This window comes from Eublepharis macularius, chromosome 8 (assembly GCF_028583425.1).
Source record: "Eublepharis macularius isolate TG4126 chromosome 8, MPM_Emac_v1.0, whole genome shotgun sequence".
NCBI lineage: Eukaryota > Metazoa > Chordata > Lepidosauria > Squamata > Eublepharidae > Eublepharis > Eublepharis macularius.
In genome coordinates this window covers 121,688,276-121,832,454 of record NC_072797.1, presented here as the reverse complement: position 1 = coordinate 121,832,454, position 144,179 = coordinate 121,688,276, and the positions used below count along the sequence as shown (strand labels likewise).

At 41.8% G+C, this 144,179-nt stretch overlaps 1 protein-coding gene across 3 annotated transcripts; it reads right to left on the bottom strand.

Annotated features, from left to right (window-relative positions):
- Window positions 1-35,848: 35,848 nt before the first annotated feature.
- Window positions 35,849-127,495, bottom strand: LPAR1 (lysophosphatidic acid receptor 1). 3 transcript variants are annotated; one of them, XM_054987516.1, is made up of 4 exons: window positions 127,432-127,495; window positions 89,818-89,981; window positions 81,832-82,564; window positions 35,849-37,862 (listed from the first exon to the last, which is right to left on the bottom strand). In XM_054987516.1, exons 2-4 carry the CDS (start codon window positions 89,875-89,877, stop codon window positions 37,561-37,563), a joined length of 1,095 nt encoding a protein of 364 aa, XP_054843491.1. In that variant the 5' UTR covers window positions 89,878-89,981; window positions 127,432-127,495; the 3' UTR covers window positions 35,849-37,560. The 3 variants fall into 3 exon arrangements, with proteins under 3 accessions (XP_054843491.1, XP_054843490.1, XP_054843492.1); XM_054987515.1 differs by lacking the exon at window positions 127,432-127,495 and adding an exon at window positions 126,879-127,226; XM_054987517.1 differs by lacking the exons at window positions 89,818-89,981; window positions 127,432-127,495 and adding an exon at window positions 84,762-84,821.
- Between the last annotated feature and the right edge of the window lie 16,684 nt (window positions 127,496-144,179).

Here is a 144,179-nt window from a genome sequence, read left to right as displayed (position 1 = left end):
CCATTTGTTTGTGTGTGTGATGGCTGAAAGGTAAGCCCAATGAGTTTCATTCATTCTTGACTTCAGCTTCAGAAATATGAAGCGTTCAAGGATACGATGAGACTTCTGGGGACAGTAAAAAGTAACAGCCATCCTTCTTCCAAAAGGATTGTTAAAAGCTAAACGGTGTAGTAGAACCACAATGGTAAACCTGGTTCTGTTTGTAGTATCACCTGAAAATGAAAAGTGCAAAAACTGATATCCTTTTAAGGATCTCTGTCTCTCTGTCTCTGTCTCTCTTATGCACATGCATGTGCACATGTGTGCGTGCACGCACACATAGCAATCAACAATTGCTAGCAATGTGTAACACTACAGCAGCATCACCAAGAAACAGAACTCAAGCCATGGCTATGTAGATGAAGGGGGAGAGCTATGCAGATATGGGCAGCATTTATTCTGTGTGATTGGCTGGGATCACAGGGGGCTGGCCTCCTCCCCGCAGCCTCTTCTCTGCATGCACCCTGTAGCATTCTCCCAGGTATGCACACCAATCACTCTTACAGGGGAAAAACAAGTGCTTCATGCAACAATGCTATTGCAGAGAGAGCCACCTTCTAACAAGGACTGGCACCAAGAGTGTCTTCTATGCATACGCTATTTGAGGGGGGGGGGATCAAGCACCATACACAAAACCCTCCACAATTCTGCTCATTTAGAAACAGCACTCGTGTAAAAGCAGGTAATTCACATCTGTTTGTCATATCTTATCCTTTGAAGTGGGTTATGTTGCAAGTAACTTGGCCGAGGCTATCCTGTGACATTCCTGGCTAGTAGAGATTTGAAGCAGCAGTTGGTCACATCAAAAGCCAATGGTATACTCTGCAGCCTCAGATCCGAGAGAAGAGGGAACTCCTTCACCTCGTTATTCCTCCTTTTGACATCCCATCTTGCAGCCCATAGGAAGAGGCCAAGTGACTCATCACCGACCCCTCCAGCCCTTCTCAGGCTGGCATGGCAGTCTCCACATGCCCCCTGGCTGCTTTTGATCTCTTGCCTGGGGGAGCCCTCACAAGGGGCTGCAAGATGCTCCTGCTTTTCTTGTGGTTTTGCCCGTCCTCCTAGAACCACATGGGTACACTGCAAATCACGTGTTGGATCTGGAGTTGCCAACAGGTCTGGATGAAAACTCCTTGTCCCTTTAATAACTACTTCAGGTGTAGAAGTGGGCAGCTGGAGTTTTCATAGCATGGCGGAAGCCTCCACTAATGGGACAGAACATTTTTCTATAGGCAGTAAAGGTAAAGGTAGTCCCCTATGCAAGCACTGAGTCATTACTGACCCATGGCGGGATGTTGCATCACAATGTTTTCTTGGCAGACTTTTTACGGGGTGGTTTGCCATTGCCTTCCCCAGTCATCTACACTTTACCCCCAGGAAACTGGGCACTCTAATAATAATGTTCAATTTATATACTGTCCTTTAGGACAACTTAATGCTTCACACCTGAAATTCTGACTACCTGCTCTACTCCACAGATAAAAGGTAAAGGTAGTCCCCTGTGCAAGCACCGAGTCATTACTGACCCATGGGGGGCTGTCGCCTCACGATGTTTTCTTGGCAGACTTTTTACAGGGTGGTTTGCCATTGCCTTCCCCTTTGGTGGTTTGCCATTGTCTTTTCCATTGTCATCTACACTTTACCCCCAGGAAACTGGGTACTCATTTTACCAACCTTGGAAGGATGGAAGGCTGAGTCTACTTGAACCCGGCTTCCACCAGGATTGAACTCAGGTCATGAGCAGAGCTTGGGCTGCAATACTGCAGCTTACCACTCTGTGCCACGGGGCTCTTTTCTATAGGCAGCCCCAATTGGGCCACCAGTGTCTTTTTTAAAAGGTATGGATTTACAGCAGGATCTGTCCTCCTTCCTGCAGCAGCTCCATGGTAAGTCTGGAGAATTTCCCTCCTCCTGGCCAACAGCACTGTAAAAATAACTCTCATCTGACTCTTAGCATGTAATATCAAACACTCTCCCCGTCCAACAGGCTACATCTAGCATTCGGAGTAGGGACTAGCAAGATCTTCTCTTGCAATAGAGTGCTGGAGCCAGCAACAGTCTCCATGGCTGGCTTCCTGGCCTCCCCAAGGAGCAAGGAGTTGCTCCAGAATATCATGATTCATCTACAGATGGCTGCTTGGGTGGGACGGCATTGTGGCTTCCAACCAGAGTATAGCTAATCCTCACACACACTAGGTCTAGAACCCAACCCAACGGTCAGCAACTGCTCTGACAACTGAGTTTTCTTTCCTTTTCATATTTAGGAGTATCCCACCCGTTAAGGTCTCCAGATATTTTAGAATTATACCAAAGTGATATCTAATTATTAAGTATTCTTTCCAGGAAAAAAAAGATACTTGGCTTCTCTTATTGTCTTGAAGTATGGGCCAGATCCACAGCTGTTACAAGTCTTTATTGTGCCATCAAAACTAAGAACTCTGAATGTAGTGCTTCGTTTTTGGACAGCTGGTCACTCTGGGACAGATGGTCAAATCTGTGTGATTCAGACTGCCAGGTTGCAAACTGGAGATTTCTTCCCTGGTACTTTTAACTCTGCAACTGAATTGAATCCATTTTGCCCCTCTACTCCTTTCTTACCCCTTGCCCATCCACCAAATATTCCTGATCTGGAGTCCTGGTTCTTATAATGAATAAGAGGTGTAGGACAAAAGGACAGGAGAGAAACGTAAGTATACACTTGACTTCTTTTCCTGTGACAGACTTAGGGCCAAACGACAAGTGACAAATGACACAGGTTGGACACTTGTCAGCTTCCCTCAAGTTTTGATGGGAAATGTAGGCAGCTTGGTGGAGTGTTGGACAAGTGACAGTTGAAAAGTCCATTGGACAGCAGTCGGAGAGCCAAGCTGCAAGACCAGGATGCCTACATTTCCCATCAAAACTTGAGGGAAACTGACAAGTGTCCAACTGGTGTCATTCGTCACGTGTAGCTTGGCCCTAAAGGTCCCTTGGTCACCACCTAGCAACCCAATGTGTAATTAAAGAATTGCATCTATTGGCTCTGGATGTTAGCAGTGAAGTTAGATGTATGGGGGGATGGGGGGGGGGAGCAGACACATCCAAGGACTTGGTATGTCTGCCTTTTAACAGTTGCAGAGAGGAGGCAATTCCCCCAAGTTCAACATTTTTCATGCCTGAATCACAAGCTGCTGCTGCCAAAAATTCCTCCCCCCAGCACAGTTATTAAAGGTATAAGATCCCTGTTTGATTTTGTATGCTCTGAATCTCTCTAATTATGGTTCAGTTGTCTGCGATCTTGTGAGTAATTTGGAGATCACCAAGGAATCATAGAGAAGGGGAATATACAATTGGGAATCTCTCCCAGCAGCACAAGACTGTTGCACTCTCTAGCTCACCTAGTCTTGCTCACTTAGTCCCGAACCTTAGCAGTCTGGCATTATTGAAATATCACCTATAGCACTGACTTTAGAAGTTCAGGATAAGGAGAGCAGAGAGCTACCATCTTGCCCAGATTGGTATAGCATGGGCAGCTGCTGTATTGCTTGTTGTGTGTGTTCTTTTTTAAATATTTAAGATATTTTATTGGTTTTAAAGAGATTGTATTTTATATTATTGTATTAATTGGAACCCGGGGAGGGTGGAATACAAATTGAATAAAATCAATCAATCAATCAACCAACCAATCAATCAACCAATCAACCAATCAATTAATCAATAATACTTTTTATTTCCCTCTCACTAATCTGTATGGAAGAATGGGACTTGGGGGGGATGCAACCTCAGGTTACTTCCTGGAGGATACAAAAAACTCTTGGGGGCTTGAGTAACAACAACAACAACAACAACAACAACAACAACAACAACAACAACAACAACAACAACAACAACAACAACAACAACAACAACATTGGATTTATATACCACCCTTCAGGACAACTTAATGCCCACTCAGAGCAGTTTACAAAGTATGCCATTATCATCCCCACAACAAAACACCCTGTGAGGTGGGTGGGGCTGAGAGAGCTCCAGAGAATTGTGACTAGCCCAAGGTCACCCAGCTGGCTTCAGGGGAGGAATGGGGACCAATATCCCTCACCTTCTCTGTTTTCCATTTTTTGCCCTTGCCCTCAACATTCCATGGTCAAAGGAAAATAATGAGAATGCTTAGTTCTCATCAGGCCATTCAAGATAAGATGTTTCTTTTTAATTTTTTGCATCCCTCCCAAATATGCATAAACTTCTGCCTTGGCTGTTGTGGGTTTTCCGGGCTGTATTGCCGTGGTCTTGGCATTGTAGTTCCTGACGTTTCGTCAGCAGCTGTGGCTGGCATCTTCAGAGGTGTAGCACCAAAAGACAGAGATCTCGATCTCTGTCTTTTGGTGCTACACCTCTGAAGATGCCAGCCACAGCTGCTGGCGAAACGTCAGGAACTACAATGCCAAGACCACGGCAATACAGCCCGGAAAACCCACAACAGCCATCGTTCTCCGGCCGTGAAAGCCTTCGACAATACAACTTCTGCCTTGTTTGAGGACAGCCCTGTTTCCTGTACCTTCTGACATGCACCTGACTATCACGTTTGCTATTAGGAGGACAGATGAGTTATCCCTATTTCCGAACTAATCAGCTCCTTTCTTGCAGAGTTTTACCCTCAATTTTGAGATTTTGACCTAACATTCTTACTTGTTTCACATCTTTGAATCAAAATGGTTAGATGATGCTCTGTATGTATCCCAAGGATTGAGTTTTCAAAACCTTTAACTTCACACAAATGATTTTCAATAGTGTTAATGACTTCATTTAAAACCAGACAGAGTACAACACGTGATGTTTTTCTTTTAAAATCCTACCTGAGCCTCCAAACTGAGGTTTCTCTAACATCAGCAGTTCTGAAAGATTAAGATTTATGGATCCAAAGGGAAGGGGAAGGGAAAGCTTTCCCCATGTGCTTGCACGCTGCTAATGCAGATTTATGAATTGTTTCGTGCTCCTGCTAAAGTTACATAAATGTGGCCCGCAGCTGACCTTCCTTGGCAGCTTCCTGGATTTGCGACTTGAGAGCTGTTCATTACAACAGTGTTTTGGGATCCAAACCATTTGACTGATTCTAGACATTCATTTCCAGCAAGCTGGATATTCTAACACCCTGAATCTCTTCTCTTTAGAATGTCGTCCCTTGACAGTTGCATGCTTGTACTGGCAGATGCATGGAAGAAATAGGCCTTCAGAAGAAGGAGGAAAAAATACCCTTTTTGCAACTGGGATTCATTTCCAAGTAGTTTACTGGTTTCTAGTAAACCTCTCAAGAAGATAAGAAAGTGAAATGAAATTTCTAGAATTTGCATAGGGATTACTGAACAAGAGACCTGAGTGGCTCATGCTAGCCCAATGTCATCAGGTCTCAACAGCTAAGCAGAAAGAGCCCTGGTTAGTACTTGGATGGGAGACCACCAAGGAAGACCAGGTTGCTACACAGAGACAAGCAATGCCGTACAACACCATAAGTTCCTACAGTTTCAATGTGGGGTGCAGATATACCAATACAGAGTTTTACCATTTGCCATAGCAACTGCCTATGGGTGCTTACAAAACGAATAGCGGTGATGGTTGTTTACCTTAGAACAGTAGCATTGCTCCATCTGTTTGATTGATTGGTCACTGCAGTCTCCAGGGGCCCTATGTGAGAATAAGCATGTCATTATTTCCACATGCCTCAGCCTGGGGCTAATGATAAATGGGACAAAATCGAAACTGACACCCTCCCTGAACTGCATCTCAAATCGGGCTTGTCTGCCATCCATGGGAGCCTACAAGATAAAGGCATTATATGCCCTTTTGTCAGCCAATAGATGTCAGATGGCACTGAAAGTACAGACCTTGCTGGGCCTGATGGCATTAACCACTCTGCTAGCAGGACTGAAAACAATGAAAACAGGATTGTACATACCTTTAACTGTCGTTCATTGAAATCTTCTTTGCAGGCACGCATCCCTCCCTCCTGCCCCACTGTGAGCTCTGTAAAAAAGACAAAAACCCTCATATGCAGTGGGACCCACGGCAGCACAGGAGAACTAAGGCTGAGGTGTGCAACCCCCCCTCCCCCAGAGCAAAGCCTGTTTTGGCAGGAAAACAGCCATAAATGTGTCCCAGGGGCGAGGCGTACCCCACTCAAGAAATTTAAAGCTATACAATCATCCTAATGTCTGGCCTGCATATTTGCAGTCTCATGTTACAGGTAAGTGCAATCCTGTTTTCTGTGTATCTTGCAAGCTGAATGTAAGAATAACAGTCCTGAAAAGCACTGTATGGAAGATGACTCAAATAACAATCACTTCTCTTATTTCACCTTGACTTTTGAACCTAGCATCTCCTGAGCAATAGCTACTGTCTAAAAGCAGTGTGCAAACTGCTAAACTGCAGGACTGCAAAATTACAGGGAAGAGAAAATTCTGCCATAAAATCATACTGCTAAAATGAAAAATGCCGCAGCTTATTCACAGTCCACACATGCATGTGTGAAACAGCCTGTAACTTACATTAGCTGTAATTTACATTACACAGAGAAATCAAGAGATGCACACATATGTGTGAACCAGACTTCAGTTTCACTGTTCTGCAGTATCTCCAGACCTTGTTATGTCATCTTTTAACTTGTGCTTTGCTTAATAATTTCAGGGGGATATTCTTCCCTATCTGATGCTAGATAGTGATCCAAATATAAACTTGTCAGCTGCTAAATTTCTGTCTAGCATATTTTACTTTAGAAATTACTTTATTATTCTGTTAGTCATTGCTCAAGATCATTTGATCATAGGAGCTCTGAAAAAGAAAGGAAGAAAGGAAGGCAATTTCCTGTGTGTTTTTTCTAAAAAATGTAACATAGTAGTGTTGGAAGAGGAGGATTCAGCGCTGTCCCTTTCCTCAGGTTTCAGAAGGGGACAAACCAAAGAGTTAGAAAGATAGAGAGGTCAGGGCACTCTGTTTACTGTTTACTGCTCTGACTGTCCTTTGATATGCAGATTGCTATTCTCAAGATTTCCTCCTCCTGACTTCCTCCCTCTCCCTCCTTCTCTTCCTGGCATTGTTCCAGGCAACACCTTTCTCCTTCTCCTTCCTCCATCTTGGCAGCATGGATGCAGGCCTTGCCCTGCCATCCATGTCCATCTTTAGACTAGATAGGTAGTTAAGATCTGTCTCTCCTCCTTTCCTATCAGAGTTCCTACAATAAAGAACTCCTATTTCTTTTCTAAATATAAAGCAAGTGTATGATTTATTATTTTCTCTCCTGCACACACACCAGCCAGCAGAACCAGCTCACAACCACCTATAATCACGCTTCCCATGCCAAACAATAGACTCTGCTAACAGCCCAAACATGGAATCCTTTAATTAGGTTTCTGGGGCCTACATAACGATTTATTTATCAAGTAGAACACTCCTTTTGCACTGGTGATCAAAATCCTTCCATCATGCTAAACTTCTGTAACTTTTTGAAAGAAGTCAGTTCTCCTTGTGATAAAAAGAAAACAAATTTAAAAGAAAACAAAATTAAGAGCTGATTCCTAGGAGGAGAGTCAAAGCTACACCTCATAGTGTATATTTGAGGTAAAACAATTTCCAAGAAAAAGCAATAACTTGTAGTTTGTTTTCTTGAAGAGAAACATTCCACACAGGTCATCCACTAATTTCATTCTTTCCCTAGTGTAGAAGATTGTAAATGGTGCTCTCCATTTTAAAGAAGCCCAGATCTCCTTCAAAAGTAGTCCATGTCCAACAATCCCTGTGTGGCCTTCCAGACCACACACAAGCTTCTTTAAGAACTGCAATCGGCAGGTTTCCAGAGGCAGTAGAAGGCCAAACAGCAATCACAAAAGTCTCCACAAAATTCTAACTCTCTGTTTTGAATATATTTTTTAAAAGAACTTAATCTCTTCACTGCAGAAATACTCAAGATCTAAAATCTGCAGGGTGTGAAATAGCCTTTTCTGGAAGCCTACCACCTCTTCCACTTCAAGTGAGAAATGACCAGTGATGGCTGACAGTAGAAAATGTTTAGGTGGCAGCTGGAGGATAAGGTTGCTAAATTCACTAAGAGGTTTCATACTCGGTCCTAGACTTGGTTTGCTTATTGCCATTGCCACTACAAACAATCGCTAGTCTCCCATGAAGTGTTGGAAGGACTCAGGGCTTTTTTTCAGCTGGAATGCAGTGGAACGGAGTCCTGGAACCTCTTGGAAATGGTCACATGGCTGGTGGCCCCGCCCCCTGACCGCCAGACAGGGGAGAGTTTAGATTGCTTTCCGCGCCGCTGAACGGTGCGGAGGGCAATCTAAACTCCCCTCTGTCTGGAGATCAGGGGACGGGGCCACCACCCATGTGACCATTTTCTCCAAGGGCAACCCACTGAGTTCCACTATGTCTTTTCCCAGAAAAAAAGCCCTGGAAGGACTGAACATCAACTTGCAAGGGATGGCTTTGCCTGTCTTCTATGTGGCATTATTGATTCTTCATGGCTTAACAGGTCTAGTTCATATCCCTTACTGTACCTTATGCATAGGGTTGCCAGGTCTGGAAGAACAGTTCCCCAAATGCCAGACACCTGACCCAGTCCCGAGCTCTCCCCCTCCCCTATTGGTTGCCCAGCCCAGCCACCCAGCCTCCTGCCGCTGTGCCAGGAGGGAAAGTGGTTTGCTGTGTGATTTTTCTATAATGTGTGTTTTCAATCAGAATTACTTGTACATTTTTGATTGGTCATGCAGGCACACCCGATGATTCTTTGATAGCGTAATATTAGTTTAACAGTAAGTTCCATATCCTGATCTGGATAGCTCTGGCAAGTTTGACCTTGTCACATCTCAGATTCTAAGCAGGGTTGGCCTTGGTTAGTAATTGGATGGGAGACCTCTGAGAAAGACCATGGTCACTATGCAGAGCTAATTTAATTTAATTTATTCAATTTATAGTCTGCCCTCCCCACACCAGTGGGCTCAGGGTAGTTCACAACAAAGCTTAAAAACACATTACACATTTCCTCTTAGGACATTGTCAACTAAGCAATGACAAGCCATCTGTGTTAGTCACTTGCCTTGAAAACCCCAGCAGGGTTCACCATAAGTTAACTATGACTTTACCACATTATCCAAATTGTACTCAGAATTAACCCTTTTGACTAACTATGATTCCCAGAGGCTACAGAACTAAGTAATCCTCATTAATTTTTATTTTATTTATTTATTTTCGATTTTTATTCCACCCTCCCCACATTTCCAGCAGGCTCGGGGCGGATTACAAGATACATAAAGGTTAAAATCTATAAAACAATTATTATAATTAACGATTCTAAAAACATCTCATTTACACAATTAAAATACAATTATAAATTATATATTATAAATTTATTAACCTGAATGTAACATCTCCCAACCCCAACTATGCAGCCTGTTGCATTGTATCTCCTTGTTTAGATTGTATTTTGTGGAACAACTTTATTTCTTAAACCACTTTGAGTCCCCAGAGGGAACAGTAGTGTTAAATATATAAAGAAAGAAAGCAGGTGATAACAGGTTCAACAACGGACATGTTCTCAAGGCAAGGGTCCAAACATCCAAGTAGCAAATAATATTCATGTAATACAAAGAAAAGGGCAAGATCCATGTGATGTGACTGAAGTCAAGGTGTTAAGCAGTTTAAAACTACCCTTGGGGTGAATTAGCTATTCAGTTGTACTTTTTTTGTCATCATGCAGGCAAAGGTGGGTCTAGAACCTTTTCTTCTTAGGACATGGTCAACTCTAAACATATTTCCAAAGTATAGCCAGTTGCCACAAACAATTTGCCATTAGCATTCCTCACCCTGGGAAACTCTTACAGGATGACTCAGCCCAATCCCACCTTCCTGAGTAGATATAAATTACCTGCCAACTTCTTTTCCACATTGTGACACTGAGAGATCTCTGTCTTTTGGTGCTACACCTCTGAAGATGCCAGTCACAGCTGCTGGCGAAACGTCAGGAACTACAATGCCAAGACCGCGGCAATACAGCCCGGAAAATCCACAACAACCATTGTTCTCTGGCCGTGAAGGCCTTCGACAATAATTTGCTCTTTTTAACAAAAAATAACCTGGGGTTAAAAAAAACCCTGCAGAAATCGATGACATTTGCATCAGGGTAGTTTTTCTATTCTGTGAGTTTATTATCCAAGGAAACATTGTTAAGTGCTCTGGAGAGTTACAGCCCTTTGTGACAACCCAAAGACCCTTCCTGACAATTTGGAGAATATTTCTCTCTCCTCAGAGAGAGAGATTTGTGGAACAGAAAAAAATACTCCGAGGTACAAAAATGTTAGAAATTAATTTTAGATGGTTAAAATTAATGAAAGTTTGCATTAGTTGTCTAGAATCTTACATTCAAAACATAGTTTTGTTGTTTCAAATTTTAAAAAAGAGATTGCTTTGTAATCCACCTTGAGTCTCAATGAGAAAGGCAGACTATAAAAAACATAAATAAATATTCTGAATTGTTGCAATTAAGTCTTATTTCTTCATCTCATCTTGTGGAATAGATGCTGTGTGCCACACACTTAGGGTGCTGCTGTCTGTGAGTTTATTAAACACAAGTTTTCTCTTGTGTGTTAAATTTAGCATCTCCATGAATGTACATTAATGCACCAGACGGTTGTGCTCAGCCCTGGCAAAAGATTCGCCTCCCATGATGCACATGTGTGGTTCCTCCCATGAAATGCATGTGTGGTTCCTCTGATAGGTCTGGATGTGGTCCCCTGGGTGTCCCCACTCTCTGATAAGCCAGAGGCCAGCATCCAGATTTCCCTATTCCAGCTTGACCTTTGTTTAGAGTAAGTTCCACTCCTACTTTTCAACAAACCACAATCTTGATTTCAATTGCAGTGGAAACCAGCTGGTCAACCACAGATTTCCTGTATCCTAGTTGAAATAAAAAATAGCTTGTTTACTGGGTGAATTGAATTGAGCCAAGGAGAATAGAGGATCTCTCTCCTTCTCTCTATAAGAACAGTAGATAAGAGCAAGAGTCCAGCAGCACCTATAAGACTAACAAAATTTGTGGTATGGTATGAGCTTTCGTGAGCCGCAGCTCTCTTTTGCAGATACCGTACACTTTCCTACTTAATTTCCATGAGTCTCACAGCTCACTTCTGTGAGCCATTTCTTCAGATATCTGAAGAAGTGAGCTGTGGCTCATGAAAATTCATACCCTAACACAAATTTTGTTAGTCCTATAGGTGCTACTGGACTCTTGCGCTTTTCTACTACTACAGACAGACTAACATAGCTACCCATCTTGATTTATCTCTCTAATAAATAATTGTACTCGCTTTTAAGAGGAAAGTGTTTGGAACTAAGCACAACCATGGATACAGGAACACAGTTGAACCACAGAGCTAAGGAAAACTGATCTGGTAGGTGGGAAATCCACCCAAGAGTTGATGTCCTTAAGAGGTGTCAAGGAGCATAAAGATCATAGAAAAATATCAAAAGTCAGAAGGGGAAGTTACCTAAGTTAGATAGTTTCTGGGAAACTCAGAGTGACCCATGACAGGTTTTGAGAAACTGTGTTGGTAAAAATATCCAAGCATGCTGGGAAAATGCTTCAATGTCAATGTCCAATGAGGAAGGCCCACATAGGCATGGCTGCCTTGGCAACTGCCCCAAATAAGAGGGAATGAGGGTATAAAAGGCAACCCCAACGAGGTTGAGACAGAAATCTCCTTTGCTAGATTTCTCCGGACTGGTTGGTAACCTCTCATCAACTTGGCCAAGCCTTGTTTTAGGTAAATATAATGCAAGCTTGCTGAAATTCTATTTGTTTTATGTATTCAATAAAAGCTATAGTTGCTTTAAGGTATGTTGGTGTCCCATCTCTTTCTTCCCCTCCTGCTGGCACCTTGAGTTCAAAAAAATCCTGCTGTAAGTAAGAGGTTGAGTTCTTGTGGAGTTCTGATCACCTCCACAGTGGACTCCATTTCAGGGCAGAGTTCCTGTCTAACACCTCTATAATGTGAGATCCACCCATACTATACAATCCTGTTACTCAAATATAATCAGAGTTGGTGAAATATAGCCACAGAGAAGAGACTGCTACATTGCCCAGACAAGCATATGACATCAACCTAAGTGAAGTAGAACAGTATGGTTATAAATTAATGTGTAATGATTTGTCATGTAAATATTTTTGTGTGTTTTATTTCAGCTAATTAATGTGAGATTTTGAATGCATATTTACTGCAGTTTAAAAAAAGCAGGCCTCTAAAGCAAGGAGGGGGCCTGGATGGGTGAGTGAAGCAAACTGCAATTGGATGGTAGCTGTGGCAGGCGGAGTGAACTGCAGTTTAGTGAGAGTTATTTTGAAGGAAAGTGTTCAAAGCATTGTTCAAGTGTTGTGGAGAGCTGCTCTGATGAAACAAGGAGAAAAAGTAAAGTGCTACAATCTAAGGGAAATCTGTGTGTTCTTTCCTTTGTGGATATTATTAGCCTAAGTGGCAACTGGGGAAGAATAAGGCTTTGTGACTGAGTCTGTATGGTAAAAGATCTGTACCTATCTTGAACCCATTGCACTTATGAACTACTCTGAAACCAATATGCTTATGAACTACTCTGAAACCAATACGCATATGAACTTATAAACAAACTCTTCTCTGTTTAAGCAAAATATCTGTTTCGTCTTGAATAAAGCATCTCCATTTACCCCTCCATGCACTGACTGTCAATCTACCAAATAGATTGCCAATCTACCAAATATAACAAAGCTTTCTGATACTGCAGGTCATATTGAGAGAGAACTAAGGCAGCAGCCTTTGGTGGCAGTAAATACCTAAGGAAACACTAAGAAAGGCAGGAAGCGAGTATAATATAAGTCTCAGAAAGGGGGCAAAATGTCACATAGTGAAAAACAAGTAAATAGCATCACCTGAGACTTACCCATAGCACTGCAGTGTGCCTGTCCTGCCATACTGGGAGTATATGTATCAGCCTACAGATTCCTTGAACTCCCTATATTTTCCTTGCTTTCTCTTTTATGGTGTTTAGCAGGACAGTAGAATCAAAATTATGATAATAACAGTAAGAATAGTCCTGTTGAATCAAACCAAAAGTCCAGCTAGTCTCACAGAGGCCAACCAGATATCTCCGAGAAGCCTACAAGCAGGGAGAGAAAGTAATAATCTCCCCGTGTTTCTGCCTGTCATCTGTTGGTATCTGGAGAGACATTTTAATTAGTCATCTTGATTAAGATCCATTGAAAGAACCCTCCATGAACCTGTCTAGGATGTTCAATGATTGTATTCCCTCCTACCCTGGTTGTCATTTTATTAGTTTAAATTAAGAATGCCTGGGAACATTAAAATAGAAGATATTCCCAAGATACCAACACTTCATGGTTTAAATTTGAACTTCCAAGGAATTTTCCTGTATCACAACATCTCTGATCCCTATTTATAAACCTTGAGCTTATGTGTAAAATGGATCGTGTAAAATAGCAAAGCAGAGAGACTGAGGAATTCACGCTGGAATGTTCAAATGGGCTTAAGAGATATCTGTTTTAAAACCAGTGGGGGAAAGAGGAACCACATACCACTGCAAAATACTGTAATGCTTGAGTTCAGCTCTAGAGAAGGACAGCCCCTATTTACATTTATTACAGCAATTTTTCTCTCTCTCTCTTTTCAGGTCTGATTTGAATGTGTAAGGTAACTGCTCAAAACACATGTGGGGCAAGTCATAGGTGTGACTTTCCATAGGTGTGATTTTCCATATATGATTTTAATTAGCGTTGAGATCAATTTGTCACATGATTTTAATTTCTGACCTGAGAAAGACCCATTCAAGGGGACGGAATTTTTTGCTGTTTCTCCCATTTTGGCAAAAAACTGTTTGATAATTTGACATACTTCTTCATGTATCTGAAAAGTCCTAGATATGCGGCAGAGGAGGAACTGGCATCACCTAAATAGAAACCGTGTCTATTGCCCCAGGAGTTCCCTCCTACCCCTACTAATATTTCTGCCACTTGCCACTGCTGTCAGTAAAGTTGACCAAGTCATGTGGTACGATGCAACCAATAAAGGGGAGGTAATCACGACAATATGTCAGCTAGCTGAATAAGGTTTGGTCTGAAGTTCCGTTTCCCTCCAGGTGCAGACACTTAAGTGTAAGCAAGGCCAGACATGAGGCCCTTCAGGTATGAGCCAAAGGTGAAGAGTCAAAGGGATCTTCTCCTTTGGCTCTTAGCCCATGGTGCAGGCCAGCCCAGGAATTAGAGTGGGACTGTATATTTGTTGTTCCTGTTTTTGTGTCTAAATTATTTTTCTCCTACTTTTTTGTGTTTCTTTAAAAGCCACTTGGAGTCTCAATAGAGAAAAAAGTTGGATAGAACTACTCAAATAAATAAATGTTAAAAGAATGTAATACTGGTCAAGACATGGGACACACAGGCCTTATGTAGGGTCACCACCAGTTTCAAGATGGGGCCTATAGTTCCCCCCAAATTACAACTGATCTCCAGACTACAGAGACAAGCAGGGGGGAAAGGTGTGGGGAGGTAGGCCAGAGCATGTGGTGAACTAGACCTGTCACTTAAAAATCTGACATACCCACCTCTGCCTTTCTCTCTCTGTCATGAATGCATCCCTCGTCCAGCTAATCATGTGACCTCATTCAGTTGAGAGCTGCTGGCATACATATAACCCAGTCTTTTTGCATGTGGGTGGTCTGGGGTGTCACACCCCCTCTTAAACAAAAAGATTAACTTTGGCTATGATTGTAAAATCACTTTCTGGGGAGTAAGCCCTACTGAATAACGAGAGTTACTTCTGAGTAAATCAGCTGATTGCTGCCTTTATCTGGAAAACAGAGGAAGAAAGAAGCCCCATATAACTGTTTGCATAAGAAGGGGGGGCAGGGAAAGATTTCAGATGCAGAAGAATGCAAAACAGAGATAACAGAGTAAGCGAACATATTTTGACTGAGCGGTAATGGCATACAGTTCTTCACAGCTCCTGAGCCATGTCAGCCTGACATGGGCCTATCTTACAAGGAACTCCTCTTCCCTAGCTTGCTTCAGGGTTTTATCAGTTGTGTTATAATCTCACACCCCTTGCATGGATAGGTGCTCTGTTCCCAGTGCTAAGCTGCTCAGTTGATTCCTATTGGAAGAGAACCCTGTCCTTCTCTCTGTCCTAGTTCTGACTAGAAACACTGCCTGAAGGCATCACCTAATTTTGGAGCTTAATTAGAAACAGAGAAATCATGGGGGCCAGGATGGGGTCCCCATCCTGCTCACCTTATAACCATGCATTGCTATCTCTCCAATTTCACCATAGCCCTGTCTTTAGCTTAGTACTGTAGGTTCTTCAAAGAGAATTCTAAAGACAAGGGGAAGAGCCCAGTGAAATCAACAGGTTTTTTTTTTTCTGGCTGAGGCTCTGTACCTTTAACTGCTGAATGACAGGCAGAAGTCCTAAGGTGCCAGCTTTCCCTTCCTATCTCATTTCCTGTTTGTCAGCCAATTGATTTGTTAGAGGAACAGAGCTATGCCAGAAAACTGGGGTCCAGAAAATTGCTAACATATCCTTTCCCCCAGATGGGGAAGGATTTTAAAAAAATAAGTACAGCTTCTATGAGCCATGTAGAAATGTGCATTCATGAATCATGGTTGACCTGAACAGTTTATCTGCCTTTTCTATAAATGAACATTGGTCATGCAAGCGTGATGAAGTAAGAATACACTGGAAAAACAAACCACACAGTTTTGAAACAGTACTTTCATGAGTCAATCAAGTTCTTCTGTCAAGAATCTAGCCGTCGTCATGGGGAGGGTGGTGCTGGAAAAACTACAATTCCCATGAGGCAGTGTAAAAGAATGTGCATTTACAAATGGATTCAGATCCAGACATTTTACCTTTGTCGTTAACAGTCACTAAGTTGGGCAGCAATAAAGGACAAGGCAATAAATCACTGACGGTGAATTGTTAATGTTTTATTTAATTTACTTCATTTATAACCGGTCTTATTCCCAATGTGATCCCAAAGCAGATTACATCATTCTCCCCTCCTCCATTTTATCTTTAGGTTAGGAAGATTAGGCTGAAAGTGCACGACTAGCCCAGCAAACTTCCACGGCGAGATTCAAACCTTGGTCTCCTAGATCTTAGTCTAACAGTACAACCAATACATATACTGGTTTGCTCAAATAAAAATGTGCCAAACAGCAGATGGGAAAGTAGCAGCAGCAGATGACAAGAGAAGTTGGGGGAAAGCTGGAGCATCCAGACGGTCATTTTCAATGCACTTTCCTCTACAGAAATAGATCGTCATAATGTTCCAACACCGTAGCCATCTAGCGACTGCCAACTTTTAAAGAAGTCCCCCAGATCTCTCTGGTGCCATATGGGTGTGTGTGTGTGTGTTATAGCAGCTAAGAGGGCTGAAGTAAGGAAAATGGTGCCTATGGGGTCAGGACTTTCTCAAAATTAGCATCTTTCCATCCACATAACATGCAAACACATAACATGCAAAAACATGCAAAAACATGCTAAAAAGAAGATATCAAGGCAGGTTTGGGAAAGATAAGAAGAAAACAGGAGGAAACCCACAGGGTAGTCAACTAGGGTGACTACTGCTCTAAAAAAATCCTGCTTCAGTTTGGATGCCAAATTGGAGTAAAACATCATTGTGGAAGCAACTAATTCATTAATGTGGATACATTAAACATGTGGGGCTGCATACAGCATGCGTTTGGTGTGTGTATGTTTGGAATGATGCTCTGTTTGTCATGTATATCCATACGTCTTGTAGAGACAAGGCATGCATGGAAGAAGGACAGGCTGACCGAGAAATTGCTCCATGCATTTTCTGTAACCAAATTTACCAATATGTCCCTCCATTCTGAGTGATGGTCATATTATGGAAAATAAAAGAGGCAAGAGGAGAAGAATTCTTTTGTGTGATGTTTGCAGTCAACTGGTTTTTAATCCTGACATTTGAGAGACCATTTGCTGAAGGTCCTGCTACACTTGACTATTCTATTTTGATCCAGTCTATAAGATTGTTTATTTCTTCAAAGGGCTTGCTGGGTGAAAGATCAAAGAGTAGCTTTGGAATCTGCACTTTTGTTACTGTGTTAGATGGTTCTTCATCAAATGAAGAAGTGGTCCCTTGGCTGGTCCTTCTCCTGTGATGCCCATCCTGGCTCAACAACATGACCTGCTTTCCAAAGCAGGGTCAGCTTCTGGGAAGGGAATTTAGAAAATTCCCAAGTCATTTGTGCTTGCCTAATAAAACATAAGACCAAAACATTCTTCCACACTCACTCATCCTGGTAAACAAGTGATGGGAAGAACATTCTTTATGGTTGCCCAATCTGAGATTTTCATTTCTCTGTGTTCGTAACATGGTAAAGGATGTTTGGCACATGAGTAAGTGAGAAGACGAGCAAATGTGCCTCCTGACAGCTGAGCAAACTCTAGAGAAAATCCAGCAGCTCATAAAATGGCATAAGAAGAAAGCGGCAAGACACAAGTGGAGTGCCTCCCCTCACCCCAGACTAGAACAGTTGTCTTGCTCTAAGGAAAAATTGATCTGAAAGCCTAATCTCAGTGAACAGTAAAGGGCATGTAGGAAAATAAAAGCCAGAGAGAAAGACACTCAAGTATGACATTCCCTTGAGTTTCAAGGATCTTTTGGATTAAATGAGAGCTGATGGGGTATAATAATTAGAGTGCTGGACTGCGATCTGGAAGTCCCAGGTTCAGATGTTGACATTACCATGAATCTTGCTGGGTGACCTGGTGTTACCCTAATGGGGGGGTCTCCTTGTGAGTTGGGGGAATTAGCATTCAAGGAGACACAGCAAGAAGGGGTAATTAGAGATCTTCACCAATGCACACCAGGATTATTCCCTTAGAGAACTCTCAAATGAAAAGGCAGATGTCTACCAGGAAAGGTTTCTTTATTAACAGAGGAATAAGAGGCAAGCATACAGAAAACACACAGTGCTAAGAAAACAGTGAGGAAATGGGAAAACAGTTTCAGGGAGGGCTATAGTTACCAGTCTTGAAGAAAGGAGGCAGCAAAATGACTAGCATTTCACAGAAGCAGAAGAGAGGGCTCAGATGGGTCCCAGAACACACACACTGAGCACATGGCTGGACAGCCCAGTTATAGAGTAACCACCCAAACTAAACAGCCTTGACCTTTCCCCGGCTGTTGGGGAAACTGAAGAGGCTCTGAGTGTGTACAAAGCGCTAGCAATGGCTCAGGCAGACGGTGCATGAGGACACGTTGGCACTGCTAACTTAACCCCATAAAGGTCTTTATTGAATGAGAACAGAATATAAAAATATAGAAAGCATACAGTATATAAGGAGTTGCTTGCAGCCCTGGGGCAAGGTTGATGTCTTGCATCTAAAACAATACCTTGTGCAGAGTTAAGAGAGTTAATGGTTAATAGTTCTACCTGAGGTAGACAAATGGTGTGATATAACTATCTGGGCTGGACTATAGGTAAAAATATTGCTTAATAAGTGGTAAGTATTGGACAGGAAGGCTATCAGGTTCGCTGAATAGCCTGATTAGGTTAACTGGGAAGCACAGAAGGGCGTTGATGGGGTTAAGCTGCGAGTCTCCTCAGGAAGCCTCGTTCTCTCTGTTTGAAAGCTGTTCACCATTAATACAACCTAGAGGCAACTTCTAACTTTTTAAATTCAAATGAAAAGAGTTTATTGTCTATAGCCACAGGCCATCACAATTCACCAAACATTGACTAATAAACAATTAAATCCATTACCACCGTTTGTATAGGTTACTAAAATTAATTAAAACAATACAGTATGCCAAACTATCCCAGGAGTCACAAAACAGCCTCATTCAGTACCACCTTAGATCTTATCTTTTTGGCTGTGAGTGCAAACTGAGAGACTCTATAGGACACATGATTATCAGTGTCAGATAACAAAACATAATCTTCTCGATCTGAGAGTATGTGTTTGTCACTGATAGGATTCTGGCCAAAAATTTAGCTCTGGGTACAGTATATAATGGACAATAAAGTAGATAGTGGGAACGGTTCTCCACTGTAGATAATCCACAAATGCAGGTGCGATGTTCCATAGGGGTGTGAGAATAACGCCCTGCCAACTTCTAACTTGACAGATCTCTGTCATGTGTTCTGTGTATTTTGATGGCCATACTTTTGAGGTAATTTAATTTGAAGTAATTTAAAGATCAGCAATAATTTACAACAGCCTGATCACTGTGCCTTATAAGCAAATCCTGCTATGTTTAATATGATGTACTTTTAGGTAGGAGTGCGAGCTGGGCAGTCCAATCCTATGATCCTATTATGCATGATGTATATCATCATGAGGAGCCCTGTGGTGCAGAGTGGTAAGCTGCAGTACTGCAGCCCAAGCTCTGCTCATGACCTGAGTTCGATCCTGGCGGAAGCTGGGTTCTGAAAACCGACTGAAAGTTGACTCAGCCTTCCATCCTTCCGAGGTCAGTAAAATGAGTACCCAGTTTCCTAGGGGTGAAGTGTAGATGACTGGGGAAGGCAATGACAAACCACCCTGTAACAAAAGTCTGCCAAGAAAACATGATGCGACGTCCCCCCTTGGGTCAGTAATGACTCGGTGCTTGGACAGAGGACTACCTTTACTTTTATATTATTAGTGATATCTCTGTCTCTTCAAGGTGTGGGGGCTCTTCCTGAGGTCAGTCATTCCCCCATTCAGTCAGCCATTCCCCCATGACTCATGTCTTGGTAACTTTTCAGTCTGCAGGCTGGCTGGCATCCACTCTGCCTGGGGCAGACAGTGTCTGGGACTTAAGGCAAGGACTTTGTGATATTTCATATCCATAACCTGTTCTTTTAGTATGTGGAAGGGGTCTGACTGCTAACAATTGGGCCAATCACTCTCTCTGTGTCATGTTTGGAAGGGGCGTTCCCTCCTTTCTCTCAATCACTGGTTCCTTCCGGTAGTGTTCCACCACCCAAACTAAACAGCCTTGACCTTTCCCCGGCTGTTGGGGAAACTGAGGAGCCTCTGAGTGTGTACAAAGCGCTAGCAATGGCTCAGGCAGAAGGTGCATGAGGACACGTTGGCACTGCTAACTTAACCCCATAAAGGTCTTTATTGAATGAGAACAGAATATAAAAATATAGAAAGCATACAGTATATAAGGAGTTGCTTGCAGCTAAGTAAAATAAAAGAAAGAATCAAAAGTTGCTAATGTCTACCTACTGCGGTGCGAGTTGCCAATTGGCATCTGAGACATCCCCTGCTGGGATGGGTGCCCAACGTTTGATAGGTGAAAGCAAGACCCTTCGTTCTCCATCCCCTGAATCACACCAAAGCACTCACACAAAGGGCTGCCGAACCCCTTTATAATCTCCTCTTCCATGGATAACCTTCCCCAGGGGTCCTTTCGTAGAAAAAAAGCTGGAGGAACTCCTTAGCATAACTCATTAGCATAACTCATCAACATATGCCATTCCCTTTGCCATCACGGGAAGTGTGTCATTACCATATCTGATCTGCATATGCCACACCATCTGACATCACCTATCCTGGCTGTTTTGGACCCAAACCTGGCCATTCAGGGCCAAAATTGGGCCCAAAATGGTCAGGATCAGGCCGCTGCTGAGTAGGAGAGTGATCCACCACCTGTCAGGGGCCTGATCCGGGCCATTTCAGCCCAATCCAGGCTGAAATGGGCCCAAAATGGCTGAGAGTTAGGTGGGTGGGGCCACATGACATGTGACCTCTTTGGGGAACTGTCGGAACTGCATTCCTGCGCATTCCCCCTCGAAATGAGCCCTGACCTTCCCTCATGTCATGTAGGCACACATAGGCCACAAAGTCCATTTTATGATGGTACCAAAAGGCTAAACCAACACCCATTAATTTATCCTAAGGATGGTGTTACTCAAATATCTCCAGGAAAGGTGTCAGATAGGGTTGCTAGCTGTTGGTTGGAAAATTCCTGGAAATTTGGGGGGTGGATCCTGGAGAGGGCAGGGTTTGGGGAGGGGAGGGACATGAGTGGTATACTATGCCATAAAATTCACTCTCCAAAGCAGCCATTTTCTCCAGGGAAACTGATCTCTATGGCCTGGAGATCAGTTGCAATTCTAGGAGGTCTCCAGCCACCATCTAGAGATTGGCAACTCTAGTGTCAGGTTGAACAAACAGTGTTCATCCCCCTGCCCTCTTCTTCCTACTTCCTAGGGCTGGGTTTGAAAAGGTGAATCACAGGCCACTTTGTCTTAAAATGGCCTATGCCCTCACCATAACAACTTCAGAGGGTTCTTGTGTGGAAAAAAAAATGATATCATATGCAGCTTTGGGTCCTCATTGGAGAGAAAAATAGTGTTTAAATAAATAAATGGGGGGTGAGGTAGAGACAAGGAAATCAGGGGTGTGCTCCTTTAGAAGCCAAGGGTGCTATAGGACATTCCAGTGGCGTCTACAGCCCACACCCTATTGTTTTTGTTCTGAGAATTTCCTAGCTTTTGACCTTATTGACTTGCACGGTGTAATCCACATTGGGTCCACCTGGAGAAAGGGAGACTATAAATAAAATAAAATAAATTCACAGTGCCTGTGGTTTCTGAAGTCCAAAGGGTTTGCAAATGGAGTTAATTGGAAAAAAATGGCTTATGGATAGCATGGCTCTATCCTACAGCCAGGCCCAGGAGAAGAAGTTGGAGGTTTGGGGTCAACTTTCCAAAAACAGGATGGGGTTGTTCACCTGGCTAACTGAAAACAAGAACTAGCATGGTATGGTGTGAAGAGCTGAAATAAAAGGGAGACCTCAGATTTGGTATGTTCTCTGAAACGTCAAAAAGTGAGTGTGTACACTGCTACTGCTGCCCTGACCCAGCCAGTGGCGCCCTGATAGCAGAGCTGGATTTACACACAAGTAAACTACAGTTCAAGGCCTCAGATTAGGAGGTGCTTGTAAACAGACCCTCCTCCACACACACACTGAACATTGTATTTTAAAGAATTCGTTAAAATATACTTTCTTTTCATTATTTTTTGGTAATGCTTTGGGGGTCGTAGTAGGGCTCCTGTGCTTTCAAAACGTTTACTGTACAACATTCAGAAGGCAAAAGTTTTTCCACTCCTGCATCTGCAGGCTAGGAAATTTGTTGAATTTCTGCCTAAGTCCCAAAAGGGGTGGGGGATGTCAAGCGACCTATTTAGGAAATCCGAGAATTTATAATGTATATATATTTATAATTTATATAATTATATAATTTATATAGGAATTTATAATACAGCATCAGTATAACTTAAATAATTTTTCCTGCCTTGATTAAAATAAAAACTGTCCTTTTAAATACAGAATTTCACTGTAACTAGCCCTTGCAGCATTACTATACTTTTAGCACCCTCTACCAGCCTATTCTAAGGACAGCACCATCACTGCAAATAATACGAGCAACAATAAATAGCAGGACAGCCTTCTTGCTAGCCTTTTAAACAGACTGTGCTCAGCTGGTCTTCTTGGCTGAGCTCTAGCTGAGCTTGGCTGAGCTTGGCTAGCATCACCACCCACCCTGCAAAAGCCTCCGCGGTGTTGCCCCCAAACCTCCAGCTGGGGTTCGCTGACGGAAGAACTGAATCAATTAAACCTTTGCAACATCAGTGCCTTCGCCCATCTTTCACTGGGCACGACGGAGGGAAGTCAGAATGACACCCTTCTCAATCAAAACTATAGTATTCAGTTGAGGCTGCATTACACAAATATTTCTGTAATAACTCCACAGTTTCTTGTACCAAAGCAGTTCAGAACTTTACTGAACATAGGCAAGGTCTGGTTTCGGTACGGTTGCCAGGTCCCCTTATTCTCCTGGATGGGGGTTGGGGGAGGAGACCTGGCTCTTCCCTTCTTCTTCTCCTGCTCATGCTTGACTTGAGCACATGCGGCCCCGCAGCTGCGCAATGATGCCATTTCCGGTGACATCACCACGCAGGTGCAGGGGTGCACACGTGCTTCATTGTGGGCCAATCTGGGCCTCTAAGGGGCCCAATTTGGCTCATCGGGGGCCAAATCAACCTGAGGTGAAGTGCAGGAGTGCTCTCAGGGCTGTACAACAATGTCAGTGACATTGTCGCACTGCCCAGGAGTGCACCTGGGAGGCCCGTTCCCGTGCCTTCTTCTCCCACCGGCCAGGTAAGTGGAAGTGGGGGGCAGAGTGTGAAAGCAGGGGATCCCCCGCCCCCACTGAGGGAATGGGATCCCTTGGTCTGGGTCCTGCTAGGCCAGCCAGCGACCAACTTAACAAGTGAACCGTGAAACTAAAACAAAGGCTTTCCCCTGAATGTTAGCATGTTAAAATAACTATACAATACAATTAGGGCTGTCAGGTCCCTTTATCCTCCTGGTGGGAAGGGCTGGACCCAGCACTCACCTCTCTTCTGCCCTTGCGCATGTGCGAAGTGCACACATGCTTCTGGTGTTGCACGATGACATCACTTCTGGGAGTCATTGTGCCGCACTGAGAGTGCGCCCAGGAGGGCTATTCCCCTACCTCCCCCCAGGCAGGTGAGCGTGGCTGGGGATGGAGGGTGGGAGCGAGGGATCCCTGCTCCTACTAGGGGACCTGGAAGCCCTAAATATAATAAAGGAATATCATCAATTTCATAGCTGCACTCTGGAAATCGAAATCAGCCCCATCAATTGACAACTGGTACACAAAAAGTTGGGACCACTTTACTTTGGAGAATTATATGATAAAGTGTATCAGGTAGAGCACTTCCCAAGAACTACAAACTTTACGGAGAAATGGTTTCCACTTTTTGAGTACCTTAAAAATAATAGTACCCTACCAGGTTTGAAATTCTTTCATATGTACGCAAATCTGTAAGTTATCTCCTCTCTCTAAATCAATATTGTATTACCGTATTAAGGTTATTTATGACAGATACCGTACAGTACATCCTCTGTGTAATCTATAACCAACTAGTTATAACCTCTTGTAATTCAATGTGCTATACACTGTTTCATTGCTGTTTGTATTCATTGTTGTTTCATTGTTTCATTGTTGTTTATATTCAGTATTTTACGACCTCTAGTCTTTATTGTATGTTTGTATTTTGTATAGTTTCAATAATAAAAAATTCAATTAAAAAAAATTCACAGCTCCCCACAATACAACAATGTCCATCAATTAACTTTGCACCTACACTTTTGGAGGGGACAGTCTTTTTTAAAGGGATGTACGGAAGAAGTTGATTATATATATTTATGTCATTCATACCTCACCCTTTCTCCCCAGTGGGGAGGGGACCCAAACTAGCCTACACCGTTCTTCTCCCTTTTATCCTTACAACAAACCTGTGAGGTAGGTTAGGCTGAAAGTGTGAGAATGGCCCAGCAAGCTTCCGTGACAGAGTGGGGATTTGAACCAGGGTCTTCCAGATCCTAGTCTACACTGGCTGCTTGCACTGGTCTCCTTTCCAAATAATTGGGGTGTCAAATAATTTCTGAGATTTTGCCGGTCTGAGTTTGATGTTTTGTGGCTGTTGAACATTTTCAACTTACAGGAAGTTCTGATAGAAAAATTGACAACAATGGTGATGTTCAAGGTGTGTGGACTAAGCAGTTTTTCTTCTAACCTGACCTCACTCAGTTGGCCGATCGTTCTTTTATTATGCTAATAATCCAGAATTATTGTCTGTGTTTACAGAATGGTTGTAAAGTAAGGAGATTAGAGTTCTAGGGTGTAGGTCTCTGGAGCAGGTCCCTGAATCCGTGGCAAACCATTTTCTAAATAAATAAATAAAAACATATTCAACAATTTGGCCACCATTATTGACTTACTGCCTCATGGTGCTATAAGAAATTGTATTGTGAATTTGCATATTTGTGGTGGACCTTGTAACCGCCCCTGAGGAGGTCGTTTGACGAAATATCAGGTTCCTTGCCGGCCCTGTATGTCGGGTGGGCTGGTAATGTCTTCTGGACGTCCTGAGCTTGTTGGCACCACCTAAGAGAGAAAAAGCAAGAAAGAGATAAGATTGTTATATATAAGAATATTTATACACTTACCTTACACTGTGGAGACTTACCTTTTGGATGTCTTCCTGGAACTTGACTCATCTGCACCTGATGGACTATGAAAAACCATATTTATTGAAGAATTGTGATTACTTTATAGCGGCTTGATATAATTTATTGCTGTTATATACTTCTGCTGTATTGTTTATTCATTCCTATATGGATTGTTATATTTTGGTTAAGAGTCACTTAATGTTTATAAAGAGTGTATTATAAAGAAAATTTATACAGATTTCCTGCCTCCACTTGTGGTTTTCCACCTTTTTGTTAGGCTGGATTCAGTTTATACAGCTGGAGACATTACAATCTATTAGAAAATGGTTAAATACTAAAAGGGACTGGTCTAAAACAAACAATTAATTGAAACACTTTTTAAAAGATGGGATGAACACGTCGTTCTTGACTAGAAACCTTAAAAGAACCCAATATTTACAGGTTTATGCATCCTTAACCCATATTGGCTTAGCTTTATAACAGCTGCAGCATCAGGTGCCCCCAGGTCATTCCCCAGACTTGACCTGTAATATTTGATCCCAGATTTGCACAGCTCATGACGATACTGGGGACCTAGTCTCAGCAACAGAGCACTTGCTGTCCTGTTCAGTCTCTGGAACCTCCAGTTAAGCGATTAGGAATTTGAGCTCAAGACCCTGGAGAGCCTCAACTGGTCGGAGTAGGCAATACCGAGACCAGAAGGAACAACGGTCTGATTTGGTGTAAGAAAGTTTTGTAGGTTCATGTGCAATGGGTTACCGATGCTTTAAGGGATTGTGAGTATGTCATTTTGACAATTATAATTTGTCATCCAGGACAGAAGGAAGTTGAACTTCTACACAGAGGGACCCTTTGTTTTTAGTCAGAGAGGCCAAGATCTCTTGTAACGTAGAACACATGTCTTGGATCTTGCAATACAGCTACTGTATGTGTGTGCACTGCCTACCCACTACGGTCCATTTATTTCAATGGGATTTCCAATTTTCATGAACAAAAGGGATTTCTGTTAGGGTTGCCAGGCCGGGAAACCAGCAGGAGACTAAAGGGGTGGGGGGACATGGGAGATTGGCGGTCAGTGATAGCATGACATCACTTCTTGGGAAAACTCAGGAAGTGACATCATGCCCCTATGAATCATCAGAAACTGTACTGTAAAATGCCATTTAAAAGTGTAATCATAGAGTTTTCAGAGATTCCTAAAGAGGTATGATATCACTTCTGAGTTTTCCCTAGCAATGGATCCCCCCACTCACTGATGATTGGCAACCCTAATTTCTGTCCACAGTGCATGACTTACTGGCGTCCTCCCTCCTGCTGCAGTCTAACATGATCCCTTTGGAATGCTCTTCCTGGGGATAAGGGCAGCCCAAGGAAAAACATGAGGGGCAAATTGGAGGGTTTTTTTTTAAATTTGCGGTTGGTGAAAATATGAGAAAATCCTCTCCCTTTCTCTGCTGGATCTAAGTCCTTATCCTTAAGCTTAACCAGGGCTTTCTTTCAGCTGGAACATGATGGAACAGAGTTCTGGAACCTCTTGAAAATGGTCACATGGCTGGTGGCCCCGCCCCCTGATCTCCAGACAGAGGGAAGTTGAGATTGCCCTCTGCAATCTCAACTCCCCTCTGTCTGGAGATCAGGGGGCGGGGCCACCAGCCATGTGACCATTTTCTCCTAGGGCAACCCACTGAGTTCCACCACCTCTTTTCCCAGAAAAAAAGCCCTGAATTTAACCTATCTCTCTGTTGTGAGGATAACAAAGGCTTAGTTCTAGGAATGCTGAAGGATAGCATTCCTGACTGAATTACCTTAAACCCAGTTAACTGCAGTATTAGAAGTGAAATCATATAGAAGAAAGCAAGCTCACAGACTCATCACGGGCAACGTTGCCACCAAGAGCCAGGCTACAGTGGAAGCAGGCATGGTCTGCCGGAGGAGGAGCAGAGGGAGTCCTCTTCTGTGAGGACAACGTGTTGGCGCCATTCTAGTGCAGCACCGGCAGGAGCAGGACGCTTTCCCACCCACCCACCCTGCTCCTGGTACCTAGTGGGCCAGCCACAACTTTAGGGGTTCTGCGGGTGGTTTTGAGGCATTGGGCCAGATCGGGCAGCTCACCCCTGTGGAATTGGGAGGCAAGAGCCGGACAGCATGGCTGCGGCCAAATCACCACTTGCTCCCATGGGGCCAGCATTGGGCTGGGGGGGGGGGTCATGCATCGATCAGCACCACGGCTTCGATGCCAGAGGATCTGCTGCCCAGATGCCTGTCCAATGCTCCAACCAGGCTGTAATCAAAAAAGTTGTGGCCATTCCAACCAAAATGGATGTGTCTGTGTATCATTGCTGGAACCCAGCCAAAACTTAGCACACAGGTGGCAAAAAGAAATGATGAGGTCCTGACTTCTTGTATAATTTCCTCCTTCTCTTAAGAATCTTTGTTAAGAGAGCTTCTTTGGGAGATGCTGCTACACTAGGGTTGCCAGCCTCCAGGTTGCCACTTTCTCCAGGTTTCACCCCCCAGATCTCCAGGAATTTCCCAACTTGGAGCTGGCAACCCTATGCTACACACACATATAAACACCCTGCTGTTCACCTTGATAGCCTTCTTTTTAGTAACTGCTACTTTTTAAGGAGCACATCATTTCTTGACCAGAATAAGTCTTCGTGGGATTATAAACAGCTGATCTCCCCCAACTCCTGTTGAGGACTTCCGGCAGCACCAACACCACCATCTTCAGCACTTCTGGACAGGCTGAACCACAGGCCCATTTTTTGTTTTGAAATTTTAATTCGATTACTGAATGTTTAAGAGAAAAATCTTCAAATGAAACTGGAGAGGAAGAGAAGGAGTGTGGGAGATTTGGAACAAGTTAATGTGAAACCCAGAATTCATATCCGAAGAGGTGAACTAAATTTTTAAAACACAGTTCTAACTTCCATTCATTGTGAATATTTACCTCTCGCGAAAGAGCTGAGGAAAGTTTGGAAGCTGAACTCTGAATAAAATGAAAGGCACCTAAAATAATACAAGACCTTCTAGCAGCCACGGGGTGGGTTAGGTAGGAAGGAAGCTCCATGGAGAAGAGTGTAATTCTGCCTTAAAGAAATAGCGAATATGCCGTGTCTGCTGAAATTAAAAATGAAGAAATAAAAAATGAGGATGCAGGGAAAGAGGAACGGACCACCTCTCGTTTCTGAAACCAGTTTGTGAGCTTGCCTGTTCCCTGTAAGGAGGGCGGCACCCCCTTTCAACAGACAGGCCCCTGTCTCTTTAACAAACTGCACAAGAGGCAAAAACGTGCTGAGGAAATCTTTCCTATTATGGTATCTGTATCAGGTCCAGCGTTTGACAGCAAACTACAGTTTAAGGTTGCCAAGGCCAGGTTGGGAAATACCTGGAGATTTGAGGGGGGAGCCTGCAGAGGATGGGGTTTGAGGAAGGGGAGGGACCTCATCAGGGTATAACGCCATACAGTCCACCCTACAAAGCAGCCATTTCCTCCAGGGGAACTGATATGTGTAGACTGGATATCAGTTGTAATTCTGGGAGGTCTCCAGGCCCCACCTAGAGGTTTAATTACCCTTAGTTACCCTTAAGGACATGAACTGCGGTCAGGGCTTTTTTTCTGGGAAAAGGGGTGGTGGAACTCAGTGGGTTGCCCTCGGAGAAAATGGTCACATGGCTGGTGGCCCTGCCCCCTGCTCTCCAGACAGAGGGGAGTTTAGATTGCCCTTCATGCCGCTCAGCGGCGTGAAGGGCAGTCTAAACTCCCCTCTGTCTGGAGATCAGGGGGCGGGGCCACCAGCCATGTGACCATTTTCAAGAGGTTCTGGAACTCCATTCCCCCGCGTTCCCCCTGAAAAAAAGCCCTGAGTGCAGTGCAGAAAAAAAGGGGCACATAGTTTTATTTTTAAATTTTTATTTATATTCTCTCTAATGGGGACCCAAAGCAGCTTACTCCTTTCCTTCAACTTATCCTCTCAGCTGCAACTCTGTGAGGTGGGTTTAGTGATGAGCCCAAGATGATAACGATAACAACAGCAGCAGCAGCAGCAGCAACAGCATTCAATTTACAGTATATACCACCCTTCAAGACAACTTAACGCCCACTCAGAGCGATTTACAAAGTGTGCTATTATCCCCACAACAACCACCCTGTGAGGTGGGTGGGGCTGAGACAGCCGATGGAGCTCCGAGAGAGCTGTGATTGGCCCAAGGTCACCCAGCTGGCTTCAAGCGGAGGAGTGGAGAAGCAAACCCACTTCTCCAGATTAGAGTCCTGCTGCTCTTAAGAACTACACCAAACTGGCTCACTCAGCAAGCTTCCAAGGCAAATATGGTTGCCAGCTGGCCTGCAGATAAATATCGTGCCCCTTTAATGAAAGCATAATGTGTAAAGCTTTTCATGGCATAGAGGAAAATAACAAAATCAAAAAGAGTCCAGCAGCATCTTTAAGACTAACCGATTTTATTGTAGCATAAGCTTTCGAGAATCACAGTTCTCTTCGTCAGATGCATGGAGGGCAGAAAGAAACTGGTCAAATATAGAGGAGGAGAGGGGAGGAGAGGAGGGATGTAAAGAACTCCTTTGATATGGAGATGCAAACAGCTCCTTTTGATGTGGGGATCAGTTTGCTTGTGTAAAGGTTCAAAGGAGCTTGCCGTGTTAGTCTGTAGTAGCAAAATCAAAAAGAGTCCAGCAGCACCACCTAGACCATACAATTCCACTGCAGCACAAGCCTTCGATAACCACAGCCCTCCCCGCCAGACAAACACGGCTAACTCCTCTGGATCTATGACCAAGGAAAATAACATTACTTCAAAAATGACATCCAATGAAGTATTTCTTAAAGAGACTTCCCCCCACCCTCAGACCAGCTGGAAACTGTCACCTAGCTCCACAGTTTGAGTAACAGGTAATAGACTGAGCAACATACTTGATCTACTGTTTGTACACATGTGGAGTAACCAAACATTAGTGTTCAGTAGCCTGCCACTTTAAATACTGGGATAGGACATTCTTCTTCTGGCCAGTTGGCAACCATAATTATCCATGCTTGGGAAGGTGTCACCTGCTGAATGTTTGCCTGTGAGGTAAATGTAAAAGGTATGGGATGTTACAGAGGGGAACAAAAATCGCACCACTCAATGGAGTCCTGTCTTTTAAATGGCAAGAATGTCTCACTCTGAAATAGACCCCTTTATTTATTTAGTTGGATGGATGTTTAAAGCACTCATCAAACGATCACAGGAGGGGATGGAACTGTCTTATTGGACTGCTGTTGGAGCATTAACACAGGGTCACCTGATGCAAAGAGGGAGGGGGCTTCTGGGAATTTAGCTGTACCAAAAATGGGATTTTTAGCCAATGCAGGTTGTCATGGGGTAGGGAGAAATCTGCACCAGTTGAAAGTATCCTTTACACAACTGCTAAACGACACAGGAACCCTCCTCTGCTGCTAGCCACCATATTTTAATAGCATCCCAACAGCAGATGAACTTCATCCTGGCACAATGTAACAAATGAAGAGCTTTCCCTCTTGAATTTCTGAAGAGCGAGTCGCTTTTAAAGGCCCAGGAGCAGGACCAAGAATTCCAAATTTAAAATAGTATTTGAAAAGTGGCCTCCAGGCTCCAACTTCCCTCCCAAGGTCATGAAATACTTGACCAAGTAAAGGTTCTGTATCTGGAGTTTGTAGGTCTGGCCCCTGGAAGATCCCTGAAGAGTCGTATACAGGGGAAATCTCAGATATCTCAGCTTTTCCTGTAACTGAAGCTCTATCAAGCCAATCCCCCACCCTCCCAATTACATTGTCAATTCATTTCCAAGCTACTCTTACGTTACTGGTGCCTTTTTAGGTCTAGACCTAGGACTACTCATTTTATTTTGATGACCTGGAAGGCTTTTAATGGGTTGTTAAGGAGCCTATAGACAGGATCAGGGCTTTTTTTCTGGGAAAAGAGGTGATAGAACTCAGTGGGTTGCCCTCAGAAAAAATGGTCACATGGCTGGTGGCCCCGCCCCCTGATTTCCAGAGGGGAGTTTAGATTAGCGGCGTGGAGGCCAATCTCAACTCCCCTCTGTCTGGAGATCAGGGGGTGGGGCCACCAGCCATGTGACCATTTTCAAGAGGTTCTGGAACTCCGTTCCCCCATGTTCCCCCTGAAAAAAAGCCCTGGACAGGATGATTCTGCTTATCTCAGCTAGTTCTATGAAAAGAGTACTTTCTTGGAGATATGGGGTAGCCCCCTGGTTTTCAACTGTGTAGCAAATCTGCAAGAAAAGGACTAGGAAATCCTATTCTTTGAAATGTTCTACCGTAGTTCTTTACCAGATGTTGGTATTGATTAGCCTGGCATCTTGTTATGTATTGACTTAGCTTCTGTCTGAGCTAAGGTTCCGGAAGTCTTCATTTCTATTGGTTGTTTCCAGCTGGCAGCTGCCAATCAGTGATGCCTAATAAAGACCAATCACTGTACTGTAAATAAGTTACTTTGTATATAGTTAATGCAAACTAAGGATTCTAGTTGTGTGTGCCTATTGGTTGTTGCTGGAAAAAGGGGCGTGGCTTGTGTGTATATAGTTGGCTCCTGCTGAGCCTGTGTGTGTGTGTCTGCTTCTAGTTTCAATGAGCTGAAATCTCAATACTTAATTCATCTCCTCTATGAATTCTGGGGTTGGTCTACACAAGTAATAGAACGAGTTGGAAAAGATCTGAGGTGGAAGGCTAGGCTGTATTGCTCTGGGATACCGCTTTTGAATGTTCCTCCCACATTATAAAACTATGTGAGCAGAACTCAAGCTCACCTGAGACAGATCCCCCTCCCCTGGCTTTCTGCTTGTTGGGAATTTTAAAACATAAGGGAATATTCAAAAATGTGCAGACCCTATAAAGTGGCACACTTCATTCTGCCGTTTCAGCATTCTTTCAATCTGCTGTTGGTGCAGAACAGGCCAGGTTGTAAATTGGTCAGAGCTCTGCCTCCAGTTTGAGCATTTGCTTTCTCTAAATTCATATTTGTGTTTGCATATTCTCTAGCATGCACTGTGCAAGGCTGCAGGCATTATTTGCTTAGTGTTAACATAGTACAGAAAAAACAATTGAACTTCCACAGCAAAATGGTGGCTCGCTTTAAGGAAACCCCAAAAGTATCAAGATACATTTTTATGAGGTGTGATTTATGTAGGAACTGTGTATTTTGGCTTCTCCATCTTTATGTCAAGGCAGATTAGCTTTATGGTGCCATTTTTTATACCAAATTCAGTATGTTTCAGTCTATGAATAAATCCTTAATGTTGACCTAGAAAACATATGTTCTTGATTCTTTATTTTAAATGAAGTATCTAAAAAGTTGGAAATGATTGTATTCCCTTTTTCTGCTGAGAGAGGTTCTGAAGTTATCAAAATAAGTAATTTCTTAGTTTTTCCAACCTTATACATACTAACAAACTTCAACTCCCCCGCCCCCCAATTTTCAATGTCCTTTCTTTTCTCTGTGTGAAGGGAAGGGACACAATTTCAGCATGCAGTATTGGAGACCTTCATTTCAGAGCTATCTTGCACAGTAAATGACATAAAATGATCGTTTGCCAAAATCTGTTCACGTAACAGTGGGCCACAGACAGTTCCAGCATCCTGGGCCATAGCATGCGTTTTTGTGTTATATGTACTACTAAATATGCAATTATTTGTACACACATCTCTTTTTTATGTGTACATATTTTAAAAGTGTGTTTAATGGCTTTTCACCAAGTTGTCATTGGTTACTTGTTTGTAGTTCTTTCATCCACATATGGTCACAAAATATTTTTCTTTGTTGTCATAGTAGACAATTAAGTTTGTCCAGTATGTACATACTGGATGAGGACAGACTCTGTAAACTTACACAAAAGAATCCCAAACATTTTGCTTTAATTTTTGCAGCATTTGGTGAGGGGGTGGCAACGGGAAGAGTGCGGAAGGGAAATAAAAGCAAAATAGAGTAGCACTGTAGCTGTGACTCATGAAAGTTCACGTTGAAACAAATCTTGTTAGTCTTTAAGGCGCCACTGGAATTTTATTTTGCTATAACAGACTAATAAAAGGTAGTAGAGTGGTAAGCGGCAGTACAGCAGCCCAAGCTCTGCTCACGACCTGAGTTCGATCCCGGCGGAAGCTGGGTTTAGGTAGCCGGCTCAAGGTTGACTCAGCCTTCCACTCTTCTGAGGTCGGTAAAATGAGTACCCAGTTTCTTGGAGGTAAAGTGTAGATGACTGGGGAAGGCAATGGCAAACCACCCCCTAAAAAGTCTGCCAAGAAAACGTCGTGATGCGACGTCCCCCCATAGGTCAGTAATGACTCGGTGCTTGCACAGGGGACTACTTTTACCTTTAACAGACTAATACAGCTAACCATTTGGAATCATGATGAAGAAGGGAAGACAGCAGGAGAATGCTATAGGCAGCTGAGAGCACAGGAAAGCATAGTCTCTCCAAGTTTTTAGTTTTTTTCCTTCTGACAAGAGGAGACAAATATACAGGTGCCGATTTTTTTTTCTATCATAGAGTTGGAAGGGGCCATACAGACCATCTAGTCCAACCCCCTGCCCAGTGCAGGATCAGCCTAAAGCATCTCTGAAACGTATTCATCCAGCCAGTGAGGGGGAGCTCACCACCTCCCTAGGCAGCTGATTCCACTTTTGAACGACTCTGACCGTGAAAAAGTTTTTCCTAATATCCAGCCAGTACCTTTCTGCATGTCATTTAAGCCCATTGCTTCGGGTCCTACCCTCTGCTGCCAACTGGAACAGCTCCTTGCCCTCCTCCAAATGACAGCCTTTCAAATATTTAAAGAGAGCAATCATGTCCCCCCCACAACCTCCTCTTCTCCAAACTAAACATTCCCAAGGCCCTCAGCCTTACCACGTAGGGCTCAGTCTCCAGACCCCTGATCATTCTCGTTGCTCTCCTCTGCACCCTCTCGATTTTGGCCACATCCTTTTTGAAGGGAGGCCTCCAGAACTGCACACAATACTCCAGGTGTGGCCTGACCAAGGCAGTATAGAGAGGGGCTATGACCTCCTGCGATTTTGACGCTATGGCCCCTTTGATACAACCCAAGACTGAATTAGCCTTTTTTGCCTCCGCATCACACTGACTGCTCATATTTAGTTTACAGTCCACTCTTACCCCAAGATCCCTTTCACATATACTACTGCCCAGAAGTGTATCCCTCATCTAGTATTTGTGTTTCCTATTTTTGTGGCCCAGATGTAATACTGTGCACTTGTCTTTGTTGAATTGCATCCTATTCACAGCTGCCCACTTCTCCAGAGTATTCAGGTCTTGTTGAATTTTAATTCTCTCTTCTTGGGTGTTTGCTACTCCTCCCAATTTGGTATCATCAGCAAATTTAATGAGCAGCCCTTCCACTCCTTCATCCAGATCATTGATAAAAATATTGAAAAGTACCGGGCCCAAAACCGAGCCCTGCGGCACCCCACTGGACACCTCCCTCCAATCTGATGAAATGCTGTTGACCACTGCTCTTTGAGTGCGGTCCTCTAACCAGTTCCCTATCCACCGAACTGTCCTATAGTCCACTCCACAGTCTTCCAGTTTGCCCATCAGAATGTCATGGGGGACCTTATCAAAGGCTTTACTGAAATCCAGATAAATCACGTCAACAGAGTTCCCCCGATCCAGTAAGCTGGTCACTCGATCAAAGAAGGAAACCAGGTTGGTCTGGCAAGATCTGTTAGGAACAAAACCATGCTGACTTCCCCGGACCACTGATCAGTCCTTCAGATGCTTACAGATTGATCCCTTTAAAATCTGTTCTAATATCTTCCCAGCAACAGAAGTCAGACTGACTGGCCTGTAGTTTCCCGGGTCATCCTTCTTCCCTTTCTTAAAGATTGGGATAACATTCACTCTTCTCCAATCTTGTGGCACATCCCCAGTCCTCCAGGAGGCCTTGAAGATGATGGACAGGGGTTCTGCAAGTTCTCTGGAAAGTTCTTTCAGCACTCTTGGGTGCACCCCATCCGGCCCAGGGGATTTGTATTCATCCAGTGCAGCCAGATGCCTCTCCACAACCTCTCTGTCAATGTCAATTAGCCACTCAGGTGTCCTGCCACATTTTCTACTATCTCTAGATGTGCCTGAGTTCTTCAGGGAGAAAACAGAGGCAAAAAAGTCATTAAGCCTGTCTGCTTTTTCTCTGTCCTGCATCAGTGTTTCTCCATCTACTCCCAACAGCAGTCCAATTGCCTCTTTTACCTTGTGTTTGCTTCTCACATATCTGTAGAAGTGTTTCTTATTGTAGCGAGCCCTCCTGGCCAGACCCAGCTCGTACTGAGCTTTGGCCTCTCTGATGGCTGATCTGCAGTACCTAGTAACCCTCATATACTCCTCTTTAGAAGTCTGTCCTTCTCTCCATTTCCTGAACATTTCCTTTTTCTCCCTTAGCTTATTCTGGAGCTCTCTGTACATCCACATCAGTTATGTATTATGTATAAATTATGTATTAGCTTATTCTGGATTGGGCAAAACCAAACTTGCCTGGTAAAAAAGATACTTTCATTCACCCAGCAAGTAATAGAAACCATAGAATACATGATGAAGGACATAATGAAACTCAAAATATAGGAACTGTTGCCCTATTCACTGTTGTGATGATGTTTAGAATGGTGCAGATCTGCTGAACGCTGGCAGGCACAGATACACTAAACATTAAATACTCATTGAGAAAACTTTATTAGTGGCTTAGCACATATGGTACTTTAAAAAAAATTCTAACAGCCTGAATTCTTTTTCATTAGGCAAGTTACACAAGTAAAAAACCAAACTGGTTCATTGTTTTCAGTTTCAGTAACGAATTCCTACAATATTTGTCATCCGGAAAAGTGAACAGAAACATCAACTTTTGCTTAACTGGCAGGTTGTCTCTTGGATACCTTCTTCTAGGATCAGCCACACTTCTCTTTACTTTCATTTTTCACTTTGCATATCACTAAGTATCCTATCTTTATACATACCTTTTACCTTCTTGACATTGCTGTACACGGTTCTTAGAAATTTACATATGCTACCCACACAAACATGGTACTATCTCACATCTGCTACTGTTCCAGATCGGTGGGACAACAGGCTGATTTCAAGCAAGTGTCTTTTCACTACAGGCAGGTCCCCAACACAGGATGTTTGCAAATTTGTTATTGATGTGGCACACTACACACTTTCCACAATGGTCCCAAGATATGAAAACAAACAAAAAAAATTATCCTCTGTCTTCAGTACAGAGATCTTTAATAGAGTTAAAAAGAGAAAAGGCTACACTTTAAAGCAGCCACTTTTTCTAAATATGCAGTTTGTAGGAATGACATTTTAATTGCAGTAATTATTCAAGAGATTGCCTGTAAAAAATTGAAATCGGGACAAGGAAATAGCCGAATTCTGTTGAAATGAAGGGAAAGCATTTTTTTTTAACAATCTCTCCCACTCAGTGCAAAATGGTGGATAAGATTCTATTTTTTTAAAAAAAAACCCTTTAAAATGTTTTTTCTTTAAAAAGCACACTTTCCGAAAAAGCAACATCCCTTTGGCATTCCATAATTAAGCATAAGACTCAACAACACCACAAACATATTTCAAAACACACACATTATTGTGCTTCACCATAATGAATTTGAAAGTGGCTCTTTGAGAGCCTTGAAAATATACTTCCCTTGTGAACAACCAGAAGTTAGCACTTTGAAGTCCCACGGAGTCCGAGATAAAAAGTTAAGCACATCTCCATGCATGCAACATGCATGCCCCTAGACACTGGTAAACCAAGGCAAAGACAGTCATTTGACACCTGTACTAGTAAAAAATATTTTTTTCATTGTTACTGGCAGTGTAAATAAAAATGAAGGCTAAACACAGTTTTTCCCCATGCCCAGAAAGTGTCCATCATAAAGCATGCTGATGAGGATAATTAAGTGAAATGCATTTTTTTAAACAACAACAACTGAGGAAGAAGCCTAAATATCTAAATGAAAAGGCAGTGAAGCAGTTATGAAGCTTAATTAGTTGGAGATGATTTCGGTTACAACCATCACAAAAGTGTCGTCTGATGGAGGCTGGTTAGAATAGCTTAATGATGGCTTTCCCAAAAGTATTTCAGTTTCCCAGTGTGAGCAGCTCCTTCTCTAATTTCATAACAAGGGAAAAAATGAGGATTCTAGTCTGGACAGCTGTGGATACAGGGCTCTGGTGCTTAAGTACTATCATCCATTAGTTATTAGGAACAGTTCATCAGTTGGTTATTTTCTGTGTTTCGAAGATGCGCCCTATCAATAGTCATATCTAGCTATAGTTTGCCCAACAATAAATTCTTGTGTGTGTATCTTCTTCTTCTTCTTCTTCTTCTTCTTCTTCTTCTTCTTCTTCTTCTTTTAAAAAAACACCCTTTCAGTTCTTTTTCAAACCACAGAATGATCGTTACTTTGAACTCCAGCCAAGATGGTGTGATTGAGTGAAGAGGCAGACCGGTCGGAGCCTTCCGTTGGACCATTGGCACTCTCGCTGCGCTGACAGCAAAGAATTTGTTTGAAGGTGGCGCTCATCTCCTTATCCCGGTAGGAGTAGATGATGGGGTTCATGGCAGAGTTGAATTCGGCAAGTAACAAGAAGAATTTTTCATATGCCAGGACATCACACTGTGGGCAGCAAACATCCAGGAGAAGCAAGACTAAGCCTGGAGTCCAGCAGATTATAAAAGCACCTAGAAAAAGGAGAGAGCATTTATTTATTGTTAGATCTATCAGCCAGTATTTCCTGACAGCATCCTTTGCCTGGTTAGGGACTTCGTCCTTCCTTTTTAAAATTTATTTAAAATAATTATTAGCTGCCTTTACTCCAAAGGTGCTCCAGGCGGCTTACAGTATAAAATACAAAAAAGCATTTAAAAACAGAGTTAAAACACAGTTTAAAATACATTTAAAAGTAGTCCTAAATAAAACAGCCTTCAGCTGCCTCCTGAAGCTAGAGAGTGAGGGAGAGGAGCACCTCCAGGGGGAGATCATTCCATAGTCATGGGACTGCCACCAAAAAGGCCCTCTCCCATGTACCCATCAACCGAGCTTCTATGGTTGACGGCGGAGTCAGCACAGCTTCTTCCTGTGATCTCAACTCCCAGGCAGGAAGGTATGGGAGAAGACAGTCCTTCAGTACCCTGGTCCCAAGTCATGTAGGGCTTTAAAGGATAGAACCAGCATCTTAAATTGGGCTTGGGAACGGATCAGTAGCCAGTGTAGCTGCTGTAATATCAGGGTTACATGTTCCCAATAGCTGGACCCAACCAGCAGTCTAGCCACAGCATTCTGCACTAGCTATAGCGTCCACACCATCTCCAAAGGTAGCCCCAAGCAGAGCGCAATGCAATAGTTTCTACTCAAAACTTCTTCCCTGTTTACCGCCTCCCATCTTCTGGTCCCTTTGGGGGCAATCACTTCTCTCTGGGTTGGTTTGCTCTGGATAGAGGTGTGGGAGGAACATCATTTGGAATGCCTGGGCATTTGACTAGAAGTAACACAACAATACCCTAGAATGGTGCTAATGTGAATGGTTGTCACTGAATTGTCATATGTAAATTGCCATAGTACTACTGATATTAACACTTGTCTCCCGGTCTTGTACTTTTGTCTCGATGCACCACTTTTTGGCTAGGATTGGGTAATAATTATGTTCTGGTTAAGTAGATGTCTCCCTTCCATCCTTCCCTCATTAAGGATTTGGGCCAAATTGGCACAAACAGACTAAACAAACTAAAAAGATTCCTTTTGCCTCAGGACTTGTGTTCTAGTTCTTCATGAGCAGCAGAGCTCTCTATACATGGCAGGCCTGACACAAGGACTGATTTGGGTCACACTTCTTCCATTTTATCCTCACAAGATTAAGCTGAGAGAGAACCACTGGTCCAAGGTGATCCCACAATTTTCATGGCAAGCAAGGATTTGAATCCAAGCCTCCCTGGTCTTCAGCAGTGTAAGCACTATAACCATATGGCAGGGGTGGCCAAACTGCGGCTCTTCTAGACATATTGTGCAGCTCCCAGAGGTCTCTGAGTATCACCTTGGCCATACATTTTATTCTAGTTTAATTTATTTCCCTCCCTTTCCGTCTGTCTTTCCATGTCTTTCTCTCCCTCCCTTTCCTTCTTTTTTCCCATGTCTTCCCTCCCTTTTCCTTTTTTCCTTCCTTCCTTCTTTTTTTCCATGACTTTCATATTTTCAATAAAAATGTTGGGGTTGCCAGGTCTGACTCAGAAAATACCTGGGGACTTTGGGGGTGAAGCCTATCAAGGATGTGACATCACTTTTGTGATGTCACTTCCAAGTCAAAGCTCAGGTGATAGCTCTTCCCAAACTCCACCCCTTCTGAAGATGCCACTTCCAGCATGCTGCACCCAAACCCCACCCCTTCCTGTGATGTCACTTTCAGCACACTCCCCCTAACCCACCTCCTCATCTGAAGTCACTTCAATGCATCATGTCTTGCGGCTCTCAAACATCTGATGTTTATTCTATGTGGCTCTTACATTAAGCAAGTTTGGCTACCCCTGCCATATTGAGTCTTCTTTAACACATTTTTCATATCTCCATTAAAAATTTCAATCACTTTGTCACCCTACTCAAGGTTACCATGTCCTCCCCCTACCCCATCGCTCAGAGTTATACAATTAACATCAGGACAGACAGTAGCTTGTCCTGGTTTTGCTAACCATTTTAGTTTTCTTGTTTAAGTGAAAAGCAGTGGACACGAATGCACGATTAGTGTATTGTAGTAGCAGTAATGTCGGACACATTAGTATACAGTCCTTTCGGTAATACTTTCATTAAAACGAAATACAGAATTGCATGTTAATGCATTAAAGTGCCGTGTCTGTAGCCATGTTTCTTTCTCCAAAGTTCTGTTGAATAGTAATTGAAAGGCTTTTTGAATTTGCGTAGACAAAAGGGAGCATAGCCCCAATTCAAGCGTATACCATCCGCTTCCTCATTTGAAAAGTGTTGGGTAAAGATTTTTAAAAATGGTGATATGAAACTGTGCTGTTTTAAAGGAGTATTTTGGCACCAATATTCCCCTTACATGAGAAATCTTGCACATAAATGAAAGGAAATTAAAATATTTTCTGTGATTCATAGCATTTTTTCTATGCTCAGATGTTGTTCAACAGTATGCCTTTATATGCTGTATTGACAGATTGCTTACATACTTAAAGATATCCTCCTTCCAAATTGGAGTTATTTGCTGTGGCAGCAGAGAGTAAATTCTATGTGTGAAAGGGAATGAGGGAGATAAGCTGGAGCGGTGAACTTCTCATTGGGGATTAGCACCTTGAGACTTGAGCTGCATAACTCCCTCATTCTCCGTGGTAAAAACAAGGCCCTGAGGGGGTGTTTTATTACAATAGCTACCAAAACTGAAATCACGCAAAGATGTAGCTTTGAAGCCATCCATGCATTTATTGACCACCGTCAGGAACAGAATTCTGAGAGTAATGACTTTCAGAATGGGTTTGCCAGCTTCTTTGTTCCAGCAGGGCTCCTGCACCTTTGAAATCTGCACCAATAAAGATTGCAGGATCACAGGTAGAGCTGCCCTTAACTCTTCATGCCCATGATATGAACAACTGCACTGATCAGGCAACTGTTCAGCACCTTGCGGAGGCACAGAAGTCTGACTAGAGCAAGAGAGTTGGCAACTTCACAGCACATCAAATATATGTGCATGGATTGCTGCAGGTGAGGCTTGTCCTTAAGGTCAATCTACATGTTACATTATTATAGTTTTTGTTCCTCTGGGCAAATGGCTGAGGCCTGATGATGTCCTGTTCTGGTTGCTAGTGCCCCCACTATGTCATCTTGAGACCGACTGTTTCCATTTGTACGATCTGCATTTTATGGTTTTCTGTACAGCCTCTGATATGAGTGGTGGCGGTGAGTACCCTCAAGTCATGGCTGTATCCCACCCTCCCCGCACACAGGCTCAGCACGGCTCACAACAAACATTTAAATACAAAGTTAAAAATACACATTAAAACAGATAAAAACCAATTAATAAATACATAAATAAGGTATCAGTATAGCCCAGGCGAGCCTGATCTCGTCAGATCTCAGAAGCTAAGCAGAGTGGGCCTGGGTTAGTAATTGGATGGGAGACCTCCAACAAAGACCAAGGTTGCAGAAGCAGGCACTGGCAAACCACCTCTGTTAGTCTCTTGCCATGAAAACCCCACCAGGGAAACCATGTGGAACAGTTGGATCCTATATTCATTGTTGGTGGAGCTGCCCCAAAGTGCACAACTTCTAGGAGGAAATTATTACCCAAATTCATAAAATCACTGAAATAATTTTGCTAAATCTTTGGGATGACCCCAACATTCCTCCTATTAGGAAAAACTTGATTTTCTTCTTACTCATAGCTGCTAAAACCCTGCTCACTTCATTGTGGGAAAAGGCTGACAAACCATCAAGTTAGCAACTGGTATAAGAAAGCGTGGGATTTTTTTTTAAATTTTGGAAAAGACAGCAGATCAATTAAAATTCATGGAAAACTGTAACTATCAGTCTTCATTCCTGGAAACGTGGTACCCTTTTCTTGAATTTATTTCCAGCAATGACCAATCTAGCACAATAGAACCAGTTAAATACAGCTTTATTGCTATACTCTGAAGTATAGTGATTCATATCTATAAATTGTTTGGAACCATATTTTAACACACGGTCTAGGATACCTGTTGGTATGGTTTGTTTATGATACAGCAATTTTTCTTGTTTGTAGACTGAATTGGAATATCGAATATCTAAATGCTGACATTGGTTAAATTATCATTGTTCACGTTGTTAAGGATATTATAAATGAAACTAAAGTTTTTTAAAAAACCACCAGGGGTCGCTATGAGTCAGCTATGATTTGAGGGCACTTACCACCACCAAGTCATTCATCGGCTGCCTTAGGATTACTCCCTTAATAGGTAAGTAAACAATGGAATTTAGCAGCCTGAGAAGCTGTATTCTATACATCTCTATAATTATTTTGAAGAGGAAAAAAATTCCAAGGCCAAACAGATCAGCAGGATAATTTTTGCTTATTTATAGTAAGTGAGCCATCTACTCAAAATCTTATATAGTCTGTCCTCAATAGGGTTATTCATTTAAATGGGCCATATCTATACAAGTGTGAGAGAAAAATGGGAATGAGCTTTTTTTTAAATCACACTTCTCAGCAAATAGGATCAAGCAATGCCTTTTTCTTTTCCGTTCTGTGTTATGCTGTTTCATGGATTTTCTTTTTTGTAAATTATGTTTAAACTGCAGATGAAGATTATTTCTATGTTATATTCTTAGGAGTTATAGATTTCTAGGAAAGTACTGGCCAATATTACTGCCTAAGAGACAGACTGCCTACCATTACTAATCTTCCCTTGCAATGCATAACAATACAGATGGAAATGCCAGGTGACAGGTGGGCCTCGTATGTCTGGCCAGAGAACGTTCAAACCGCTCAAAATGAACAGATGATGGCAGAGAAGAGCACCATCATGGTGGCACACTCTGTCCTGGACCTTCAGTGGAATGTAGACATATAACCTATGTGCATACAGCTGTGCACATATACACATGGGCACTCCAGGTGACAGGTGGGGCCAACATATTTGTGACTGGGAATCCATTTTTTTTCAGAATAGGGATGAACTCTCCCACTCAAGTGGATTCATTGTACATGCATTCATTGCAGAAACATAGAGCTGGAAGGGATCCCAAGGGTCATCTAGTCCAGCACCTTGCACAATACTAAAATCCACAGCTCTCTCTCCCCCCACCAATTCCCCCAGTGACCCCTGTTCTATGTCCAGAGGAAGGGGAAAAACCTCAGGATACCCAGCCAATCTGGCCTGGGGCAAAATGCCTTCCTGACCCCAACGTGGTGACTGGCATTACCCTGGGAATGTAAGAAAGGGCCATGAGAACCTAGCACTGGCTCCAGATCTGCATATATTCCAACTGGATCATAGAATCATCATTGCTGTCAGGTAGCCATCTAGCCTCATTTTAAATACCTCCACCTCTCAAAGAAGCCTGTTCCACTGAGGAACTGCTCTGGCAGGAAGTTCTTCCCAATGTTTAGCCAAAAACTCTTTTGCTTTAATTTTAACCCATCATTTCTGCTCTGGCTCTCAAGGGTAACAGAAAAAAAAACTCTGCTCCATCCTCTATGTGACAGCCCTTCAAATACGTGAAGAGGGCTATCATATCACTTCTCAGTCACTTGCTCTCCAAGCGAAACATACCCAGCTCCTTCAACCTGTCCTCATAGGACTTGCCATCTTTGTTGCCCTACTTTGGACACTTTCCATCTTATCGGCATCCTTCTGAACGTAGTACTCCAAGTGAGGTCTAACCATTGCCGAAGGAAGTGATATCATCACTTTGCGTGATCTAGACACTATATTTCTATTGATACAACCTAAAATCACATTTGCCTTTTTAGCTGCCACATCATGCTGCTGACTCAAGCTCAGCGTATGATCTACTAAGATCTTTAGATCCTTTTCACATGGACTACTGCCAAGACAAGTCTCCCCCATCCTATAATTATGCCTTAGATTTTTCTAAATGCAGAACTTCACATTTGTCTCTGTTGAATTTAATTTTGTTAGTTTTAGCCCAGTTTTCCAGCCTGTTGAGATCATCTCAAATCTTGATTCTGTCTTCTACTATATAAGCTACCCCTCTCAATTTAGTATATCTGCAAATTTAATAAGCATTCTCTTTATTCCTTCATCCAAGTCATTTATGAAGATGGTGAACAACACAAGACCCTGGAGGACAGATCCCTGAGGCACTCCACTTGTCCTTCCTCTCTAAGAGGATGAGGAACCATTTACAAGCACTCTTTGGGTGTGATCTGTCAACTAGTTACAAATCCACCTAACAGTAGCAGGATCCAAACCACATTTTACTAAGTTGTCAACAAGAATATCAAGTGGAACTTTATCAAAAACCTTACTGAAATCAAGATAAACTATGTCCACAGCATTCCCCTGGTCCACCAAAGTAGTAACTGACTCAAAAAAGAAGGTAAGTTTAGTCTAACATGACTTGTTCTTGCTGGCTCTTAGTAATCACAGCTGTCTTTCAAGGACTTACTGTTTCATGATTTGTTCCAAAACCTTTCCAGGTAAAGACATCTAACCGAGGGGTCAATAATTACCTGGATTCTCCTCCCCCCCCCTTTGAAGATGGGGACATTTGCCCGCCTCCAATCTTCTGACACCTCACCTATTCGCCAAGAATTCTTAAAAGATTCTAGACAGAGGCTCCACAAGTACATCAGCAAGTTCCTTTAGTACCCTAAGATGCAATTCATCTGGCCCTGAGGACTTGATTTCATTCACAGAAGCCAGGAGTTTATGTACCACCCCTATGCCTATCTTAGGCTGCAATTCCCTTCCTTTTTCATGTGTTCTCTTTTTGCCAGGCTAAGTACAGTTTCTCTTGCAAGAGAGTGTTAGAAAAGCTAAAGCTCAATAGGAACTTAGGCTAGCAAGAGATGCTAAACACAACAGACCTGCTCAATTCCTACTTTGCGGGGAGAGGTAAAGTAGGAGTTGAGCAGGTCTGCACTCTATTGCCTGTTAAAAATCTCACTTTACTCTCCCCACAGTAGGTCTATCACTTCCATATTCTTTTTCTTGCTTTGAACATAATCAAAGGACCCTTTTCTGTTGTGTTTAGCATCTCTCAGTAGCCTAAGCTCATATTGAGTGTTAGCCTTTCTAACTCTCTACAAGCACTGGCAATTTGTTTATATTCATCCTTGGTTATATGGCCCTCCTTCCACTTCTTCAAAATGTCTTTTTAAATTTTCAGGTCTTTAGAAAGCTGCTTATGGATCTATCCTGGCTTCTTTAGGTTCCTCCAATTTTTCCTTCTCATTGGAATAATTTGTCATTGTGCTTTCAATATCTCACTTTTAAGAAATTCCCATTCATCTTGATCTCCCTTCTGACCACAGAAATCTACCCAGTATAACTTTGGGCCAAGCTACAAGTGACGAATGACACTTGAACGGCAAGTAAACAGACTCACGTGTACTCCTCCCTGTTCACTTGCGCTCCACTTGATCACATAGGGAGGAATACATGTGAGTCTGTTCACTTGCCGTTCAAGTGTCATTCATCACTTGCAGCTGGGCCCTTTGAGGTTCTTAAAATTAGCTTTTCTAAAATCCTACCTATACATCTGACTACATTCAGGTTTTCCCTTTTCCAGTATCTTAAACTCCAGAATTACATGGACTCATCAACCAGTTCTTCACAGACCCCGCTTATTTCCTTTTTTATTTATTTTATTTTTAATTTCTAACATAAAAGACTACAAAAAACTACAAAAATATATAGGAAAAAAGGGGACTGGGGAAAAGGGAAGAGCAACATATAAACAGAAAACACACACTACATCTACATGTCTTGTATTCCCTTCATACTGCAATTTTTCTTTAAAGTTAACTTTCTAATATGCTATCAGATTGGTAGATCTTATAAAATACAGACTACATTCAGGACCAGGTCTTCTCCCCCCCCCCCCCGCGTCTCGGTCTCAGTTCTCTCTGCGCAGCTACAATAGCTGCGCTTGCTCCCTCCTCCCCCCCACTCTCCCCTTCAGACTTTGGACTTTCTTCTTGCTGAAACTCCTGATGGTTAAACAAAAAGTCTCTCAGCTGTACTTCCGATGTTATCTTGTAGGTTTGATCCTTGTATCTGAACCAGATGCCTTCCGGAAACAACCATTTGTATTTTACATCACATTTCCTCAGGAAAGCTGCAAGTCTTTTATACTTAAATCTTCTTTTACGAGCCAAAAATGGAACGTCCTTCAATATCTTAACCTTACTGCCCAAATAGTCCAAATCCACATTATACGAATTATATAAGATGGTGTCCCGAGTCTTCTTAGATGAAAAGTCGATAATAATCTCGCGAGGCAGCTGACGCTTCATTGCATATTTTGAAGATGTCCGACGGACTTCCAAAATGTCGCTTTTTAACTCTTCTTTAGTTGCCTTTGCAAATGACGCCAAAAGTTCCGATACCAAATCTTTTAAATTTTCACTTTGCTCCTCTTTTACATTCTGAAGATGCAGTACCGTTTGGGCATGGTCCACTTGTAATCCTATTATTTCGTTCTTCCAGAGCTTCACTTCTTTACTTGTTGCTTTCATGAGTACTACGTTTTTGAGTGCAGACTGCTCTGCTCCAGACGCTATTTCTTTAATGGTTTTCACTTCGCTTTCCACTGAATCAACCTTTTGCCCCATTTCATTTAACTTCGCTACAAAGGGCTGCATAGCTTCAAAGACCGCTCATCTGACCATCTCTTCCAGGGTTTCCCCCTTCCCCTGTAACATCGCCATCACTGATTTACTCATCGCTGGGCTCTGCTTTTTTGTTGCCATCTTGGGGGGGGGGGGGGGCGCCAGCTAAGTTCCAAAACTCCATGAAGGGGAAGAAATCCGCGCCTTCTTAGCTTCAACTCCCACCAATCCTTCGCATACGCTTAGAAATCAGAAGGGATTCGCTTACTTACAGGTTTTCACCTTAAATCTGCTTATTGCCGTTCTCCATGGCCCGGCGGCATGCGATGTGCTGCGCAAGTCTGCTGGCCTCCGTTGGAGCAAACGGGCAATTTACCCCCTGCATTGCTTTCAGGGGGTTCTTCCCGCCATGCTCCGGACCCTGACTCCCTCACTGGGAGTCCTGGGGGTTAACCCTCGCAGGTCAACTGCCCGGTCAGGCTGCTCGGACGTTTCCTCCCGGACCTGCGGAGAGGAGCATCCGACATGGCTGGGAAAACGAAGCCGAATCCCAGACCCCCCCCCCCCTTATTTCCTTCTCCACTTTCTGGAAAATGTTGTCAGCAAGACAACTCGAATTTATTAGACCTCACTTTTTTTTTTTAAGCAAAGTTTGACTTCCAACAGATATCACAGAATTTGACATCTCCCATGACTACTACGTCCTGTCTCTTTGAAAAATTTGTAATCTGGTCTAGAAATGTATCATCTAAGTCCTCTGCCTGACCTGATGGTTTATAGCAGACCCGCTCCCCTCAATATATCTATATCTTAGTGAAATAAAAGAACCCTTGTCAGAGAGCATCGTAACAATCTTATCAGAGACAGGCAGGGGATGTAGAGCAGACAAGATCTTAGCCAGGAATTTATTCCTAGGTTCTGCTTATAGAGGGCAAGCCAGGATATAATGAGGGAGGTCCTCCACTGAATGACCACATACACAGATGCGTTGGTCAACTGGCGTCTTTTTATATCGACCCACTAGCATCTCCGTAGGCATTGTTTGAAAGCGCAATGAAGTAAAGGTCCTCCTAAGATTATACGCAGTTATGTTGGTTAAGTAGGAGGCTTTACAATGATCTTTTTAAATCATATTAAACCAAGGGGCAAACCTTGATTGAGAAATCAGAGAAGCATCAATTAGGGCATCTTCTCTAAAGACCCAATCATGAAGATCAAAGCTATTCCCTGAGGGCTGCATTAGATCATCAGGGATAGTATATCTGGCAATGATGTAGTTAATAAATTGAAGGTGAGCATTATCTTTGAATTAAGAGTAAGATATGTAAGATAAAGTAAATAAAACAAACATAAAAATATTGTTTGGGGAAATAGGAATGTGTCTGCTTCTTCCAAATCACACCTCTCTGGAAGTCTTGTATTTGAAGCCTCACTTCATTCCAGAATATTTCCTCCTGTCCTTCTGAATATGAAAAGAAGATCGGCATTTTTCATGAATAAGGACAGGAAATGTTTGTTTCACTTGGGCAAGGAATCAACGAGGCAAAACTAGAAGGAATGAAGAAAGGGTGCCAAGGTAATAAAAATCTAAAGGTGAGCATGGCAGAAGGAAAAGGAAGTCATTTCAGGGCTTTGATAAGAGATGAAGCCTTCGGAAGGTCCCATTGATTGCTGAAGTATATTTTGTAATTCCTGGTTTCTAAGCCTCCTATATCTTCGAAAGTCTCCTTCATTCTTCCTCTCTATTTCCAAATCTTTAAAAGAGGGAAATAAAGCAAGAGGGAGGGAGGGAATGGGAAAACGAGACTCCTCACACACAATTGTGGGGAGGATAAATTCCAGAGTAGGTGACTCTTTACATATGCCAGATCGTGTGTTAAATTGCTATAGTACTGCTGTGGGCACATGGTGAAGCCCTGTGATGTAGTGGGGTTACACTGAACCAGGATTTTGGATAATCAGGTTCAAATCTCCACTCAGCCATGAAACTAAATGTTTGGTCTTGGTTAAATCACTTTCTCTCAGCCTTGCTGTAAAATCAGAGAAAGCACTGCTGCGTTCCTTAGAGGACGGGTGGGAATCATTAAATGTAATTGATAAAGGTAAAATAAGTCTTCTGATTGCCTGTCAACTGGCTATGCCTCATTGTGAGCTAACTCGTGATTTGAGCATATGGTGAAGTGATCAGAGACATCCTTCTTCCTCCACCAAATGCAACTTATACTGGACCTGAAACAAAGTTCAACCCAAAGGAATGTGAACTGGCCCTCAATACTCAGTCGTGTGGGAGAAAATGTGCCTGAAGTTCTTCCAGGAATCTCATTTGGAGTTTCTGCATGTTGCAAATCATCATTTATTTACTTATTTATTTATTTCACATCCTTTGCTACTGGTGAATGAAGTTTCTTGGTATGCTTAAGAGATAAGGAAACGTCAAGAACCTAGCAAGCAGGGGAGGAAGGTCATTGTGCAAAGTACACATCATGTAGAATGTTCCAAAAATACCTCCTACTATGCCACAATGTTCAACACAGAGCACATCATGTTTTCCCCTAAGGTCCTCGCTGTAGCTAATCTACACTACGCAAGTCTGAGATACTGGAAAAAATACTTGCACATACCTTCAACAATTAACAATTATCAGTGCCTGCCTTTTGTTATTCTGGTGAATGAGACGGCATGCCAAAATACAAAAAAAGTATGCCTCAAGAATGCAGCAGAGAATGGCAACTTCCATTTAATTTTCAGTTGGGGGAGAGAATAAATTGCCTCAGATTCTCTGTGACTCATAAACATTAGATTTTATTGTCTTACGTTAGCAAAATGAATTGCTTAAACACAGAACTTTAACAATAACATGAAAGTCTTTAAATGAGAATGGTCAGGATTTTCAATGGTATCTAAAACTAATGTGAAATTAATGTTATGAATGAATCCCATCTGTTACCAAGGCAATTTGAAATATTTATCCCCTAACAAAAGATATAAAACAGTCCCTATGGAATCTTATCCTTTCCGAAGGGCAGATACAAACAGGAAGTGTTTGTGTCTTTATCATATTGTATCAATTATACAATGTTTTTGTTATTCGGGTTCAGAGAAGAGGCTATTAAAAATACAAGGGATAAGGCACTGAACCATAAGAGTAATTTGGCCAGCGCTGGTGCCTAAAAAAGGAGCTGGAAAATTATACAGAGTACAGTATTATGCAGTAAGTTTTAACTTGATACTTCAGAAGTAGCTTGCCGGTACAGCATGAGAAGACAGTAATTTTCAGTGAACTTGCTGAGGCAATGGCCCAATAAATTCCCTTTTCCGCCGATTCAGTGAGAGGGCAGATGAAACCATTCTGAACGGAGAAGCAGAGGAAGAGGAAATGAGACTGATAGCTGCCGGGACAATACATTCCTTCTTTCTCCTCCATTCAGAGTGCTTCATTTACCCACAGCGACACTGCCATACAGGCAAACTTGATTGGGTATATCATACCATGATGTCACCACATTCATAATATGATCTCTGATGGGTTAGGATCATTTTGTGAAGGAATCATGATACTGGGAGGAGTAGTGGGCGAACACCATGGCTACCGACAGGCATGAGAATGACGGAATTTTGATATTTCTAAAAAGTTGGTCTCATGGTGCTTTCTTCTGAGTAAACATGTTTAAGGCTGGACGATAACTGCAGTATGCAGTGTCTCAGGTCTGGCCTCCTGGATGAGGGAAATTATTTGGTCTGCCCAACTATACTCTATTTCCTGAGATTTTTTTTTTTAAAGAGAGGAAGAAGATGTTGCAGGTCAGGGTAGGTTGGCTAGTCTAGGGTTTTATTTTGCCACAGAAGATAACTTAGATGAGTATGTCCAGGGCTTTTTTTCACCTGGAACACGGGGGAACGGAGTTCCGGAACCTCTTGAAAATGGTCACATGGCTGGTGGCCCCGCCCCCTGATCTCCAGACAGAGGGGAGTTTAGATTGCCCTCCGCGCCGCCAAGCAGTGCAGAGGGCAATCTAAATTCCCCTCTGTCTGGAGATCAGGGGGGCGGGGCCACCAGCCATGTGACCATTTTCTCCGAGGGCAACCCACTGAGTTCCACCACCTCTTTTCCCAGAAAAAAAGCCCTGAGTATGCCTTTTACTAACACTGTTCTGTGACTTTCAAGATGATCTCTTAAGTCTTGGTATTGGCTTTTTTGCATATGTGATAACTTGCCGGAGTTCAAGGAGGTGCTCAGTATGACCTTTAAACTCAACCATTTTTAGATCTCACTATTTGAAAAATGCAGTTGATGAAAAGACCAAGATCAGCAGTTTTGTAAGGTCTTTGTGTTGCTGGCATGAAGCAAACAACATACTGTCACTGAGGCAGGCATCCGACAGAATACAGGCAAGCTAATTAAAGGATTCAGATTAAAGAAGGGCAGGGAACAGGAGAACAAATTTAGGCTCTATTCATTTCCTCCCAGCTTAAGATTTCAAGGATGAATTAAGCCTATTATTTACTAACAGCTGAATGAAGCAGGTTGTTTTTCAATGGCTCCAGCGCTCTGGGCTTTCTTCTAGGAAGCGCCACGTCTGGGCAAAAGCACAATATCTAAAACTTGGCCATCTAAAGCAATTCCTTAACACACTGACAGAACTGAGATTTTCCCACAGCAAACAATGATTTGCTATTTTAGAAAATACTGAGCAATAGTCCTTTGAGAACATGTCCTCTTTAAGAAGAGCACAGATGGGAAAACTCAAATGTAGGCAAATTGCCTAAACTGCTACTCACCTTTTAAAATCATGCCCAAAGATATTCAAACTTAAAAAAACCTTGCCAAATTGGCTTTTAAAACAGAGTTTTGTGGTTGGGGGGTTCTCCCCACCATTGCACTTGGTTAATTTATTTCATTATTGTTTTCTATATTGATTTTAGTATTGTTGTTTTTTGTTTTTATTGATTTTAAACTGTTCACCACCCAGAGCCCCTGAGGGTGGGCGGTATATAAATTGAAATATAAATAAATAAGTTAATTCACTGAATGCTTGTTAATGCCTAAAGGTATTTTGGAAGCAAGGCCAGAGCTGAAGGAATTCATTTGACAATAAAGCTCACACAATTTATCCTTGCAAACTATGAGACATCTACTCAAGGAGGTTTATGTAAACTATTAGATTCACCACTAGAGGTCACCTGAAGTATGAAGTGGACAGCAGGCACACGTCGAAAACGAAACAGTGGCGGCTTCATGACTGATTTCAACCAATGCTAACGTAATACCTTTCTAATGTCTTTATTTTGACCATGATAGCTAAACAATCCTTCAGTACTGAAATAATGCACTCCATTTTATTACTCATTAATTGAATGCAACTAGAAGTGCAGTAATACGGCTTTCTAATTACAAAACCTTTATATGCAACCACACAGATAATCAAGAACACAATCCACCAGGAAATGATCCTGTGGAAATAACGGGGGGTGCAGTGCCGCCTGCATCAAACGATAGACCAATGCTCTAGAACAAATTTAAACCACCTTTATTGCTTTATGCCTTGACAAATATAAGCTTTTTTTTCAATTGTCACATATTGTTAAAATATCACATTTTACTAATTGTTTTTACATTATATTTGCACTGACTCCAAATGCACATCGTGAGGCAACCGCCCAGCCCTAATGGACCTCTAGCATCAGGAGCCAACATTGTATTATTCAAGGCAGAACATTGTTAGTAGACACTGGATGTTACAAGGAGAGAAACAGCTTTGAGCTGCAAAGTTCTTTTCAAGTCTCTTGGGGAGAGAGCAGCACCAACCATATTTTCCTTGGCTCAGGGTTGACGAGCTTAGATAGCTTCTTTCAGTATCTTTAAGCCCCTCCCCGTTCTTCTCTGATACAGACCCCCCATCAGAATCAAAAGTGACAGACACTCCCCTTCCCCATGCCAAACCCATAAAATATCAAATTTCCACAAGAATAAACATAGGCCCACAGGCTCACTTCATTATTTTTGGCCTGCCAAAGACATTCCGCGTGACTAAATGTTAAGTACGGGCCTCTTGAAAGCAATTGTCTAGATGTAATTGACTCCTTTAGTTTGCCATTTGTTGACAGGAAAACTTTTAAAAACTGGTTTGCGCTGCCTATCAAGGTACAGGTGTATTGTCACTATCAGGGAGCGTTTAAAAAAAAAATAAAAATCATAATTGCCTAAAATTCTTCCTTTCCATGAGGGAAGGGGTGGTTTGGGCATAGCAAGAGAGCCAGGCACAAAGGCAAAGAGCAACCAATGCTCCTGTGCCCTGCAAAAGTGCAAGAAAGCAAAGGACCATGTCAGAAATAAATAAATTAATTACTTGAGGGGGGATCAACAGACTCCTGCCTTTTTACAGAGATATATTGCTATCAGATGAGTGTTTTTTAAATTAATACTTGAACATTTGCTCACATCGTGGATAAAAAAATTACCAAGGTTGGGAAAAGAAAGTACAAGGTGGCTTTATCCTAGAGTCATGGTCCTGCGAGGAGAAAGTGGATGTGAAGTGGGAGAACCGAACAAAAGTGTAAAAAACCCTACATATGTGAATAAACATGACTCAGAAGTGGTTCTTAGAAAAAGATCAGGGCAACAGTGACTCCAAAAGAAGCACAAAGGAAACAGGAAAAATGCAAGGTGAAAATTAACGGCTGAAAAAAAATGTATGGAAGCCAGGGGATAAACTGAAACAGTTTGGGGCCACGGCTGACAAAATAATGCTACATGGAAATGCCGTTTCTTCTGGGATGCAAGAATAAGCTTTAAACAGCTGCTGCGGCATCTTGTACAAACCAAGTGGAGCAGAACTGCCCAGATTTGTTCTGCTAGCTTCTAAGGGTATGTTTCAATGGTCCCCTTCTCATTTCATTTCACTTCTCAATTAACTACACTTTCTTGATCACACGTTGTTGTCAAGTAAGCTCTGCACATTTCTCTGTGACTGATTTCCCAAAACTGCATGAGTTTTTAATTTTTAAAAAGTGCTGAATTGCCAGAACTGCACTCATTCACTTAGATAAGGAGTTTTCAAATTGGGTTCCTTAAATAATAATAAATCCCATCCTCATCACAAAACTATCTGCACGCACAGCCACTTAATCAAGTCACAGTAAGGAAATTAATTAATTAATTAAATAAACAAACATGGCTTTCTAAATGAGATGAACAGTACTGGCAGAGAAGCTACCCAACCCCCCCAGACTGTCTGTAACTATTCATTTTCCCTTGCAATGTGTGCAGCCTCCAGGTACTCTTGAATACATCCTAGGGAATACTTTGACCAGGCACCCTGGAACACTTCTGCTTCCTCAAAGCTGACCTTGAGCCTTGATTAGTTGCTGGTTTTGTTCAACACATTCTTAGTGTAATTTTAGTTTTAGCTATAATTGCATTAGTTTAGTTATAATTGTCTTATTTTATTGTCAGCAACTTTGAACAATTTAAGTTTCAGTTACAATTGCATTCGTTTAGTTATAAATTGCCTTATTGTCCGCAACTCTGAACAAATATTTGGAAAGCAGAATAAAAATAATCTTAATAAAATAAGTAAACAAGCTTCAAAATACTCTGCAACGTCTAGAAAACCCAGTTATCTTACTACAGCTTCTTGGCAGAAAAATTCATGTGAAAAGCATACTTTGATAGTTTCCTGTGCTTTAGAAAACCATCAATATCTTTGTGAAAACAGCAGCTATTACACCAGCCCCATCCTCATCACAAAACTATCTGCACGCACAGCCACTAAATCAAGTCACAATAGAGAAGGGGGCAAAGACTGGCCTGGAAATGAAAGATCAAGAATGAATGTGGGTATACACACATGAACAAGAACTATATTCACGTCTTTTCCCAAGATTTGCAGGTCTCTCTCTAGTTTTTTAAAAAAATCCTAATATGCATTAGTCACACACTCTCACCTAACCAGATAAATGTGAAGATAAATGGAAGAGGAGGGAAAGTTGTAAGAGTTTCCACTGGGGAGAAAAGTGTGGTATAAATGAAGCAAGAAATATATAAATCAGCTAAGAGCACATACAAATTACAACCAAACAATTTTTCTCATTTAATAGAGCATGGAGGTTAAGAGGGGCATCTCCACCTTGCCAAAGTCCTCTGACGATGGAAAAGAGTCTATAAAAGGGGTAGAGGAAGAAGATGCGAGGAGGCAAAGTGGAGAAGGACGCACCATGGGACGTTAAAGCCTTATTACAGAATCAATGACAGATGGCCAGTTGTCTAGAGGTGTGAAGAATCCCCACAACCAAATAAGGACATATTCACAAGCATAAAGTGGACGTGAATTATGTCGAAGTATACAAATCGCACTGATTGTATTCATACTAATTGCTCTGAACTGTATTGCCAAAGGAGTGGAGAGTCACCTTCAGGAGGAATCATAAATATTGTACAAAGGAATCATCCTAGAAAGAAAGAAAGAAAGAAAGAAAGAAGAAAGAAAGAAAGAAAGAAAGAAAGAAAGAAAGAAAGAAAGAAAGAAAGAAAGAAAGAAAGAAAGAAAGAAAAAGAAGCAGCGTCTATAATTAATGTTCTTTGATAGCCACTAAAATTGCAGTTAGTATGCCCTGAAATATCTTTTTCTCTGCCTTCCTTTTCAAATCATTATCTAGTGTGATGAGGAACTCTGGGAGAACCAGAAGCTTGCACACTGTTTTGTAACATGTTGGTGGATCCTGATAAAAAAAAAAAGCATTACACAACTTTTATTTTAGACCTTTATCAGTGGACTAGAGGGGCAACTCATGTCCTCAATCTTATGCTTGTGTGTTGTTGTGTGTAATCACCTTACAAAGAATGGAAAGACAGTGAGAGAGAAACAGAGAGGGAGAGAGAAGGGTCTAGGTTTGTCAACCTCTAGGTGAGGCCTGGAGGTCTCCTGGAATTACTACTGATCTCCAGACTACAGAGCTCAGTTCCTCTGGGAGAAAATGGTAGCTTCAGAAGGTGGACTCTGTAGCATCACATCCCTGCTGAATTCTATCTCTTCCTCAAACTCTGCCCTTCCCAGGCTCTGCCCCGCTCCCTACCTCCAGGAATTTCCCAACCCATATTTGGCAACCCTAGTGCACGGGTCTTAATATGCAAGGGCCTAACAACAGACCCTAAAAAAATCAAGAAGCTTCCAGATTGGTTGCAGGAATGGGGTTCCCCTTCTCCCCTTTGAATAAAATAGGAACAGTGGCAAGGTGTTGATTGCGCTAGTTTCTTGCATGACTTCCAGTGACCAATCATGTGAAAATGAACTAGTGCGGACATGCAAAAGATTACTGGATTTCGTCATAGGTCTTTTGGTTTTATTTTATTTCAGGACTTGTCACCACATCCTATTTTCTTCTAAACAAGTTGACCCTGCACAGCCCTTCATCACCACAGCAGGATACTTGCCTTTCTGTCCTGAGATTAGCACTCAGCGTTATCACTGTTTTGAAAGCTGACAAAGCACCGTGCTGTCAGATAGCACATCATGCTTATGACCTAATTCCCAGTTAAACAAGCACTTTGACAATCTTGCTGGGAAGTTAAAAGGGCCAGCCATAAATTGCTGAGGGGAAGAAAAGGCAAGCAAAAAACTAGAGATGTAAAATTTCTGGAAACGCTGAAGATATATGAGGAAAAGTGAGGGGTGTTTTTAAAGAAATTTGGGGGGGGGGAATGAACATATATACAATACTTTCCTATCAAACCTAAACTTATTTTACCAAAATCACATCCTTTATAACTCAGAATATAAAATTGTACTACTTGGCATAGTTATGTAATTTAAAAGTATAAATATCTGGGTTTTCTATAAAAATAATTGTAAATATACTACAAGAACCACCGACCAGTGGATGGTGTTCCTACACATCTGTTTGGGTTAAATTCTATATTGTTTCTAATTTTTGTTCTGTATTATGGGAGAAGTTTACTGTTAGACTGTTATAAGATCCAGATCTTTTTTCCAGCTGGAACGCGGTGGAACGGAGTTCCGGCACCTCTTGAAAATGATCACATGGCCGGTGGCCCCGCCCCCTGATCTCCAGACAGAGGGGAGTCTAGATTGCTCTCCGCACCGCAGCGCAGAGGGCAATCTAAACTCCACTCTGTCTGGAGATCAGGGGGCGGGGCCACCAACCATGTGACCATTTTCACAAAGGGTGATTTAAACTTTAAAAAACTCCCTCCTTGTTCCAGCTGACCCAAAGTGATGTCATTGTGCGGTCCTGAGTTCCACCACTGAGTTCCACCACCTCTTTTCCCAGAAAAAAAGCTCTGATGAGATCTATGATGGAGGCTATGACTTCTTGAAAATCTGAAGTCAATAAAGTGTATCATTTGGACACAAAATAGTAAAGAGTCCAGTAGCACCTTTAAGACTAACCGACTTTATTGTACCATAAGCTTTCGAGAACCACAGCTCTTTGTCAGATTCATTTGGACACGTACGGTGGTTAGTCTTACAGTTGAATTAGTAATTAGTACTAGTAATTAGTCACAGTAGGTAAGACTAGCAGCATATTTGGATATAAAGTTGAACTATATTACATTGAAAACAATGAACTCTTTAACAATGCATTGTTATTAAACATACTGATTGTTGCCAAAATTATTTAAACAAAAATATTACTGAAAATATGATGTACCCCTTCAGAGCTCTTTCATGCAGGTGGCTGCCGCTGAAGGAAAAAATCCATGGAAAATATTGGCTTCTCTTGCATGAGAAGGTGGCTGTCACTTGCACAAATAGGAACACAGATCTAAGCCATGGCTTTTCTTTTTGTTGCAAACACAAGCTGGTTTTCAACAGCAAAAAAGCATCTTCCCCAAGAAGAAAACCAGAACTCTTATGTATTCAATGTAGAACATACCATGTTGAGGATAAATCTGTATTTGGAAGCAGAAATGTTCGGTGCGCTCAGAGGGGATAAATCAAACTTTTACTAAAAAAACCCCTCAAAAGACACTTTCAGGGAAAATTAAATGTGCAGCCTAGATTATTTATTAATTTGGCATCATAATATAGATTAGAGACTGCCAGTTCTGTATTGTACATGAGGGTCACTTGAAATCAATATCACAATTTCAGAACAAGCTGTATTTTTAAAACATTGGCAAACAGATGTAACCATTGCTGTGTTACTAGCTATAAATTAATGAAAAATAAACAAGCCACAAGCCAGTTTTTTAGGCAAAATATTTTAGTTCCGCACTGTTTTAAGGATCAGTAACTACATAATTCCCGTTGATAGAAATGCGACTCTTTGCAAAGGAACTGCCTCATGTCTACTGGTAAATGACAAGACAAATTATTAAAAAGGTTAAAACAATGGTTATTAATTATTAATTCACTACTGTCCCACATGCTGGCAACACTATCATTAAAGGCTCTCAAACCACATTCTGTCCCCCACCATTGGGAATCCCAGGTCCCCCAGTGGGAGTGGGGGATCCCTTGATCTCACCCTTGGCCCTCTGCCACCACTCACCTGGCTGGCAGGGGGAGAGGCAGGGGAATAGGCTTCCCTGGTGCACTCCCAGGGTGGCATGACAACATCACTCCCACATCATCGTGCTGCCCCAGGAGTGTTCCCACTCTGAAGTGCAGGCACGCTCCCAGCCCCTGTGTGATGATGTCACTTCCAGGTTATTTTGACCTATTTGTAAGGATATTCTTGTGGAACTAATTTGTTCTTCAGTTTTTTTGGTGCGTGTGTGTGTGTGGGTGGGTGGGGGTACTCCAAAAGATTCAGAATCATGTCATTTTCCTCCTGTAGGTGACTGGATTTCAGCCATTTGAACAGGAAATGTTTATTAGTGCTCAGTTTGGAACTGAGAATTTTAGCGAAAGGTACAGATTTGTCTATGATGATGCATATATTTCTATTCCCTGAATATATAAAACACTAACCCTATATCTGAAGAAGGGAGCTCTGACTCTCAAAAGCTTATACTCAGAAAATAACCCCAGGTGTGCATGTGTGTGAAGACGTCCAAAAAGGTGAGTGGAGAGTCCTCCCCAATCTCATTATTGTTTATTATTGTGCTTGGAATTTTGGCAGTGAGAATCAGACAAGATAGCAGAATTGCTGAAATAAAGGAGGGGAAAGATATATAAGATGAAAAGTTACGCAGACGATGTGGTTATATCAGTGACAAATCCACATATCTCCTTGATTTATGTAATGGAACAAATATTAAGATTTGCCCAGCATTCTGGATATAAACTGAGTAAGAAGAAAACAAAGATAATGTTACTCTCGACAATGAAAAAGGAATGTGAAAAGATCACAAACATAACGGACTGTGCCATTACTACAAAGCCGATAAAATATTTAGGGATAAACGTATCATCACAAAACAAGAACCTTTATAAAGATAACTATCAAAAAGTTTGGACAGGAATTATTGAAGACTTGCAGAGATGGGAAAAATTGAATATTTCATGGCTAGGAAGAATTTCAGCTGTTAAAATGAATATCTTACCCAAATTGAATTTCTTATTTCAAACAATTCCAATTTATATAGAACAAAAGATTTTCAACAAGCGGCAGAAAGTAATAAATGACTTCACATGGAAAGGAAAGAAACCAAGGATATGATTCAAAGTATTACAAGATGCCAAAAACCGAGGGGGATTGGCTGTACCGAATATCAAACTGTATCATCAAGCAGCGGCATTAGTTTGGATAACAGATTGGATCACATATCCAAGTAGTAGACAAATCAAATTGGAGACAGTGGACGCTAAAGAAGGTATCCATAATTATTTATAGACAAAGAAATCATGGAAATCATATTATAAGGGATGGACTGCTCAAAATATGGTTCTAATGTAGAAACAGATTGAGTCCCCCAATCTCCCCACTGATGTTGCAAATTAACACCTACTATGACGTAGCCGTGAGAAACAGAACTGATCTACTCAGTTATGAATCAGTGATGGATAAAGAAGGAAACAAAAGCCTGGCAAGAAATCCAAGCTCAAGGTAAAAATATTCCATCATTGATGTATTACCAAATAGTATCAAGATTAAAGGAACAAATTCTCAAAGAAAGTGGCAGGCTGTGAGAAAAAATGCAATATGAACTATTAATATCATGCCGGCAGCTCCGGAGTCTGCTCCCCTCATTCACTGTCCCTCAATTCCTCGCACACCACCATGGCGGCGTATATTGCTGATCTGATAAACCCTGTGTTTAGGAGGGCTTTTATGTTAGCGAGGTTCAATCTCTTTCCCTCAGCAGTGGTCACAGGCAGATACGGGGGTATTCCGTATAGGGATAGGCTGTGTGACTGTGCTCTGAGGGAACCCGATTCAATCTCACATATTCTTTTTCGCTGCCCCAAATATTCTGTTATGCGCAGTTTATTGATTCGTCCTCTTTTTCCTGTGCAGAGGGATTTTTTGGATAAGGATCTAAAATTTTTCTTAGCTGACAAGAGTCCAGCAATAACTCTATCCATTGCCGAATTCCTGGCATATGTGTGGAAGTCAAGGGTAACATTTTATAAAGCCCCCTATGACTGTGCTGTATCCTGAGATAATTTTGCTGTCTGGGGACATGATTGTGCTGCCCTATGAATTTATTTCACAACATTCCTCCTGTTTTGTCTGTATTATTTATGCCAATAAAGGTTGCTGTGGCTGTGGCTATTAATATCTGGAGACTTGAGGCATCTCTTGGGGAAGATCTATAAAATATTATTGCAATACCATACAGAAATGGAGCAAGTAAAAACTTGCATGATAAAATGGATGCAAAAGTTTGGAGAAGCTAACTCGATAGACTTATGGGAAAATCTACGGACTAAGGACATAAAATTTACAGACTGACAGTTACTGAGAATTGGTATAAAATGTTCTTTAGATGGTACACTACTCCCAAAGACATTGCGAGAATCAGTAAGAGTTACAGGGGACATTGTTGGAAATGTTAGAGCATGGATGCAACATTTTATCATATGTGGTGGACTTGCAAGGAAACACAAAAATATTGGATAAAGATACATGAAGAGATGCAAAAGATTCTTAAACTCAGATCTGAATTAAATCCGAAAAGTATCCTCTTAAATATCCTATCAATTAGTATTAGCAAAGAACAGGGAGATCTTTTCCGTTACATGGTGAAGGCAGCAAGAGTATTATTTGCAGCAAAATGGAAAGCAGACACCTGTCCAGATGTGCTAGAGTGGAGAGATAAGATTTATGAATATGCATCAATGGCCAAACTGACTACTTATTTACATAACAGACTGACAGCCAAATTTTGCGGAAAATAGAAGGACTTCTTTGATTATTTAGGCAGAAATTAATTGATATAGAAGTTTGCATAACTAAAACTTACCAAGAAGAGGGAAGGAGAGGAGAGGGAAGGAGAATTATGATGTATCTAGGCTTAGGGATGTTGAATTTACAATGTTCTTATTTATTAGGTAAATTTAAGTTTAAACGTACTGCTTGTTTAACTCCCAAAATTATTATATATGTATTGTATAAGTCTCAACTTTCGAATCTAGTACTTGTATAATCTTTTATTACGCACTTTTTAGTTTCTTATATTTTCTTGTCTTTTAAATAATTTTTTTAAATAAAAAGCCTGAAGGTACTTCAGCAACAGCAATCTTTTTGCAAATCAAATGTTTGAGAAGCTGTATTTATATAATTAAGCCAAAGAAGGTACTTTTATGAAAAGCAGGATCTTCCAGCCTTTATATTTTAACGACCTAATTATGGATACATTCTCCACTTCTCTTATTATTTAATCTGATACTAATTACCAAATGTACATTAAACAACTGACCTACTTCAACAATCAGCTATCTGATTGCACAATCAGCTGTCTAAATAACTAAGCAGTCTTCCACACTCATGGGTAGCATGAATGTGCATCTGGAATCAGCATCACAATTCAATTTAAGCTTCTAAGTTAGCCAAATGCATCTTTTGATGTGAATGAGGATGGCAGCAGCTGAGGCTACCAGTTGTTGTGTGTGGCTACGGCTGGATCAGGGCCAAAGTGTTTAAATGCAGCTGACTATGGTAGACTCTTTAAATAAGATGCATAATGCTTGTTGTTTACTTAACAAATTTGACCCAATAAAAATGATATTCAATACCTTCTATATGTCACAAAAAAATTTTTTACCAGCCTGTATCTTAAGCAGTGCTATACGATTTTTCTTACCAATTTAAATAGGCTTACCAGTTACCCGCTGCTGGCGGGCAATCTCCCAGGGGTTTGCCCCATTGCCCACTGATCACTGGCAATTGGTGGGAGGTGGCAAGCCCCCTGGAGATCACCTGCCACTGGCAGGCAATGCAAGAAAGCGCACAGTGGGTAAGCTCCCAGTGGGGCATGATGATGTCACTTTCTGAAGTGACTTTGTAGCGCTGGCCAAAGGCATGCTCCCATGCTTCACTGGGGCCAATTTTGGCCCCAAACAGGCTGAATTTGCCCCGTGCAAAGTGCAGGAGCACACCTGTGGCCGACATGATGACATCATTTCCTGGATACATGTATGAGATAAGTGCTAGGTCCCCCCCCACACACACACCGGGAGGGTATAAAGAACTAGCAACTCTACAATAAAACAACAACTACTGATAAAAATGCAATGGTGTTTGCTAGCGCTGTCTCTGGAGAAGAAAAAGAAGCACACGCCACATTTAAACAATGTTCAATTAATTACCACACCTTTGCAAATTGGCTGAAAATCAAAAAGAGAGTCGTTGCAAGAAAAGACAGGCCCACAGTAGAATCCTAAACACAGTTAGACCCTTCTAAATTCACTGATTTAATTGGGATTATAGAATGGTTTGGGATTGCATCAGAAATTAGTTTGCCAAACTCCAAGTGGAGGCAGGATAATCCCAGAATTACAACTGATCTCCAGAGCACTGAGATCAGTTCCAAAGGAGGAACTGGTTGCTTTGGAGGGTGGACACTATTGAATTATACACTGCTGTGGTCCCTCCCCTTCCTCAATCCCTGCCCTCCCCATGTTCTACCCTGAAAGTAGTAGCCATCAGTTATCACTAGAGGTGGGCACGATCCAAAAAAAAATACCAATCAAGCTGATCGTGGATCGGCGCCAGCGACGATCCCGAATTAACGATCCACACCGATCATCTCCCGTTTCTGATCTGTGGATCGTAGATCGTGGAGGCAAAAGCGGAGGGGCGCCCCGCTGTTCCCAGCGATACAGGAATGGTGGCTGATGCCAGCAGCATCTGTGTTTGTGTTTGGCTGTCTGTGTTTCGCCGTCAGAGCTGCCTATCAGGGTTTGCAGGGATGAGATTGGAGTGCCCATGGCTACAGAACACCCCTTCCCCCTCCCTCCCTTGGGTGTCTTCTCCCAGCTGGTGACTGCTTTGCTGCTCGTGATTGGAAGGAAGCCCTGCTGATCAAGGCAAGCTGGGCTTCCATTCAGGTTTCCAGGGTGACAGAAGGAGGGCAACCACAGCTCAGGCATTCCCCTGGCTCCGTTGCCAGGGCAACAGATTGCTGGCACCTGAGTGTCTGGCTTCCCGATCCGAGCATGATCACCCCGATCCAGCCCCCCTCCTGACCGCTGGATCGTTGGCCGTGCCCGAGCACGATCCGCCGGGTCCCGATTGCGCGATTGCCATTATCGTGGGTTTTTTTCGATCGTAATGCGGATCGTGGCCATCTCTAGTTATCACATTATAGAATGTTATGTTGCTATTCTTTGCAGACGAAATAAGAGTGTGATGTTGTATCACATTTTCTGCTTCTTTTCAATTTTTGCTATCTATACATTATTGTATAGCTTGATTGTCTTGCCAGTTGATCATATTGATTTATAGTATGTAATCCACCCTGAGTCTCAGTGAGAAAGGCAGACTATAAACCACAACAATGCTGTTACCCTTTGCACAGCAAACAGATATTTTTATGAAAAATAGACAGTCCCTCATTATTATGTCTTAAGCTTTCACCGGGCAAGGCAGAAATTTTGAAGATGTAATCCCTCACTTGGGCCCTTTTCACAGACTTTAAAGCATTTCAGTATCTGTTCTGCTTGCCATGTTTGCAGGAGTTTCACACTTGCAAGGTAGTCGTGGGATGCAGTACCGATGTTTGTCTGCGGTATCCCCAATTTTCCCTCCTGTGGACATACCGCAATGTTATTTTGAAGCTGTTGCCAAGTTGCAGCTGGCGCGATTAATACTCCCCTTTCCCTTTTCCCCGGTTGCTTTTTGGTCTGTGCAGAATTAACCATTCCCACCCTCCTCAGCAATATGAGCTTTTCTGTCATTTTTTTTCAGTAAAGCGAGGAAAGGGTCATAAGGCTGCTTCTCCGTTGGCTTCCCTCCTCCTAGGTATGCACACATACTCTTTTTTTTCCCCAAAGCCAGAAACAATTCCTAACTTTGATGCTTATTCTGTGCTGGCTTTAAAAGCCAGGAAAGGGTTAAATGGCTGCTTTTCCCCTTCCTCCCACTAGGGTATGCTCTCTCTCTCTCTCTCTCTTTTAAAGCCAGGAATTATTTGTAACATTGCTGTGTGGAAACATTACGGCAATTCCTTGGTTAAATCACTGCTTTTCCCTTCCTCTCTCAGTGGTATACGCACATTCTTTTATTATATTTTTCAAAGCTAGAAAAGTGTTGTAATGTTACTCCTCATTTCTCCTGGCTTTAAAAGCCTGGTAAGGGTTAAATGGCTGCTTCCCCCTCCCTCCCGGTGTCTTCTGCCAATGTAAAAAAAAAAAAAGCGTTTTGCACAGCCCTTTGCAAATCAAAGCAGCACGGAAGAAAAGAAGCAGCAGCATTTTAACCCTTTCCTGGCTTGGCTTTTTAAAAAAAATAAATGAGAGTGGTACATATTTTCCCCCAGAACTCTGCCACCAATTGCCTCTCCAGTGGGCAGGGGACAGCCCAATCAGCAAAAGCAAGTTCAATACACATGCTCAACGTTAAAAAAAAAAAGTGTGACATGAATTGCAAAGCCCAAAACTGCAGATAATCTGGTTCACTGAAGAGTATCCAAAGTTCTTTGACCATCATGACTTTTGACGACTGAGAATAGCATATTTGAAATATGCCTGGCATTCCCCAAAGCTCGGATAATAAGGGAAATCTTTTTTGAGAGAGTACTCCATTCACTCTCCTCCAACCAAACAGCACTATGCTTTCCACTAATTAAGTGATAATTATTTATGCCTATATGACAACCACAATAGACAACCAAACAAGGTATGATGCCATAGCTGTTGTTGATTTTGGTGACACCTTCAGCCCTCTATGCAGAACACAGGCAACATTTTCTGGTTAGGGCGAGTGAGGTTGCTACTGTCCACCCCAGGTGATGTTACACAGTCACAAACAGGCAGACAAACAGAAGCAGGGAGACAGCTGCTCCCCTTGTCCTTTTCCTCTCTTACCACTCTTCCTGGAACTTTATTATGAATGTTGTTTTTAATTTTCTATTATTTCCAGCCAGTTTGGACTCAGGGGCTTAAAATCAAGTTGGTGCTTCTTAAAGCCACTCATGAAATCTTCTCCTAAACAGAACAGGTTATAAGATAAGATGAAAAAACCCACCTAAACTGAAATTACCCCAGAAATAGTCATTTTGGTGACTAACAGCCAGTATGTTTACTCCTACCAAGTAATGGTTTTTATATACAGTTCCCCCTTCACTACCATTAAGCAGCCATTTCCACTGTCACATGCCTGTAACACAGAAAAAAATCCACTAAAACTATGACAAAATATTTTGTAGACAGACCACTTGAAAAAAACACACAGAGGAATTACTTTCGTTTTAAGTTGGTAGATATCTGGAATGTTAATACCCTTTCATGAAAACCTCCAGACTCTTTCCATTTAACTTTTAACTCACAATGTCAATTTAGTATGGCTTGGAAACAAGTTTACGTGGTCATTTTTGAATACACAAGTCTCTTAAGAGACTGGCTGCACACTTTGAAATAAGTGACTTGTGCACTCTTACTCTTTAAGTAAATCCAGTACCATTCAGCTGAATATACAACCCATAAGGTTCTTGACCAAAGGTAAGAGGCTGTCACTGACTAAAAAGTAATCAATAGTACTGCATCTTGCGCCAGCCATAAAGGTGAATTCCCGGAATGGTTGCCGGGGGTAGAGCCATTGAGCAAGAAGAGGTTTAGTCTTCTAGCCATTTTGGCTAAGCAAGAGCCCGCATAGTTTGCCTTGCAGTCTTTGGAGAGGCGCAGTAGGTGGGTGCAAATTTGGTCTTCCTCACTGTTGGCCCTTGGTACCCCAAACTTGTCAGTCAAGAAGTCATCATTTGGACGCAGTCTGGAATTGAAATCTCTGCCCAGTAAGATCTTATTTATGGGATTTTCGCTTATTAAATCATCAATATAATGATCTAGCTCCTCCCAAATCATGCTCTGGTGACTCTGATGTTCAGTTTATTCATGGTGATGCTCTTTGTGTTGCCTGCTGGCTATTTGCCAGTCGAGATCAGATCTGGGACATCTGGTCTTCCTCACTGTATAGTGGTACCCTTTATTAATTATTATGGTGGGCTCCAGAGGGCAATTGCTTGCTCCCAACGGATCAGTGGCCCGCTCACATGGGGACTTCAACTGGGGTTCAGCTACTGTGGGGTGGGTAATCAGCCCCCTCTCCCTATCCCCATGGGATTGTTTTAGGCCCTTCAAAGTAGTTGTCAAGTGCTCCAGACAATCTATTATAGAGTCTTATTCCTTCAGAGATAATGTTACAAATGGAGATAAGAGGTTAGCTTCAACCTCCTCCTCTGGCTAATTTGGATCAGTTATTTCCATAGCAGACCTACTATCCAGGTTAGACAAAATTGGCTTAATTTGGCCTACAGGTGGAGGCAGGAATCTCTTGCTCAGGAACCTTCAGTGGAGGGGGTAAATTAGAGAGAATAGGCTGATCGAGGATTGTTAGGAGACTTGAACTTACAGCAGCCTCTATAGACAGCAAGGCTTTAGGTGTCTTCTCTCGATTTTTGGAACCCAGATTTTGGGCTACACTCTGAATTTTGATGTTTCTAAAGTGTCTTTGTAATCTGATGCCCACTCCTGCTAACCTGGGTGTATGGGCAAACTGGTAAGATGGAATTCTCTTTGTGCAAAAATAGAGGAAGAAATGTTCAAATCTTATCATGCCGCCCAGTCTTTCCATCCTTACAAGGTCCACGGACTCAGGAAGAATCTTAAAGATAGTAGCCAAGTGGCCTACAGCCCTCCTTTTTGAATTCCAGTCAATGTATCTCCCTCTCAAAGGAAAAATGTTCACAACAGCAGCATCTGGATCATACACAAGTGATAGGGAATCTCTTCCATTAGCCTCCAGTTCTTTTGATAGAACAGCAAGTTTCAACAGAGGATTAGTGAACTTCTCTTGGCTGGCGTGTCTTGTTTCATTCAACCCTGTAGTGGGCCTTAAAATGTTTGGGGGGGGGGCACTGGCTCCTTCTTGGAGCAAGGTAAGCATCCTCTCTTGTAGACTAAAAATGTTCTGGAGTGATTCTACCATCAGGATTGTAAGGTGAGCTAAAATCTCCTCCTCAGAATACCTGTGGTTTGATATGTCACTAGGAGGAGTAGGGGATGAGATGGCATGTGCCTCCGCTGCAGTGACTACGATAGTTTGCTTAATTAAGCAATCTGGCCTCTCAGTATCAGCCTCCAAGCATTCAAATTTATTAGACAATTTTATCGCGGTATAATCATCCTCTAGCTGGATTGTTTGAGTGCTGGGGAGGTATCTTCTCCAGCAAAGGGATAAACTCTTTTTTGTCCCATTGTTAGTAAAGTTGTTGTTGTTGGCCGAAAGGGCAGAGAAGGAAAAATATCAGCAGTGAATTCTCCACTGTACGAGGAAAATTACCCAAAGCCTCTAACATATAACTGGAGCAGAATAATGTAAATCTCAAAGTCTGAAAATCATGAAGTCCAAGTCCAAATTAACAGTCTAAGTTTGCTGCTTTAAGAGGCTCTGGTAGTTCCTTCAGTCACTGGCCAGCCCCCAGCCAGTTAGTTTCAACAAATTAACTATCTAATCTTGGCTTGGAAAACTGCCTAGGTTCACAGCTGTCTGACTGAACAGAGACTGGTTCTCCAGCAAGGTAAAACAAAGATTAAAACTTTTGGTAAAAACCCTATTATCCTTAAAATCCTTGAAAATCTTGGAGCCTGAGCCTCCTCCATCTGTCTGTAATGGGCGCCGCAAGTCATCTTCTTGAAAAGTTTAAGTATTAGTTGGATCAGGAGAATCTTTTAGTAGACGAACAAGCAGGCTTCAGAGAAGCACATTCCACCACAGGGCATAATCTGATTCTGGCTCATCTAATAGAGAAATATGCTGCTAACACTGAAATTTTGTTATATGCATCCTTTATTGATTTAAAAATCGCTTTTGATTCCATACCCCGCAAAAGATTATGGGAAAAATTAGGCACCACATCAATAGATAAGAGACTCTGATCCGGAAGTTGTATACTAACATGTCATTTAGGGTTAGGTGCAATAAAAATGGCCTCTTAACTATTAGTATTACAACTATGAAAGGCGTTAAGCAAGGCTGCGTTTTGGCCCCTTCCCTTTTCACTTTTTATATAAATGATCTGATTGGTAACCTAGGCAGGGCAAATACTCACCCTCTTGCCCTAACAGATCAGAAGATTCCTAACTTCCTCTACCTGGAAGATACAGTTCTGTTATCAAGGTCCCCTGTGGGCCTCAGAAGGGCTTTGAAAGAGTTTGGCTGCTACTGCAATACTAACCAGCTATCAATAAATTACCAGAAGACCAAAGTTATGGCTTTTGGTGGGAGACCCAGAGTTAGATCATGGAGTATTCATGGTCATAGCCTAGAGCAGGTAATGAGTTATAAATACCTGGGGGTGAAGATCCAGTCATCAGGGGTGAAGAAAGCTCATCATGAATATACTGCCTGCACTAGCTGAAAATCTGCCCAGCGTATTTTAATACACACCAGCGGCCCTCAAATTATACCAGTTCAAAACAGTTCCTGTACGGTACCATGGTTGGTTCATCTTCTTCGTGTTTTGCGCCCTTAGAGAAAACACAATCGAAATTTCTGAGTGCTCTAATTCTATTTCCCAGCTCTGTTTCCAACACTCACTTATGTTTGGAATCTGGCCTGATAAGAGCTGAGGCCAAGGTCAATTTGGCCTCCCCAAGTTTATGGCTTAGGCTAAGTCATTTTCCTTCTGATATCACATCATTAATACTTAGGGATGGATTTTGCTCTTCCTGACTCAAGGCTGTCCATTAGAAGCTGAACCTGTTAGGTATTTCCTGAGTTCAAATAATGCCCCTGGAGCAAGTCAGGGCCATTATTAAGCAAATGGTCTATGACACTGAACAGTAGGGAGATATCAACAGAGTTCCATACTTTTTGGTCTCAATGAAATCGCTCTATGTTGTCATTCCAGCAGCCTATCTGTCCTCACTGGATATTCTGTCCTACCATAGGGCCTCCTCTATGGCCAGATGTAATGTTTTCCCCCTCGCGGTTGTCGAGGGACATTACAAAAAGATCACAGGGTCTGTCCCTGTGGAGCAGGCTTTGTTGAGACTATAGAACACACACTGCTTCACTGCAGTTTCTACCAGGAAGCACGTGAGAAAATTTTACATCCCTTGTTTAGGATGTTTCTCACCTTCTCAGATTCGGAAATCCCTAAGAAGCTATTCTCTGATGCATCTCCACAGTTGACATGGGCATGTGCTAGATTCCTTGCTACAGCACTTAGAACATGCAAGGATCAATTACAGAGGGCACTGGACACATGATACTAGAGTCCTCCATGTTTTATTTGTTTATCTGAGCTTGACTTTTAAATTCTTTAATTTTTAACTTTAAATTTTATATTGTTTTTATATTTTTATTTTTACGCCAGTAAATTTACCTGAACGAAACCAAAGATTTTTACAGCTGATGTCTTTTATGTTCATTTCAAGCTCTCTTTGATACTGACACTATTCTTTTATGTGCTTCATAGATTTGTTTAGGTTGTTATTGTGCTGGTTATGTACTGCAATAAACATTTTGGATTTGGCATTGGAACCCATAAGGAAAGGAAAATGGTTAATAATGCAGAAAAAAGAAAGATTCTTGAAACGATCGAGCACTCTGTTGTGTGGAATATGCTTGATGCTCTTCAAAGTTTTTTTTTTTTTTTTTTAAAAAGCACTGGAGATATAACCATACAGCACATAGTCACTAGAGCTGCTTTCACACAGAAATGATTTTCTGTGTAGCCCTCCGTTCCACTGTTTGTGATCATGTATGATATGCATGTTTTGCATGATTTATTGATGCACCAATATGTTCCTGAGCATGGGGGTGGGGTGGGGGGGAATCACACAAAAAAGAATCTCTTGATACAAGTGCATGTGCTATCAAATCAATTACCTTCATCCAGTGTTTGATTGATAGAAACATGCTCATCAGGCAGAAGCAAAGACAGGAAGGAACAGAAAGAAGTGGAAACTCTGCAAGCCATGAATTCTCAGTATAAAATTTGGGAATAAAAAAAAATGAAACTGCATTCCTAATGCATGTGTTTCTGTTAGGAAATAAAGGCAAGGTAATTCAGAACTCCCAGATCTGGAAAGAATTAAACAGGCCAGTGACATTTGCACTGAACACAGGATTTGCAATAGCTAAAAATACACTAACTGGAGAACAACCTTGTTTTTCTGGGTTTAAAATAAAAGATGTTAAGCAAATGCAACAGCCCTACAATTAGGTTTGCCATCCTTCAGGTGGGGGCTGGAGCTCTCCTGGAACTGATCTCTAAAAACTACAGAGATCAGTTTCCCCGCAGATATGGTTGCTAGCTCCAGGGTGGGAAATCCCTGGAGATTTGCGGTGTGGAGCCTGGGAAGGGTGGAGTTTGGGGAGACAAGGGATCTCAGTGGAGTATAATGCCATAGAGTTCACTTTCCAAAACAGCCATTTTCTCCAGGGGAACTGATCTTTGTGGCCTGGAGGTCAGTTGTAATTCTGGGAGATCTCTAGGGCCCATCTGGAGATTGGCAACCTTACTTGTAAAAAAGGGCCCCTTCCAAGGGCAAATGGTAGTGGATAATTAAGTGTCGCGCTGAGGGGCCAGGCAAGCTGGAGGCGCTGGGTGGATACTGCAGCTCTCACCAGGTGTCAGGCAGTCCGGGGTCACGCATAAGGTGGTCAGTCCGATAAGCGATAGGCAGGAGCACGGTCCGGAATCAAGCCAAGGTCAGCAGCCAAGAGTTCCGTTTACCGAGCAGCAGGCAAAGTCTAATAACAGCAGGCAGATCAGGAGAGAGGGTGAGGTACTAGGCAGGGACTAGGGCTTCTAGGCACAAGGCTCAGGCAACAAGGAGTGGTAAACTGAGTTGCTTCTATTTATTGTTGCTCTAGTGTTGCTCTAGTGAGGCACAGATGTTGCTTCTTCCTCTGAAAGCCTTGCCTCCTTCTCAGAAAGCCTTGCTCTGTGCTGTGCCTGCAAATGAGCACTTCTCCATCTCTCCCACACAGCTGCCTTCGCTTTATTTTTCCGTTTCTCAGCTGGCCCAGGAGGCTCAGTTTTTCCCTCACTCTGTGGGAGTCTTTGTTTCCAGCAGCCTTCACAGAGCTTCCTGTCTGCTCCTCCTGGGTTTCTCCTGGGGAGTCCCTATCTACAAGTTTCCCTTGAGGCCCCTGGCTGCTCTCCCTGGGTTTCTTCTGGTGCCACGGCCGGTGCTAGTGTGGACCCTGTAGGCTCTTCCAGCTCCTCATCCTCTGAGGAGGATTCTGAAGCGGGTGGCACAGCAAGGCTGACTCATGACATTTAGATTCTAGGTGAAATCCCAATTGTCCCCTCCATAGGATCTGCCCCCAAATCTCCAGGAACTTCCTGAGCTAGATTTGGCAACCCTACCTATAACAGAAATTAAATTTCAAGAAATGAGCCCTAGTCTGCAGATAACAAAAAAGGCTGTAGCTGTATATTTGTTTTACTCTACAAGTTGTGTGTAATTAAATTTATTGAGGGTCTGGGTTATATGCATGGTGCAGAATCAGCTCTAAACATATACTTGCATAATTTTCATTAACATGTCAAATTACTATGGTATGATATGTTGACCTTTAGCAATAGTCTTCAGGAAAAAAACCCTAATGCTACCTATTTTGGTATTTCTGATTCTTGTTTGCATTATAAGTTCAGATGTAATCAAAAAGACTAGAAGTTTTACATTCTAAAATGACAGCTGGGATTCTACTTATATTGACAACTTCATACACTGCACAAAACTTGTGGGGTGGTTGCATTTAGTTTATATGCTACATGTTCCTCCTCCCAGCCCACTACCTCTCCTTTAGAGGAACTCCAGGCACCAGGTTTTGTTTTTTGCTCACTATTTCTGCCCCTTAAAATGCCTTAATTTCAATTTGCTTAGCATTATTTTCACCCTATTCAATGAAATATCTTGGGCGGGGGATAGCATTTCTTTCTATAAGAAAGCTTGAAGATGCTGCAGCTGGATAAAAGACATTTTGGGGTAGGTGATAGATGAACGACAAGAACAGCCTGCTCAGAACTCTTTTAATTTCCTTTTAGCTGAGTTTTTCATCATCAGGGCTTGTTATTTCAACTCATCCTAGCATTAAGGGCTTCTATTGCTTTTCCGCATGCACTGCTACTTGCACGCTTAAATTCCTTTCTCTTTTGTAGAAAACATTCATGCTTACTCCCTGAATTTGCTCCCTTTGGGAGTAATGGATCCTGAAGTATGTACTTTGCCTACTTTAAGCTTTGAATACAAAAACTAACACCCCCCTCCCCGCTTTTAACCTGAGAGGCATGCTTTCAAGTTTGTTTTCAAAATAAATGCCGAAGAATTTAACACAAGGAAAATTACTCCATTTCAAGGGGAAAATCATCCATTTCATTCATTCTCAATTATTTTGCTTCATTATATTTCTCCTTTTGTGTGTGCATATGTGCCATCAAGTCACAATCAACTTAGGGCAACCCCAACAAGGGGCTTTCCAGCCAAATGTGAAGCAGAGATGGTTTGCCAGGGTCTTTTTCTGCAGAGTTTTCCTTGGTGTTGTTCACCCATCTAAGTACTGACCTTGCTTAGCTTCTGAAGAGAGATGCTATACCATGCAGCCTTCCTTCCATTCCTCCTTACAGAACAGAGTTGGGTGACTTCAGTGCCCCCGCCCCCACTATCAGCTTCAGATAGGCTGTCCATCTTTCCCCTTCCCTAGTGCTTTACAGGCAATCCAATTAGATTTTTGGCACTTAAAAATATCTGGGTTTTTTTTTTCAAAAGATGGAAAAATATTTAGAGAGAGGGGAAAAGGCTTAATCATGGTCACAAGCCAATCAGTGCTGTGCATCATCCTTTTGCCTAAATAGGTTTTTCCTGGTCCATGCATAAAGGGAAGTTTTACACCTTACCAAAAAAAGTGCATATGTACTTTAAGCGTGTATATATAGCCAGAATAAAACGCTTTTCTATGGTTCATGTAGCAGCGTGGCTCTCTTGAACATGAGTGAAAGTACAGCAGTGATTCTCAGAATTATTTATTTGTGTACATCTGCTTTCTACTGAAAAGTGCTGCAGAAACTCAATTATAAAAGGTAACCAAACTCAGTCATAATAGATGACCAGTTTAGCAGGGCTTAGATCAGTAAGCAATCTTAACCAACCCCAGAGTCAATGCATTTTAAAAATACATCTAAAAACACACCAAAGGACTAAAATACTGGCTCTTATTTGAGAACAGAAAGTCACTGATGGACAGACTCGCGGCAGATGCCAATTCCTGAGTTTACAGCCTTGTTTTTTCAATATACAAGTATCATTACTGTTACTCAGGGGTCAGGTAGGGTTGGCAAAATACGAGAAGGCCACGTGCTTAGGGAGGCTGTGGTGCTTTCCAGTCACTGAAGTATCACATCATGAACCTTCTCACTGATTTCCATGGCCTCATGCAGCTACCCGTCCTGTCAAAACATAAAACACGGCCTTCCGCTTTTATTTCCAACCACCACTAACAGTGCAATCCTAAACAGAGTTATTCCAGTCTAAGCCCATTGAAATCAGTGGGCTTAGGCTGGAGTAACTCTGCTTCGGATTGCGGTGTAAAGCGAGGCAAATATAGCACTCCTCCCTGAGCCCAACAGAAAACAGATAGTAAAATCTGTTGTTGGTTTTTATGTCAGCATCCGACTGTAGGGACAGGATGAAAAGCAGAATCCCTGGGGCTCCAAACTGCAGGATATCCCCTTTTTCTCTTCTGAAACATCCTTTAACTGATGTGTCACTGGATCATCAAAAATAAAGCTATTAGCAGAGGAGGTCTGCCAAAGCTTAAGAAACCTGCAAACAGGCTGTGCCCAGACCACACAACAGTCATTTCATCAAAAGTCGCTGAACTGTAGCTGTTGTGAATGAAACTGTCCTTACACTACACTCCTGGCCCACCTGTGATGGTTTGAAAACGTTGAACTGAACCAAAAAATTAAACCAACAATAAAAGCAGAGAATACAGAATGTATTAACTGACTATGGAGACAGGTTAAAATGAGGTTTTTGTGCAAAGAAGAGAGAGAAAGAGAGAGACTGAAGTACTTGGATGTACCAAATCTAAGAGGCCATTTTAGAAGCAGCTGTGCAAACAGACGCCTACTCCACTGGCCATTAAAAAAAAACACCTTAAAATACAGCTATTTTTTTAAAAAAAACCTCTTGAGGCACAATAACTTTGGTGGCCAGAGATTTTCTGAGAGTCCTCAGCACTAGTTTAACAGGTTCTCACCAACTTCCTGCCTTTATCCCTTGACTTGTTTCTGAACATTGTGCAGTTATTGGTCAGAGGGGGGATTTCAGGATGCCATACAGTATTCGGTCTCTGTCATCAGGCAAATATAAAATTAGGGAATAATGCCAAAGGCACTGGTGTTAACACTGATGCTATCCCACTTACTGCCTTCTTTACTATTACTAAATAGAGGGAAAATTAGGACCACTGTTTGTATACAATTTTGTTGTATTTCATTAGGCATCTTTATATTTAATTCTAACGAGGCTCCTGAATGCTGATAGAAAAATCTGCACAGGGACAGACAAGGGAGATGCATTATAAGAAACTGGGGTGGGTGGGTTTAAAACTCCCCATCAGAGAATGCTGACCAAGACCCCAAGAGATCACAGTTTATTGTGCAGTTGCATTGTGGAAAAAAGGCACAGATCAGAGGAAAAAGTGCTAATGGGATATTTGAGGGAGGGAAAGTGGCAATGGAATGAGGCGGAAAAAGGAGAAATGGGGAAAAGATGAGAAGAGGGGAGAAAGCAGCAAGGAAGGGAGCCCTGCTTAGTGTTCTTAAAGATACACAATGGATGCTTACAGTGCAATTCTAAACAGTTACTTATGGGCTTAGACTGGAATATCTCTGCATAGGATTGCATCATTTGACTGCAATTCCATGTCTACTTATAAGAAAGTTAAGTTCTACTGAACAAAGTGGGACTGACTTCGAGGTAAATTTGCATAGGATTAGGCTGCACAGAAGATGCATCAAAATGACATGGTACAATCCATAAGGCAATGAAGCCCGTAGTTCATGACACAGAAAGGCCACCCACATGAAGACACCTTTTTACTGCTGCATGAAACACAAAATTGCTCTTCTCGTTCACATCAGTTTGTGATAGACAACCAGGAAATCAGTACTGTAGTAGGGATGATGCCCAAAACTGGATAGCCTAGACAAACCAGATCTTGAAAGCTAAGCAGGGTCTGCCTTGGTTAGTAATTGGATGGGAGACCTCCAAAGACGACCAGGGTTGCTGAGGAAGTCAATGGCAAACCACCTCTGTTAGTCTCTTGCCTTGAAAAGCCCAGCGGAGGTTGCCACAAATCAGCTATGACTGATGGCACTTTCTGTCACCAGTAGGATGGATCTCAGTAGGATGGATCTCAGCAACCAGTCAAAATTAAGCACTTAATTCTTTTCCAGTAATTGCATTTGGTGTTCACAGAATTGTACAGTACTTGAGTGACTATTTGCTCTAGTATTGCTCACGTAAATCTAGTACTTTAGCCATGCATACTCGATTCAAATCAGCAGATACACCAACGCTTAAATGTCCACTCGTGGGGTAAGTGGGGTTGTCATAGGTGAGGTATGCTCTCCACCATACACAGGGTGGGTGTATGGTGGAGAGTATCCAAGCCAGCCTACTAGTGACCCTTGCCTCTTCCGCAAGCAGTAAATTCAACAAGACAATTTTACCTTGATTGCATGGAAGCTATTTCTGCATGGTGGGCCCCATACCAACCAATATTTGAAAAATCACTTGGGATAGGAATGCTGGCATGGGATGGACTCATTCATAAGTAGGCTCCTCTGCTGCATAGGCCATGTATGAATGTAGCTTAATAAGTCTAGGAAATTCCATAATACATGCTGGCAGAATTTGACATCAAAATCTCAGTCCTAAACAGATTAACTTAGTAAGATTTCAGAGGGATTTAGCTCCATGAAAGTATCGTTAGGACTGCAAGATATCTTCAAAGCTCAAGCCTGTTGCACAAAGTGTGTTCCCATGAAGTCTCTCTTCTACAGCCTACTTCAAATATAAAGTTCTCTTTTTATAATTTGAACTGCTGCCTGACCAAAGTCCATTTTCATGCCTATGTATGCTTTATAAATCAATTCTCTGTAAGCCCCAGAGCAAAATAGCATGCTATGGAGAAAGAGTTTTATGTTCTCTATGACTTTAGTATTTCAAAAGCAGCCTTGTTAAAAAGAGAAAGGGCTCAAACTATGAAATCATTTCCTTCTGTTTAAAATATTTTACTCAGAGGGGGGAAAAAAACAAAAGAGCATGAAAAGAGGGGGAATAGCTTTTCTGTTTTGACTCTGCCCTAGGATTCAACATTTCAGCAATTCTGTGGGATGATGCCGTGTGCCAGCTCCCGACTGCTCCAGCCAGAGGTTCAAGTCATCTTAGTCATGTCAAAACAATGAACCCTCTTGTGAAACTCAATTGGATCCCACATCACTCATGCCATTAGGAGATTTTTTCCCCCTCTCTGGAGAAAGGGTAGCTATCCCATTGGAGCAAATCAAGGCTGTAAGGAGATTGCAGACACAATGTTAGCCATTTACTGGGGCAGGCGAACAAGATTCTCTTGTTTGGCCTTGTACAAGTGCAAAAGGGATGGATGAAAATACTTCTCTGTTAATTGGAAAGATTTTTTTTTCTCTACCTACAACAGGAAGGTTACAACTTCAGAGAGAGAGGAGGAGACAGAAAGAGAGAGAGAGAGATTAAATTATGATGTAGGTTAAAATGGATTTACAGGAATTTTGAAAATGGCGGCTCTGGTTTTAAACACGTTGCTCAGAGGTGTATCTCTGCAAACTGCAAGGAAGTTATTTCTATACTTTTTTGGCTTCTTTTCTGAGAAGACATTTAGAGTCACCATATTTTGCATGAGTATATCTAGCACATATTCTGCACCGTGGATTCCACTGTACCTCTTTCTCTCCCTTGATCTTACAATTATTAAAGTATATGGAAGGGCAAGTCTCAGATATGAGTGGCTGTAGCATTTTTAGTTAATATTCTTGGCTGAGTCTTCTGTCACATGTATGGGGTGGTTTGGTGAAATGCTAGTTAGTTACTATTCTGGGGCAGATTTTGTCACGTAGTCTTGAAACGGAAATGTTTGTAAATTAATAAAAAAAGTCCTTCTTAGACTTTCCAGCACTCAGAATATCTCAGACTATTTGACCCTTCTAATGTAGAAGCCTCTTACACATCAATGCTAACAATGCTTTCCTGAATAAAATGGCAATTACTTATAAGGAGACCCGCTTATGTTTACTTTCTTAATTTTTCTACCTCCCATCAAGCCAATGAGCCAGTGATGTCCTGGCCTCTTAAAGACAGGAGTTCAATGGTCTTCAAATGCATCACATATCACTTTAATGTAGTTTTCTGCAGTGAAAAAAATAAGAGCATCTCAAACTTTGCTATTGACCTCGTTGTAGGAACTTTTAAAAAAGAATGCAAATATTTTCTTTTCTCCTCCGGTCTCTTACATTGAGAGACTTCATTTTGTCTCAAATGTTGATGCAACAAGCTGGTGCTAGGCCACTGGAGAAGCCTCCATACTCCTTTTCCACACAGCATTGTATACAAAGTTTACTGATGCTTAAAGCCAAAAGTTTATTTGGAAAATCCTTGCAACATGCGGATAAACATTCAGTAATCTTTTCCACACACATGTCTGAGAACATATATTAGCTTTTCCAAGATCAGGAAATACAGTCTTGGCAGAGAGAGACTGCTAGCATTGCCATTCACGCTGTACAGAAATAAATGCCTGGGGTAGAATGTTGGATTTTCCATTCATTTTGCTCTTTTAAAACCAGGTTTGATGGCAGCCCTCTAAATCTGAAGGATAATTGGAGGTTAACCTTCTATTTGGGGAACCCTATTAAACAACAAGATTTGAACAAACTGCAAACTGTAGTAGAATTGCAGTTCTGAAGGTCTGAAAGTTCAGGCAGGGCTGTTTTTTTAAGTCTGTGTGTCTGATGATCATACCGTGAAACTCCTGACAGCAAGTAAGTCTCTTATAAGAAATGCAATTCAAATGGAATTAATTTGTCCAAAGAGGAGTCTGGATATTTTAATAAAGGGAATAAGTTGGTAATAAAGTGGAATAGTTCTTTAGGGCACTGTTGTAGGGTTGTGTAAAGGGAATAGGGTTGTAGTCAGGGCTTTTTTTCAGCTGGAACGCTGAGGAATGGAGTTCCGGCACCTCTTGAAAATGGTCACATGGCCGGTGGCCCCGCCCCCTGATCTCCAGACAGAGGGGAGTTTAGATTGCCCTTTGCGCCGTGGCGCAGATTTAAACTTTAAAAAACTCCCCCCTTGTTCCAGCTGACAGAAAGTGACATCATTGTGCGGTCCTAAATTCCACCACCTCTTTTCCCAGAAAAAAAGCCCTGGTTGTAGTCTAAACGTTCTGTGAAAACGTTCAGTAAACAAGCCATACACAGAAAACGTTCTGTGTATGCCTTGTTTACTGGGTATATTACTTGATTTTTATTTCATTTTTCTCTTTTTATTGCTTTGTATATATTGACAGGAGGGTTTTTTGGCATTGTTTTCTAATTATGCAATCTGCCTTGAGTCTCAATAAGATACGTTAATTATAAATGAAGTAAACTGACCAACTGTCAGGTCTTGCCAGGTACTTCCCCAATCACTTCACTGCATCATTCTGGTGTATAGGTTAAAGATGATTTTATTAAGGAAAGATACCAGTTCAAGAAGCTGTAACAATGGAATTGACTAGAATGCCTAAAGGTAGTAAAGCAGGATTAATTATACGGCACTGTCTCCACCCACCCACCCCCAGTGGGAAGAAGAGGCCGTTGGAGGTTTTGGCGTGCATTGCCTGGGAAGAAGGGAAGGGGGGAGAATGGAGCTCTGCTCAGTCTCTGTGTTAAGCCCAAGGTCAGGTTCTCAGGCTTCAGGAGCAACTGGTAACCAAAACACCTTGCCTGAAAGATAAGCAACAGAATGCTTATCTGAAGATTAGCAACAAAGCAACGGAATACTGGTTTTACTCTGCATGTACTCAGAGACACAATACTATCACAATCACATCACCCCTGAGGCATGGCAGATATGCTGAAGGCCTGACACCAACTGACCAACCAACCGACAGAACGCAGCTCTTAGTTAACCATGGCGTTCAGATGTGCTTATCTTCAATAAGAATTAAAGGTAGCTAACAACTCTGAAAGAGAATCTGTTGAGAAGCTAGCTAAACAAAATTTAGCATCCACTAGGTTTTTAAAAATTGTTTTGTCTTAAAATATGCCCTTGTTCACAGGCAAACATAGAATCTTATTTGGCCCTTTTCTCAAAGTTTTAGCTCAGACACTGTTTGTGTAACTTATTGGCATAACTAACCCTTGTCACTCCACCACAGCACTACGGTATTCCTTGCCACCTTCAAATCTAGCCAATATAGCTTTCCAGTTGCTCACACAATATTATTTCATAAATAGAAGAGTATTTCAGGGATAAACTAGATGAGGCCTTGGGAGATCTCTGAATGAATCCACCTAGCATTTTTAATTGGGAAGGAAGATTTGTCAACAGGGGGTGTGGGTGAGGTTCAAATTAAGGCTCCAGTAGATGGGGGGGGGGTTAACCTTCTCCCCAGTGCCACTTTCATGATCAGCCCTTGGTCTGCTATATGCACCACCAGGGAAAACATGGTAACTTCAATCCAAACCACAACCTCCCATGGTTACTCTTTAATAATAAAAGCAGGCTGGGAGGTCCCTTCACAGATTGCTCAACTTTGTCAAGTTTGGTCTCTTAGCTACAGAGAAAATTAATAGTTAAAAACTGCTTATTTAAAGTGGACTTGTTGCCGGGCTGCTGGAAATGGGTGTTGGAGACAGTAGGTTACATTTTGATGAAATCAAGTTTGGAATCACTGGGTTGAACGCAGCCAACTTTTTCACTCAGTCTCATCTCTTTCCTATGTGGCTTTTGTCCGTGCAGGCATACATGGCCAAGCGAGACCCCATCCTCCCTTTTTTGTCAGTGGAAAAGCTGGCTGGATCCAACCTAGAGAATGCAACCTTTCCCCCATTTTATGCTGGCATGCCTGCATAGTAAAAGATTTTGGAAACCCTAAAGCATCTGATATATTCCAAGGTGACATAAAATGCACCGAGTAGAAGCAGATTTAACCCTATAATAGGCTGTGAAGAATTTGTATCCTATACATGTGATGAACACATTCTGGCTAATATGCTTACCCATGTACATATAAAACCTTAATCAATTGACATTTGTGTTCCGCATACTGCAGTGCAAAGATACTTCATTTTATTCTGTAGAGAAGCCTAACAATAATGTTATGGGGGGATCCCTAATGAATAGAAATGAGATAAATTTCTCTGTATATATTTTTCATGTATCAGAGACACAGAGAGAAAGAGGCTGTGTGTGTATATGAGAACTGGCACTGTTGAGAGCTATGAGTATGTTAAAATGTTTAGAAAGCCATAGCACGTGCTAGCGACAGTCCTAACAATCATTATCAAAACAAGTCATGGCTGTTATCTAGTGAGGTTCACAATGACATTAGGTATGACTAACACTAGTCAACATACATGGCTCTTTGTCCTATTTTCGGCAAAGTGCTGGGGAAAGGATTTTCTTCTACTTAATTGTCAGACTATAAATACAAATATTTTTATGGAAACTGTAGAAAAAAAGAGAAGGGTGCTGAATCAAGCAAATATTATGAAGCACTAAGTTGCACACACCACGTATTAAGTCCAGTAGCACCTTTAAGACTAACCAACTTTACTGTAGCATAAGCTTTCGAGAATCACAGTTCTCTTCGTCAGATACGAGACCACGTATTAACTACCAAGCAAAATGTGGTCCTTGTATCTTGCTTTATTACAACAAACACACACTCCCAGTGCATTTCATACAGCTATTTATATGCAAGAAGTATATGTGGAAATACCAGTCCTATATATACTTCAAAGAGCCTCTTCTAACATTATCTCAGGGGCAAGGAAGCCACTGAACAGAGTATCTTTTCTATGCTGATTCCGTAGTGTCAGAAATCTTAAGTCATGTGAAAGGAGTCCTTGATATGTCTCCTCGCAACAGCATCATCCCTTCCACAAACTAGGAAATGCTAGCATGGAAAGGGAAGCATTACAGATCCCTCCCACATGACCGTGGGCAGCTGGCGTTATGTAGTGGGAAGGGAAGGAAATAGATCAGCAGCTGCCACACATCTGGGGCAACGTTGGAAGGGCCAAAGGTGTTTCTAAAATTGCTTCCTCTCAATGGTTAGAAAGGAAAGAGTGCAGTGAATACAAACAGGGGCTGCCCTAGCAATATAGGCAGAATAGCAAAGGGCGGGGGGCGGGATATAGCTGAAGAACTCACATTATTTACAACACAGATCCTGAGTTTTAACTGAGGTAGTATTCTACAAACAGGAAAGCAAATTAGTCCGATGAGAACACATGGGAGAGGTTTCATTCTGTTGCCGAAGAAGGTGCTATTGAAAAGAAAAATATGTATTGATAGATGTTGTCCTCCATATCCCTAGGAGAGTAATTTGCAGTATACAGTATTTTTTAACATGCACTATGTCTATGAGGACATTGCTAGAGGTGGTGTAGGGGGACACTCAAGATTCTGTCTTCCTGGCCAGAACTGAGTGGTGTTCCACTGGGTTAGCTGTGAGAAAAAAATTCGGCTAAAGGGACTTACCAAGCACGATGACCACAGTCTTCAAAAGACTCATCATGGTGTCCCGATTTCTACGTGGTCCAGAACTATGTCTAGACATTCTCATAGTCCTCTGTCGGACGTACCCAAAGATATGAGCATATAAGACCACCATGACTACAAAGGTGACCAGGTTGAAAATAGCCCAGAAGACCAAGTAAGAGTCACTGTAGAGTGGCGCCATGTTGGAACAGTGAGTGAGGTCACAGATACAGTTCCAGCCCACGCTTGGTATAGCTCCCATGATGATGGCCATAGTCCAGATGACAACGATTACTACCACGACTCGTCGGTTACTCATCCGAGTATGCAACTGCATGCGGAACACTGTGATGTGCCTCTCTATGGCAATCGCCAACAAGTTGGCAACAGAGGCTGTCAGACTAGTGTCAATGAGTCCCTGGCGAAGGAGCCAGGTGCTGACAGTCAATCTTCTAGTGTTGGGTCCCGTATTAAACATTAGGTAGAAGTACGCCAGTCCTGCAAAGAAGTCTGCAGCAGCTAAGTTAGCCATTAGGTAATAAATAGGAAAGTGAAAACGCCGGTTGACATAGATGGCCACCATAACTAAGAGGTTGGCTAGCATGATGAAGACACATACTGTAATCCCAAGTCCCATCACAAGCTTGCTCACAGTGTTCCATTCAGTGGCTAGATATTTTCCACTTCGGTTATAAAAGAAGGCAATGGTTTCATTGTAGTAGCACTGTGGTTCCTGGGAAAGAAGAAGATAAAGCAGAACTACAAGTTAGAATTTAAAGTATTGCACGGACTGAAAGAGGCAATTAAGGTAAAATTCTGGAGGCCTCCCATTATGTTGATACACCTTAGGGTTACATGAAAACTATAGCTAATTTGGAAAAAACCTTCTACACGGGTCATCTGCGTGGAAGGTTTCTTTTATTTAATTTACAACGGTCTAATTTAAGGCAATGCAGTCCTTCTATATGGGTCATGTTTAGAGTTGTGAGGACCCCCCCCCCCCAGGGGTCCAAGTGAGGGGGCAGGGGGCAATAGGGTACTTACCTCCCCACAGGAGCCATTTTCTGGTGCGACAGAGGAACCGTGAGTCAGGCTGAAGCCCAGTTCAGTAAAGATTGCCTGTTTGGAGGAGATTTTTACTGAAGTGGGGTTCACTCCTCCACTGCTGGTGTGATGGGGGAGTGCAGGAATGTGTGCACACACTTCTTCCCCCTCCCATGCCTTCCTTCCCCACTGGCTACGTAAGCAGGGCTGGGGAGCAGCAGGTGGGTGAGGGGATGGCAAGCCTAATCAATCCTGCAGGAGGCTTATTCTGTCCAACTTAAGGTTGCCCCATTTCAGACAATGCAGTCCTCCTACATGAGTCATTTTGGTGGAAAGCTTTTTCTGTCCAAGGTAAAAAAAAGTTTGTGTGTCTTCATCACCATCATCCATTTCAGAAATTTGTTCTACACTATATTTTTCAATAACAAGTATGTCATGATTATACTAGAGGGTATATGTAACAAAACAATTAAGATATAAAAACCTAAACAATTTTAAACACTTTTTTTTTTTAAAAAAACAATCTTAGCGATTTTCCATCTTGAAAGTTAAACAGTGGCCGAATAGCTTCTATACACATTGTAAGGCACAGTAAGGGAAAATTTATTTAGTGGGGAATTCACACATACAAGATTTCATGTTTCACTTGCCAAATCACTTCATTCTCTTAGAACATATCTACAGTTCCCATAGTTTTGAAGGGAGGAAATTACTGATAAACTAGTTTATGCCTGTAATTATGCCTTCTTATATTTAAGATTATATGTTGCTATATGCTTTTATATGGAGAAACTGATTTATACATGGTCTCTCCAAACAGACAGGATTACGACACACATGGAATTCAGTTTCTAGTTGAAAGAGGGACTAATAAATCCGAAATCGAGTAAGGGGAAAACTGAAATCTTTGTCAGCGTCTACATTAACGGTAGAAACATCACAAGATTTTAAAAATCCTGTTGTTCATTCATTTAATACAACCCGCTAGAATTTCTCTTTCAGACAATCAATAACTGAAAAGTCAGCAGGTGAATTCCAGAATATGCAGTCCTTCACTGCTCCTCCATAACAGACAAATGAAAGAGTCTGAGGCTTTCAGATAAATTATAGTACATTATACTGCCCACTTTGTAAATAAGTTAATTAAAAGCTGAAGTTTTATCCTAGAACACATGCCAAGCTGCTGAAGTTCTAATCATAGAATGTAATTCACTGAGGTTGCTATCAACCCTATGTGTTATTTATTTGTGGCTAGCATGGGGACGGGGTGGGGGAGAAACCAACTCCTACAGAACATTTTCTATTTAAAAATAAAATTTTATATATACATTTTGCATCCACATCACACTTCTGGTTTGTCAGGGACAGGACAATAGAAGAGGACCATGGATTTGCATCCCTTGTTATACAAGCAAATATTATGTTATTGAGCTTGTTCGTATACTGATGAACCAGATTAGCAGAACAAATATGTGTACAGAAACTAAGAATTTTAAAACCAGCTAGTGATACTGTACTTGTAAGAAAGATACAGCAAGGCACCTGACACAATATTTGGTAGCCTGAAATCCAATGTAAAGATTTTATAAACAGCCTATTGCCCTATGATAGACAAGCTTTTATATTCCAGGAGAATGAAGTGTGATAAGGGTCTTGACTTTCATCCACGAAGTTTATAATTTTTTAAAGCAAACAATGAATATACAGGATGCAAAAAAATGGTTTTGAATAGACAGTAAGTAAGCCAAACCAGCTTCCTTCACTCTTCTGTTGTTATCCTGGCAAGGCTACTGTACTCCATTTGGTTAAGTGGATCTCCAGACAGAAGCCATTTTCAAACACTGTCTTTATATTCACTTGCTTAGAAATAGCAAACAAATCATTACCATTTGACAAACACTCTGTTTTGAGCATCTCAGTGCGTTTGAGTCAGTCTGGTAGTTCCTTGCAAGCATTTTCATTTCAACAAGGAGAAGACAATTGTCCAAACCTTCAAGAGCCAACGGTACAAGAAAATCCTACCATCTATGTCCTCCAATTCGCATTTTAATTGGAAACCTGAAAAAGTAACATGCAACAACTGCTAGAGAAAGCGATCTGAGCTGGACAAAATGTATGGCAAGGGAGATTCTAAAAAAGATCAGCAACTGGGAGGTAGTGCAAACAACTGCCGTTTAGAAAGGTCAGAAACCTTGTTGGAAGCTATGATTACAAACCGTCAGATACCCTGTTGGAAGTTATGATTACAAACCTCCACCAACTGCCAGTAAAAAAAAAAAAAAACCCACACGCACATACCCAAAACTGAAGAGGGTGTTGACCTTCCTTACAATTTATTCATTGTGAAATCACTACAATGATAAAATGCAGAATGGCTTTTGGCGGGGGGTGGGGAGGCAAAATACATGCAAGGAAACCATATGGTCCTCAGCTCTCAAGAGAATTTTCTGAAGAGGGGGCTAATGAATAGTCTAAACTTAAATGTCAAGTTCTCAAAAGACTACTCCCTTTTATCGCTTGAGTTCATATAAATTACATAGCATGCCCTTTCAACACCTGTGTTTTGAAACAGAATCCAGTGGCAACCTCCAAACACAGTTGTGGAGTCCCACATTACATGTGCCCCTCAAAGCATTTTGTGTGGTCCAAGGCTTCAGTGGAGCCACTTACGTTCATCCAGGTTGCTCTCCTCATCCCCATATTACACGATAGCCTTTGTTCTCCGGAGCATTTGACCGAACTCTTTAAAACCATGAACACTGCAATGCAATACTGTGGTGTCTTTGTGTGCTCTGCCTTTTCCCTCCTTCTCCTTATATAATCAATCAGATATTCATTTAGCAGTTGTGGATAAACAGCCTACTAATAAACCACCTCAGCTATTCTACCTATGGTTAATTCTAAACTAAACGGTAAAAACCATGTCCTCTAAGAAAATGTATAATGTTCCAATGCATGCAGTCTCCAGTTTGCTTGTATTTTAGTCTGCAGAATATGCAAAAGCATTTGTTGCTCATGTCAATTAAAGATTTATGTAGATGAGGTCAACTTATGGGTTATTTTGAAAAGTCCTCAGTTGTGCTCTATATTTAATTAAAAGTCACTCTGCTTGACTTGTTTTATGAGTGGTCCTTATTTCAGAGGCATGAAATTTAGTGGTATGTACTTCATGTCTCGTATTCACGTCTTGTTTTATTGGTATGCATGCATTTTTAATGTTGAAATGCACACACCTCATTTTGCTTAGAATGGAAAGGTGTAAGGCTGCCACAAACAATGAAGGGCATTCAACCAAAGAAATTCATGTGGAACTGAAAAACCTTACTAGCAGGGCTTTTTTCCTGGGAAAAGAGGTGGTGGAACTCAGTGGGTTGCCAGCACAGAGGGCAACTCCTGGCGGGAGGTAGTGCCCCTGGTATGACTTGCATGTGCACACACTCCCAGGACCGCACAATGATGTCAATTTGGGTCAGCTGGAACAAGGGGGGAGTTTTTAAAAGTTTGAATCACCCTTGGTGAAAATGGTCACATGGCTGGTGGCCCCGCCTCCTGATCTCCGGACAGAGGGGAGTTTAGATTGTCCTCCATGATGGATGAGTGTAAATAATGCAGCGGAATTACGCTGTGCTGATTAGAGGCAAAAAGTTTTATTTGAGGAAGTTACATACTTGATAGTAAAGAGGAGAGAGAGAGTCCTTGCTATCTGACTACATCTTGCAGAGAGAGAGAAGTGTGGCAGGAGAGAGAAGAAGCAGGATATTGCCCTGTTTAGCCCAATAGGAGACAAGACAAGGAAATGACCCCCAGGAAACAAGAGAGGTGCTGCTCTCACTGTCCTAACTAAGTGATCCTTGCTGCCCCTGCATGGTAGGCTCTTCTTCCTTCTTGCTGCTGTTGTACACCAGACATTGCTATTTCCAACACTCCGCACCGCTCCAGCGGCGCAGAGGGCAATCGAAACTCCCCTCTGTCTGGAGATCAGGAGGCGGAGCCACCAGCCATGTGACCAGTTTCACCAAGGGCAGCGCGGAGAGCAATCTAAACTCCAGCGGTGCGGAGGGCAATCTAAACTCCCCTCTGTCTGGAAATCAGGGGGCGGGGCCACCAGCCATGTGTCCATTTTCAAGAGGTTCCGGAACTCTGTTCCACCACGTTCCAGCTTACTAGTAAAAGCCCTGCTTAAAAGCCCTGCTTACTAGTAAAAGCCCTGCTTACTAGTAAATAATGTTGACCCAGTAGTAGAAGAGATATTGTTTTGAACAAGGGACAAAGATTATATTTTCTCAGCATGAAATTGTGTCCATTTGGAAAATTTTCTTTGAGTATAATTTTTTAAATAATTCTACGAGGACAGCGGTTTTTTTTATGCAGTGTAGCCAATCTCACAAGAAACAGTATGTAGTCAGAGGTAAGAAGGCATGAAAACCAATATTGCTTCCACAGAGAGATCTTGCTCCCCTCCCAAACTGCAGTTGTTTTAAATTGGGCTGTCATACAATGTGATACAGTCATCTACCGGGTTTTCTCTGGCTCCATTCTGCTTAGGTATGAATTTTCCTGAAAGACTGTACTCACAGGAGGTTTAGGGAAATGGTGTGTGGGAAAATGCAGGTTTCTGCCACTCCTCACCCACATCTGGAACCAGTTCCTATTGTCCACCCCATCTTTGGGCTTTCATCAGCTATTCTGTTATTGGTAGTATATCTATTGCTACAGAATTCTACCACCATAGTGATATGCTTCTTACTGGTCTAAAAAAAATGGCAAAACCCCCACTGGAGGTGGGAGCGAGGGATATGAGAGGAATGTATGGAGAAACTGACGTAGAAGCTTAGGGATGTACCCTAAAAAAAAATTGATATTTTTTTTGGATTTCTGTATTGGGAAAGCAATAAATATCAGCGTTCTGGATATTTGGGTCCTCCTATACCACCTTGGTATTTGTATTTCCAGGATTCTGAAATTAACCAGGTCTGTTATTCCCTATGAGCGAATATTTCTGGTGGGCTGGAGCGGCTGTTTTTCAAGCAAAATACACCAAAATTGCAGTGCAGCTGGTGCCGTCTGCCCACTAAAGAGTCTCACAAGTTTCAAGTAATTTGACTCAAAGGGTCCAATTCTACAGACCCCTAAACAAGGTCAACCCAGCTACTTTCCATAGTTTCCTATGGGGGAATAATCCATTTCTTTCTCCAGGGCAAGGAAGCCAATAGTCAAACACACAAGAGGAACCACTGGCCACAGGCCTCCCGATATAAAATGAACTAACAAAGCCCAATGGAATCAATGTCAAACTAGAGAATCCCAACAGAACTAACCTGGCAATTTAAAAAAAAAATAGGAAAAAAACCAAACTCCACTAATCCCCCCAAACACAATACAAACGGTTTAAAAATTAAAGTGCAAAGCTATTAAATTAAAATTCTAAAACAACCCAACAAACCTTTTAAAAACTAAAACAGTACAAAACAAAAGTAAAGGGAAAATGGGTTTAAAAAGAACAAAACTGGAAATAAAAGAGCCCCTAAATGCTCCCCTGCTCCAGATCAAAAAAAAGAAAGAAAAACCAGCAAAAGCCAAGCCACTACAAAAACAGCACAGCACACAAAAAAATTCAAGGCAAATTATTCTGAAAAAGAACCAGAAAGGAAACAAAGGTTCCCTTTCCCTTCTTCCCCCCGCAAACCACCAGGCAGAACAAAGGGGAAATTTGAAAAAGAAACATAGTGCTGGAAGGGATCCCAAGGTTCAGCTAGTCCAACCTCCCACATAATGCAGGAAATTCACTTCTCCAGTGACCCCTACTGTATGGCACGAGGAAGGCAAAAAACCTCCAAAATCCTTGGGCCAATCTAGCTTGGAAGAAAATTCCTTCCTGGCCCAAAGTGACATTACCCTGGGCCTATAAAAAAGGGCCATGAGAGCTGAGTACCAGTTCATCCCTTCTTGCCCTTCCTTCATGATCTACCTAAATTTAGAGTCACAGAATCAGCATTGCTGTCAGATAGTCATCTAGCCTCTGCTAAAAAACTTCCAAAGAAGGAGAGCCCATCACCTCCTGAGGAAGCCTGTTTCACTGAGGAACTGCTCTGTCAGGAAGTTCTTTGTAATGTTTAGCCAAAACCTCATTTGATTTCATTTTAACCCACTAGGTTCTGGTCCACCACCACCCCTCCCTGGGAAACAGAAAACAACTCTGTTTGATCCTCTATGTGACAGCCCTTCAAACACTTGGGCGATCATATCACTTCTCAAGTCGTCTCCTCCCCAAGCTAAACATTCCCAACTCTTTCAACCTTTCTTCACAGGACTTTCTTCACAGGACAGACCCCTTGCCATCTTTGTTGCCCTCTTCTGGATATGTTCCAGGTTGTCAAACGTCCAACTTAACTTGCGGTTCCCGAAACTGAACAAAATACTCCAAGTGAGATCTAATCAAAGCAGAATAAAGTGATACCCTCATTTCACGTGATCTGGACACTCTACTTCTGTTGATGCAGCCCACAGTTGCACTTGCCTTTTTTTAGCTACCGCATCACACTGCTGACTCATGTTCAGCGTACGATTTACAAAGAACTCTAGAACCTTAGGAAAAAAAATAAAAACGTGAGAAAAAAAATCAAAATTGCCTTTTGTCCATGTGACACTCCATTCCAAACATAAGGGCATGTTTACTGGGAGTGCATATAGTAAAAAGAATATACATATCCTACTACTGCCAAACAGTCACAACATTGTTTTTTGTTGCCATGTTATCCATACATATATTAGCAGAAATCAACCTCTGAAGTTCCCTCTGTATATATTAAGGAGCACCTCATGTGCATGGCATTTAGCATGACACATAACAATAAAAATTCAGAAACCCAAGTTAGACATCTGTTTAGACATGCAAAGTTTCATTAATCTCTGCTGTTAAAATTGTGAACTGTTTCAACTTACCTCAATTAATTCTGTTTGAGTCACCACAGAAAAGGGTACCTCTGCTGAAGGATCTGCCATGATTACACAATAGAGTTTGTGGTGTATTCGATCTATCCACACTTCAAATGTTTGGATAAACTTTGGGATTCCGGGTCAGTTACCAGTCATTGTGACATTTAGGCCTAGAAAGAAGAGGAGTGTGTTAGAACCTTAGAGAAAATCAAAAGCATTAGAAAAAAAATCAAAATTGACTAAAAGCCGATTTCTGTGAAAGTCTAAAAAACGGTTGGATACAGCAGTTCGCTTAAGCAAGGATTGCAATTTTTTATGCAAGGATTGTGGATCTTTCCTGTCCTCCCCAATCATTTCCAACCCCAGTAAAGCGGAATAATAGCTGTGAGTTGATAATCTGCAGTGAGAAAGAGGAAAGGCGTGAAATTGCTCTCTCTTCCATCAGAAGAACTCCACTGATGGAAGAGGCTGAAGAGGCAGGAAGTACCATTTCCCCTCCTTACTGCAGTCCACTGATATGTGTGGCTATTACTCCACAATCCCAGGAATCTACTTTCTCGGGGGCAGAATGGCTGTTGGGGGAACACATATGAAACTGTTTCACAATGATAGACCTCTGGTTATGAAGATCAGTAATGTCTACTTTGACTAGCAGGAAGAGGTCTTTCACATCACCTACTACTTTGTTCTTCAAACGGAAGATGACAATGATTGAACCTGCAAAGACTGCAAAGACCTCCTACACGCAAAGCTGATGCTCTATCATTAAACAACAGTCTTGCCCAACCACAGTCCCGCCCAGCCACAATCCTTGCAAAAGAAAAAGCAGAGACCAGGGCTCATTTTGAGGGGGAACGCACAGTTCCCCAAAGAGGTCACATGTCAGGTGGCCCCGCCCACCTGACTCTCGGCCATTTTGGGCCCGTTTCGGCCTGTATTGGGAGCGAAACGGCCTGGATCGGGCCTCTGATGGGAGGTAGATCACTCTTCCGCTCATCAGTGGCCCAATCCTGACCATTTTGGGCCCCTTTTCAGCCATTTTCAGCCTTTTTTGCCATTTTGGGCCCAATTTCAGCCCTGAATGGTCAGGATTGAGTTCAAAACAGCCAGGATAGGTGATATCAGGGGGTGTGGCACATGCAAATCAATTATACTAATGACACACTTTCGGTGATGGCAAGAGGCGTGGCATATGCTAATGAGTTATGCTAATGAGTTCCTCCAGCTCTTTTTCTACGAAATGACCCCTGGAGGAGACGATCTGTGTCTTTCCCTGATGTATCACTGGACTGAACACATCACTTAACTCATCTGTATAGACAGATAATCATTTGATTCTAAATGGAAGAAATAAGCTCAGGTACATTTTTTGAACATCAAAATACATTACCCTTTCCTTTGCTTCACACAAACAAAATACTCAAACTACGCATCAAAAGTGCCAACCAGTGTTTGCTCAATCATAGCTAAAGCAGCCTGTTAGGATCTGCCTGCTCAACTGTTCCACGTTGTTAAAACCGTATCTTTATGTCCCACACCATTTTATATTATATGGAAGATTTACACTCACAAAACAGAGTATTAGAACAGTCAATACTTTTTTTTCAGTTGAGATTATCTTTATGTTACAGAGTTCACCAAATGAATGGCAATAAAGCAATAAAATACAACAGGTTAGGGACTATTTAGCCACAACAGCACTTTAGAAAAGACTGCTGAAGTGCTTCATTTTGTCAACTACAAAATGTTCATAGATACCAATGCATGGAATTTTATGCTGCAACAGCTGGCAGATTGTACAGCACTGAACAGAACAGACCCAGAATCTGAAACCATCTTTGAGTATGTAACAGCAACAGCAACTGTGTGCATCTCGCTCGTCTTTCTATGACTTAAACTCAATTTTAAAACATAAATGTTCTGTAATGATCATATGAGTCTTCTTGCATCTATGACTATCTTCAAGAGATTTATACCGCACAGCACAAGACAACACTTTGCTGCTGAGGCCTACACATTACCTTTCTTTTAGGGATTTAGATATTTGCAGAAAAACACCCTAGTGAAATTTTAGGCTTGCTAAAGCCTGCTGTAATATATCACTGTTCGCTTTGAATGGCAAGACGTCTTGTTATGTTCTAAAAATAGTTCGTATAAAGCTCTTTAACATTTGCGTTTCACTTATACCAGCATTTCTGAAACTGGGGCTCACAGACCCCTGGGTTTCCACAAGGCGGTCCACAGAAGACAACAGCTAAACACATCCATCCAATTGGCTGGGGGACCTCTGCCCTGTTTACTTTCTGCAGCCAGCAGTTTCCATGTCAGAGAAGAGGTTATGCATGGTTGTTCTTAGAGCCAAGCTACAAGTGACGCCTGACACAGGTTGGACAGTTGTCAGCTTCCCTCAAGTTTTGATGGGAAATGTAGGCATCCTGGTCTTGCAGCTGCAATGGAGAGCCAAGCTGTAAAACCAGGACGCCTACATTTTCCATCAAAACTTGAGGGAAGCTGACAAGCGTCCAGCCTGTGTAAGGCGTCACTTGTAGCTTGGCTCTTATTTAACAGCAGTAATCCAGATGAGGAAAGAGCTGGAGACAAAGGCTGCTCTCCTGTCTTGGCTGGGAGCTAGGTGTGAAGCAATTCAGGGCAGCAGTGCCAGAAAGACAAAGCTGCTTCAATCTCATTAGCATGTGCCTGAACCCATTGACATGGTTGACCTCTGAAGCTACAAGTAAAGAACAGAGCAATAGCTCAGATTAAACTTATTCCATAGGATTAAATAGCAGATTCTGGATGCTTCTCATGAAAAGAACTGCAGGAATTGCAATCCTGGAAACCATCTGTCTGGTCATTGTTGGGCAGAGAATGCTGGACGAGATGGACCCTCTCTCTGATCACGCAGAGCTCTTTTCATGAAATGAAATGGCAACTTTGGGCCAAACTACACGTGACGAATGACACTTGAACGGCAAGTGTATTCCTCCCTGGCCCATAGTCTTCGGGGAAATATCAAAAAAAAGTTTTGGGACAGCATTTCTTAGCCGACATCGACAGGCTTGGTAGCCCAAGAAAACAAACAATTAAATCAAAATGGTGGTCCTTGGGTTGCTAAAGTTTGAGAGCTGCAGACTTAAACAATATCAGTCTTTTTAATATAAACAGTGAAACTAGAAAATGAGAATTGTATAGTAATGTAAATTACAATCAGGTGTGAAGATTTGGTTTCTAGCACTTAATAATTAATGCTCAGGCCATGCTTGCCCCTTACCTTGCATGCTTCTTCCAGGAGAACATCCCTTACTGACCAAATGTGGACATTAACCCTTTAAATAAATAACTGGGGTTTGCCATGGCATTGCTGATAATCCAGAATGTCAAGACTTTCCCTTCAGTAATTTTTTTATAACTAACATTACTCATCATGTCAAGAGAAAGCAGCCCTTTTTTGAGTCACTGATGCTGCCTTTAAAAGCAACCTCAAATCTGCACGCCGAGACAGAAATGATTACTCTCACATTTAAACACAGTCATTCCAAAATGTTTGTTTCAATGTCCAAAATACTCTCCAATACACCCTTCTTGTTTATTTCATATTATTATTTCCCAGGTATTGCAGATAGTGGCCGTCGTCACACGGGCATCTCTTCCGTTAAATTTACAGCATATAGCGTCCTACCTGTTATCGGCACAGTAACGTTTGGGTCACCTAACGGCTCTTCGCGCCACCAGCTGTCCACACCGAAGCACTCTGTTCTGTTCTCTCTAACCACGCAGAAGCAGCTCCTCCCCCTTTTTTTATTATTCTGGCGTTTAATTCCGCTATAACGGAATAACAGCATATAAACATTCCGTTAGAGCAAAACATTACGACCCTTTTGTTTTTCCAACTTTGAAATTATATAAATAGCCCTTTGCCCACAGAAAACTCCCTGTCTGGCGTGATCCCCATCGCTGAAGACTCTGCCATGGCGACTGAGTCATTTTTACTTCAGTAGAAAGTTTGCATTGTGTTATGTTGTTATGGCGTTATAAGGACATAATAAAATTAAAAAAGGGGAGTCGCAGAAAGAAATGGATTCTGGGATTGAAGGGAGGGCATAGGACGTTGCGAGGCGAAATACATTGATGTGAGGCATTCACACTGAGGCACAAAATAGCGCGACTATCAAGCACAAAGCAGAAGAGGGAAAATCAGTACAGTGTTGGAATAAGGTGGGTGTTTGCCGGAAAATAGTGCCATTTTAGCGCTAAATAAAAGCCCGTGTGACGACGGCCAGTGTGTGTTCTTTCCCAATTAGGACAGGTGAGGCAAAGATATGTATATTCTATCCACCTCTCCATCTTTTAGGGGGAAGGCAAAAAAGTATCGAAAGGATATGCTTTGAAGGTGGTGACCTTCCATTCCTAACTACTGTTTTTATTTTTCTTGGTTATTTCACACTTGATCTCATCAGAGAAGCTAAGCAGGCTCGGCCTTGGTCAATAATTAGATGGGAGACCTCCAATGAAGAACAGGGTTGCAGAGGCAGGAAATGGCAAACCACCTGTTAGTCTCTTGCCATGAAACCCCCGCTAGGGGGTGCAATAAGTTTACTCTGACTTGAGGGCACTCTCTACCACCACCACATTGCAATCCTAAACAGTTACTCTAGTCTAAGCCCATTGATTTCAATGGGCTTAGGCTGGAGTAACTCTGCTTAGGATTGCACTGTTACTCTCCTCCATACTGCTGCTTCTCTCTTATTGAACAAAGCTGCCCACCCTCATACAATCATTTCATTTTTGTTTTTCTTGGTTAATTCTCACAATGCGTTTCAAAACAGCTCATCTGTACCTAGCACAATGCATTTCAAAACAGCTCATTGGTATCTTGTCTATCTCACAAATATATTGAAAAAGTTCAGGTTTACACAACTTGTGATCCACTAAAACAAGCAAGCAAGCAAGCAAGCAAGCAAACAAACACTGCCCAGAAGCTATTCTGACAGCTTAATAGCTCAATAAACCTCTTTTTGCAACCCGTCTGAACTGCAAAAACACTTGACAAGATACCAGTCGCAACCACATATAACCTGGTCTATGGTTCACAAAAACTCAAAACAAAGTCTTGCCTCTAAGATGTCATAACCTCTTTTATCTTCACGCCTCTACAGAGAAACATGTTTTGAAACTCATCCATGTTTGTTTCTCTTTACCCAGGTATTTTCTTCCAAGCAAATGTCATCTCCTACAACTGTAAACCATCTTTCCTGGAGGTTCAATCTCCTCTGCCACTGTTGATCTGCAGAACAAAAGCAAGATTCGAGTCCAGTAGCACCTGACAGACCAAAATTTTCAGGGTACAAACTTTCAAGCATCAAAGCTATTTGGTTTCTGATAAAGGGAGCTTTGACTCTCAAAAGGTTACACCCTGAAAATCTTGTTGTCAGGCGCTACTGGACTCGAATCTTGCTGTTCTGCCACTGATACACTCTATTCATTTCCCTACACAGAGGCAGGAAACCAGGAACTGACAAGTTTCTAGGACAGTAAAATAAAAATGTAGATTACTTATGGTCTACTGTCCTCTGTTATTCATAGTCAGTAATTCTGTTTAAAAGCTTGAGAGTTTTCGTGAATCCTACTCTCCGGTTAGAGAAACAGGTATCTAAGACAGTAAAATACGCTTTTTTCCCAGCTACACTGAGACAGGAAGTTGGCTCCTTATTTACAGATGTCTGATCCGGCCATACTGATCCATGCTTCAGTAACTTCAAGCCTAGATAATGTATAGTTTTACTTTAAGCATCATTTATTCCAAACTAATCAATAGAACAGACTAGAATACAGCATCTGGCAATGCAACCCTCCTAAACCTTCTCTGTGAAGGGCTTAAGATGGCAACAAAACCCTATGCCAGTGTTTCTCAAAAATCATATACATATCTCATATAATTACATATACTGGAATAATTGTGAGATATGCTAGTATGTCTAGAAACATATGAATGTTAACATGTGCATGCACCATGTATGGGTAAGTCCATTAGTGGCATAGAACTGGTGGTGGTTTCAAGGGCATGCCATGGGTGGACTGGGGCTTAGTTAACTTTCTAAGATTCTCCAGCCCTGGTCATGCCCCCCAATTCTGCTCATGGACATTTCTAGTAAAACTTATGTTTTTACCATGCACATGCCAGTGCTATAGTTTGATGGAAAGGATTTCATGAATTAATTTAAATGCACAATTAATTTAAATCTTGGATCTTCATATTAACTTTTCAACTGGCCCCATAGCTGTGCCTTTAAAAGCAATTTGCTATTCAGGAATTAGCAGATGATTTTATTTCCATTCTGTAAAAAATTCTTCATGTAATTCCTGTTCCACCTAATAATTCCCGCATGTTAAGCCATTGTCAAAGGTTTTAAGTGGATATTTATCAGATAGTAAATTGAACAAGAAAAAATGGGTCCCATGTCTCATTCACTATGTTACTGTTTCCACTAGTATTTCAAAATTATACATTTTTATGAAGTTATGTGTGTTTCTGAGAATTTGAAGAGGCAAGATAAACAAATGCTAATACAGTACTTGAGTTATAGTGGCTGGATGACATCTGATTTAAATCACTAATGATTCTTCTATTTTTTATTTTATTTATTTATTTGCAATATTTATATGCTTTTCTGAGCATCTCAGGACCCAGTGCAGGTTACAACAATATAATTTTTTTTGATAAACAATGATTCGATTGATATAACATTAAGAGCCAGTCTAAGAACATCGAGCAGACTATTTCCCCTTTGCCCAGGCTGCCCCCAAAGCTTTCCAGAATATTTTTGTTTTGCAGCCTTGCTGGAAAGCCAGGAGAGTAGCAGCCTTCCCTCCTTCCCGGAGACTTTTCTGGAAACATCTCAAAAAATTCAAACCCATACTATTGCCAAACATGCCTTCGACTTGGAAGTGGTACTGACAATAGATTTTTCTGGGAAGGTCAAATCTACGTCATAGGGAAAGGTAATTCTGCACATATGTGCACGCCATGAAGGGCTTTAAAGGTAAGCACCAACATCATGAATTGGACTAGGAAACTAATCAGCAGCCAATGAAGAGACTTCAGAAGAGGAATGGCATGGTAATGCCAGCTAGCCCTAGGCCCTTTTTGCATTTACGCTTTAAACTGTCATTTATAAGCATTTGCCGCCATCGCAGTGGCTTCGGCATGGCACCCCCACGTTCTGCACTGTCCAAGGCGGTTTCAATTTGGCGTCTTGCTTTTTATTTTAGACAGGTTTTGAAGCTTTGGTGCAGTTTTGGGCTTTGGGGGCTTTGCAATTCAGGTCACACTTTTTAAAAAACGTTGAGCATGCGTCATAATGTTGCAATGTTGGAACCCATCCCCTCTCGCGTATTTGTACTTTTCGTGCTTGTTCAACTCTCATGTATTAATTTTTTTTAAGCTAAGCCAGGAAAGGGTTAAAATGCTGCTGCTTCATCCCCTCCGGGCAGCTTCCCTGATGCTCTGTTTCCAAAGGGCTGTGCAAAACGCTTGGTTTTTTTTCCTCTTTGTCAAAGCCAGAAACATGCCTGAGAATGAGGGAAAAGCAGCCATTTAATCCTTTCCTGGCTTTTAAAGCCAGGAGGAATATGCAGTAACTTTACAATGTTATAATCATGTTACTAACTTACAACCCATTCTTGACTTTGGAAAAAAAAAGTGTGTGCATACCCCAAGGGAGGAAGGGGGAAAGCAGCCATTTAACCATTTTCTGGCTTTTAAAGCCAGCAGGAATAAGTTGCAATGTTAGGAATCATTCCTAGCTTTGGGGAAAAAAATAAGAGAGTGCTTGCACACCGGGGAGGAAGGAAGCCAACGGAGAAATGGCCTTATGACCCTTACCTTGCTTTACTGATAAAAATGGCGGAAAAGGAGTTCAGAGAGCTGAGAAGGGTTGGAGTGGTTTTCCACACAGACCAATCAGCTCCCAGGGAAAAGGAGAGGAGGGACAAGAGGAGCAGAAGGTGAGTATAGAGTTCACACTGACATTAATCGGGCCAGATGTGACTGGGTAGCGGCCTCAAAATAACATTGCAGTATGTCCGTAGAGGAAAAAATCAGGAATACTGTGGACAAACATCGGTACTGCATCCCATGACTACCCTGCAAGTGTGAAACTCCTGCAAACATGGGAAGCAGAGCAGATACTGAAATGCTTTAAAGTCCTAGTACGAAAAGGACCCTAGATAACTGATGAGGTGAAACATAGAGTATCAGCTATATTTTCCAAATTGTCTTCAAGGGCAGCCTCATGTAGAACATGTTACAGTTCTTCATCTTGATTTAGATGTGGAACAGAATCACTTTAATCTAAAAATCCCCCAAGCCAGGATGAAAATTACGCATATGATTCTTGTCATTGCAAAGGGCAATAAAATTATTTAACACATGAGAATTCTAGCTCTGCAAAAAGATTTTGGTTTATAATACTCTTAGCAAAGTACCAGTTACTTAAGGGTTTTCCTGTGAAGCTCTTGTGTTGTTTCCCTTTTGAACCCAAATACCTACCCTCAGAAATAGAAGAAAAGCTTCTATGTGAAGTGACAAATGAATAATGAGTAATGAGTAATAAGCAGAGATGCTCTTGCTAACTTAAAAGCATCTACACTGATCTTCTGAAAAATAATTAAATGAAGGGCACTTATACTAGAGGGATTGCTGGAAATGCTTTAGCGATCAGTTCTTCTGGCATCATTTTACCTTCTTTCTTCCCTCAATTCTGTGTTAGCCCAAGCAGAGCTTCACCTTCAAAGACCATTGAAGTCAAGTGGTAGACTCTGCTTAGGATTGCACTGTCAAAGTCCTACATGCCAAGTCAATGACACTGCAACAGAAAAAAAACATTTATAGGCAACAAAACCTTTTTGTTCATTGTAAAGTAACATTTGTAAGATATGCGTAGCTAGAAGAATGTAGCTCCTGTGTTTCCAGGAGTCTTGGAAGAGCGAGTCCCTCCCAGCCTAAACATGGGAAAGTTTCAAATAGGAACAGAGCTATGCTTGTAGATGATCATGTCTTCAATTAGTTGTTCCATGCAGGTGACTGGGAGTGGAGGGGACAGAGAGTTAAACATCATTTTGTTATGACAAAACAGATTATTTTGTTGAATTTAGACCTGTGGACTTCTACAGATGTGGCGGTCCAGTTAAAATGGTCTGCCACAATAATGGCAAGTCTCTGATTTACCTTTGGAGGGCAAGGAGTTCAAAAGAGTAGTTTCATATCAGCTCCAACTCTTTTGGGATGATACAGATTACCCACATTCCTTTCATTCTGATTTTTGGCCTAGGTACAGAGCAGAAACCACAACTGATTACTCTGACCTCAGCTGATCAGCTGATGGGGGGGGGAAGCACTCCTACTGGTTCTCCAGAACCTTTCAAAACTGCTTTCAGCAATATCAGTCATGATATCCTTCTGCCATTGGGAAATAGTTTTACAATGGCTAAGGTGAGCAGTTCTCAGAATGTGGTCCTGTGAGAGCCATGTTTTTATCCCTTGGACATTGGTTTACAGGTGCCCCAGGGTTCTGTCTTATCTACATGTAGTCACTGGGAGAGGCCATAGGGAGATCTGGAGTACAGTGCCATCAGTATGCTAATGAGACTCAACTCTGTCTCAGTTTTCCATCTAATTCCAGGTTAGCCAAGAAAATGCTGAACTGGTAACTGGGTGTGTGGCTTCTTTGGGAGTAACCTCAGGCTGATCTTTGAGCTGGCAGGAGAGGTGATGCAGCTTATAGTTGCAGCCCTTGGATGAGTCTTGGTGGCTTGCTGAGCAATTGAGGAAGTCTCCTCTCTGCTGTGCCACATTGACTATGACTCGTCGTCTGCTGAAGAGCTGCCCTGAGACCTTGTGTTCAGATCACTGCTCAACCATTATCTCCACTACAACATTTGTACTCAGAGCAAGAGAAAGGAAGGGAGAGAAAGAAAGAGAGAAGGGATTTTTTAAAAAAATCCAACAGAAAGGAGAGCTAGATGTTTGGATGGTAGCTGAGTAAAAGGAGAAAGAAAAGTCCTATCCTTGGAACTCCAACTAGCAAAATTACAGTAAAAGCATGCTGTTCTCTGCTAGGAAAGAAACTAGAGGAAAAGGATGTCTCTCACCATCACCAATGGAGGAGACATGGCATGGGTCCAACACACTGTTTCCATGGAAGGCTTTATGTCAACCGAGTGTGACTTCTTCACCTCCCCCCTCGTGCTGCAGCCCAAGATGCCCCCCAATGTTGCTCCACAATTTATTTTTTTATAACATGACCCTCATTTGTTTTCACTAAGACACTTGTGCTTGATATATGACCTCAGTCAAATCCTGAATGGCTGCTTTGTTGACAGACCAGGAAAAGGCCATTGTTATGGCCCAAGCCAGTGACACAAAGTACTTAAGGAGAAGACAAAATTGGAAATGTCACAAAACATCACGGAGCAGAAGAATTACAAAACAGGAAAAGATGAAAACCTAAAATCCAGAGGAAACAAATTTACTGATTCAAATACGAAAATCCCAAAGTGTTTCATCACTGGATTATGATAAAGAATATACAAACAATAATTTAAATCACACTTGAAATATAAAAATACAAATCCCACCCCCCACATTAAAACTTCAAGAACAAAAAGTGCCACCATATATATTTTTAGAACACCCTTCTCATATTTCATGGCACTGGAGTGACGGGTTGGATCACATGATCAGTCAGTGGGAAGGGACTGAAATAGCCTTGTCTCTTCTGCCAGCAAGCTCCACTCGGATCCCACCACCCTGGGAATAAACTTTCCCGGGTTAGGTAAGAAGTGCTGGGGAAAGGGGAATGCGGAAAGGATCCACAGATGCCCAAGGATGCTAACCAGTGTGCAACCTGATGCAGCCTTAAATAAGGAATTCTTCACAACTTGCTTTTGGAGGATGGGGGAGGTTCCCCACTCACACCAGTAATTTTGCTAACTATGGTAGGGTGCGTGTGTTATTTTTAAGTATTGAATTACTGCTTACAAATTAATCAGCAATGTAACCCAGTATTCTAAACATTTTGGACTCCAGTTGTCTGTACTATTTAGTTACCCCATCACTCTGTTCAGCTAAGGTTACATTCCTCTGACACACAATGATCTTCTGCTCCTTGCACTGGAGCAATGCACCACCATTAGCTGAGCCGTGTGATAGGATACAGCTCACTGTTACTTAATAAGCCACAGATCAGTATTTGCAAATTTTTTCTTAAAAATGCTCTGCGGCAAACTGGTATCCACCCCACAAAACCTCTAGAAGAAGAAAAATCTGTCAAATGACAATTTGTCTTGTAGTCTTGACAGCACTTTTAAAAACAAACATTCATACAGAATATATTCACAATGCCTACAGTCATTGGCAATGGAAACAGTGTGGAATCACAGCTCTTTTTCAATTTTCTTTCAGTTCTCGTAGTGAGGGTTCCTCTCTCCGCATCCAGCAGTCGTCATGGGGAAGCAGTTTCAACCAAACACGTACCTTTACTGAAGAGTATCTGACATAAGCTGAAAGCTCATTACCCTTTAAACTGTGGCTACTGTCTAGACTTTACAGAAAGCAGCTGGAGGTTTGCTCTCCTTGGCCCCTTCCTCAATTCTATCAAGACCACCACGACCTCTCCATTCTCCTATTACTTTTAGTACCTCGAGAAGCTGACTGAAGAAGTAGTCTGCGGTAGAGATTAAGAACAGAGTGGCCCAAGAGAGGAAGAAGAGATAAAGGAAGGAAGGTGAAAGCAGAAAAGGAAAAAGTAGAAAAGGAAGGGGTATGAAATGGGAAGACAGAGGACCAGGAGAAGAAAGGAACTTGAAAAGGAATAAGAAAGGATATTGAAGGGGTCAGGAAGTGGGACAGCAAATGTGCACCAACTGACAAAAGTGTTGGACTTGTACTGGGTTTGAATACACTGTTCAGGCCATGAGTCTCACTAGGTGATCTTAGGCCAGTCATCTTCAACGAAATTTACTTCATGGAGTAGCTGAGGGGGGGGGGGGACCGGGACTCCAAACTCCTTGGAGGGATATTACATAAATGTGAGGAGAGAATGAGTGAACTGTAATTCTCTGCGAACATCGCTCTATGATTCTAGCCAGATAAACAATCCGATATGATGAAAGACATTCTTTTCATTACTTTTAAAGTGATATGAGCAAGACAATTACTTCCTTTCCCTGAGGGACACTAAAAATGATTGCTATCTCTAAAAAGCCCATATCCTCAATAGTAAGAACTTAAATCTAGAGAATATATTTCCTGAAACTTGATGCAATCATTATGAATAAACAATATTGTCTGTGTATTTTACTGTTGTATGGACAGCTGTCATTCAAAGGCGTTTTCCTCAATTAGGTTACATAACTGAGAAGGTATCTATATTTAAAGTGAAGACAAAGATATCCTGGCTTCAGAACAGATACTGAATAAGCTATAAAAATACAATAGTGACTTCACTGGGACCCTTAGAAAGTTTCATTATGTTCCATTCCAACAGTTCTCCTCCAACTCAATTGCCAACGATAACCACATCCGAAACACATTTGTGCAAAACTCACTGATTTCAACAGAGCTTACTTTTCAGCAAATTTGGTGAGGACTGCAGGTTTGAGTTATTTAATTTTGAATTGCTGGAGAGTGGAAACAGATGAACTTGAATACGAAATCCATTTGTCAATGTTGAGCACTTTCTCATAGCAATTAAGAAAAATATTCAAATATCACTCTGTCTCATTTGATTTGCCAATTAGAAAACCAAAATTAATTTTATGCCTGCTACCAAAACATCTTATGATGAGCCCACTGAAACTGTTAAAGAAATTGCACAAACAGACATGATGGAAACCCTGGATCTTAATCAATTTCAGAAATTCATGAGGGAAACCAAATTTAGTCAATGTAAAGAAAACAAAATTTCCAGTACATTTTGTCAAACGCTTTTTCAGCATCAAGTAAAAGAATAGAAACCTGATCAGATCTATTTCTATTTAATGCAATTAGATCAGCAAAGAATCCAAGATTATCAGATCCTTATATAAATCCTACCTGGTCTACATGTACCAAAGTTCTAATAACTGTGAAGTCTGTTAGCAAGAATGGCAGTTAATATCTTAGCATCCACGTTCATCAAAGGAATAGGTCAAAAAATTGCACATTGAGTTTGGTCTTTGGCCTGGCTTTGGAATGACTAAAATATAAGCATTCTGCAGTGATACTGGAAATATACTAGATTAAAAAGTCTCATACAATTGATATTATTTTGGAATTAAAAAATCTGAAAAAGGTTTTATACCATTCAATAGGAAATCTATCTGGTCCTGGAGATTTACCAGCGCTCATATTCATTATTACAGTCTTAATTACATCCATATGCAACGGTTCAGCAAATAGCTACTGCTGAACCATATCTACATATGGAAGATCAAGGTGAGAGAAAAATGTTTCCAAGTCTTCTCCTGATGGCCTTTTGCCTTTACTGTACAAGCTAGAGTAAAATTTTTGAAACTGTACATTTATTTCAGTAGTAGTATTATGCATTACAATCTCCTCATCTATAATCAAAAGAATATAATTCTCATTATTTTGATGCCTTAAATGATGAGCCAATAATCTGCCTGCTTTCTTTCTCCTTTCCCAGTATGACTGGCGCAAGCACATCAAAGCATGTTCTGCTTTCTTTGACAATATATTATTCAACTCATGTTTTAATCTTTTGCAACTCTTAATAGAGATCTGGACTGGGAGATGTAGCAAACTGAGTTAACAAATATTTCAACTTATTTCTCATGTTCATTCTCATTCCCTTTCTCTAAACTTCTTTTTGTGAGACACATACGCATTAATCCTTCCTCTCATAAAGTCTTTACAAGTTTCCTATTCAATAGCACAAGTATATGCAGTTTCTTGGTTAATATTAAAATACTCTGCAAGTATCATCTATGTTTTAAAAGTTTGGTCGTTGAGCAGAGGGATTTTGACACCCTAAGCTTGGTGGTCTAACCCAATTAGGAAACTATTGGGTTATATCTGTATCACATGCTTTAATCTGAACTATCAACTCAGTTGAAACAAGGAAGCAATCTAATCAAAAAGAGTTAGGATATAAAGAAGAAATAATGGTATAGTCTCTAGTCTTTAAGTGTAGATCTCACCAATGAATGTTCCTTAAGTGGGGGTGTGGTTTGATCTAAAGCTGTATTTAGTATTTCATTAAAATCTCCCCTCACCAACAAATAATCATATCAAAGATCTACCAAGTTACTGAAACATTGATGGAACATATCCGGAGAATCCAGATTTGGACTATGTATATTAATCAGGATGAAGCTTTTCACTACCAAAATAATTAAGTGACCATTTGGGCCTGTTATTACTTCTACCTGAAAAGAGACATGTTTATGTATTAATATAGCCACACCCTTAGACTGAGTAGATGTATTCATGAGAGAGGATATTCTGGAGGGGGAAACCCTCTTCCAAGACTGTTCACTTATGCAGCCTGATCCCATGGATGTTTAGGGTCAAGCTAGACTTACAGGTTTTCAGAGAGCTGGTTCTGGGTTCCCCAGACCCAGCTCAGGTTTCCTGCAGCCACACAGCTGCTTTGGGAAATGGCTGTTAAGAAATAAAGGAGAGCCCAAACGGCCTCAGAACTTCGCAGTGGGGGGTACGGTGGGACGGGACGGAGGAAGGTCTCTTCCCTCCCCCCTCAAGCCATTTCCCCATTTCACAATAGCACAGGGGGAATTTCCCCATCCCTGTTTTTACTGCTCCACATGCACAGAATACTCCACATGAAGGAGAAAAAACGGGGGGAACTCCCTCCTGTGATATTTTGACATGGGAAAATAGCTGGGGGGGAGGAGCCCCTCCACCCCCGGCAGAGGCATTCGGAAGCTGTTTGGGCTCTCTTTTATTTTTAACAGCCATTCCCCAAAGCTGTTGTGTGGCTGCAGGGAATCTGAGCGAGGCCCAACTCTTTTAAAACTTGCACATCCGGCTCGACCCTTACTCAGAGTAGGTGTCATTGTGTTCAATAGAGCTTCTTACTCCCCCCGCCAAATGTACAAGAAATATATTATCGAGGAAATATATTGGTTTCTGGTTTTTTTTTAAAAAAAGATTGATTCTTACAATATTTACACAGAAGTAAACACCACTTGCCCAGACCTGGATAGCCCAGTTGAGCCTGATCTCGTCAGATCTCAGACGCTACCCCGCCAGGGGTCAACTCTGGCTTGAAAGCACTCTCCACCAAACCCCACTTAGTTCAATATAACTATTTATTTCCAATTAAAGTGAGCATCTGATATTCATGCCTAGGGAGAAAATCCAGAATGACTGTTTTAAAATCTAATTCAAGTGATGATACTTCTTGGAATCTGGTTGATTCACAAAAAGTTTTCTTTACTTGAAAAACACTCCAGCAAAGACACTTTGGGCCAACTTCTTTGTGAGTTACTCTTCTTTACAATACAGACATCACCCACTATTGCCTCATATTTTCAAGATTTTTTAATGATTTCTGATAAACTGACAGTGAGATCTACTTCATAATTTCCATTATTTTTAGATTGTTTTTCTGTCATTAAATGCATGCCTTCAGATTCCAGCTCCTGAACAGTTTAAAATATGCACTTACATTGACTTGTTTCTTTCATCAATGAGAAAGGGGCCATTTTAATCTTTATTTCAGAAATTCACTGTATTCAGATGCTGATTCTTGCCTCACGTTGACTTACAGAAATGTCATGAAAAAAACAACAGATGGTTGACTAGAGATTTCAGCACTCTGTCCTTATGCACACCTTATATACTGACCCAGGAAGGAGATGCAACTCTAAAATGCTCCAGTATGTGGACGACACCCAGCTCTATTTCTCCTTAGCAGCTGAGTCAGGTGGGTCTGTGGAAATCCTTGAACAGGTGCCTGGAGCCAGTAACAGGATAGATGAAGGCCAATAAACTGAAGCTAATTCCAGACAAGACTGAGGTGCAGCTGGTCAATGACAAAGCTGACTGAGGAGTCAGTCTGAGCTGAAATAGTTACACTTCCCCTGAAGGAGGAGGTTTCAGGATTGGGGGTACTGCTGGATCCTGGCCTAGAGCTGAAATCAGAACTAGGGTTTTATTTGCCCAGCTGACATTCATTTTTTTGGGTTAACTTGATCAGACAGTTTTGGTGTTGAGTTACTGGAATACACCGAGTTCAAATCCCACACCTGTAGAGGTGTCAAGGATGCAAAAGAGAGTGTAATAAACTACTTGCAGAGAGGTCTTTTAAGCACTGTGTTTAATAACTAATTGGCTGAACAAGGTAGGCATTTGAATTAAGTTTCCAGTTTGGCATTCTTTTAGTTTCTAAATTCATTTCTAATATGTTGAATGTTTTGGTTATCTGAATGAAAATTAGTGAGTTCATTGAGAATACAATCCAACATAACAACTTCAAGCCATAGAGTTCTCAAGGGGGGGGGGGAATCCTATGATTGACAGCTCCAGCATGGAATATCTGGAGATCTGGGGATGGAGCCTGGGAAGTGTGGAGTTTGCAGAAGGAAGGGACTTCAGCAGAGTATAATGACATAAAGGGCAACCATTTTCTCCAGGGGAATTTATCTCTGTTGTCTGGAGATCTGTTGATCTCCAAATTTTAGCTAGAAGCTGGCAACCCTAGGAACACAAGATGTATAATACCCCACTAAACAATATATCTCTTTAAGACTGAGACATCACCATGAAACTTGCATGAATGCTTGAGGCACAATTTTACGTTTGAAGTTCAAACACTAGCTTGCCTTTTGTGCCCACTTTGGGAGGGAGGGAAGAGATGCAAAATATACTGCAATACAATATCAGGCTCCATTGCAAGTAGCTTTTTGGTAGTACTCAGCTGAAGCACCTTAACTTGCTAAATCATTAGGAATCTTATCTGCCAACTCTCAATGGGATTGTGATTTAATGTTTTATTATTGGGCTTCATTCTACAATCACTGTAAATTCTTCTCTACCTGTCATCCAAAATCCTCTATAATCTAGTAATTAGGTGAAATACTACCAAGTAAACTAGGCAATAATCTATGCACAAAGGTTAAGGCAGTAAAACATTGCTTGTGGCTAAAGTGCGAAATTGAAATTTACATCCTGCATTAGTGTTTTTATTACCACATCAAAGCAATTATCTTTCCGTTCAATACAGCTTCCTTCAGTTACCTACATACTTGAAAAGCAACCACACCACCACCTCTGCGATCAATCAATCACTGAAAACAGACTCGCCTTGCAGCATTTAAAGGAAACAGACTAGCATGACAACTGTTCTGGAATTTGGGAGAATCACATAATTTCAACAACAAAGTAACAGTGTGAAGGATTTTGTCTATCATACTGCCAAGTTATTTTTTTGTTTACACCTTCACTTTTTCTTACTACGGTTGAAATAGCCTGATTTCTGCTAATAAAAGGTAATACATTTTATTAAGATGAAATAACACAAGAATGTGCAAGTTTTTTTGTTCCCCAGAACTCTTAACCAGGCTGGATGTTAAAAGAGTGTTTTGGTGTTGTCTGTTAACATGGCTTTATTGAATTATCATATATATATATTATTTTAAACATTTTTAATGTTGAAATGTTTTAATGTTTAATATCCGCCATTTTGGGGACCTTATTTGGATAGAAAGTTGGCAGAGAAATGTCTTAAATAAATAAATAAATGTTCTGGAAAACTTGGAAAGCTCCCACGCACTGTGTTGTTACTTTGGCTAGTCTTAATAAAAAGTATTACTTGGTTTTTTCGGATTTTGTTATGGATCAGCACAGCTGACAGCTGTCTATGTCCCTTTTCGTTGCTATCACAGGTCTCCTTGAGCCCTAATTTCAACACCATCACAACACTGATTCATAATTTCTAACAGAATTTGAACTAATTATAATGATACTAATGATAGATAATTAATTGTATATAGCCATAGGCCTTCACAAACCAAAACCTTTCATTAAAAAGACAAAAAAAACATGAATACAAATATAATTACATGCATATAAATAAAATTACAATAAAATACATTTTACCAAATGGTTTCTAGCAGCTTATAAGACAACAATCTGTATCAGGTGTTTACTCTCCTAGTTGTCACACTTGCCCTTATTTTCCTAGCAGCCAGGCGTAGAGTGCCATCCTATTCAAAATAACAAGGTCTGTGTCTGAGAGTATAAAATTTAGTTTATCAAAGTCAGACAGAAGATGGAGACCAGATAAAATATTCGCCAGAAATTTTCCCCTTGGTTCCTGGTATAAGGGACAGTTTAAAACATAGTGTGGTAAGTCTTCGATTAAGGTTCCACAGATACATATATACTGATTGATGGGGGTTTTTTTTGGAATCTCCTGAGTAGCATCTCAGTTGGCATAGACTGGAAGCATAATGATGTAAATGCTACCCTTAGCTTATAAACTGTGATATCAGTCAGGTAACGTGCTCTAGTATGGTATTTTTTAATGGTTTTATACCATGGAGAAAATTTTGTTTTACTGATTAAAAATGTATCAATTAGGGCATCCTCTTTGTAAACCCATTCCCTTAAGTCAACATTGCTTCCTGAAGGTTGAAGTAATTCATCTGGGATGGTATATCGCAATGCAATGCCATTAATGAAGGCTAACTGGGTTTTATTCTTATTTTGCAGCAGGTGATAGCTCAAATAACTCAAATTACTGAAGGAACTAGGTTCAGTAGCTATTTTTTCTGCAATTTGAAAATCGCTAAATGGGCACGTGCCCTGATCAAAGGGAGACCGAGTTCTGCCTGCAGCAAGGCCACTGGTGTCCCTTTTGGTAGGGCGAGAACACGCCTCATGAAAAAATTTTGAATTATTTTCAAATTGCTAAGTGTTGGTTCCTTCCATCCCCCAGATTTCAAATTGCTAAGTGCTGGTTCCTTCCATCCCCAGATCTCAATTCCATACAGAAAATGAGTAATGACTTCAGAAACAAAAAGCTTTATGGGCAGTGCTATGAAGAAACCACCCTTAGAGTAGTAAAATCTCATTATTGCTCCTATTGTCTTGAGCTCTGTGGCTATAATAAGCTTTACATGGGCATCTCATTTCAGGGTCTCACCAAAAGTTAGACCTAGATACTTATAGGTCCTACACTGTTCAATTGGGGTGTCTTGTATACTCCAACGATACTTTTTTGGACTCTTACTAAATACCATTGTTTTGGTTTATGTGTAATTCATTGTTAATTGTTCCTCTTTGCAGTATTCACCTAGATGGTCTAACAGCCTCTTTAATCCTAGTTAGAGAAATTAGGACCCTATCATCAGCGTACAAAACTGACACTTTTTGGTGGCCTAAGGTTGGCACAACAAATTCTGGTCCACATAGTTTTGTGACCGTATCATTTATAAATAAAGAGTAGAGAGGCTAGGACACACCCTTGCTTTACTCCCTTCTCTGTTGGGATTTCCTGGGTTAGGGAACCCGATATACCGAATGTATCTGAATATAGCTCGCATATAAGAAGCAGCAGTCTCCTATCTATGTTAGTCTGTGCAAGCTTCTCCCAGAGCCATCCCCTATCTATCGAATTGAAAGCTGAGGTCAAATCACCAAATGCCACATATAAGGCTTTGGTTGGGCCATTCATACCTGCATAAGCTAGCTGGAGAAGTGTTTGACAGTGATCTGTCGTGCAATGGCCTCTTCTGAAGCCTGCTTGGTTGGGGTGTAGTATGTTGTTGTCCCTTATCCAATCCTCCATTTTTTGGAGAAGGTATTTACCATATAATTTGGAGACTGTGAGCCTCGCTACAAGTGACATCTTACACACGAACGGCACTTGATCATTTTCACAAGTATTTCTGGGTACTGAAGTTCCTCTCCCACACCCTTTTTCCTTCTGTTCCTTCCCCTCTGTGTTAGAATGGCTGCCTGAAGAGACGGAGAAAGCCTACGGCAGCAGCTTTTGCAAATCGTGTTGCTGGGGGGTGGGGGATGCTCTGGAGAAAGCTGACATGTTGGTGAAGTCCTTCCCTCTCTGTTAGAACTTTAGAATCGCTGCCTTAAACGTCAGAGAAAGCCTGCTTTTGCAAATCGTTTCTCCAGTCACAAGCCTGCTCTCAATGATCTTTGGGGGCGGGCAGCTGCAACTTTCTCAGCTTTCTCTAGAGCATTCCCCCACCCTCCCTGAGCAAGACGATTAGCAAAGTTGCAGCTGCCCGCCCCCAAAGATCATTGAGAGCAGGCTTGTGACTAGAGAAACGATTTGCAAAAGCAGGCTTTTTCTGACGTTTAAGGCAGCGATTCCAACAGAGAAGGAAGGACTTCACCGACATGTCAGCTTTCTCCAGAGCATCCCCCACCCCTCAGCAAGATGATTTGCAAAAGCTGCTGTCGTAGGCTTTCTCCATCTCTTCAGGCAGCCATTCTAACAGAGAGGGGAAGGAACAGAAGGAAAAGGGGTGTGGGAGAGGGACTTCAGTACCCAGAAAGACTTGCCAAAATGATCAAGTGCCGTTCGCGTGTAAGATGTCACTTGTAGCGAGGCTCTGAGTCTAAAAGGCTAATAGGCTGGTAGTTGTTTGGGTCTGACTTACCTCCCTTTTTCTGTATATAGGGACCACTATGCTTGTCTTTCGTCCTCCTGGGAAAACACTTGTGTTGTTCAAGTGGGAAAACAGTTTTGCAAGTATCGGGGACCTCCAGCTGGAAAAAGTTTTTATCAGGTCTGCTGGGATCAGATCTTCCCCTGGAGATTTTCCTGAAGCTAAGGAAGTTATAAGATTTCCAGCTTCAGCTTCTGCTACAGCGGGCCATTTCGGTAGCATCTGCACTTCTATGGCAAAAGACCAGTTCCTTAATTTCTGCTTAGCTGGGAGTAGTGGAGACTGGTATATTTTCATAAAATGTTCATACTAAACATTCCCAGGAATTTGGGCTTCTATTAGATAAAGAGATCTACTCATACCAAATGAGACTAACTCCCCAAACTGGGATTCTTTCTTTTCGGCAACAGCCTGAGCCAGCTCATTCCATGATTGCTTGGCATGAGCAGCCTTCCTGCTTTTAAGCAAGATCTTATACTGAGATCTTAATTTAGCTATATGCTGGACTCTAGAGACTTGCGTACTACCCCGGGTGATCTTCATGAATTTAGATATTTTGGCTTTAAATGTCCTACATTCCTGATCGAACCAGCTGTTGCTTGGGTGCAATTTTTGATTTGGAGGTTTGCTGTTGACAAGTAGCGGTTTAAGAGATTGAATTATCTCTTCATAATGTTGGATCGTATTCAGATCTGAAACAAGCAAGGCTTGTCGTTCTGCTTCTAAATTGGGTCTCTTTAAAGCTATTGCTACATCATTTTGTAGCTGTTCTGACCATCGGTGTCTCCTGGTAGCAGGCAGCATATCTTCATTATTTTCAGATACTGGCCTAAAAACCCCCCAATTTGTAGCTTTGACAGAGCTTACCTTTCTATGACTAGTCAGCACAAATAGTGCTAAAGGCAAGGGAATAGGGTATGGCCACAAACAAATACACACACAAATCCAAAACAAAACAAAAACATCTCTGCAAGGCACTCAATCAGGAAAGAGAGACGGGAACTGTGGTTCCATTCTGAACAAATTAGATGGAAATTCAAGGGCCCATAAGACAAAGTTCTAGTTTATGTCAGGATTTCTGTCATCTAGTTTTATTTACTAATTTTCATTATTTATAGTCTTGTCTTTCTCACTGACACACAGGGCAGATTACACAATGTAAATTAATGCAAGCAACAGGATATGGTATATTGAATAAGCAGTGTAATAGGATTAGATTGCAGAAATCTAAGACAAAGTTGAAACAAAGTGAAAGTATTAACATGACGTGTTAAACAATTCAGTAATTACACAGCAGGACAATATAGCAACAGACCCTACCATAGATCGTACTATACATAGTAGCATAGTCCAGAAAGACAGAGGCAGTGTTGTGTAGTAGTTAGAGTGTTGGATCTGGGAGACCCAGATTTCAATTCCTGCCTTGCCATGGAATCTTGCTGGGTGACCTTGGGCAAGTCGCAATCTCTCAGCCTAACATACTTCACAGGGCTGCTGTGAGAACAAAATGGAGAAAAAGGGACTAGTGTAAACTGCTTTGGGTCCCCATTGAGGAGAAACAGTGGTGAATAAATAAAGAAACAAACAGTCCCTTTCCATTTGCTAAAGCATCTTCCTGAACCATTTTGCCTATAATATTGTCCTACTGGAGCCTTCCTGATTTCATCAGGGTGGTACCTGCAGAAGGCCCTGCTCGAACAAAGCTAACATGGTGGAGCATAGGAAGAGAGGCAATGCCACAAGTATGAAGGACCAAGCCCTTGAAGGGCTTTATAGGTGATAGTCAATACCTTGAATTGAACTTGGTAACTGATGGGTAGCCAAAGAGTCACTGCACGCTTCACCTAGCTCCTGATAATAACCGAGTTGTGGCATGCTGCACCAACTGGACTGTCCGAGTTGACTTCGAGAAGAGACCTACGTAGAGTGAATTACAGTAATCTAGTCTCAGTATTATCATGGTATGGATCCATGCGGCCAGATCAGCTGTATCAAGGTAGAGGGCCATTTTCTGGGTTAGACTGAGTTGGAATAAAGCATTTAGAGGCTTTTTGCTTTGTACTATGCTACAATCAGGAACTGATGTATTTTCACATGGGAAGTTTAAACCAGCTTTTTCTTATCGTGCTATAATGTAAATCAGGGTTCCCAACATGGTGCCCATGGGCACCTCAGAACCATGGACACCTTTCCCAGCGCCCATCAACTGTTCTTAGAAAGTGGGTGGGGCTGCTGGCCAGCAGGGTTTCTGATTGGCCATTAGAGATCTGATTGCTGCACAGATTAAAATAGTTTCAAAAGTAGTAGCCAACACAATGTTGCTTTTATTCTCTGTCACTTCTCTTTCCCAGTGTATTTTTAAAATTACCCCTCTTCTCCCTGACACTTGGACTTCCTCTATGGGGTTGGCAACACCCCCTGCAGTAGCCATTTTGTAGTTGTGCCCACCACCCAGTGTCAGAATTCCAAAGGTGCCCACAGGCTAAAAAAAGGTTACGGATCCCTGACGTAAATGTAAAATGCACACTCGTTACAGCACACGTTTTGACTCTTCCATGTTCTGCGCCGTATTAACATTCTCACTTGGCACAATTAGTGGAGGAGAATCTCGGAGATAACTTTTAAGCTTCAGATGCGCAGAAACCAACATGATGGAGAAACAATGTCGCCTCACACTAGAAGGGAGGATTCTTTGCCTTCTGTGAAAATCGTGCCCCATTCTTAAACTGTACTGCCTTTCTGTCCTCTTTGATAGTTGTAAGATGTTGGGTAAATTCAATAAATTAGTCTTTGCACAACTATTCGTATGTATGTAATGAAGATTCTATAGCACACAGGTACAGTGGCAAAGAGAAGGGGTGCTGATCATTACTTTGCACGAAGAATTTAATTTAATTTAATTTATTGGATTTATACTCCACCCTCTCCACATCAGCGGGCTCAGGGCGGATCACAACACAACACAACTTAACGCAACACAACTTAAAACACAGAAGGTCCCAAGTTCAATCTGTTGCATCTCGAAGGCAATAGATGAATTTGTCTATTATTTATTTATTTTATTTTTATATCACTTCTCTTTGGCTAAGAGCTTGAAGCAGTTCACATCAATAATCAATTACATCTACTAAAATCAACAAAACATAGCAGAAATCCAAACATAACATGCAACATAATACAAAACACATAAAAGCACACTAATTCCAGCCCTAGTCTATAAAGCCCTACAGATAAACATCAGTATTACAGGTAATTATAATGCCCAGCAAGTCAATTATGCCTCACAATAAAGAGGTGTTAAGAGCCCAAAGCATGTCAGAATAGTTCGGCCTTACAAGATCTCCAAAATGTCAACAGGTCCTGCTGGGCATGAGTGTCTTCCGACAATACATTCCAGAGGGAGGGCTCCATAATCGTGAAGGTCCTTCCTCTGGCGGAAAAAAGTTGTGTACGCTCACTAACTATTAGTGTGTGATATGTTCACTGATCGTATACCCAAACCACAGTTTGTAATCATGGTTCGAACTGGGTTTGCAAACTCTGATTTGTAGATAACCATGGCTGAAGTTACGATCAGAGGACACACAATGTGAATAATGGCTTCAGCCAGAAGTGGAGTTGAATCTAGGGTTTCCATTTCCATATTGGGAAATTCCTGGAGATTTGGTGGCAAAACCTGGGGAGGGGAGAGCGCATTGCAGGGATGTGATACCAGGGAGTCCACCCTCCAGATCTGCCATTTTTTTCCAGCAGAACTGATCTCTCTGTAGGCTGGAGATCAGCTGTAATTCTAAGAGAACTCCAGGTCCCACCTAGAGGTTGGCAAACCTAGTAGAATCTGGTGCAACAGGGTGATGTGACCAGTGCGCAGTCTCCCATCTCCTGCCCATGGTTAGGGACAGCATAAGAAGGGGACTATTCCAGCATACAGAAAAAGTGAAATCCTGAGAAAGTGAACTTTTGCAATATCCCACCATTAAACCATTTAGGGAAAAAAATATTGTATCCATATTCAGAAGAAAGACTTAGAACACTGATGCATATATCAAAAACTTTTCTTAATAATTCAAAGGGCTTCACATATTAGTAATCCATACAACAGCTCTGTAAGTAGGCTCGTATTATTACCCCCACATTGCAGATGAAAGACTGAGGGTTGCCTAAGGCCACTTAATACATTTGTGGCTGACATGATATTTGAACTGGAGATTTCCTGACTCATTGTCTTAATCACTACACTACACTCGTTCTGTTTCCATTTTCATGCTCTAGTTCAAAGATACAGCAATTGTAGGATTAAACATATTGTGCAAAATCTATGGTAATTTAACAACATTCTTCAACCGAACAAGTCAATAATTTGTACTCCAAAACTATCATTATTTAAGCAGCTTATCCTTTTTAACATGGGGATAAGAAAGAGAAATGACAAACATCAGAGCAGATGTTTTTGATATTTCACATATCTTCATTTTAAAAAAAGACTATGACCTATTTCCAGTGCTCACATTTGTTTGTTTTCACATAGTGCTGAAACAGCGCAAATGAACTTGCAATCCTTTCGCTTTTTTTAAAAACACAGCTATACTATTAAGATAAACCAAGAAAAATAAAGCCTAAAAACTTTAGAAATGTAAACAGGAACAAGCAGTTATTTTTTGAAAAGTAATGTACATTCACAATCACAGTCGATAATGAACTTCATTCATCCAAGCCTCCTTGAGACACAGATGCCACTTTAATCCTACCATAAGGTGAGATCTGTGGACTTCAACTCCATATCTACTTATAGCATGATGCAATGCAAAAGCAGGGCCGTTTCCAGACGGCTTACCTTCTGCCGCTCCATGCCGCAACGTCGCGGCTCGTGCTGGGGCGAACGCGAAATATCGCGTTTTCTCGCGCGAGTTTTGCGCGACGTTGCGCAAAACTCTCACGAGAAAACGCGCTATTTCGCGTTTTCTCCGGCACGAGCCGCGACGTTGCGGCATGGAGCAGCAGAAGGTAAGCCGTCTGGAAAAGGCCCAGGCACACCAAACTGCACACTTGTCTGCTGACAGAATTCTGATCCCATCAAAGCACCGATTGTCCTTAGATTTTAGTCATTTGTACAGAGTTTATGTCGTACAGTTTAAATGGACCTCTTAAAGCTGTTAAATTAGATCCTGTTTTGCAAATGTTAGTGGGAAGTGGCATATTGTAGTTAGTTGCAGAATTCTTAGCATACACACTGATCCTAAGCATATTTTCTTAGAAGTAAACTCTCTAGACTTCTTGGATTTGTGATTTCAATGGGCTTAAGCCATCTATGCAGGATCACAGCCTGAGCACTTTCTATTTTCAAATCATACTGCCAGTAGCTGAGCACACCTAATACTGTTTCTAGCTAATATTTTCTCTCAAAGCTATTATTAGATCATATATTATGGATGGAACCCTCCCAAATTCCCCCCTCCAAAAAACCAAGTAAAATATGAGTGCGGCTACACAGCAAGTGTGACAATAATTTGGGGAGACTGGCATGGAGCTCCCTCCACTCTGTTATCCAAGTGGTCCTTGGGCAAAATTAGTTCTCGACTCCCAAGCATGGTTGTCAAAACACCTGGTGAAAACTGTCCCATTCCTTTAACAGAAATAGGATGGGAAGTTATTTACCAGGTGATGTTGCTTACCTCCATGTCAGAAAAAGTTTCAACTGCCCATTTCCACACAGTAAACCTCAGTTAAAGAGACAGAATATTTTTCCTCAGGCTTGCTAGCAACCCTATTCCCAAGACTGTAAACTGTATGCTGAAAAAGAAGTTGCTGTGTTATGTGGACAAAATCCACAGTATTGAAATGTGGCAAGAGGCCCAATCGCTACCATCACTGCTGGCAGTATGGTATGGATCTATACATTACGTTTGCAACTTGGTCACTGAATTCCTTACTAAATTCATTTTTTATGATGCAGCTGATCATCACCGGCTTAATTTTTTTTTCTACAGCGGACTACAGAGGAGAGTTTAAGCAACCAGTGTTTAGGGAGGGGAGATGTTGTTAATTTTAAATGGAGTGAAGTGTATGCACTTGATAATTTGACATGATAGTTAATTAATTAATACAAATATTTATATCCCACCTTTCCTGGGTTAAAACCAAAGACTGTTTTGTAAGGAATGTATTCAGTTTATTAAGGAAACAATCAAATTTACAGTAGCATTGAATCTAGCTATAGATTTATTGGGTTATTTGCAGAACATTAGTAACCAATCCTAGGTAGAGGTGGTATTTTGTTTAGTTTCAATTGTCCAGAGTCTTGCTGATATTTGTTTGTAAATACTATAGTAAAGCTTTAGTATCTGGAGTGACACTCATGGGAAATGGGGTTGCTTGTACTGAAGTTTATTTCTCTGTCCCATGCCCTACCCAGAGGGATCCATAGCAACCAAACCTCGTCCCATTGGAAATACCATGGCAACTCACCTGTCCCCTTCTGTAGCCATTTTCCACCAGTGGGTGAAGGGATTCCCTCACAGATTCCTCCTTCTTCCTCTGTGTTTCCCATCCCATCCCATCCCTTCCCATCCCATCCAATTCTTAAAGCCAAAAGGCTGATCGACCAGAAAAAGACAGCAATATAACTAAAAAGTTATTGCTGTTCAATATTCATTAAAGACAAACGGTGTTTAATTGTGGCAACAATTTATTTACATACACTTAATGTTATATTAAAATCCAGGTCCGCTAACAGAGTCATGAAATTATAACTAAAAGAGCGAACAGGCTTCATATTCAGGCTTCATAACAGATTACACAGAAAAAGAATAAATGCTCAGTAGTTTCTACTGAAGACTTATCACAGATACCAACTCTAAATCCCCTTTCTTGGCCTGTAAATTGTCTGTGTAAGACTGCAAGTGGAATTGAATTCATTCTTGGAAGATTTTTTTTTAAATATTTTTTTTAAAAAAACCTGGTAACATGGTACCCTAATACTATAGAAATAATATTGTATCAGTACTTTAAGCAATACTGGTATTGATTAAAGTATAAATATCCAAAGTACATGGTCGAACATGCACGCCATTTCCCTTTCTGAAGCCCATGCCATTCTTCCACCAGAAGGTGGCTACTAACCAGACTATACGCACCAGTCTTCCTTAAGGCCTGCAAAGAGTCACAATCCAGACCAAGTGAGTTCAGCTCGTCTATGAGCAGATGAACCTATCTAGGTTTAAAATATGTGCAATGGCCACCCAATGACTGGTTGTTAACATACCCCTCAGAAATCCAGCTTGTTCTCTTCCCAACAAATCTTCTGAGTCCATCCAAGTTTTCTACTTAGTAAACGGCTTGCATAAAGTTTGTCAAAAGATGAAAACAGGCTTATAGGCTTATAATTCTTTAGATCAAGTTTATCCCCTTTTTTATAAATAGCTATAGCTTCCTGTCAGGTCACAGGAAATTGTCCAAAATAATCAATGGTCTGAAACAAGTGTGTCAAAATTGGGGACTACCAAGTGGCAAAATCCTTGATTAAATTAGGTGGTATCCAATCAGGCCCTGCCACCTTGCCCGCCTTTAAATCAGCAATAAGGTTCAAGATGTGAGCTTCCATAGCTGGGGATCAAGTACTATCTATCTTTTTATAATCCAACATAGCCTTGATAGTCGATGGTAAATCTATCACACTAGAACCATTAGCTATGTATAAAGACATAAAGTGTTCCACCCACTCATTACAGAAGATACAATTATCCATATTTTTTTCCTTTGAGCTAATGACCTGTTAACAATCCTCCAAAAGGATCTTGAATCTTACTAGTGGATGTCTCAATCAGATTCGCCCAAGATAGCTGGATAACACAGGACTTCTTGTGCCTAAGAAGGATCCTATGTCTATAGTTTGAGTTGAGATATATTGTTCACATAACAACATTGTTAGGTTTCTTAAATTTATAATCCTTCCTGACTTGCCTCCTACTATTTTGGTACTCTGCATCAAACCAAATCTTTTTGTTTTTCCATTTTGGTTTATTACCACCCCTACTCACCAATAAAGGTTTAATTTGGTCTAACATGTCCTGGAATACCCTGAAAATCTTTTGGACAGAGATAGAAACTATTAGTTTGTTCTTCTTTATGAACATTTCTTCTGAATAAAGTAATTGAGCCGCTTCTATACCAATAGACCAGTTACTGTTGGTATGGCAAAACTGTAATAATTTAAACTACAAAAGAGATTTTAAAAGGGTTATCTTTTTGTTATCTTGCGGGGGGGGGGAGCTATTGCTATTGTAAAAGATGAGGGAACAGCAAAAGGCAACACAAATTCTGCTCGGGAAATATGGATATCAATTCTATCAAGGCCTTGTTTGTGCATGGTAAGGTGTTCCAGAAATGTTGATTCTCAGTAGCAACTCCCACTGTATTTTTCAACCAGTTTCCAGTTAATAGACAAATACTAAAGTGTAGTGCCAGGTGCCTGCTTCAGGCAAGCATCCTCCCACTGATGCCGCAGCCACACCCCTTGCCTGTGAGGCCAGTGGGAAAAATGGAGGGGGGGCAGAAATGATGTCATGCTATGTGCTGACCTCACATCCAAGTGAAAATCCAGACAGAACAGACAGCACTCTAGAAACTCTATGGTAATATCACAATTTTTAAAGTATTAGTTATTATACTGACATCACGTCTGGGTTTTTGCCTGGATGTGACATTGGCGCATTGTGCAACACACGTCCACCCCTCTTACCCGACCCCCAAAGATGTTAGGACTTCCAGGCAGTGGCCTGACATCCCTGCTACACTGTTAGACAAACACTTTAGTGTATACAAGGTGGGGGCCTGCAAAGAATTATGCGGAAGGAGAACAACTTCTAAATACCTGTTTTAGTTCCTCTAGAAAGTACAGGAGGGAAACAAAGACAGAGGTTCCTGCTTCCCAGCCTCCTAGGAGCTGTTTAGCTATTGTTTGCCCCTGAAACAACAGCCCATATACACTCACTGGACAGCTGCCACGACCCGTCACTTTAAGATCTGAGGCAGAATCTGACAGGCCCCACCATCCCATCTCTCTCTCTCTCTCTCTCTCACACATGCACACCCCATCCAACTAAACAGGTAGCCTGACTCACTTGAGCGCTGGCCTGCATATAACTCATTCTTTTTATACTCAAGCGATCTGGGGATGACACAAGTTTCTTAAATTAAAAAGATGGAAAACAAAGGAAGTTGCATGTAACTACTTGTATGGGGAAAGGGGAGCCAGGAAGATTTCAGGCACACAGGAGAATGCAAAACAGAGTGAAAATGGCATGGTAAGCTAATGCAACCTGACTAAACAGGCACCCTATCTTATAGTTCACAGCTCCTGAACCATGTCAGACTTATGTGGGCTTATCCTGCAAGGGAATCCTTCTTCCTTGCTTGCTCCTGGGAAAGGCTAGAGTAATTTTCTCCTCAGACCTTTATCAGTCTTGCTGCAATCACACCCCCTTGCATGGATATTGATCTTTTCCAGCTCTGGCTTGTGTGAAGCCAATCAGTGGACTCCTTTTTGAGGAAAAAAGGGGCTAGGTGATTTGCTGTCCTGTTTCTATCCTGTGCTACATTTATGTGTTCTGTTATAAAAATCTATTAGTGTTCTGACTGTTGAAAGGATTTGACTTAAAAGAAATTTCTTAACTCAGCAATTGTTTCAAAAGTTTGACTGCTAATTTAGCCTCAGAGAACCCATAAAGACCTTGGGTCAGGAGCAATTTCCTCTCATTGCAACCTACCTCGCAGGGTGGCGAGGACAAAATGGGCAGAGAAGAACCATGTAAACCACCCCGATTTACTTCAGGATAGGGTGAGATAGATAAATAAAAACAGAACATCAGTTTCATGTATAGGATAGACACGTGCATGAATCGAAATACAAATCAAATTTCATGATGAATCGGGCCGATTTGTGTATCATGAAAATGTGTTTTGCAGGGCCGCATTTTTCATGAAATCCACAACTCTGGGGGCCAATTCGTGAATGCTTCATGATGCCAGACAGGCTGGTGCCAATCCATTGATTCTCTAGGCATCTCTGGTTATGAACTGGGCCATTGTAGGGCCCCGGGATCTGATGAATCACAAACAACTAATCATTTTATGAAACAGGACAATTTCATGAAAGATCGTGGTTGGTAAATGAAATGAACCACGGAACTCAAGGTTTGTTTTTCCCGTTTCGTGCCCATCTCTAGTATAGAACTGGGACAATTTCGTGAAAGTTTGTGATTTGTAGAATGCGACGTATCACGAAACTCAGGGTTCATTTTTGCCCGTTTCATGTACATCTCTAATATAGAACCATACTTTGTATGTGGGTCATTAAGAGTGGCAGAGAGGGCAGTCATTTTACTATTAGATATAGTGACTAGGATGAGGAGACTTTTGTATTTTGATTAGCAGAGAAGCCAAACACCAATGACTGCAGTGAAATCAATTATAAGACAATTCCAAGTGACTTTTGATGTGTTTGAAAGGAGTCCTGCATCTATGGACAAATGATTCCAAAAACTTGAACTGCATGTGTTCCACCTCTTTCCAAAATTTAACACATCACAAGGTACAGGCACGCCTACTGGAGCTAAAAACACAAGCTGAGCCAAAATTATACTTCTGTGGTTGTAAAAACAGCAGCCATTACATTGTTTCCATGAGCCAAAACCGAGACTCTAAAAATGGTTATATGTATATATTTCTCTGTGATAGCAAGGCAAGAATTTGGGCTTGCAACAATACTTGCAGTACCCACAATTTTCACTGCCAAGCTGAAATTAGATTCCCCAACCTGAAAAATGACTCATTTCAAAGCAAAAGGCACAATGCAGAAAAAATATCTTGGTACTGATGAATGATTCTTTCTAAAGATATGATTTCTTCATATTTTCCAGTAACTTTAAGGAACCAAGTCAGGAGCATACAGAATTTGAGCACATTAAAAACAGTGTGAAACCAGTTTTTCCTCTAAAGCTTGATTTTATTACCACCAAAGAAAGGGCCTTCTTCTATACAGCAGCTAGCGCTGGGAAGACAATTGTTGCTATCTAATATAAGGGACTGGACTTAAGATATTAATGTAATTAGTTTCATTTCTATCCCAACCCTTCCACAAATGCTTAATGTGGGTAGTACATTCATTTATTTACTCCATATACATTCTGGGGTTCTCACTGAGACTCAAAGTGCTTTTCAACTTTAAAAAAATGCAGTAAGAATTGTAAAATACACATAACCAACAATTATTTTATAGTGATTGTAAACAAAATTAGAGAACATAGCACTAAAAGCACACTATAATACAGACAATAAAGCAGGAGTTACAAGACTGAAGACCAATGCACAGGAGTGTGAAAGCTCCTATTATAATATTTTAAACAAACATTTAAGCCAGTGTACTATAATTGTAAGAGCTGAACTAGGATTTGGAGAATCCAGGTTTAAAGTCATACACTGCATGAAGTTTACAGGATGACCTTGGGTGAGGAGCAATTTCCTCTCATTGCAACCTACCTCACAGGGTTGTGAGGATAAAATGGGCAGAAAAAACCATGTAAACCACCCTGATCTATTTCGGGATAGGGCGAGATAGATAAATAAAAACAGAACACCAGTTCAAAAAATATGTTATAATGAAATATATTAGAATGAAGGGCTTTTTTACATGGGTAATAGGACTGAGCTGTAAGGAAATGGTTCAGTGAGATGCACTGGTAAAGGAACAGGCACTGTAGACTACACTACTGTGTACTGCCTTTTGCTGTAATTATGCTCCTACTGGATAGTTTCTCTCCATTGTTCAATATGGTATGTAAATGTCCTTATGTTTTGTTTCAGCACTGTTTCAGCTTCAGCTTATTTCAAACTGGATTTCTGCTTACTGGATTTCTGCTTATTTCAAATTCCTATTGTATTGTTTATTGAATATATTGTTTATTGAATGTCCCAGCCATTGATCACATTGACTTACACTGTGTAATCTGCCTTGAGTCTCAGTGAGAAAGGTGAACTATAAATGACATAAATAAATAAAAAATAAAATTTAAAATATTCTATTTTATTCCAAAATTATTCTGTACGGCAGCCCCATAGAGAAAGTTCCACAGCATTCTAGAAGGTACAGATTTTAACTTCTGTGTCAAAATAAATGCAAAGCGGCACATACAGCAGGAACTTAAAGCACTGATGTATCAGAATAGGAAAAATTGGGGGCAAGGTTCTTCCCAGGGCACTGCATCAATGCTACCTGGCATGTGAAAGGTATATCTGGGCTTCAATGCAACCTGAGCTTCTGGGAATCACCCACAATTACTTCAGCAAACCATCGCAGTCAAACATGTAGAAGAACTAGAAGTTAGTCTCATCAACAAACAAGTAACTTCAGACGCCCATCTAAGGCATCTTGAAAAAGAGAGTGGACAAGATGGAAATAATATGCCTGAGTTTTCCCCGCAATGGGAACCTGAAGTGGCTTGCAACATTTCTCGAATTTTCCTCACAACAACCCCTGTGAAGTAGGTTAGGCTGAGAGTATGTGACTGTCCCAAGTGAGCATCCATGGCAGAGTAAGAACTTGAACCTGGGTCTCACAGATCCTAGTTCAGCACTCAAAACTTCTACGCCAAACTGGCTCTACAGGAAAAGGTGTTTGTGTGTGTGGATCTGGCCATCGTTGCCTTCGGTCTCTTCTTGAACCATGCTAGAGCAGCTGCATTTGACTGAAGGTGACTCCACACCAGTGACTTCTCATGCAACTGTCATCAGTTATACACACCGATATAAAGCTGGTTCCAGAAGATATCGATAACGATTCATGGTTTTCCCATTCTTTCCCTGATACACTCTTAATTTTCCCACAATTCAATTCATTGTGATTTATTTCTATTGCTGATCAACAGAACCACTATTTCTGTGGTGTGGATAGACTTTGCATTAATATTTCACCGTATGTTCATGGTGATGATGTCTGCTTTGATGCAGCTTGCCATTAAGAAACTGCCCCCGTGTTCCAGCCGATTCTTCTTGTTCCTTGCCCTTTTATCACTTGCCCCCGATCAGTGCAACAACAGTTGCAAAAAAATTATTCATTGACCCTATTGCAATGTAAAGAAACAACAGTATTTCTCATCTTACTTGCAGTCTTTATCAATAGCTAAAACTGGGATGTATCCTTGTTGGTCCTTGTTGGGCTACAATCTGGAAGACTCGGGCTTATCCCCTCCTGGCCAAGGAAGCTCACCGGGTAACCTTGGACCAGTCACTGTCTTTCGGCCCACCTTACCTCACAGGGTTGTTATTGTGAGGATAAAATGGATGAAAAAAATGGTGTTCTAAGCTGCTTTGGATCCCCACTGGGGAGAAAAATTGGGTAAAATATTTAAATAAATAACTAAATGGGGTGCGCATTCACAAGTTGCTCCCTCAGAACTGGATGCAGGGTTAGTAAATAGTAGCAGGGATCAGGAGTAGTGATATACCCTCATTGACATCACTTAACAATGGGAGGGGAGGAGTCATAACCTTTAAGGCCCTTAGCAGACTGGGGCCAGCATACCTGCGGGACCGCCTCTCACCATATGTTCCCCGGAGGGTGCTCTGCTCAGCAGACAAACATCTACTAGTGATCCCTGGACCCAAGGAGGTTGGCCTTGCCTCAACTAGGATCAGGGCTTTCTTGGTCCTGGCACCAACCTGGTGGAACTCTCTGTCTGAGGAGACTCAGGCCGAGCAGGATTTGTTATCATTCCACCAGGCCTGTAAGACAGAGATGTTCCGCCAGGCATATGGTGGCTGAGACGAGCGAGCCACCCAACCAGCCTCCTGCCATAAGGGGGGGGGGGGGATATGATCCTCTGGTGTTGCTGCCGTTATCAATCAGCCACCCTGCCCTGCAGATTTGTTGATACTGGAGGGCTCTGCAATATGCGCGCTGCTGTTTAAATGAATTTTTATAACGATGTGTTTATATTTTTATGCTACCCTGTTTGGTTTCATATCTTCTGTTTGTAATCCGCTCTGAGCCTGCTTGTGGGGCAAGTGGAATATAAATCTAAATAAATAAAATAAATGATCAGAACGGAAGCACCTCTTTTGCAGACAGAAAAAATGTGTAAGCTGAATGATTAGCATGCATGTATGAATCCTGTTTTGTAATTCCACATGCCGCTGATGTTGGGATAGTATTGATGAATTTGCAAAGAATGGCCCCAACGTGGAAACAATCCACATGGCGTTGTAACTTACAAAAAGGTCTAATACGGTGAATGTGAGAATACAGACTGTTTAAAGTTTGCATATGTCGGCATAAAACTAATACCCCACACACACATTTTATGAGGCTAGCAATTGTAAATAATAGACAGTATAAATGGCCCTATGATTATTTAGTGTAATTTTTAAAAATATAGGTGTTGCGATTTGCAGAAAAAGAGGAAAGAGCCTAGCAACGTGTGATGGGATGCACAAATATTAGCAAGATGCTAGAGTTAGGACCATTGGAAGATACAACCTCATGTGGAGAAGTTATTTGAAGTGAGATTCCCAATTTGACACAGTAAGGAGATGCAGATTGATGTACCATCTGATCCACTCTGGTTCTACCATGTTTCTTCCTTTCTTATTTTTATCCCTTTTGACCTAAACTCTACTCCTATGCCTAGTTTTGTGAGGTTAGCCTCCTCAGATCAATGAGAACATGAAAAACTGGGCACAAGAGTTCACTGCTGTTGTAGACCACATTTGCCGTACATTTTTATTTATTTGTGTGTTTATTTATTGATTGCCCACCTTTCTTGCTAAAACCTAAGGCAAATAGAGCTTTTCTCTACTTTATCCTACCTTTCTCAAGTTTTAACTACATGGTGCTGTTTACTTCCTTCTATGTCGAGAAAACTCATATAATAAAGTGGGTGGGAGGAGGAGATAATTATTATTACTGCTGTTGTTTATTTACAGTCTACCTTTCTCACTGAGATTCAAGATGGATTACATACTGCAAGTGAATACAATATAATCAATAGCTAAGACATTCACATAGAAAAAAATACAGTATGATCAACAGTTAGGGCATTCAATGAAATTAGATACAATCGGAGAAAGTTGCCCCATTTAACCCACAAAGACTTGTTACGTTGACAATTATACCAGCTATAATGCTTTGTCCACTAAACAAAGGTGTTGATATAGCAGCCTATGGATAGTTTCACACATACCCCGATGAATTCAGTAAACCAAAAGTTGACGTACTAAAAATGGACATAGTCATTAAGATTCTGCTAAGGCTCATGAGGACTGGGAAAGTTATTTCCAAATTTACCATATGCCACATATATGACAATATCCTTATATTCTGTGTTGAATGAAGAATAGTTACCATATGGTAACTAACACAGAACAGAATCGACACTATCTGGCATGCACTGGGAAGGAAGGAGGGAGGGAGGGAGGGAGGATCACCATTTTGCGACTCTTTAACTACCGTGATTGCAAGTGAGTTCAGTCATTTCTAATCCCTCATTAGGAAATACTAGATACAGTAACAATATTGTCCAGGTAAGTGACAGTTAAAGGGTTAAGCTTTAAGCTGGAGTCCTTCGCATATCCAACACCTCAGTTTAGGATGGAAGTTATACATGCAGGGTCTCTTCACTCTTTAAACATCAAAAGACCATATGGCTTCAAAAGAACCCACATTTTAAGGGAACCTACTGCAGAAAAAGAAATACCTAAGAATTCAAGGCAGAAACTTAAACCAAAGCCCCAAACTTTGCATTTAGTTTTCTTAGTGGTTAGAAGCTACCACAATGACTTAGTAGTCGGCGGAGGAATCTTGTTTACTTTACAACAAATTTTAACTTGCAATTCAAACAGGGCGATAAGGGAAAATTGCATTAAACCCAGTCCTAATCAGGTTTCTTATTAGTTCCATCTGGTTCAAAGGGGCTTGCACCCGATCAAGAAAACTGCACCCAAGAATCACCGCCACCAAGAAGCGGTCTGCCTTTAAATTTCCATTAACGTCGCTAGCAGAAGGCGAACGAATCCCACAGTCAAAAAGCCAGAGAGACGTGTCTGCAACTTTTAGACTTGGAGGGAAACAAACAAAAAAAAGTTTCCTTCTTCGCAATCTTAAAGCTCAGCAATACGGATTTTTAAAAAAGCAAATAAAGAGAGAAACAAACGAATAGACACAGCGAACAATACCGTGCAAGAAACTTGGGGGAAATGCAGCCAAGTTGGGTATTTTTTTTGTTTGTTGCAAGGAAGGGATGGATGCCTGGAAAAGCAATCTGCCTGCTTGCTTAGGGGTCCCCAAAGAAGGAGAATCGGAGGGGCCCCAAAGACATGAAGCCAACCCAGCTTCCCCTCCCGACCCCCCTCCCGATTACCTGGCCCAGGAGAGGTCCCCCCAGGCGGCTGCTGCTGCTGCTGCTGCTGTGGCCGCTGCCGCCCCCTCGGAGCTTCTCGCCCAGCAGCCAGCCAGACTTGACCCACAGGGGGCTTCCCGCCCTCGCTGCCGCCGCCGCCTCTCGCAAGCAGCCGCCTGCCGGTGCCTCTTCGCCAGCCGCCGGGCTCACTCGGCTGTGGGGCAGCCGCAGCGGGGAAGCGTCGGTGGCGGCGTCAGCACCATCCTCTGCCCCGGCGGCGCTGTCGGGAGGGCGAGAAACGGAGGAGGCAGCGCCGCGCTTCTGCGGGAAGGGGGAAGAGGGGAGGCTGCCGCAGCCTCCTCAGCGGCGCTCGCCGTCATGGGCAGGGGCAGAAGGAGGCGAAAGCGGGCGGCGGGGGCGCTGCGAGGCCGGCTCGGCGTGCGTGCCTGTGCCGGTGGGTGGGTGGGGTGCCTGCTTGCCGCTCCCTCCTCCGCACCGCCGGGCTTCCAAGCGCCTTTCTGGCCGCTCCCGAGCCGCCCGCCGCTTCTCCCGCTCCCTTGGCGCCTTTTCTCACCTGCCTGTCGCCGCCACACGCAACCGCACACGCGCAGGCGGGCCTCCTTGCGCTTTGCTTTCGCGCCTTTCCTCAAAGTTTCCTCTCAGGACATTCCTGTTCTCTCGCTCTTTCTCTCAGATATTCTCTGTTTAAACCTTTCCCCGCAACGGGGAACCAAAGTGGCTTACAACATTCTTAATTCCTCCTCGGTTTTTATCCTCACAAGAATCCTGTGAGGTAGGTTAGGCAGAGAGAAAGAGATTGCACTGAGGTTAGCCTTGGCAGAGTGGGGGGTTCATACCTAGGCTTGCCAACTCCAGGGCGGATTCCACACACATTGGATAATGCACTTCCAATCTTTATAGATCATTTCGAATGGATTTTTTTGTGTGCAGAGCAAAAAATCCACCTCAAACGATTGATAAAGTTCATTGAAAGTGCAATGTGTGCGGAATCAGCCCAAGTTGAGAAACTCCTGGAGATTTTGTGGTTGGAGCCTGGAGGGGACAGGTTTTTTTATTTATTTATTTTTATTTACGTCATTTGTAGTCTGTCTTTCTAACTGAGACTCAAGGCGGATTACACAGTATGAGGTTAATACAATCCGTACCGAGTAAGTATATTTCAATACAATACCATAAGGTAAACATATACAAGTTTAAAGACACAGCATTAGCAAGGATCCAAGACATAGCAGAGATACTGAAGCAAAACATAATCGATTCTAGGGCTAACCTTAGATAGCATGGAGCGATGGTTGTACATAGGAGTACATATTTAAAGCAGCAGATAATATATGAGGCAAAAATGGTGATGAAGTCTATGATCCCCAACTTGTTAGTGAAGCACCTGAGACGCCGTCCCTACAGTGCAGCCCTCCCATTTGAGTAAAAAGCCTTTTTGAATAGTTCAGTTTTGCATCATTTACGGAAAGCCAGGAAAGTGGAGGGGGGGGGCTCTTCTGACTTTCTCAGGAAGGTCATTCCACAGGATAGGGGCCACCACAGAGAAAGCCCGTGTACGGGCTGCTGCTAACTTCACCCGTGTGCAGCCTGGTACCTGCAGGAGACCCTATTCAGATGAGCGAAGCTGGGTATAATGCCATAGACCCCACCCTCCAAAGCAGCCATTTCTCCAGGGAAATCAGCTTTGTGGCCTGGAGCTCAGCTGCAATAGGCTGGCGATCCTATTCATATCTCAGTTCTCTCAGATCTTAGTCTGAAACTCTAACCACTACACAACACTGTGATACTGACATTCTGTCCCTATCATCTGTCTGTCAGACCCTACACATCACACTTGAGAGAGCTCTTGTCCTTCCTGTTCCATCCAGACCACTTGCCGTTTTTCCTCTGGAGTATCTATACCTGAAATTATTTTGAGGTGGTCCCATCAAATGATTTTAAAATACACTGCTTTATTTTATTTTGCCAACTCATCTTACGTATGAGCTCCATGTGGATGAAATTTGAGAATGAAAGCAAGGATGAGGTTTGGGACTGAGCTTGCTGGCTCTGCCTCTTAATTTCCAGACATTTATCTGATTGTGTTGTACTGTACTAGGGTTTTCTAGATTTCAAGAGTGAAAGTAAGCTGGTATGGAGTGCTGGTAAGAAAACAGCTGAAGTGGTACCACCCATCTTCTGTTTCGAGGTCTCCCTAAGGGAGTCTGTACCAGTAAGAAATGTAAATTATTCTCACTCCTGCAGGCCTTCTGTTTAGTCCTAAGGCTTAGGTACTGGGGTTCATTCTCTCTGCACTCATCCTGCAGTCCTGTGATGGAGTGTGTGACTGGCCCAAAGTCATCCAGTAATACTCCACGCTAGTACAACACATAAAGCAATGCTCCACATTGCTAAGATTTCAGTTGTTTGTGGTAACTATTGCATTTGAGATGTGAGGCAGTAATGTGACTCTAATTAACTGCATCTTATATTTAGCAATTTCCATCTTGTTTTTTTTTAAATAACATTTTTGTGGTCAACAGTCTATCTCTTCAAACTCACGCAATTGGGTATACTGTATAAATACTCACAGATATCATTGGTTGTTGTGGATTTTCCTGGCTGTATAGCCGTGGTCTTGGCATTGTAGTTCCTGATGTTTCGCCAGCAGCTGTGACTGGCATCTTGAGAGGTGTAGCACCAAAAGACAGAGATCTCTCAGTGTCACAGTGTGGAAAAGATGTTGGCAGGTAATTTATATCTACTCAGGAAGGTGGGGTTGGGCTGAGTCATCCTGTAAGAGTTTCCCAGGGTGTGGAATGCTAATGGAGGGAGGCTTCACTCTATCCTGGGGAGGTTCTTTTGCATATGGATTGGTGCTTGATATGCTAATCTCTGCAGGGCTATTGTCGGGTACAGAGTCTTTTGTTAGCCTGGTGTTTTTTAGGATTGGAAACCATGCTCTATTCATTCTTAAAGTCTCTTCTTTCCTGTTGAAATTGTGCTTATGCTTATGAATTTCAATGGCTTCCCTGTGCAATCTGACGAAGTAGTTGGAAGTGTTGTCCAGTATTTTAGTGTCCTGGAATAGGATACTGTGTCCTGTTTGAGTTAGGCTATGTTCAGCCACTGCTGATTTTTCCGGATGGCCAAGTCTGCAGTGTCTTTCATGTTCTTTTATTCTTGTCTGGATGCTACGCTGTGTGGTCCCAATGTAAACTTGTCCACTGCTGCAGGGTATGTGGTATACTCCTGCAGAGGTGAGAGGGTCTCTACTGTCTTTTGCTGATCGTAGCATCTGTTGTATTTTTCTGGTGAGTCTGAATACTGCTTGAAGGTTGTGCTTTTTCATAAGCTTTCCCATCTGATCAGTGATTCCTTTGATATATGGCAAAAACACTTCCTGTGGGAGACTGTTTTTCCTTGGTTGTTTGATTTATCCTTGGTTTAATTGCTCTTCTGATTTCATTTCTGGAGTAGCCATTTGCTTGGAGTGCGTAGTTTAGATGATTAGTTTCCTCGTTGAGAAAGTGCGGTTCACATATCCGTCCTGCACGGTCTACTAATATTTTTATTATGCCTCTTTTCTGTCAAGGGTGGTGATTGAAGTTTTTGTGTAAGTACTGATCTGTGTGAGTTGGTTTCCTGTAGACCTTTCCTGTAGAGCTCTAGAATCAGCACCCCACAAACCTACAGTCTGGTTCCGGTTTGTAAATGATACCTTTATCATTTGGAGCCACAGTGAGGAAGAATTGATGGAGTTTTTAAACCACCTCAACAATATCCAACTGAACATACAATTCACCATGGAGAAAGAAATCGGGGGGAAACTTCCATTTCTAGATACCTTGGTCATCCGCAAAGCAAACTTTCAGTTAGGTCACAAGGTCTACGGGAAACCAACTCACACAGATCTACAGTAAACAGTTTACTGCAGTAAACTCACAGTAATTCACGAATAAATGTATTCAAAACTCTGTCTCCGATATCGTCAATTTCTATGAGGTAAGGTGCTTCCCATTATGACCACATAGTCTCATCCAATTCATTACTCCTTTCTTAAAGGGGAACCATCCCTCTGCTACATAGTTGCAAATTGGTCTATCACTGTTCTCCTCCTGATACCAATTATACAGTTATTCCACCATATCAATCCTTGAATAAATAAATACTATCTTAAAATACATGGTAATTTAGTTTACCTAATTATATGCACATACACTTTGATATATGTGGGTAGCACTTCACGCCCCATCCGTTTACGCATACAGAAACACCTCTCTAAGATAAGAACCTTGAGTAAGTAAGCCCCCCATACTCAACATTTTGAAGCCCATCATAGGAATGAGAAAGAACTTAAATTCTCAGTATTGGAGGTGATCAAGCCAAAGGGAAATGCTAATAAGTCTTTGTTGCAAACTGAAGCCAGATGGATTTTTAGACTAAAGAAAGACCTTGACTCCCAATGGCCTTAACAATGAGATCGATTTTTCAGCTTTTTTATAAATAGGTCTAATTCTTCTCCTTATGTAAATTAATTAAAATAAATTTCCTCTATGTGCAACATATATATGCTTGATGTAGGGTGGGTCTACTTTTTTCTAATGTGCAATAAATTAATTCAGATATATATTTTTTTATGTATTATAATATTTATGAACTGTATTTTTAAAGTAGATATTTAAGTTACCATGTATTTTAAGATCAAAGATGGTATTTATTTATTTATTCAATGAGTGATCTGTTGTAATAACTGTACAATTGGTAACATGAGGAGAACAGTGATAGACCGACTAATTTGATGTGCAGCTGTATTTTTAAAGCATATATTGATGTCACCATGGATTTTTAAAAACCAAGATGGTATTTATTTATTCAAGGATTGATATGGTGGAATAACTGTATAATTGGTATCATGAGGAGAACAGTGATAGACCAATTTGCAACTATGTAGCAGAGGGATGGTTCCCCTTTAAGAAAGGAGTACTGAATTGGATGAGACTAAGACTATATATGTGGTCATAATGGGAAGCACCTTACCCCATAGATACTGACGATATTGGAGACAGAGTTTTGAATACGTTTATTCGTGAATTACTGTGAGTTTACTGCAGTTTTCATTCAGCCTGTTTGTAGGAAGAATGCCCAGGAGCTAAAATTGCTGTGGTTTATTATAGAAATACTAGCCGGAAGAAGAATTGCTTCGAAACGAGCAGAGAAACAAAAGGCCGGCGAAGTTCGTAGCCAGCTACTCGGAACACCAGCTGCCCGGAATCTAAGCCGGAGCTTTCCCCGCACCCAGGGGAACGAGTGGCATTTGTTTACCCATTTGGGTTTTGACTGTATATGCTCCATTCTTGGGCTACTTTGATTAATGTATACTTTTGTGAATGCTAGTTCCACATGATGTGTTTGTAGGGGACTTTTGTATTTGTACTTGAAATAATTGTACTGGATTGTTGCCCATTGAAGGCTTTATAAATACGGACCATATTGTCTGACACGGAAGGTGAAAACTCTATTTCTGTTTGTACTTCCTTGAGCAGGTGCTCTCTTACCGTTGGTGGTGGGGTAGGTCACCAAACCCTGATTGGCTGCTTGATTAAGGCCTATAGTCAGGGCTTTTTTTCTGGGAAAAGACGTGGTGGAACTCAGTGGGTCGCCCTCGGAGAAAATGGTCACATGGCTGATGGCCCCGCCCCCTGGAGCAGCGCGGAGGGCAATCTAAACTCTCCTCTGTCTGGAGATCAGGGGGTGGGGCCACCAGCCATGTGTCCATTTTCAAGAGGTTCGGGAACTCCGTTCCACCGTGTTCCTGCTGAAAAAAAGCCCTGCCTATAGTTATTAAGAAACATCACAATTTCTTTTGTAATGTAGGATAGACTGAGCCACAGCGATGAAGATTCCAAGACTTCTCCAATATTCTAAGGGGGCAACAGTGTCAGTGCATAAATTACTGCAGTGGCATTGGGTGTCCCTCATGGTATGAGTTCAAGTTGTTCCATTACATGTGCAGGGGCAATGGTGGGCTTCTCTCCACCCTAAGGAGCCTGATCATTCATCACACTTGAGTTACTCTTCCATCTGGATCGCTGGTCAAAAAACAAACAGTATACGACAGCTTTGAGCAGGAAGAGTAACAAACGGCGGTTGCCACAGCCATTAGCCACCACTCTGTGCTCCTTTCTTGCAACTGAGGGGTTCACTGGTGTTTTCCAAGATGCCCAATTTGGTCTTGGGGTTCACCAATAGTGAATCCTGCATTTTACTTGCTCAGGTTTTATTATATTACTTTTTCAATCCAGTTACCTTCCTAGTTTAGACATTATTGGAGTAATTGATGACTGTTTAAGAAGGAGCCATGGCAGTAGCATATAAGCCTTAAGCTTACTGTTTACTTTTTCTGTTAATCAGCTAGATTCTAAATACTGTGACTGAATCAGGGCTTTTTTTCAGCTGGAACATGGTGGAACGGAGTTCCGGAACCTCTTGAAAATGGTCCGATGGCTGGTGGCCCCGCCTCCTGATCTCCAGACAGGAGTTTAGATCACCCTCTGCGCCACGGCGCCATCTAAACTCCCTTCTGTCTGGAGATCAGGGGGCGGGGCCACCAGCCATCAGACCATTTTCTCCAAGGGCAACCCACTGAGTTCCACCACCTCTTTTCCCAGAAAAAAAGCCCTGGACTGAATTATCCTTTAAAAACTGCCTCATGCTTTCTAAGGGTCAGACAAGACAGCAAGAGATCCATATGAGTATCTCCCACATTTTAAAAAGAAGTTTAAACAGTTGCTGGGGAATTCAGATGGAATTCCACCAATACTGTATTCCTAAATCCATAGGGCAAAGGACAGCTTCAGGGCAGAGTGGGGGCTATTTAAGTTGAGAAAACTCCACAAAGAAAGGGTTAAATTTACTTCTCCATTCCATAGCTACTCCCTGAACTTGCTATTTATAACTTCAAGACATGGTGGAAATTCATTGATGGATTTCTCAGTTATCACTAGACTGACTCTGGAAATGTGCTGTGCATTATTGTCCTAAAATAACTACAGCCTCTCATTTTCTATTCTGTGGCATGCATGCCCGTTTGGTTGAACAATTCATTATATACATCCTCTTTCATTGTTAGTGTATTGTCAGTGTATTTCTCTTTCTTACTTAGGTATTAAAATATGTGTTCCCTGTAGAGAAAAAATAACAGATTTTTCACTGTTCTCAGCACAAGTTTCAATGCGCATTGTTCATGAATGATTTGCAAAAGAAATCCTTAAATGCTTAATCAGATGGAAAAGGTAGTTTCAGTTGATTGCAATCAACTGTTATCAGGATATTGTCTGTATGAGGCAACGTATATGTAACACAATAGTGAATCACGCATTTTACTTGCTCAAGTTTTATTATATTGCTCTTTCAATCCATTTTTCCCTGTCCTTTAAAAATAAATAAATCTGGGCCTAGTCCTCTTGATCTCTGGTTAGGTATGCCGAGAATACATTAACTGCCCTGTATAAACACTCAAAAAGCCTTTTCATGATGAAAAGCCTCAAATTTCAATAAAGTATTTAAGCTCTTACTCAAGTATTTACAGGACTGGGTTTGTCCCCAAGAAAACTCAGTTTATTAAACAGTATTGGGTATATGGTTGTAAAATAAGAAGTTTACCCTTTTGGTTACTTTTTTTGAAGTTAAAGAACTAACACTGGATTAAGAGTAGGCCATAACATTTTTTTCTTCATATTAAGTTTTCTTTCTTATTTACAGTTAAAGGCAATGGAGCAGTGGTGATAAAACGGGTCTGTTTTCCCAAACGGGGTTTCTAAGCTGCCTTCTCAAGCCACTTGATTTTGTGCGTCCTCAGTGAAATTTTAAGAGAAGACACAGTTGATTTCAGTACATTAAAAAGATACAGCAATGGTCTCTTCCCACTATGCTCTAGAGTTTGAACCTGGAAGACTGCAAAAGATAGTTTGATAACCTGTTTATATTCCTGGCTGATGTCATATACTCCTAGTCACATTGTGTTGGCATTTGGGTATCTGAAGGATTTGGTAGACAGAGTTGTCAAATATTGTCAAGTACCCACTTTTATAGCTTTGCCTTCAGGGTGACGCAATTAAAAAGATAGGCTACCATCTACAACAGGGCGTTCTAAACTTTGTGACAATATTTGACCATGATTAAAGAATAGGCATTCGGTTGATAACATGTACCAGATCAGTTTTGCCCTCCCAATCTTACAGCTGTGTTTTTCAGCATATGAAAAATTTCTAAGGGAAATCCCATACGAAGTGAATTGTATATGAACAACTGCTGCGAGTCAGCGTAGGAGAAAAGTGGCTTCTCACCAGATTAATTTACGAAAACAAGTACTCGTCTCAAGTCTCAACTGCCACTATCACAAATTAGATATGCAAGTGCTTGATGAAATCAAGAGCTTGAATGACCAGAGAAATCTCAAGAGGGAATGATCAAACAACTTTCTCCAGGTTACTGGAGAAACTGTGAATTCCAAGTTTCTGTAGTAAAAAAAAAAATATTGACTCCTAAATTTTCTGTTGTGTTGACTTTTTCAGCATTGATAAGCAGTTATTTACAAAATACGTTTCATTTCTTGCTATGTTTTATCATTTTAAATGAAGTTCCATACTGCATGAAAGGGTTCTCAATTGACTGTATACTCTGTTGGGATGTAGGCATGTATCCCTATTGCTAAACACCTGAGAGTTACATTAACAGGATTTGAGAGAGCTTGAACTCTGAGATCCATGAACAAATTGTATTTTTTGAACTAAGTAAATTTTGCCTGCATGCAAAAGGGCCAGTGTTGCCCTTCCCCAACCCTGTTGGCATAGATCTGTTGCGTGGTTTTAGAGTAGAGACGACTGTTACTGCTTAAGAGATCAACCCTTCACAAAGCTGTTAAGCTGAAATTTTTGAACCTCTTATTGTTTAAAACCATGGCTTTTTCTGGGAAAAGAGGTGGTGGAACTCAGTCTGTTGCCCTCAGAGAAAATGGTCACATGGCTGGTGGCCCCGCCCCCGATCTCCAGACAGAGGGGAGTTTAGATTGCCCTCCACGCCGCCAAGCAGTGCGGAGGGCAATCTCAACTCCCCTCTGTCTGGAGATCAGGGGTCGGGGCCACCAGCCATGTGACCATTTTCAAGAGGTTCCGGAACTGTTCCACCGTGTTCCAGCTGAAAAAAAGCCCTGTTTAAAACTATATGGTTTTAAAAGGGTTACAGTGCCATCTTAAGAACACTTTTGTGTCTAGAGTAGACCAAATAGGATTCTGAGTAGCTGTGTTTAGGATTGCTCTCTGAATGAATTAAACTTCCATTATATCAAGTATATAAAGCTCTAAGAAATGAACCATATTTATGTAATTGTATACAGATGCACACAATGTGATTCATTATGGAAGCTTCTTACAACTCCAAGTCTTAGAAATGGGGTGAGTCAAAATTTTAAACTAGCCTTTTTTACTCTGATTAAAATTCATTTAATGAAATATCTGTATGTAAAAGAAAACTTGATATTTCTTATTAATTTGGAAACTTGTTAAAGTCAGGCCTTTCCTGTAAAGGTTTGTTACTTAATTCTGTTTCATATTAACTTAAAAAAAATCTTGTTTGGGTGTCTGATTTATGCTCACAAAAGGCAGGAGGTCCAAAATTGAGATGAAAAGTTTGCTTTCTGCCCACTCAGTTGATCTCTGTATAATATTACAGGGTTTTTTAAACTGTGGTTTTTAGTTATGATTTGAGAGACTACCTTTAGGCACAAGAAATTTAATTAAGGGAAAGGTTTCAGTTTTTAGCTAGATTCAGTCTGTTTTATGTATGATCAGAAAGCTAAAATCCAGAGCCCCAAAATGTATCTGAGCTAAGCTTAGTTACTTTCTAATATGTTAAAGAAATAACATTTATTATTTATTAAGTAGACGTTCACTTGAATCGTATAAAGAAACCACTCTGAACAGATTTTAATTATTCTGTTTACTGTTATTACCATATGTTAGAGAAAATGTCAATAATTGGTAATTATGATTCACAGGGCTTTTTTTCTGGGAAAAGAGGTGGTGGAACTCAGTGGGTTGCCCTTGGAGAAAATGGCCACATGGCTGGTGGGTTGCCCTTGGAGAAAATGGCCACATGGCTGCTGGCCCTGCCCCCTGAGTTGAGATTGCCCTCCGCGCCGCTGAGTGGTGCGGAGGGCAATCTAATCTCCCCTCTGCCTGGAGATCAGGGGGCGGGGCCACCAGCCATGTGACCATTTTCAAGAGGTTCCGGAACTCCGTTCCACCGCGTTCCTGCTGAAAAAAAGCCCTGATGATTCACATATTTATGTTAATGTTTTTATCTGGATGAAAATGTCTCTAATATTTATTATTATGAATTACTTCAAAGTACTTAGAGAAATACTTTTTTTGCAGGGCTTTTTTTCTTGGGAAAAAAGAGGTGCCTGTACTCATGAGGTTCGCCACCTTGAAGGACCAAGTCCACTGGCTGAAAGAGGTATTGTTACTGTGGAAAGAAGTACTGGGTGTACTGCTAGAAAAAAGCCCTGCTTTTTTTGTATGTGGTGGAGGAGAGTGCCTTGAAGTCATAGCTGACTTACGGCAACCCCTGGTGGGGTTTTCATGACAAGAGACTAACAAAGGTGGTTTGCCATTGCCTGCCTCTGCAACTCTGGTCTTGGTTGGGTGCTGTTTCATGATCTTGTATATAGAAGTTTCAGTCACCAAAGATACAGATTATTCCATTGGCCATTACAGCTGGTATTTCCCATGGAGGATGAGTCACTGGCCCTAATAAGCCTTGTTCTATTAGGCAATTAAATTCAGCACCAATATTTACTTGAAATGCAAATTCAGCATGATGGGATTTCATCCACAGAGGGACTACAGTAGAGTCCAGGAACAATGAAAGAGGAGAACCCCGGTATTCTCCAAGTTCCTTTGCAAACACAGTCCTAAACTTGGTTAGAATATTGTAGAATAGTCTTTGGTTTGTTGGGTGCTCATGACTATGATACCCATTGACTTTAACCAGTCCAGACCTAGAAGACAGCTTTGAATAACCAGTAGCTGCAAAGTCCCATGGAATGCTTGGTACATATTTCAGATTCCCAGATACCTTTTACTTGCATCGGATTCCCCTGGTATTAAGTTTGGAATGGAAAGGGGTAATCTCCGGACCAATGTATAGAAAAACCTGCAGGTTATGAAACTATGGAAAACTCCAATATGGAATCAACTTCCTCAATGTATGGATGGTAATTGATACTGTCAATTTCAGTTTCTTCAAACTAAGGGGATTCTGCACACGAAGATGAAGATGGAGATCAACATCACGTGTCATCATATGGGGCATGTACAAAGTACATGGTGCATTTTCTTTGTGGCTCTGAAGTTGCCTTCTTTTCTGCTGTATTCCTACAGCTGGCTAGTTTCTCCCTGGCCTCATACACTTTCTCAAAATCTCTAATCTGGTTACAAAATCAGTACTCTACATTTCTAAACTGGTAGTCTTAATGTTCCTGGGGTCCTCCACAGCCTTTGCATTGCACTGGATGCATTTGTCTTCATTTGGTTCCCCACACCAACTGTTCTGATTGGTGGGCTGTTGCGCTGCACCTGATGAGTATGCCCGTGGTGGCAGATCAGGATTTCTGGTCAGTTTTGGGCCACAGAATAAGATGGACTCCTTGCCTAGCATACTTTATGGGTGCTAGCTGCTGCCGTCTCAGCAGTCAGTGTTTCTCTAGGACCTTTAAATAAATGTGATTTTTTTTTTCCTGCAAAGAGGTTTTTCTGCAGAAATTCATTATCAGCAAAGTGATTTTGGGTTTAGAAATTTCAGTGCTGTCTCAGCAAAATTTGTAAAAACCCTTTCTGTTGGGCACTGGTGATGCAAGGCATTATGTACATTGTGTTATGTCTGAGAATTATGGTGTGAAATTCTCTATTAAGATAATCAGGGTATTCCATAAGGAGAATTAGCAAGTTGAGCTGGTGTTAGGAAACCTAGGCTAAGTAAAAGGTGGCTGGCAAACAGACATTGAGTAATACAGCGTCCCTAGGACATGGGCCAAACCCAGGGCCAGGGGTTGTAGTAGGGCAGCGGGGCAGCTTCCCCCTTGGTTGTCCTATGCCACACCTCCCAAGTCCCTACAACGTGAACTGTGCACTGGCGTGACTGCACTCCACACTCTTCGCTCCCTGGGACTTTTCCAGCTATCCTGGCTCCCCCATGCCACCCAAGCTCAGTGCCTGTCCCCTGACCAGGCTGTAGTCGAGGTCACACAGCCAGCCAGGGCTGGGTGCCTGCCTTGGCAGGTGATTTGGCCCCTCCAGAGCGCAGGGAAGACCCTGGGCCAACTTGTGACTTGGTGGAGGCCATGCCTCCCTCTTCCCACTCTCTTCTGGCCATGGCTCCTCTACCAGACTCTGCTTATCCTGCTCAGTTGTCTTTATGGAGGGGTTGTCTAGTGCCCCTTGCTTCCTCCTGGCACCCTCCCCCGCAGTGAGTGCTGCTGGCAGGTTCCTTGATGGGGGAAGGGGACAATGGATCGGAGGCTGGAGAGGCATCCCTGGCCACACAGACACGCTTTGGGGAGCCTCTGGGGGCAGGTCGTCCTCCTCGTACATTCAGGATATGTAGTCGGATTTCGTGTGGAGGTGTACAACATGGTGCTTCATCATGTAACTGAAAGGAAGGAGAGAAAGCTACCATCACATTACCAGGGGATTATGGTCCTTTATTCTGGACATCTAGAATAGGGGGTTGTTAATGAGGTAATACTGAAGGGCCCCAAGGGCCCCATTGACTACCAGTGCTTCTTGCTTGACCATCACATCGTTGCATTCGGAGGCCTGCAACTTACAATTTATGAATAAGATCGAGTATTCTTCATTATTGACTTCTTGCGAGAGGTTGGCCCCCAGCCCAGTCCCTGAGGCATTGCCATGAAATATGAAATTTCTTGAGAAGTCAGGGATCTGGAAGACAGGGGACCTTGATAGAGCTGCCTTGAGGATCTGGAATGCCTGGTGATGCTTGAGGGGTCCACACAATGGCATTGGGATGGCTCCTTTTCAATAGAGGGCTGCTGTTTTTGATAGAGGGCTGGCTAGGCTGGCAACGTGGGGTATAAATTTGCTGCAATACCCCACAAACCCCAAGAACCTCAGAATTTGCTGTTTGGTGGTTGGTGGAGGGATCTACTTGAGTGTGACCACCTTTTTCCAGAAGCAGCCACAACTGGCCTTTGCTGCCGAGGAAGCTCCAGAAGCAGAGTTCCTAGAACCCCAACTTGTTTTTTGTGGGGTTGACTTTCAGCTTGGCCCAAGCCAGGGCCTGGGGCCCATTGTGCAGGTGCTGCTGAAGATAATTATGTTGTCTATGTAGCTAGCACCTGATCCACCAGCCATTGGAAGGATGCTGCTGTCCCGTGCAGGCTGAAGGGTATCACTTTAAATTGAAAGAATCCCTGATGGGGTGGTGCATTGGGCTGCCTGGAGCTGCCACCTTACCTCCTCCTGGGCCCGCTCCAGTCTCTCTTGCAATTCTCGGACATGGTCCAGGGCAGGGCTTGTGGGCCAGCCTGCAGACCATCCCCTTGAGTGTTTGATTGAATCTTTCGACAAGGTCATCAGTCTACGGGTGGTAGACTAAGGTGAAGAGCTGATGAATTCCTAATATCCAGCAGAAGTGGCAAGTGATCATAACAGTAAAGAGGATTCTTCAATCTATGAGGAGCTTCTACGGCAACCCCACCTGAGCAAAGAACCGTAGAAGTGCCTCACTATGTTACCTGAATTGGTCTCCTTGCGAATAAGAGTGGAGAAATTAGCAAGCAAGGAAGATGGCTATGTGAGAGGTCGGTAACTACAGAATCTTTTCATCAATTTTTATGGGGTCCCTTCCAATTTAACAAACAAGATTGGTGCTTTAAATTCAAAGAGTAAACTTTTATTAAAAAGGAAAAATGCGCATAGGCACACATATGCACAGGAGTACAGGGTAAAAATGGTCACACACACACAGATTCCTAGGAAGCTAGCCAGAAGTTGAGGTAGAGAGAGGGGAATAAGTATATCTACCTATCCTAAAGAGCAGTCCAGTCCACGGGGAAGAGAGTAGCTTCAAACATCCAGCATCCTTGGCCAAGAGAGAACAAGAGACTTGGGGCAAACCCCAAGGGAACAGCACTTTGGATCCGGTAAGCATGTCTTAGGGAAGAGACCCTAAAGGAACAGCATCCTGGAAGCAGGGGCCCTGGATGCGTGCACAATTTGAATAAGGCCAGGGCACTACTTTTATAGGGTAAAATGTGCCCTATGGTGGGATAGCCCACTTAGCTGCTAGAACAAAGACTCCAACAGTCAGTTCCTGGGATTAACAAAAGGTTTGATTACCTTGATTGGTAGCTGCTGGGGTGTGTGAAAGAGAATGCAAATCTTGTCCGGGCTCTGCACAAAAGGGCAGTTAGTTAATGAAGTCCACCAGAGCTGAGTTGATTAATTTAGTTGGGGAATGTACCTTCCCAGGAATGAATTATAAATACTTATGAATGTCATTTGATTCGCTCCTCAATCAAGGATAGGAGATCTCATCACGGAAGGAGGGAAAAGGAATGTGTTAAGTGAGGATGACTCTGCGAGACCTTTGTTGTGCTGGATTCCTTAGGGGCTGGGGGGACTGCAAAACTAATCACCGCAAATCTCTCTGCATTCCTATGTGGCATTCCATTCATCCCTGAGTCTCCCGGGCGGGACTCAGCAACTGTTAGCTGGAATTCCTTTGGCTGCAATACAAGCTGCCATTTTAAATCTAGAGGCCTTGTGATCTTATATCACCAGTAGCCATGTTAAATGGCTATTTAAGATGGCGGAGGCCGGGCTGACTGCTTACAGCTACTCTGGAAGCCTACATGGAGTGAAACGGTATAGCCTTGGGATAGCAGGTAGCATAATCCATCAGTACTAGCAGGTACTGTGCTCCCCTTGCCGTCCTGGGGAGGGACCCCACAAAATCCATGGCCACCCGCACAAACAGTGTTCATATCACTGAGAGGAGGGCCAGAGGATCCTGGGACAGGGGTCATCTGCTGGTCTTCTTGCAGACCGGGCAGGTGTGGCAGAATGTCTGGACATTCTGAGAGATGGTTGTCTGGTCCCCTCACTTCCTCCCAGTGTGCCCTCATTGAATTGGGCTCTTTGTGGGCACTAGGCCAGTGGCTGCTGGTGTGTTCTTCAATGGGGGCAGGAGGCGACGGCCTGGAGGCTGGGGACAATTAGTCAGGAGGGAAGGTGGCATGGTATAGCCTGATTTCATCAGATCTCGGAAGCTAAGCAGGGTCTGTACTTAGATGGGTAACCACCAAAGAAGACTGCAGAGGAAGGCACGGGCAAACCACCTCTGTTTCTGACCTGCTTTGAAAGCCCCTTACTAGGGTTGCCATAAGTCAGTTGCGACTTGACAGCGCATACAGATATATAATATCAATCATATTAGTTTATTATAACTCGCCCTCAAGAAGATTTAAAAATAAATCTTCATAACCATGTTTCAATTGCATCATTAAGGCTTATTAATATAACACCCAACTAATCACTCATTCTTAAATATTTAATATTTATTATCATATATATTATATTTAATATAATTCAATATATATTTAATATAAAAGTCAGGCACAATTGTACAAGTCAAATGTTATAATTAATTATTTTCTCCAAAATGTTTATTGTAAAGTTTCTATCTAGAAAACACTTGCTGAACACTTGATATTTATTCCCTAATCAACAATGAGTGCAATAATAGAAAAGGTTATGACCCTTCCTTGAAAGGAGTGTTCATAAGTCTGCTTCCAGTGGGAAGATAGTAGAACTGTCCATCTCTCTTCCCTATGTATGAACATGCTGAATTATCACTACTTGGGGGGGGGGGGGTAGTGGTCTAATTTTCTTTTAAGTGATGACCTGTATATACTTTATCACACATTTACCTCATTTGATGCTGAAAGCATTTCATGTATACTACCCCCTTAAGCCTCAAAACAATCCTATAAAATGGCTTAGAGTATCATATTAGTCAGTGGAGGACTGAGTAGGGAAAACAGGAGCTGAACTTAGAATTTACAGTAAAGGTGGGGTTGTACCAAGGATTTTCTTGCTCATTTTCTTAACCAGTAGAGTACATCACACAGGCTCTCCAATAACAAAGCAGGCTGTTCCTAACAGTTCTACATTTCATTTGAATTGGATTTTAGTGTACTGAGAGGCAGCTCTGAAGTAACACTAGAAGGGCTAGTGTGGTGTGTTCAAAAGTTGGAAAGTTCCCTTCAAATCCCCGTATATACATACATTCACTAAAATGGGCTTAGGCTACCTGCAATCTCTCAAGGCTTTTTGGAACTGTACGTCAAATATGAAAGATGCCTGCACATTCTTTAGCCTGGTTCCATTTTAAAATACATAAAAGTGGGTCTAGTACTAGGAAATTCTATATACATGTGTAGTAACGTGATTTATGATAACAGGATAAATGTGTTGCAATAGACCACAATTATTTCATTCAAGTGGTAGACCTACACCAATCTACTACACAGCATGCATCTAATGAAAATGTTGGCAATGGATCCCTCCCACACAGGAAAGATAAGCCAGAAAGCTCTAGAATTGCATGAATAATGAATAACATTGGCTGGGAATTCTGTAAGGTGGCCCAGTTGGATAAAGAGGTATTGAGTCATCATAAGTTCTTGGCATCCTCCTTCAGCAAGGAACTCCAACGGTAACGTTAACGGGTTTTTTCCTGTGAGGATTTTGGCAAGTAATGGGAGGGGCTATTTGTCATTTCCTGCATCACGTTTGATTAGTCTGTCTCCTCTCTAAGAAATGTTCATTCTTTGAAATATTTTTCCATGTTGCAATGCTTTCCCTGATTAAATCTATATTTAAAGCCATGTCTTCTGTGGGATTAAGGCTTTGTTTGTGCCTTCTCAAAATAAGCAGAAGCAAGAGAAGAAACAAGAAGAGAAGTTACCTGTAATGAAGGACAATTCTACAGCAAAGACTTTTACCATATAGGGAACAAGAAATGTCAGATGTTCAAGCTGAATTCAAGAAAGGAAGAGGTGCTAGAGATCACATTGCAAATGTACGATGGCTAATGGAACATACCAGGGAATTTCAGAAGAAAATCAGCCTACGTTTTATAGATTACAGCAAAGCTTTTGACTGTGTGGATCATGAAAAACTATGGACAAAAGAAATGTGTTAAAAGAAAGTGTTAAAAGAAATGAGGGTGCCA

Excerpts from the sequence above, each read along its gene's own strand:
- LPAR1 (XM_054987516.1), bottom strand. The coding sequence starts at position 89,877 with ATGGCAGATCCTTCAGCAGAGGTACCCTTTTCTGTGGTGACTCAAACA. Across the intron at positions 82,565-89,817 it reads CTCAAACAGAATTAATTGAG|GAACCACAGTGCTACTACAA; the intron begins GTAAGTTGAAAC and ends CTTCTTTCCCAG. Across the intron at positions 37,863-81,831 it reads GACTGTGGTCATCGTGCTTG|GTGCTTTTATAATCTGCTGG; the intron begins GTAAGTCCCTTT and ends TCCTTTTTCTAG.